The 144179-nt window shown below is 40.6% G+C and overlaps 1 protein-coding gene across 5 annotated transcripts; it reads right to left on the minus strand.

Moving 5' to 3' along the window:
- Positions 1–47433: 47433 nt before the first annotated feature.
- Positions 47434–83401, minus strand: LOC147638837 (pentatricopeptide repeat-containing protein At2g39620-like). Of its 5 annotated transcripts, none has more exons than XM_086785024.1 (4): positions 82723–83401; positions 82355–82622; positions 51302–51401; positions 47434–51194 (listed from the first exon to the last, which is right to left on the minus strand). In XM_086785024.1, exons 3-4 carry the CDS (start codon positions 51386–51388, stop codon positions 48303–48305), a joined length of 2979 nt encoding a protein of 992 aa, XP_086641150.1. In that variant the 5' UTR covers positions 51389–51401; positions 82355–82622; positions 82723–83401; the 3' UTR covers positions 47434–48302. The 5 variants fall into 5 exon arrangements, with proteins under 5 accessions (XP_086641150.1, XP_086641145.1, XP_086641133.1 ...); XM_086785019.1 differs by having other exon boundaries at positions 47434–51206; XM_086785007.1 differs by having other exon boundaries at positions 47434–51227.
- Between the last annotated feature and the right edge of the window lie 60778 nt (positions 83402–144179).

A 144179-nucleotide genomic window follows, 5' to 3' on the forward strand; every position in this document is an offset into this window, starting at 1 on the left:
GCCCAATCATGGTGTCCTGTATACTAATGGATAGCCAATACATAACCTTCCTGGCTCCTTGGTTCCAGTCTTTAAACTCTTTCACATCTGCAGCAGCAGTCAGATTTATATCCGGTATCTCCGGTTCTTCTTCATGCTCACCTTCTATGTAGTCCCAATAGCCTTTTCCCATCAGGAAATTCGTCAATTTGAACCTCCAAGCATGGAAGTTATTCTTATCAAGCTTCTCAGCCACAATCTGAGTTATCCCATCATTTGTCATCTTGCCAAACACACAATTTTACCAGATCCTGCACTCTGGTTTTTCTGCACAAACTGCTGTATTTTCTGCACAGCGGTACTGTAGTACTCTCAAATGTCACAACCAGTGACTTCAATGTGCATACATACACCCAATGGCAACTGTAGACCTCTTTGCAGCACCCACAGCGTCTGCACAGTCAATCTGTCTTCCTGCAGTTCTTAAAACAGAGTTTTGCAGAGAATCGATGACTTACCCGCAGTGCTCGAAATCGCCTGCTTTCTGAAAAACGGAGGTCCAGACGCGCCCAAAACGCGTTTTCGGCTCGAAAATTGTAGTCCGATAGGACTGTATAGTTGCTCTACAGCTTTACTCCCGCGAAGAAAGCTCCTCAATCAGAGATCGTTTGTCGGTGCCTCCCGTAGAGCTCCCGACAAGGGTGTAGTCACCAACACAATAGGGAAGAGTAGTTGAAGCTCTTACCCTCGTACCGCTTCCTATGGTTCTCTTGCTTGCAGCTCAGCCCTTAGCATGAACCAGGCTTTGATACCATGAAAAGATGCAGGGGGGAAGAGAGCTTGAGCTCTTGCAAGCACACACACACACTCACAAAACCCTAATAGAGAACACACAAGGTGAGAGGCTGAAAATCTTCTTTTTCTCTACTCAATACTCAACACACCATATACAAGAATAAGAGTACACACAATATGAAAGGTACTCAACCAATACATACACGGGTTCTCTATAGTGTGAACCCGACTAAATGAGCTGGCGCTATAACTATGCCAGTCTCTAGAATGGCTGTCACACAGCCTGTCATCCCACTGGCCGCATATCACCCAAGATCTCACCAACCATGCCAGTGGTGTAAGTGTGGGGCCTATCCCCCAGGCGGGTCATCAGTGGCCACCGCCGCCTCACTAGACGAGCTCGATATCTCAACATCTCCTACCCTATAATAATAAAAAATACTGGCAAAATGATATCAAGATGATGTCGATGATGATGTGAATCCACACCATGATGATCAAATGAAGGATAAAAGTAATAGAAACAATCCATGGTTGCGTGTAAACAACCACCAATAAAGCCTAACGTGAGTAAATGAACTCATAAAATCTCCCAAATGTGTGATACAAGCCCACAATGTGCTAACGCACATTATCAAGGCTATAAAAGTACAAATAGTGTGAGAAAAATCACTAGCAATGCAAAATTATGCATGAATCAAGGCTAACAATGTACAAAATGCATATCATGTGTGAACAAGCCCACATACTGCATCAATACGTGTGACACACCTCGCACACATGAAAAATCCCAAGGAAGCTCAAGGTGTGTGAATAAACTCACAATGCACAAGGGTATGTGAACAAGTGCTAATAATGTGCGAATGCATGTGACACACCTCACAAGACACTACTATGTGTAAACAAGATGTGTAGTCAATATAGATCACCCCAAACATGCCTCTACGTGTGAACTACCCCTAGTATAAATGGGCTGCCAAATATCAGGAAATGTGGAGTGGGCAAAAACTTAGGGTGTGTGAACACACAAACCCTAACGTTAAAGTAATCTTCCCATATTTCCCTTCATTCTCATGTTGCATGCTTGCTGGAGTCTCTTCCTCTACACACACTGGTGCAAAAAAACAAGCTGAGAGCTCAAAGACCTCAAGGATGCTATATGTGAATTACGTAGCTCTGTTTGTTGCAGTGTTTGTTATTTTTCTCCCTCACATAGACTCTGGTGGTGGTGAGGTGTTTGTTGAGCTAAACATTGCTAAGATTGCTTGCAAAGCTAAAGTTGTGATGCTTCCTCAGCTCAAAGCAGCAAGTGATGCGTTCCTCTCCCTAGCTTGTAGCTATGGAGGTTGCTTGCACTACTGTGATGGTAGTAAGCAGCGTTAGTGTTATCCTCCTAGAGAAAACCTCCGCATCTCAGCACATCAATTAAGCAGCCAAATCTTGCATATCACAGTCGGCCTCTTCACATTTACTGGTAGATGACTTCATGCATGTGCACTACCCAGGGATGCTCTACCGCTTGCTTGATGTTGCTGCTAAGTGTATCACAAACAACTTCTTGACGTTTATTGGTAAGATGACTTCATACATGTGCATTGCCCAAGGATGCTCTACACTTACCTAATGTTGCTGCAGAGTGCTTCAAACGATTGCCAACGCACCATTGAGTGTTGAACTGCTTGATGTTTGCACGTCACGATGCCTGATGTTGCAATGAACAAACATTGCCCTACTATCTAGTGACTTTTAAGTATGGTGATGCTAACAAGAATGCCTGACATTGCTGCAGAGTGCGTCAAATGATTGCCATTGCACCACTGAGTGTTGAACTCCATGATGTTTTAGGCACGATATGTGCTGGCACGGTAGACAGTAGCATGTGTATGGTAATAAATGGCCGTGTCCAGCTGTGGACATCAGATAGGGTTATTTGGTGTGTCAACACAACACATGTAGTGTGTGGTGTGTAGTCTTCTTCTATTATGCATTATGTGAGAGTGGATATGGCTTCCCTCTATGGTTAGGGTTACATCAATCTATTAGGGTTTGCTCTCATGTGTGTGTGCTCTCTCATTATCTATCTTTTATCATGGTATCAGAGCCTGGTGCTCTCTATTAGGGTTTTGTGAGTGAGTGAAGGAGGAAAAATTCTATTTTGGAGCTATCCATTAGAGCTTAGAACACACACCTACTCAACAGATTTGAGAGCTAAGAACCACGGGTAAGCAAAGCTAAACACCCTTGAGCGGATTGCTGGTGATTTGACACAAGCAAAGCAAAATTTGAGTTGCCCAAAATTAAGTGGAAATTCTGGTAAGCTTTCATGGAAAGCTTGAGAGCTTGAATGCAAAGAGGGAAATGCATGTAATAGGTGAAGGACACATGTATGTGGCATTGTATGATGTAATAGCAACTCAGGAGAAAGCACAAGCATTGATTTGAAGCCATTTTATGCATTGCAAAAGAGGAAAAATCACTGTTTTTGGAATCTTCACAAACCAGAGAGTATATGCCCAAAATTGATGCCATTGGAGGTATCTATTACACAAATTGGAAGCATTAATGTGTTGGGAGCATGCATAGGTGGATTGCTAAGGTATATGTGCACTCATTGATGATTGAAAAGCTTGCCAAATTCACTAGGAGCAGGTGGCTCTGAATTTATAGGTCCTTGGAGTAGATTTCTGCCATTTACACTTATTTGATGCTTCCCAAAGCTATATGATGTGGTTGAATGCATATGAAGCTTAGCAAATGTGTGCATGTGAGCTTGGAGAAGCTTTTCAAAAGTTTATTTGTGAGAAACAACAATATTGGAGCTAATTTGGAGCAGATTAGTAGAGGATTAAACTTGTAATTAGTAAAATAGAGCTCACTAAATCATCAATTACTTTTTCACTACTCAAAATTAGAGAAATTCCTTTTACACGAAGGTGGAGCAACATCATATGGGGCTAATGAATGCCTAGGCTGTGAATTGGGACCTCATTTGAAGCAATTAGAGCAAGATTAGTGAGTATAAATCACTATTTAAACAGAGTACAATATTTGGCAAGTGTTTGGCATGTAATGATCTCAAATGATGTTTATATGCAGCATGGTGGATGTATGGATATCAATGTACATGGTCCACACTTGATTTGATCATTTCCTAGTGATTTGTAGGATTGGAAGGCTTTGAAAAAACTGTCACAACAGGGCATACTGGACTATTCATACATAGTTGAGTTCAAATGCTATGTGGGTGATCTTGTATGCATAATACGAGCAAATTAAAGTTTTTTCGAAAGTGGAAGACTATTATTTCGGACGTATTTCTCAGATTTTGTGAGCAGTGCCAAGTTGTTTTCAGCTTTTGTAAACAGTGTTTTTGAGTCTGAGAAGTTATCGCCATAAAAATTGTGGGATGTGTGGACAGCATTGGTGTCGAGGTATATGTATGTGTGTGTATGTTTGAGTTGATTATTGCAAATCCTTAGTGAACATTGTGCTAAGCAACATGAGTGACAATTTGAATAAAATTATTGGTGAAAAGCTTGATAGACACAACTTGCGCATCTGGAAGTATTCGTATGACAAATTTCCTTAAAGGCAAAGGACTATGGAAATTGGTGAGACAGGCAAAGAGATGGAGCCAAGGGTTCCCTAGATGAATGCAACACTTGCTCAGCTTACAGCACATCAAAATTGGATAGATAGGGCCTTCAAAGTGTTGCATTATTTATTGATTTATGTAACAAACACCATGTTATGCCATATACAAGACACACATAATCCCAAGGATGCATGGGATACTTTGGTAAAGTTGAAGCATGTAGTGGGTTCTATGATGACACATGGAGACAGTGATGATACGTGGTATATGGATTCAGGAGCATCAAATCACATGACTTGCCATGGTGAGTGGTTTGAACACACTCAACCAATGGATGAAAAAGGATATGTGGAGACAGGTGATGACACTCAACATGCTATCACTTATGTTGGGAGAGTGCCATGGTGATGCATAATGGCGAGGTAAAGTCTATGTCAGATGTTTTGTCTGTGTCTTCCATTACAAAGATTTTCGCTTCCATTGGTCAAATGGTTGAGCAAGGATTACAGGTACGATTCAAGGAGACAGGTGATGAGACACTCAACATGCTATCACTCATGCTGGGAGAGTGCCATGGTGATGCATAATGGCAAGGTAAAGTCTATGTCAGATGTTCTGCATGGTTACTTTATTGAAGACTTTAAGAATGGCTATATAGTTATTGCCAAGGGCAAAAAGGAAGATAAGTTATTCAAATTGGATGCAGGAATTCCAGAGTTGAAGTCAACTATGTTTTCTAAAAGCCATAATGTGGTCCAAGATATTGAGATGTGGCACAAACGTATTGGACATGTGAACAGATAGAAGTTGAAGAATATGCAATCAAGAAGCATAGTTGGTGGGCTGCCCAGATTCAAATATGATGGGAGTATGCATGTATGTGATGCTTGCCAGTTTGGAAAGCAAGCAAGGTTGCCATTCCCTAGAGAAGGCAACATGAGCACGCCACTTGAGATTGTTCATAGTGATGTATGGGAGCCTACACAAAGACCATCCATTAGTGGCAGTAGGTACTATGTAACTTTCATTGATAACTATAGTAGGATGACTTCGATCCATTTTCTCAAAGGGAAGAGCGAATTGTTAGCAAAAGGAGGCTCAGTGGAGGCTCAACATGCAAGAGACGGGCTGGTTATGGCTAATAGTATAGCAACTAAACTACACATGATGTAAGCAAAACTTAAGATCTATAAAGTTTTTGTTTTGAATAAGACAAGCTCATGGCATCAAAGCTTTCATGGAAGCCAAACTAACTACAAGCAACCAACTAAAGCTCTTCATTGCCCTATGAGTCTCAGTGCCAAAGCAGAGATCTAAACACGTTTCAGCATTCACAGTGAAGCTAGCTTCATTGTTTTTTACAGTTCTTAGATCATCGCATTGTCAAAATTAGGTGCTGCTCCATGGACACCTCTGTTTGAAGATCTGCTATACGCACGTGTAGCAGCAATGAGTAGTTCACCTCACAATAAATGAAGGGAAATAATGGAATGTTGCAATAATGCATCCAGAGCGCTCCAAGCATAGTGGTAGCCGGTCCGAAACAACAAAGTGACTAGGCAACGCTAGGCCAAAAAAGAAGAAGATAAATTTGCTACAGAGGTGTAGTGTGCAGCATCCGCATCACACAGGCTTAGCAAGCTTCTTTTCTTCTCTTGGCAAGTGTGTAATCAAAGCATCACAAGCAACAGGTGCATTGGTTTTAGTTGGCTCAGTACTCTCTCACCTAGCCGCTAATGAAGTGCAACACTTAGCTTATTTTTGCTAGCAGCAAGCGCATCGTTTTGCATTGGTTTCAGTTGGCTCAGTACTCTCTCGCCTAGCCACTAACAAAGTGCAACACTAAGCTTATTTTTGCTATAAGAAGGTGCATCATTTTGCATTAGCTTTAGTTGGCTCAGTACTTTGCATTGGTTTTAGTTGGCTCAATATTTTCTCGCCTAGCTGCTAACAAAGTGCAACGCTCAGCTTATTTTTTCTAGCCTCAACAAACGTCTTTAAAAAAATAGCAACACTTTGCTCATCGTAACGTAGCACTCAAACAAGCCTCTCTCTTACCATTCTTGTCAGTCATTAGACAATAGGGCAATGTTTGTTCATTGATAAAAGATAGATAATGAGAGAGCACACACACATGAGATCAAACTCTAATAGATTGATGTGACCCAACCATAGATAGAATCCATATCCACTCTCACACAATGCATAATAGAAGAAGACTACACACCACACACTACATGTGTTGACACCAAATAACCCTATCTAATGTCTACACAGTGTGGCCAACTGGACGTGACCATTTATTAACACACATGCTACTATCTACCATGCCAACACATATTGTACTTGGCTCTAGTTGTCATCGAGCTTGTAATCTCAACAACCCCTCTCAAGCTCATGATATATAGCCATAGATGAAGATGAGCTTGGGCTATCAACACATGGTACAGAAGTACTCAAACTTCTCTCTCCCAAGTGGCTCCGTAAATAAGTCGCCAACCTACTCTTCAGTCTTCACATACTTCAAATCCACTGTACCATCCAACACTTTCTCCCTGACAAAGTGATAGTGGACCTCTATATGCTTGGCCCGCACATGAAAAATTGGATTATTGGCCAATAGTATGCTACTCATGTTATCACAATGTATGACAACCTTGCCCTCAATAGGCTCACCTAAATCAGCCACCACCACCAGGAGTTTCTTTAACCATGCTCCTTCACATGCAGCTATGACTGTACCTCTGTACTCAGCCTCTGTACTAGATAAAGCAACAATGGGTTGCTTCTTGCTACTCCAACTCACCACAGCACTCCCAAATGTAAAGGCATAACTAGTAGATCTCCTGTCATAAGAGCTACTTGCCCATCTGCATCTGCCATACCCATTTACATCTAAGCCTTTACCATGCTTGTAAAGAAGACCATAATGTGCAGTGGTCTTTACATAATGCGTGATCCATCTCACTGCGTTATCCAAATGAGACTTCCTAGGGCTTTGCATAAAGCACGAGATGTTTGTTTCAGCCCATAAACTGCTTTCTTCAACCTCCATATATGAGTGGGGTACGTTGGGTGTACATAACCCTCTAGCTACTCCATAAAGAATTCCTCTTGCAAATCACCATTTAGAAATGCATTCTTTGACATCCATTTGATACATTTCCCAACCGTTTGCTACAGCCATAGCAATAACCGACCTCATAGTTCCCATCTTTGCCACTAGAATAAATATCTCATCATAATCCAAGCCTTGGGTCTATGCATAACCCTTAGCAACCAACCGTGCTTTATGATGCTCAATCAAACCATCTGACTTGTATTTCACCTTATAAACCCATTTACAACCAATGACATTCTTGTCTTGTGGTAAGGCAATCAAATCCCAAGTATCATTATGAACCAATGCATCCATCTCCTCATCTATTGTCTTTTCCCATACATGCTTTCCAATAGCTTCTGCATAGCATGTAGGTTCCACATACTTTACCAAAGAGGTCATATATGCATAGTGCATAGCAATACCATGGTATGTCAACTTGTCAACTAGATACCCAACTCTCTGTGACTGTGTAAAGCCTATGGATCACTCTGTACACCTGTCACTCTAGCATGTGGTGGTACATATCTATCTTTCTTTGCACCTGGTGTGCGTAAGACTGGTATACCAAGTTTCTCATCCAAACTAGATGACTCATTTGCTATAATGCCAATGCCTTCAACTTTCTTCTTTCCTTTGTCTACATCACTACTACTAGCGCTTCCACTATTATAACTCAAATGTGCTGACCAAGGATGTACACTACTACCACTTGACTCTTGTGGCCCATTCCACTGCACACCATCATCATTCGAATCACTGGCATCCTCATCTTTTGCTTTGTACTAACTAGCAAGCCTCCACTAATTCCCTTACCATTACTGTCTCTGTTTCTTCTTGACATAAGCACTTGGGAATACCCCTCTCTCTCTCTCTCTCTCTCTCTCTCTCTCTCTCTCTCTCTATCTCTCTAGCACAAAAAAACAAAGCATTTGTTCCCTAGCGTACACATGGCTGCACAGAGTCCTCTCTTCCCTTATCCTACCATGTGTCCCTCCTCTCCTCTATGCTTAAAATAGATAGTATAGAAAAGTATATAGATATAAAAGTCACGAACTTGCACATTGCTATAACACATACAATGAATGTTCCTACATGTATGTGTTGGTTATCATCTAGTGGAACAAATGGGCAAAGTGATAGGGCAGTGATATTGGATGAAGCCATTGTCAAAGGTTGTGGAAGTAGGATTCCCAACTTGATATTTTTCAAATCCTAGAGTAATAGGACCCTACCCCATGCTCTCTCTCTCTCTCTCTCTCTCTCTCTCTCTCTCTCTCTCTCTCTCTCTCTATATATATATATATATATATATATATATATATATATATATATATATATATATATGTGTATGTATGTATGTATGTATGTATGTATGTATGTATGTATGTATGTATATATATGTATATATATATCTTACCGTAGCATTAAAAAAACAAAGCGTTCGTTCCCTAGCGTACACATGACTGCACATAGTGCTCTCTTCCCTTGTCCTACCATATGTCCTCTCCTCTATGCTTAAAATAGATCGTATTATTGACACGACCCCATGTTTTGCAGAGCTGTGACATTTATTTTTGGGTTCATCATTTGCCATCTGTAGTGTATGTTTTTTTATTATGTGGCTTGACATTCAGAAGCACCTATGGCACATCTTAGTCTTGGCCTACACGATGGTTCTCTTATGCTAGGGCACTTTGACATTTTGTCCACAAGTTTCGAGCTCATTGTGTGGATGTCTTCAATGTCCAGATTCACATTACGATTGTGAGGATGGGCTAGTTATTAGTCTTCCCTTTGATCTAGGAGGATATAGGACTAGCCTCACTTTCGACATTGGTCTTCAATATTTACCATTCGAACCAAGTGGTTGGAGGGCTATTCTTTTGGAGTTTGCATGGTTCAGATTTCCCTTTAATCCAGGTGGTTGCATGATTAGATTTATCATCGACGGGAGTTTGGTATCCTTTCCATGTGACCCTGGGGTTCATACGACTCCTTGGCTTCACATTGATACTTAGTCATGATTTTGGGTTTTGTATATAGCCTTCATGATTTTGGGTTTTGTATATAGCCTTCATACGACTCCTTGGCTTCACATTGATACTTAGTCATGATTTTGGGTTTTGTATACAGCCTTCTATATATGTCTTATATGCACGACCACCTGTAATGAAGCAAATTGTACCTTGTATTCCTCACTCTTTGGGTAGAGCTAAAATTAGGTTTTCATCTTTGTAACCCACTCCTCCAACTCATTGAGAGCTAAAACACTTCCCTTAAATGTAGAAAGTGTAATTTTATCTTTCATGTCCTTTGGAGTATTAGAAGAGGGATCATCCTTGTGGTTTGGAGACTTGTGCTTTTGCCATTGGTTGAAAATGGATATGAATTGGGCAAAAACTTTGTATTCCCCCTTTCTGTAAAGAGGCAGCTCCATCTGAGCATGAGAAACCCTTTGCATATGTATGTGCTCATTAGTTTACAATCCCTCACTCCCAGAAGCCTCCTCTTCAACATGTATGGGATGATTTTCATTAGTATGCACATGAATCCTCTTGGCTTCACCCAAACCTCTCGCACATGAATCCTCTTGGCTTCACCCAAACCATTGCCATATGATTCGTTGGATGCAAATTGTGGCCTCCCATTCAAGGGTGAAGGATCGGACTGAAATGATACATTATTTGGAGCTCCTTGCATCCACTATAAAGCCTTCATGTGGATTAGCCTTCATGGTAGTCTCATGAGAGGTTTTCCAATCATGGTTTCTTGCCTTCCATTTGAGTAATTTGACCACCATCATGTGTAAACATCTTGCTTTCTCCATAGTATCAAATTTGCATGTCCTAGTATCAACCATTATGGTGTCTTCCAAAGTGTCATGCTCTTAATCTTGCAATCCCTCATGCTGCATATCATCAATGGAGCGGGAAATATTTCTTGTCCTTCCTTTTAGGTTTGTCATCCATGGAGAGGTTTCAATCAAGTGTGTGAGAGTGTATGGGAGAGTTGTCGATGTATCACTTTTGCTTGTTGATCTATCGGGATAAGCCTCATGTGAAGAAGGATTTTTGGCTCATGTGAAGAAGATTTCCTAAATGAGCATCATCATTAATGCCTCTTAAAAGTGCCAATGCATCCTCATCTCACCCATTGCAACCGTGGTGTCTTCCAAAGTGTCTTGCTCTTGATCTTGCAATCCCTCATCCTCCATATCATTAATGGAGTGGGAAAAATTTCCTGGCTTTGGGCTTACCGACCATGGAGGCTTTGGGCTTACCGACCATGGAGACGTTTCAATCAAGTGTGTGAGAGTGTATGGGAGAGTTATTGATGTAAACTTTTTCTTGCTAATCTCTTGGCTAATCCTCGTCACCCCCTTACCAAAGTTTGATTTTGATGGCAAGGGTTGAGGCTAAGTCTTCACACCATCGTGTAGATCTTGCCAGGGTTGAGACTTATGAGGTTATGGTTAAGAGAGAAATGGGTTTAAAGCATGAAAGCTCAGAAAAGGGAAAGTGGGAGTTCAAGGGAAAAACATTTTTGGAAAAAGAAAAGGAAAAAATTCTAGAAAATGCTACGATGGGTACCGAAACTAGCAATACTTAAGGATTTCCCATGTTGTATGTAATTATCCACCTTGTATACTTAAGGAGCCACCATGGATACAAGAGATCAAGCCTTGGAGAATTCCTTGGACTATTTTCATCACACACTACTACCTCAATGGAAGTTAGTGGATTATGGTCATAGCTGTGAACCTAGGTTTAGATCTAAGATACAAGTGGGTACTAGTTTACACGAGGAGATAGATTGAATATAATCCAAGATACAAGTGGGTACTGGTTTATATAAGGAGATAGACTAAATATAATCCTTCGGAGACACTGAACTTATAAAATTTGGGCTTATTAGTATGCACTTTCCTCATTGGAAGGAATTATTGAATTTCCTTCCTTTGAAAACATTATTCCATTCCAATTAAAGTGCAAAAAAAGATTTTAAAAAATAGTGCTTACCTTATAGGGTGGAATCTTATGAAGTTATATCTTATAAAGCGAGGAATTAAAGATGATGTGCATAAGCACATCCATGATTATGGGCTAGAAGGTCATGAAGTATGTACAAAAAAATAAAAATGCCTAAAAACTCAAGCCTAAGGAGGGATAGATAAGAAATTATTACCTTGCTTGCATAGCATGTCATAGTAGTATTTTATCCACTTTAACAACTTCAAAATTTTGTGATGAAAGAGCCCCTACTTCTTAATGCTTTCAAAGGGCCATAACCTTGGATAGGTTAGTAACAACATTATCATGAAATAATGTGTTATTATTGGAGTGAGGTGGATAACTTACTATTGAGAAATCTCAACAGCATGGAAATGGTGTATCTCACTAATATTGTTATTGTACAATAAGGAGTTAGTGGAAAAATTCAATAACAATGTTAATTATATGACTCACACGTTAGTGGAGTGAACATGATAACACAATGAACCGAGTAACATGATAACACAATGAACCGAGTAACATGGAATTGAGAAAACACAGAGGTCGCTATAGTGGCAAGCTGGTTGGCCGCTACTTTGGCACCACGATTTGAGGTTTGGGAGACATCAACACTTTGGTAGTAGTGATTTGGGCTCTTGGCAATAGTGTGCAATACAAAGCAGGTTCATATGGTGGAAGAGGACTCTAAGGTACATAGATGGGTGGAAACACTTTTGGCTCTGAGACCCATTTGTGAAGGCGTATCTCAATCTTTTTTGAGCTGCTCTCAATGTTATGTTAACTTTCTTGAAATGGAGTGATCATAAAGCTGAGATATAATCACCATGGATTAATACAAGATTAAGGAGATAATATCATACAAAGAACCATGATGCCTAAGTGAGTTAACCTCCCACCAAAAGGATGAAAATAGCCTTTCATAAGATAAGGTATAAAAGCCAAGAGGCTCTAAGAGTCAAAATGACCAAATATCAAAAGCTATCTAAAAGATACAATAGTGGCCCATGAGTCCCCTTTTATACTTGAGCCCATGACCATGATCCTAGACCTAATCTAAAGTTGTTGCTTCATTACAAACCATCCCCTCCTATAATGATTTCATCCTCAAAATCAAAGGGTGGTGGTGTAAAAATCAAACATATATAAAAGGCTATGTATGGAAACCAAAAATCATAACATAAGCCACTGTTGTCATGGAAGACCCAAATACTATAACATGAGTAGTATGACCCCAAGGGTCAAATGGAAAGGATGAGGGCCTCCCATATGATGAAGCTAAGAAATCTCCCACCTGGATCAAAGGGAAAATGTAAGAGATCCTCCGTTCTTTTCAGCAAACCTGTAAATTTTGAGGAAAATTGTAACCTCAAGCAAGAGGATATGTTATGAGAATATATTTTAAGCTCTCATTAAAAATAGTTTTCTACCCTCTTAGATAATTCAAGGATACTTGGATTATCTTTGCGTCATGCCAAACAATGTTAATATCATGGGTGATGCTAATATAAATATGAAAATGTTTGGTATACATTGACGTATAGTTGGGCCCTCCAATGTTTGGTACAGTTGGTTTGTATGGAAGGGTGATTGGGTTACTTACGCTTGGCAAACATGCGTCTGGTGATGGTTTGTATACTTATGAAATATTTGTTTACCAAATTTTTATTAGTTATTTTATGGGTGAAGAGGATTCAAGATTGAGGAGAATACTCACAATATTATTTGTTGGCACACATTTTTGTAAGCAAGCTTTGTATATACATGTGCTAGCTTGTGCACATTTTGATTTATTTTGGAAAGCCTTGATTTATCAAGCTTAGACTTGAAATTTAATATTTTTGTAAAGCGTGATATGCTTTACCCCTAGCCTCGATTTATGGACACTCTATTTTGAGCATAAGAGAGTGCCATGCAAGTAAAAGCACCTTTTTGTATTTTTTGAGGCCATATATGGCCTATTTTAGAATGAAGAATTACGTAAATACTCATGTGTGGGGAGAGGCCACACACATGAGGGGGGATGATTGCACCCAATGTTTGAGTCATTATCTTGAGCTAAGTATTTTATTGGTTATTCCTTCAATTTTTGAATGTGTTGAATTTGTGGACTTGATAAGTTATTTGGGTCTAATAATCTATTTTCTTACAAGTTCCTATTTTCTCTATTTTCCTAGAATTGGATCCGTGTCAATGAAATCAAAGCTATGGGTTTAGGAAGATCGAGGCAAGATTTAAAAGCTCGAAAGCTTAAATCAAAGGTTTCAAGAGTTGCAGGCTTTTAACCAAAGGGCAAAGACCAAAAGATAAAGGAGGTGGCAAACCACTCTGTAGAAACTTCCAAACCACCCTTTTTCTTGATAAGTGGTTTTTCCCAATTCTTAGCCTCTCCATGATTCGACCACCGTATGGATGAATTCAGCAATTGAAGGAGGCTTGAGCCCAATTAACAGATTGCTAAACCTCTACTTCGGAAGAAAATCCATAACAGATGGTGGACAATTTCCTACAAATAAATTTTGCGAAGAAAGTGCTAATCACTATTTTTTTATAGGTTGAATTATTTTTAGATTAATAAGTCTAATCAAAGGGAGAAAAATCAAGTTTGTTAAGAAGGAATTGGAGAAATTCAATTTTTTCTTTTTTCTCCTTCCCATTCATCACACAGGCGGTGGCGGTGGCGGTGGGAAAAACGCGAAAAAAAACAGCTTCTTTTCTCATTTGCACTACGTGGTGACTAAAGACACCAATTATTTCTTTACTTTTTTAAAGCTTAGGCATTAAGCTATAAAGGCTTTAAAGCTTGTGTTAAATATAAGCTTTCAAAAAGAAGAAGAAGCTTCCAAAGCTTATGATAAAGCCTCAAACCCATCATATACAAAAATAAATAAATAAAGGGAGCTCAACAAAGGAAAAATTTAGGTATTACTAAATTTGTAAGAAAATAATAGAAAAGCTCTTTTGAAGAATTGGAAGACTTCTTTCAACCAAAATTTTTGGGCATCATCAAAGGGATCAAAAATTGAAAGTTTTTGGAGGTGTTATCCTTGACTCCGGTTCCTTCATCACATCAAGTTTCAGTAAGATTCTTGGATACTGAACGAATTTGAAGTGGCTTTAAAAATATTACCAAAGTTGACTGAAACTCAAGCTTCTTGACCATGCTCGGGATTCATTTGGAATTAGAGTAAAAGGATGATGTTAAGATCAACCTTTTGACAAACTTCAAACCCAAATTCAACACAATTCAAGAGCTAAGTTTCTCATCTTTATTTATTTATTCACATCATAAAATTACAGTTTCTTTCTTTATTTTTTTACAATGGAGAATCTACCTGCACAACCCACTATGCAAGAGCAAACTTTTGCACTTTAACCGCAAACTGCAAAGTGAGCATGAATTCTGATGCAAGAAAGAGCAACATGTGAAGCATTCTAAGGGGGGCAAGCGTGGCTCTTTTGACTCTGACAAGGAGGAAAGTGATCATGTTAGGCGCACTATCAAAGCTACCTTGTGTGCTCAAAGTTTTATCAAAAAGCATTCACTTTCCAAAACTATGATGGCAAGAAAGATGCACGAGTACTTATTGCATGGCTTAGTCAATTGGATAACTAATTTTCACGCAAAAAATTCTTGAAAGAGGACAAGATTAAGTGTGCTTATAATCATTTGATTGAAAGTGTTGCTTTACGGTTGAATGTGATCAAGCAGGGTAAACATTGACCTACGACATAGAAAGAATTTCAAAAACTCTTAAAGAAGCACTTTCTACCTTCTCAATACAAGGCTAAAGCGCATCAATGATGAGACACTTTATGCTAAGTTGAGAAAGAGAATGTCCAAGCCTACATTGACAAAGATTAGACATTCTATTACAAGTTCAAGTGATTGAGAAAGTCAAAGAAAAAGAGCAACGAAGAAAATTCATTGCTAGTCTTAAGCTAACTATTACTGATGTCAATATGTTTCATCCTCATAGTCTTAGTTCTGATATGGATCTTGCTTTAAATTTTGAATGCAAAACATCTATTTCTAGAGAAACCATAATGTAGGAAAAGTCTTTTACAAAGTCCTCTAAACCATCTTTTCCTTCAAAGTACTTTTGATAAATCTAGAATGCATAAGGGTAAAGATGTGGTCAAAGGAGATACTCGAAAAGACAACAAAAACAAACCCTCTAATGGTCAGCTCAAGAATCGAATTATTAAGTGTTTCAGATGTCACAAGGAAGGACACCTTGCACCAGATTGTCTCTCGAGAAGAAAAAGAACTCCGTATCTATGACTTGTCTCAACATTATTGAAGAGGATGACGATGGTTCTTTCAAGAAAGAGGATAATTATGATCCTGACTATTCAAATGAAGGTAAGGTTTCAATTCATGCTTTATTGAGAATTCAGAGGAAAATAAAAAGAAAATCAATTTCTATTTTACATGATGATGTAAGCTCATATGACTTCATTTTTGAAAAGGCATTGAAAGCACGTAATCTAGATGCATCATACTCTAGTTATAAAGTGAAATTTGCATTTCAAGGTACTAAGTACGATTGCAATAAAGAGGTTAAGAATCTAGAATTGGAAATGGATTCATTGAAAGAAAAGAAAACATTTCTAGTAGCACCTTTGCAAGGTGTTAATGTTATCTTAGGAATGCCATGGAGACATGAGCATAATCCCTAGATTGATTATGAAACCCATACCATGTGGGTAATGGAAGGTGACAAAGAAATTTGTCTCCAATGTCAGACCAAGGGTGACGACTTAGGTCCACTTTTGACTCATACCTAAGAAAAAAGAGCTATAATAAAAAAAAGAGAAGACATTTTTTATTCTTGTCAAACGAGCTGACTCTAAACCAAATGTGTCTCATGATTATTTAATCTCTAAGTTCTCTAACTACTTTATGGATGACCTACCTCTTGGGTTACCCAAATCTCGTCCAAAAGACCATCCCTGGTATAGCTCTCCACCATGTAAAGCTCCTTATTGAGTTGACATGCTTGAAAAAAAAGATAAACAAGTTGAAGAACTGTTAGAAAAGAATTGATTAGACCCAATAGTTCTCCATTTGGTGCTCCAGTTCTTCTCGTTAAAAAGAAGAAAGAAGTATAGCGAATGTGTATCAACTATCATGCTTTAAGCAAGATTACTATCAAGAACCGATATTGATTAGACCCAATAGTTCTCCATTTGGTGCTCCAGTTCTTCTCGTTAAAAAGAAGTATAGCGAATGTGTATCAACTATCGTGCTTTAAGCAAGATTACTATCAAGAACCGATATTCGATACCACGAGTGGATGACGATAGATAAGATCAAGGGAGCACAAGTCTTTAGTAAGATTGATTTATCAAGCTTCAACTTGAACTTTAATATTTCGAAAAAGCGTGATATGCTTTAACCCTATTTATGGACACTCTATTTTGAGCATAGGAGAGTGCCATGCAAGTAAAAGCACTTTTTTGTATTTTTGGAGGCTATGGCCAATTTTGGAATGAAGAATTACATAAATACTCATGTGTGGGGAAAGGCCAAACACATGAGGGGGGATGATTGCACCCAATGTTTGAGTCGTTATCTTGAGCTGAGTATTTATTTGTTATCTATTCAATTTTTGAATGTGTTGAATTTGTGGACTAGAAGTGTTATTTGGGTTGAATAATCTATTTTCTTGCAAGTTCCTATTTTTCTATTTTCCTATAATAACTAGATCCATGTCAAGTACTTCATCTTATAATAATATTGACGCATAAATATTAGGTATGAAATTTATCAATGTGAAATACGTTTTAATGACCAATTAATTATTTTTAATGGTTCAATTCTCCACATAGTAAGGACACCTTAAATTATTTTTAATGGTTCAATTCTCCACATAGTCAGGACACCTTAAATAACCACCAATGGAAAAAAAATCAGCTTCTACTTAAGAGTATATACTAACAATACATTCTTGAAAATCATGGTTAACAAAATTCAACCCTATATTTTAAGAGAAGTCTATTAAAAAATCTAGACAAAACTACATCCACTTCTATTTATAAAAGTCAACGTTTGGGAGATGAGTCCTTGTATCTCAACGCTTGATCAAAACACCATTAAAATCCAAAACTATATATATTTCCTTAGTTCACAATGCCTAGAATTATATATCTTGTAGGAATACATACAGTATAAAAAAGTAAAAGAACACCTTACAACAAAAGTTTTAAGAAATAAAGCGTGACAAAAGGACTTTAAAAACATGTAAGGGTTTTATGGTTTACTTATTGTTCACTATCATCTTGCATGCATGATACAAAATCTCTCAACAAATTACTCTTCTCATTGTTGAAGCTAAAATAAATGAGGACTCATCTAACACTACTAGTTGCTTTTTCTTGTTGTAAATGAAGCAAGATTGAGTTTGTCTTTGATATTATCTACTGACCATGAAAATTCTATTTTCATTTTTACTCAAAATAAAGATGTACTATGTATAACATTAACATAGCTTTATCACTACTTAAGGTCTAATTACATTCTCTCAATTTCTTCCATTTCATTGTGGGTAGATCTTCTTCTTCATAAATTAGATGATTTTAAATTTGAGATTCAAAAATCAAAGAAGTTTGAGTCTAACCCTGATAAGTGTCTAGATTCTCACATTCTTCATCATCACGAGAATTTTACACTCTTTGTCACTATCGGTGAGCCTCTCTTCATTTTTAAAATCATTTTTTGATATATGTCCTCTTAATGATTATAACATCTCTGAGGCAAATGAAAAATATGTTAATCAAAATAGCATATATTAATTGACTCAAAATAAACGTATGACACCACCTTCATGTAAACCTTTAAGACTCGTGACATTCAAAAAATAACAATAAAAAGTAATCTTTAGTATTTATTAATAATTTTTTAGAGCTTGATTACAAAATGTAAATTTTTTACAAGGTCATCCATCCATATTCTCATCTTCATTACCTCGTTTATGCTCTTTATTTGAGATATTTTTAGAAACACCTTTTGGTTATCCAACATTAGAAAATAGTTTGATTAAGTTGGAAATCATATTTACCTATGACATAGTTTGATTAAGTTGGAAATCATATTTACCTATGACATATTCGTACTACTTTTTTACAATAAGAATATGGTTTCTAACTTCACCATAAAATGATGTTACGGATGGTTGTATGTAGGTGAATACACTAGGGGGAGAAGAAACAAGCTCAATGCAAAGCTAAGGTCACAAAGAAAAAAAACTATGGAGGTACATCTTGCCTGTCCTCATGGCTATAGTAGACAATGATGATGGAGAGGAAGAAGTGAAGGCCACAAGGCTTTACTTGGACTTGACAAAAATGAAGTATAGCCAAACTTGGTTTGTTAGATATAGGAGCAGGTCAAAACTTGAAGTCCTATGCGAGACGTGGATCTCTTTAGGAAAACTAGTCCTAGAGTCTACAAAGGCCTTAGTGTAAACCATTTCAAGGCTACATGTACAATGAATGTGAAGATTTTGTTAATCTTGATTTCCAGATAAACTCTTATCTTGTGGAAGGTAGTTTCTTTGCCATGACTACAAGAATTGTCCTTGGAAGAGAATGGATTGTCAAATATAAATGCAACATATCAATTAGAGGGGAAAGATCACAACCATTAATTCTGAGCAATGAACCATGAATGTTCTTCTCACGAAAGGAGATCTAGGAAAAATCACAACCATATCCAAGCCTACCGAGAGCCAAGGCCAATAGCCAAATGTCACACCATAAGGAGATACACAAGCCAAAATCAAGCAGGAGAAATAAGAGATCTAACAAAGATACCCTAGTCTATTACCTCCACTTCACAAAATATCCCCAATGGTAAAGTATGACAAGTGTGGGTACCAAAAGCCTTATTGAACCCAACAACCATACCCTCCACTTCTTCTAAAACCAAGGTAAAAAAGCTAAAGCATGTATGGATCCCAAAAGCCAATATTTTGAGCCTGCAAAATGGAAGGTAAGTGATAATGTAGTCTAGATCCCAAAAAGAGGGAAAATCTATAAAATTGAAGAATGATCCAATCTAAGATGGATGGGTGATCACAGAGAATGCTCCTTAAAATTCCAAGGCTACTACCAAGGACAAAGACTAATTTGGGTATCAAAGATGAAGCCAGTACAAGGGTGCTACCAATCAAGTACAAGAACTAAAGTGCATCAAAAATCATCATCATACTCAAAGATGATACACCAATGTGCCACATCAAAGAGATATGGGTACCTAAACAGATCAACTAAGGTAAGACCAAGCTAGTGGAGTCATGGAATGAGGGAGAAAGGGAACAACTCTAGAGATAAAATCCAAGAACTCCCATTAATCTATAGCCTCAACAAGAAGATTCATTATCCCAGCATTCCCTACTTCCACACCAAATGTAGGGAGCAAAAGGACCTACCACTAAGCAAAGCTCGTTCCCAAGAACCCTCAAGACCCTCAAGTCTTTAATTATTACATGAGCAAAAACCTTATTGGTAAAGAGGTTGCTATCAAATAAATGTTGAATCATAAGTCAAAATAATATGTTGCTCACTGTCATTAGAAACACAAAGCAAAAAGGAAAGACATGTTTGTAACCTGATGCGCAATGTTAAGTTACTAGAGGCCAAAACATGCCAAGGGCATAAGAATCAAGAATCAAGATGAAAGGCTAAAAAGAACTCAAGTGTAAATCCTAAGCACATCACATGGTGTCTTTCATGATATCTTCAAAGAATCAGGTTACGAAAGGCAAAAAAGAGCCCAAGTATAAATCTTAAGCACATCACGAGATCTTCAAAGTCAAGTCTCTTATGCGCTAGAGGGGTAAGCATAATTGTGAAGTCAAGTTGCTGCCCAAGCAACTTGACTCTTATGCGCTAGAGGGGTAAGCGTAATTGTGAAGTCAAGTTGCTGCCCAAGCAAGATGCAATAGTAGGCATAAGAGTCAAGTCCATGTCAAGTGTGACGGAGATATATCCCATGCATGTACTATTCACAAAAAACTTTCAAGAAAAACCTCAGGTACATTTTGTATTTAAAAAAAAGGGCTGGCTATTGGTGGTGGAGGCATGGCTAGTGGGCAAGAAGGAGAAATTGGCTACCTGATGGGTCGCACTATCAAGTGCAAATGTAGTCGTGGAGCTTACTATCAAGGGGTGTTGGAGTAACTGCCTGGAGTAACTGCCACTATGAAAGCAACTCCACATGGATGAGATTATCCCATATACGAGTGAAAGGTTGGACATTAAGAGCATATAAGGCAAAAAAGGTTCACATATGCATATATCCCCCCATGTTTTAGTGGGTTCTATGGGATTAGAGGTGGGGGGCACCTTTCTCTAGACTCAAGTTGGTCGGACGTTGCCTTTGTACTTTGTGCCCAAGCCTTTCGATCCAACAAGAACACCCTCTTCAAAGCTACAACCATAAGGGAAGTGTAAGAAAAAAGAGCATGTGGTATAAATAGTGAAGCATGGCAGTAGTAGCAGCCAACATGAGAAAGAAACCACCATAAAAAGGAGAAATGCAAAGTGACATGATGCCATTTGGTGTGACCATTGTCCCTAAATGCTAAACAAACAACCAAATGGATGGCTAGAGATATATTTGCCAACAATGATTCCTTCAAGAGACAATGCTTAATTTCCCAAGAACAACCGGACATCTAAGTTGGGTGTATCGAGTTGATCCGGTGCACTATGTTGCACAACTCTTAGAATTGTATGTGATACAAGCTTAAAATGCCTAGCACGGTTTCCTTTGGGAGCCAATGCTTAATTGCCCAAGGATGATTGGACATCTAAGCTAAGTGTATCAAGTTGATCTAGCAAATGCATGTGATACAAGCTCAGAAGGCTGTAGAGAATGCCTAGTAAGTACTCATTCTACAAGAACAGACTATGCACATGGAGGCTTAAAAATATGAGCTCATTGGATCTAGATGCTTTATCTCCCACAGTCCAAGACATGAAAATGTCCCATTCAAAATTGCATTTATAACATGCAATCAAGATGGACATAATTTCCTAGCTTCTTGCAAATTAGTCCCTATAATATCCTCCCTATGTGTTCCCTATAGGTGAGCCAGGGATCTCTCATTAATCAGTGCCTAGTGAGAGAAAATCATCTTGGAGAGAGAGAGAGAGAGAGAGAGAGAGAGACTGTTTGAATGAAAAAATTTGTTCTTTTTTTATCCTAGGGTCTCATAAAGGGAAGTAGAGTGCAAATTGATCATCAATGGTGGTCGATTGCGATTTTGAGTGCTAGTTTGTATCTCGAACTGCCTGGTAAATGCATGTACCTAATTTGTGGCCACGATCATAAAATTTAATGAATTAGGTTGGCTAATTAGTCTAATAATTTTAGAAACATCATTTTGAGAAAATACCTTCATTTGCTTAGTAAGGGTCTAGGAGAGAAAATAAGTCTAGAGAGAGAAATTTGAAAATTGAAAAAGTGTTTGAATGAAAAACTTCTATTTGGTCCCTAAAGCCATATGTGAAAACAAAATTCTAAACGAACTCCATACGAGAGAGATTTTTAGAGTATAAGTCAATGATAAGAAACAAAATGTAGAAGTTTTGAAAATGAAGTTTTCATAAAATGGACCACATTCTGGACCCAAACGAGGTCATATAAGATATCAAAATCAATCTTTCAAACATTTTTAGGAAATTTGGGATAGTTAAATGGTCAACGGAATCCCATTACACCATGGGCGCTCTCATTCACCCAATTCTCGTGCAAGTAAATCGAGATTTAAAACCCTTAATTGAGGTAATGTCTTTGTGTCCTCAAACCCAATAGTGTCACATTTGAAAGAAGCCAAGAATGAAAACCTTAGGAAGTGGTGGTGGCATTTGTTGATTTATATAAGGTTGTGCAACATAGCTTATATAAATGGTAACATTTTTTGTTTTGTATAAGGTTTGTGCAACATACCTTATTTATATAAGGTTTGTGCAACATACCTTAGGAAATGGTGACATTTACTTATTTGTATAAGTTTGTGCATAGCATGCCTTAGGAAATGGTGACATTTTCTCCTTTTATAAGGTTTTTACAACATACCTTAGGAAATGGTGATATTTTCTCATTTGTATAAGGTTTATGCAACATAAAATTATATGGTCCCTTAACCTTTGAAAAATTTGTGTAAGGGTAGAAACCTTAGACTTATGCACCATTAAATTAAAGGGGGAACGGCTTAAGGAGTCATTGACTCAAGCTTGTGAAGGCTTTAGGTGAGTTAAAATTTCACATGGGATTTGTATTAAGAGTGAAACTATACACATGTAAGGCTACCTATAAATAAATCCTTTCTCTTATATGTGAACACCTTATAATTATTGAAGAAGAACACAATTGCAAAGCTTGTGAGCTTGATGCATCACAATCTCCTCTCCCCATCACTCCAAATTAGCAAGGTAGTTTTAATCTTCTCCCCATCCCATTGCTAACCATTGCTAGCGTCCATACGCATGTTTTATGATATTTTTTATTTTAAAAAAATTACTCCCCCCTAAAAAGCTACTTATTTAAGGTTTGGAATCCCTAATTTCTCCCAATGGCCTCCCCCAAAGGTCCAATTAATTGTAACAAAGTGTGATCTCATATAAAAAATGGGCCCAAGGCCAATAGACCATGCCCATGGACAATATTAAGAATTATAGTGTGAAAGGGGTGGTCATGTATAATACCAAAATAAGCCACTATTATTGGGGCTAATCACTTGAATGTGAGAAATTACTCTTTCTTCTCTCTAAACCTAGGCTAATCTCCCTAATCTAGGCTAATCCAAAGTTAATCCAAGCTACTTTTAGGATAATCTAGATGTTGTTTTCTTTCATTAGTATCAATGTTTACTTTTGATCCATCTTCATCTTTGTTTCAAGAAAAATTGAAAATTTCTTAGATTTCTTGATTTTCTTGATCTTTCTTGAGTTTCTTAAATTTTCTAAGATTTTCTTAAAGAAATTGGTGCAAATATGGAAAAAATCACTCAAGTTGATAGAAATAAGGGAAATGGTGACCTTGAGTGTTGGCCATGGCATTAGAACATGATTTGTTCCCAAATTTGAGCCATTGGGACCAGTTTTTGACACGTAGACAAGTTTTGGCCAAAATGAGTGTGCAATGGACAAGATTGTGTGGTATGGACCTGCACATCCTCTTCTCCATCTTCCCTCTTCAAATTTTTAGTTCTAGGGTAGATTTGGACCTATTATGTTCATCCTGGAGGCATGAGAAGGCATTGTGGAGTTCATATGAAGATGTTTGATGCTTCAATGGTGGTCGTGAATGACGTCGAATCGATTGGTTTTTCCTTCCACAGCCTACATGTTTTCACTGCCTACTTGCAAGTGTTTTTTTTGAAGCCCTAGCTGAATTTTCAATCAAATGTCTCTTACAATGGTCTTACTTCAAGACATAAGGCACACAATGCTTAACATCTTGTTTGATTAGCATGATTTTTGCTCATAAGAAGGTAAATGGGATGCGCCTAACTAATCTAGGGTTTCATGAGAAAAATTGAATGCATGAGCTTCTTATGGAAAAATGGTGAATTGCTACAAGCTACATTGCAAGATTTGAGGAATTTTGAAGCATTTCTTGGCATTTTTGAAAGCATTTGGGGCTTTCATAACAAAAAACCTAATTTCATGTAATTGGTCAATTCCTTATACCATTCACTTTTATTGAGAGCCATACTATACCTCAATGATGACCATATGCAACCATATGTCTTTGAGTAAAGCATTAGGAAAAGCCTAAAGCAATACTTGGGGATTTTGATCCAATTTCAACGTTGTTTTGCAATTGAGTTTTTCTATGGCTCAACCTATGCCATTGAGAGATACTATACATGCATCACTACATGTCATTGGGAAGCTACAGATGCCATTGATAGCTATTTTTATGCTATGATATGTCATAAGACATGTATGAAGTGTGCTATGAGTTCATATGAGCTTATGTTGTAAGCTTCTATGAAGGGTTGATGAGGGATGGATGCTCTTGTTACATATTAGAGCTTCATAAGCAAGAGGTCATACCATATGATGGAAATTGAGTTTTTTTTGCTTTTTTCTTCATATCTACATGCCTTGTGGCCTTCATTGTATCAGGGTTTGAGCATTGCACACCATCACATGCTTATGGAATGAAGATTAATGCTATTGGTCATGTTTTAGTAGACCATTCAAGCATAGACCACATGATCGTCATTGAGGCAGTGATGAAGATGAGTTTACGGGAGTTAAGGACGAGATAACATTTACTAAGTTTGAAGGTAAAGGCTCAATCAATGCAGAGTTCAAAGAATGGATTGATAAAATGGAGCTTTACTTTGAGCTTAGCCTTGTAGTGATAGGGCTAAGGTGTTGTTTGCTACTTTGCATCTAGAAGGCTATGCCCGGTGTGGTGGGGGCACTTGAACGCTCATGGGGCTATTTGATCACTACTTAGGTGGACCTTAAGAATGAGATGAGAAGAACCTTGGTTTCAACCCTTAATAATAATAGATCAAGGATGATGGAGAAATGGGATGATCTCACTCAAACACATAAGTTCATGAAGCTCTCACTTCATGTGGAAGGCTTGAGTGAGGAGTACAAATTGATGAAGTTCTCACTTCACTCATGTGGAAGGCTTGAGTGAGGAGTACAAATTGAGGAATTTCATCAAAGGGCTATAAAACAACATTAAGGTTGATGTGGATGCTCAAAGACCCAAAACTATTAAGGTGACCATGCTTCATAAAGATCTATGAGGTGTATATACATGCAAGCGGAGCAAGGCAAGGGTTTAGGACTGATTTTGGCAATTCAACTATGGGCAAGACTTCAAGTGGTGTGGCATCTCACATGGGTCCTCCCCTAGATTCTCAACCTTTTATGGAAGAGGTGGAAGAAGAAATTTCATATTTGGCAGCTCTTTTCCTCAACCTCCAAATGTTGATGGGAAGAAAATTGCTACAAAAATATCTAACAAGAGCAAGGTTATTATTGGTGAAGACTGCATTAATGACTTAAAGGACAAGGGCTTGTGCTTCGAGTGTGGTGACAAATGGAACAAGGATCATTGGAAGGTCTGTAAGGCCAAGAAAATCACAGTAAGCATGATTCTCACCGAACCTTGCCATGAAGATATTAAGGAGGATGTGGATGATTATGAGAAGTTTTTTGAAGATGCCAACAATGAAGTTGAAGATGTAGCCAAGAAACTTTCAATTCCGATAAGTTTTGAAGATTTTAGAAGCAAATCTTCATTTTAAGCTATATCCCTATTAACCCTTAAAATAGAGAATACTAGGGCACATCCAATTTCCACTATTTTTCCATAGATGGATAGGGCATCTTAAGAGCTTTCTTAACAAGCCTTAGATCACCTTATTCCGATATCTCTACTCTATTATATCATCAACTTTAGGAAAAACTATATTTTCATGGTGGTCGATAAACCAAAAGGGAGACCAGGAAAGTTGTCATTGGCCATTGAGGAAATGAATGGAGGGGATATGAATGATTATGACACTATGGATAATATGGAGGATACTATGGGTCAAGCCTCAAGGGAGGTTAAAGAGGAATTGAATGTGGGGAGTGCTCATAAGTTGTTGAATCCTCAAGCCTCGCAACTCACATCGAATGATGCCCTCTTTCAACTACTAGTGGATCGACTGGACTTCAAACCTTTCATGGAGAATTTGGATTCTATCAACTATACTTTGAACTCCAAGTTTGACACCATGGTAACAAAGATGGGAGTTATAGAGGAAAGATTGATCCAACCCATGAGTCAGTCTCTGTAACATGCCCATTTTCCATAGTAATTTATGTCCATATTTAATAGATGAAATTATGGCCCTTTTCTAGTGTAAAAATCATCATTTTTAATAATTGAGATATTTCCACTTGGAATCTTAAAATTTTGAGTCCAAATTTGAAATCTACACGTAATTTTACCATAATATAGAACTTTACCAGCACTCAAAACGGACACCAGAATAAGCTTTTATGTACATTTTTAGTTAAATTACAATAAACGTGAACACCGTGAACTTGTTTATATATGTCACACACAGTGTGGTAGGATTAATTAGAAAACAAAAATGACGAGTGAGTTGGGTGGAAAGTGAGAGGATAGAACGCCCTAATGGCACCATCCTATGGCCAATTACTCGGGTAGCTTTCCAACAAAATTAATTGATCGCACTATGCTAGGCAGGTAAGTCCCTGTGCAATTCTACTCTAGAGGACTAGGTTAGCAGTCGTGCCTCACATAGATGGGAAAAAAGGGCGTTGTTTCTAGGAATCAAGAATAGAGGTTACGTAAGATAAGTGGATCACTCTATGGGTGACTAGATTTTAAGAATCATTTAGGAGACCATGCTCCCCTTGCGAGATAGAACTAGGTCTTACCTAGTAGTTGTATCATTGTATCTCTACACGGTCAAGGTGTCAACAAAGACATAATTTTTTAAGACTTAGTAGACTATCAAAAGGATTCCCCTTTCAGGATGGGGGACCTTACAGCCTCAAAAGTCAATAATCATGAAGGGAGAAATGGTGGGCATCACCAAGAGGCTTCCTAAGGCTATCCGTGATTTCAACATTAAGGCTCCTTCAACCGAATTCATGATGGATGCTAGAAGGCCATTCTTGAAGGATATGGGACCAACTTCATTCCATGCCGCCAGTTCATCTCAATTGAATGGGAAAGCACCACAAGTACCATTCAAATCTATGGACACATCTTATGGTGGTGATGCCAAGAGGGTGTTTACCCAAAAAAAAAAGGCAAATCAATCTGTGATGGCGGAAGAGGAGATGTATTGGGATGAAGAAGAGGTCATGCATGACACATAAGATTAGGATCATACGTCCTTTATATAGATGCAATGGGATGCACATGTGAAATGGAGTGACTATAAGATGACACTTCGGACAAATCATTATGTTGATTAACATCAAGAAATCATACATAATGCCTAAGTGATTTAGCCTTTCACTAAAGGATGAAAATAGCCAGAATTCCATGAGCCAAGGTATGGTAGCTCTAGGCTCCAATGTACATTCCAAAAGTCATATGACCAAACAAAAGGTACAATAGTAGTCCATGAGCCCCCTTTCATTAGAAAGCCTTTGGACATCTTTTGGGCCCTTTACTAATGACCCTCATTAGCAATGGACTAATGGGAAGAGAGCAGTGTGCACATTTGGTCTCCTCCAAAAGTAGGGAGAAACTAGGCTTGTCTTCCTCATTAATACAAATGTAGAGTTCAAAAAGTAAGGGCTAGTCTTCATAAATTGGGGGGGAGGGAGGGGGGTGGCTCCATAAAGTAGGGGTAGGTAACTAAAAGTAGGGGGCTCCATCATTTCCCACCCCCATCAATCTCGTGGGTCAAAAAAACCCTTAAAATGAGTTTTTTTTTTTAATTTCCGAAAAGCGATTCCCCCCCTAAAAACCCAAACCAAACCATATTACATCAAAAAGGTGCTTTTTTCACCTCCATCTTTTCTCTCTACATTCCATTCTCCCCTCCAACATCACTCTCTTCAACTCCCTACACTCCATTTCCCCCAAAACCAGGAACTCAAATCTCCATAGCTCTCTCTCTCTCTCTCTCTCTCTCTCTCTCTCTCTCTCTCTCTCTCTCTCTCTCTCTCTCTGCTTTGCTTAGTCCTGCAGCTTATTCATGCCTCTCTCTGTCTCTCTTTCCCTCCCCCCTCTCTCTCTCTACTGTGCTTAGACCTGCAGCTTATTCATGCCTCTCTCTCTCTCTCTCTCTCTCTCTCTCTCTCTCTCTCTCTCTCTCTCTCTCTCTCTCTCTCTCTCTCTCTCTCTCCAATTATTACTACATAAGCAACCATGGAGGGTTGTGCATCTTCATCGAGAGGAGAAGGCCAAGAGACACAATAGAGTCTATGCTCTTACACAATGTGAGGGATGAGTACTATGCTTGGCTTGGGATACAATTTTAGAAGGGAGATTGGGTCTATTTACGACCCAGTGCCACTGAACCCTATCGAGTTCGACGTCGAGTGTGGTTGAGCACCATTGGGAAGGGGCATCTACTAGGTTTCAAGGAATCAAGGCGTGATGAGTTGGTGGCCCTTATACAACATGTGTACTAAGCAACGGCGGATATTTCATTGTTGCAGCCCCAACGACATACTCCTCTTTTTCCTTATAATTGTATCAATTTCTCTCTAGTAGGTTGATTTACATGGGGCTCTTGTTTTCAACCTCATTTGATGGGTTTTTTTTTCCAGATATTTTCCCTTCCAACTTCATTGAGGAGTATCCTATACAAATCCTAACAGGGACATTCTATGCCGTTCATGCTCATATAGGGGATGGAATACTCTCAAACATTTCCCCTTCTAACCTTGCTCGTCGAAAAGTTTTCTTCTACGCACACAACTATGTAGTGCCCACATAGGCCAACGGCTTTGGTAAGCTTAAAGAAATCCCCTCCCCTCCTCTCTCTAGCATTGAATAGTCCATGCCTATACAACTATGTAGTGCCCACATAGGTCAACGGCTTTGGTAAGCTTAAAGAAATCCCCTCCCCTCCTCTCTCTAGCATTGAATAGTCCAACGCCTGATGTTTGGATTATGATTGCTCTTAAGGCAAAGATGGCTAGTGATATACATGCCTCTTTGAAGTACACCAAGGCCTCAAGATTGGTGGTTCTTACTTTAGCATGCCATATGCATGTGTTTGCCCACATGTTTCAAGCCTTTGAGTGCACATGTTTGCCCACCATGTACATGTGCAAGGTGGTGGGTGTTGAAGAGATGATCAATTTACTTGGCCAAGGGTGGGACCTTGTGGAGAGGGAGCACAAAGGGGAGAATTTCAAGTGCAATGTAGTACATTCTAGTGTCTCCTTTTGATGCGAGCATGTGCCACTTTGTGCATTCGATTTTGTTATGAGTGGCGGATGAGGAAGAAGGGAGCATGGATTCCCTTTTACAAGCTCAAGAGGAGGTTGCAGAGTTCATAGGTCTCTCGATATGCTTACCAAGTGTGGGGGTACAGATTTTCCAAGCAAGCAAGCATTGGAGCCTATTGAATGTTCGTGATCACCTACACATCTTGGGGTACGAGGGAATCAACGATGCTTACTTCAAATTGCAAGGCAAGAAGGTAAGGGTTGTTTGCTCTTTAAACAAATGTAACTATCATAGTTCACTGACAATGAGGTGTGTTTGGATAGGCTGGAAAGCGATTAGAAGCAACTACCAAGGTGTCCTCGGATTGGGGGGACAGGATGACGTCACTTTGGCTCAAGGGACCTTAGCTAGAAGTTTCCATTTTGTAATCTCACTCCATTTTGGGTAGATGTTTTGTAATCTCACTCGATTTTGGAGTTGTTCTATAATCTCACTCCATTTTGAATTTTTATAAATATATTTATTTTCTTTGGTACTTTGGTTTGTTGAATAGGCATTTTAGTTTATTGAAATTGTGGTTTAGTGGTATGGTTGGTCTATTTTCATACTTGGTTTTTTTTTGTGCTTAGTCTCACTCAACCTAGTTTTCAACTCATGCAATTTTGGAAAATATGCTTCTGCAATTTTTTTTTGTCCAGTGTGAAAGGACACAAACCTTCTATAAAAACCAAAGGCCCCTTTTATGTGTCATTTTTTCTTTGCACTCTCCAAAGCACCAAAGCACCTATATGAATGGGCTCTTTCAAATTGTAATCGTCTTTTGTGGAGTTTGTATATGATTCATCTTTTTATGTTCTCTGTCAGCTTCTCCGTGTGTTTGAATTACATAAAACATCAAAATACAAAGAGGCCAGAGGGGTGCGAAAATGCCATGTGTGCAGGCCTCCCACACATGCCTTTTTGCACCCTTCTGGCCCATCATATGGATAGGTCTTTCTTGCTAGTAAACGTAGTATAGAAAACTTGGACATGTATTATAGCGTAGATATTCACTAAAATTCCACAAACATTACACAGAACATCGAAATTCAAAGGGACCAGAGGGATGCGAAATGTCATGTGCAGGCCTCCCTCACATGCCTTTTTCGCACCCTTCTAGCCTATCATGTGGATAGGTCTTCCTTGCTAGTAAACGTAGTATAGCGATCTTTGGACGCATATTATAACATAGATATACACAAAAATTCCACAAACATTGCACAAAACATTGAAATCCAAAGGGGCTAGAGGGGTGTGAAATGCCATGTGCAGGCCTCCCGCACAAGCCTTTTTTACTCTTCTGGCCCATCTTCGGCATACGTTGTTCTTCCATTTAAATGAATGTAGTGAATTCATAGACCGAAAATCATGTAAATTTATCAATCAAGTGTAGTTAAACTCATAGACCGACCATAGCGTAATTTCATCAATCAAGTGTAGCGTAAATTCATAGACAGAGTATAGCAGACATTCATCACAGAGACTATGAAACAAAGACAAAAAAGTTACCTTGCATTGACAATTGTAGAAATATTACATTTGTACTTAATAGGCTAATTACATTAAAAGTCAGATGCTCTATTTTGCGGCCCTTTTTCTCCGTGAATTTGCCACACCAACTGCATGTCCTTTGTCATGATGGTCACTCGCTTAGCATGAATTGCACGGAGGTTAGTGTCTTCAAAAAGAGTGGTCAGGTAGGCCTCCTCCACCTCCTGCAATGCTTCGAGGGCAACGGACTGCATGCAACATTCTATCTTGTAATCCCATAGAATTTCTTTACATGTCCATGCAAATGGCATACTCTAGATTAGCAGCTCCATTGACTTCTCGTAATGGTGTATCTCTTGGAATACTCTAAAGTCGGAGCGCATTTTGAGTCATGGACCATGCGAAAGAGCTTGGAGGGGGTTGGGGCCATGCGTGCAAGGGGCTTGAAAAACTTGTTCTTATGGCGGCGACAGTGTTACGGAGGTGACTCTGACCGTTCGGGCTCTTTGGGAGTCTCGGTGGCCACTGGCTGTTGCTCTCTAGGAGGGGCACGACCTTTGGGCAGAGTCTTCAACCCTAGCGCTTGGTGTGCTGGAATCTCCATGTGGGCTCCCCCATCGGCCTATCATCATCCGACGCAGTCCTCTACGAATCGAAGTCATTCATTTGCATGGTGTCACTGTTGTTGTTGGTGTCATCATAACCCACAAGCACCCTCCCTTTCTTTTTAATGATGGAGGCATTAAACTTCTCCACATTATCCTTGGCAGGTGCTTCCCACCTTCTCATCTCCTCTTTTGTGACTTTTTTCACAATCTTCTTAGTGCACCATGGTGTGTTATCCTCCATGCAGCATGGCGTGTGGATCCTGTCCTCACCCTCCACTGTGGTTCTTTCTTCCCCTTCCATGTTTGCTTGGCAAGATGGACCAACTTGGACCTTTTAGCCCTCTCCCTTAAAATGTTTCTACCAAAGGTGTATCGAAAGAACCAATCAAACATTTCCTTGAGATAGTTTGTGCAAGTTTTACCTCCTTTATGTCTTGTGTTCTTGATGTACACTCCTCTTGCATGGTAATGACTCTTCTCCATTCCTTGGGTACTCCACATGTCAAAGGAGCCATATGTGTTCATGAACCATGCACCATGAACGTACAATATGTGTTGTAGCTAGAGAACAAAACCACATTTTGTAGAATGCATTAATAGAAGATATCTTTAGTGCAAAACCTTAGAAATCTATGGAATACCATGTAACTCACGTTATTCAATTCACCCCATGTGTTGACCACCATTGCTTTAATGAAGCTTTGTAACTCTACTTGAAATTATTTGCAGTGTTCCTCAGTTGTGCTACTTAGATTCATCAACCGCACAACCTTGTTAAATTTTCCCACACCTGCTCACGCAAGACAGCAATATTTGCATCCAAGTAGTCCAAGGTAGTGCAAGCACAAAGATCTTTCCACAGCTCCCATCTTTTTGGAGCTATGCTTTCCACACCTTCCCTGTGTGCATTTGCTAGAACCTTCTTGCGTGCATTTGCATGCCAATGGAGAAACCTTATGGCCTTCACGATGCCACTCATTGAAACCTTCTACGACACAACCATATGAGAACCTCTTGAGGTATTTTGGTTCACTCTAATCTCCACATTACCACGATGACAAACCAATCTCATTGAGAATGTTCTCTACTTTTATAATCGTCTCATCTTATTAAGGTTTACCAGGCATAGTCAAAGCATTGTCTATGTGACACTTTCAGAGGCGGTCAAATACGCTTGAAAGTATGCAAAGTACAAAAGTGAACATTCTTGAGAAGAAAAGGAAGAATGGGGTTCCAACTATTATCGCACAAATCTCTCATTAGAGGCGCCAGCATAGGTGATGAAAGTACACCACCATCCCATTCACCCTCGCAATTATCCATTTTGTCACATTCATTCCTCTTCACCAATGTCCCTCCCCTTGCATTTCTTCTTGCATTTTTGTTTCACTCCACGCATGCACCAAGGGCATGGATGAGTAGTATTTGCACCTTGAGTGTAACCAAGCACACACTTGATTGTCTTCATGTCCCCACCCATATGCTAATCAATGGCAAAAGTTCCTAGACCCACAACATCCAAGTGCTCATCCTCTATTTGTGCCTTAATCACATTACTAACCCAAAACAATCTCTCAAAGGCCCATGCTAGCACCTCGTGCATCTCCTTGGGAACCTCAAAGGCTCCCAACCACCATATTTCTTTCTCTGATTGAACACTAAATGAAAGGTTAGTGTTTGTTCTGCTCTCATCACACCAGCTCCGTCTCACTAACTCCATCAATATCCCCATCACTAGATCCATCACTCTCTAGTTCCTCACGATCGTCTCACCAGTTTTAAAGGCTTTTACCATAGCGCAGTTCATGAGTGTAATACTCACTCTCTCTAGCCTCCTTCCCTTCACTATCTGACATTCATCTAACTTCAAAACGAATGAGACTGTTTGACCTATGAAATTCACAAACAAACACAATGTTACGCTCTTAGCAAAAAAACATGCACACAAACAAAAACATTATAATGTTACAAACCCCACTTACATCCTGTAGGCAATCCATAGAATAATATCATAGCTTTTTGTAGCATCTGCAGGTCCACAAATATGTTGTTGAATTTGTTGTAAGGGAATGAAACCATATCATCTGTGGTCTTTAATTTCTCCCATGTTACAATGGAGAGGGTGTCGTGATGTGATAGTACTCACCAATCCTACATTTGATGTCTTCATTGCTCACTCCCTTAGCTAATGATACCCTCTTAGGCAACGAGAAAAGGTTGTGCATGATACCTTTCTTGTGAAGGGTGTCTCCTATGCAAGATCAGAGTGCCCAGTTTTGTCCACTCAGGCACCCTGTAAAACAGTAAAAAAACAGACATTTGTTTACCTTTAGTGGCTAATCTCTCCTAGTAAATGAAGGAATTTTGTTTCAAGTTCTTTTGTTGGAACATCATATTCAAAGTTGGAAATATAGTTGCATAATTTGATTAAGCATTAGATAGTCAAAAGTCCTCATTTTCTTAGGTACAAAGTCAATGTATACACCTTGTCCCAAATTTGAGCTGATTCCATAAAATGCTAATATCTTTTACATATAAACTCATATGAGATTTCCACTTTGTACCTTAGATCTTCACATAATATGGAGCTTAACTTGATTTTTTGAGAAAATTTTAAGATATTTGTCTATTTTCTTTAAATATTTCAATGTCTTTAAAGTGTTATAATATACACCACTTTTTGTACCCACAATAGCTACCACTTAAAATCCTCAATCTTGTAGATCAAAAGAGTGGGTAGATACTGAGACATTAGTAGAATGTGGTGGTTAGTAAAAATTGCAAATCCAATGGTTGGATTTTTAATGATCTCTTTTTCAAAATTCTTCCAGACTATCAGAAGGCCTGCAAATATTAATAATCTAATTAGTAAAATTACATTTTTGATGTGAATCATCTAAAACCTATAGGGACTAGTGTACTTGTAATGGTGCATCTACGGAAAAATAAATTGGATCACTCTAAGTATGGAAAGATCATTTGTTTATCATTTCATCGTATTTTTAATTAATTTTGATTAATTAGATTAATTTATATTAATTTAAGTTATATTGGGTTAATTTAAGGGCAAGCATATTTTCTATTATTTGCTTGATCTCATTTTAAGTACCTTGCCCCCCAAATTTGCTCTCCAAGCATTGTCCCAGTCCAGCAGAAACTGGATAAAACTGGACACCCTGATCTTGCAAACAACCACTAGCAACTCATGAAGTACCTTATAGCCCTTGGTGCTAATGCCTACCTCATCACACACATTAACAACTTCAGCACTACTAATAGTTTGGGCTACCTCGCACATGATATCATTGGCCACCGCTAAACGTATCTTTCCTTGACCATTTTAAGCACATGCTACCTTGTTTGTGATCGAGCGTTGTGATCGAGCGTAAGAGCTCATTATAGTCCCTAGACTCATTAGCACTTGTAACATCTTAGAGAAATACTCTACAAACCAAAAAGATAGCATTGACATTTTGAACTTGTGGAAGTGCATTGACAATGACATTACGAGTGGAATGGTTAAGAGCCATACTGCGCTATGTGAACTCTTTGCTTACGAGCACCCCCTCCCACATCAAGTGTTTCAATGTGGTTGAGTGGCCTCTTGTGCTCCCCTAGCTCTAATAAGTGTGCTTTTCATGTGGGTGATGGTCTACCTTAGCTTTTCAATGCATGTTGCACCCTCTCGATTTGCATCCTCGAGCTCCTTAACCTTGGTGTGTGAGACTGAAGTAGGGCTTGGTGCAAACCACCTAATGTACCTTGGAGAGCATGCAATTGCGAGGACAAGTAGAATACTCTACCAGCATAACTTGTTGATAATCTCTTGCAATACCCAAGCATCCCATTGTTACCATCTCCCACATATTGAATAAATAAGGGCAAGTCTCTGAAAGTTGGTGGGTATCACACAAAAGGGTCCACTGGGTATAGATTTTCATCAACCCATAGATCCACATTTATGTGACCACCTTGTTTCCGTGCAATCTTCTCCTATTCTATGAGATGACCCTTGCCCAAAGATGCATACTCTTCTAGCACTCAAACATGCAAATCCACCTTACATCATTTCAATGGCACATTCGCATTGGTGATTTCACGCAAGGCTATGATTCTACTTAGGTGATGAGTCACACAATCGAACGAGCTCCAAGTGGAGAAAATAATTAATAGGCCAAGTAATGTTGGATTAACAGCTCTATGTTGGATTAACAGCTCTATGTTGATGTTAAGCCATGAAAGCACAGTAGTAGCAAGAGAGTGACAATGGTATGAAAGCACGGTAGAGAGAGAGAGAGAGAGAGAGAGAGAGAGAGAGAGAGAGAGAGAGAGAGAGAGAGGGGGGGGGGGAGTTGATAGTAGAGAGAGGGACTATGTGTATGTAGGCCATTTGCTCACAATAGAGAGAGAGAGAGAGAAACAGAGGGAGGGAGTTGATATTAGAGAGAGGGATTGTGTGTATGTAGGCCATTAGCGCTCACAGTAGAGAGAGAGAGAGAGAGAGAGAGAGAGAGAGAGAGAGAGAGAGAGAGAGAGAGAGAGAGGACGATTTGGAGGGAAAAAGGTAGGGTAGAGATGGTTTTAGGTGGAAATTGAGTTTAAAAAATAAAATGTATATATATATTTATTTATTTATTTATTTATTTATTTATTTATATGTATGTATGTATGTATATGGGTTTGGGGTAAGTTTTAAAGCAAGAGAATTCAAAAAAGATGAAAAAAGTACTATTTTTGGCCTCCACCTAGTTGCAAGAATGATGATATGGAAAGTGATAGGAGAATTTGGAGGCATTAAATGAGGGTGATTTGGTGGAGAAGTGGAGGCAGTAAATGAGGGAGAAAAAGATGACACATTTAAGGGGATAGAGGAGGTTTTGGCAGGAAATGGAGGTTGAAATTTGATTTTTTGACATATATATATATATATGGGTATGGGATAAGTTTCAAAGCCAAAAAACTTACTAAATGAAAAAAAAAATCACTATTTTGGCCCCCCCTAAGTTACGAGCTTGGTGATGTCAAAAGTGCTTCCTAGAAAGAGAAATGAAGAGAGAGAAAATGACTACTTTAGACCCTAAACTTTTGGTTGGGAATTATAGGCTAAAAAGGAAAAATTAAAGGCTCCAAGTAGGCCTCTTTATTGCCCTTGTCTCCTTAAGAATGCTCAAAATTAGCTTTAATCCCTAAAAAATAGGAATCCTTTACAAGGCCCAAAAGATGTCCAAAGGCTACCTAATGTTATACTTGAGCCCATGACCAAGGTCCTAAACCTAAGCTAAAGTTTTTGCTTCATTACAAACCATCCCCTCCTATAATGATTTCGTCCTCGAAATCAAAGGGTGGTCGTGCAAAAATCAAATATATACAAAAGGCCATCTATGAGAAAGTGAAAAATCATCACCAAGGCACTATCATGGAAAAGACCCAAATACCATAACATGAAGAGCATGAACCCAGGGTCAAATGGAAAGGATGAGGGCCTCGATGATGAAGCTAAGTAATCTCACACCTTGATCAAAGAGAAAGTGTGAGAGACCACTGTTGATGTGATGAAAGCATCTAAATATCCCCCAGGGTCAAAAATAAAGTGCAAGGAGCCAATGTCGATGACGAGGCTAGGTATGAATCCTCTTGGGTTGAATGGATAAATGATGTACACATCACGGAACCTCAAATCCAATGTGACAACAGCTCCTGGGTCAAAAGGAAAGCTCAAGTCCGAGGGGTAGCTCATAAGCTCATCCTCTGACTAACTGGAATAGCTCCTGGGTCAAAAGGAAAGCTCAAGTCCAAGGTCAAAACATGGAACTGACATCCAGGGTATCCACCAAATGGAAGAAAAACTCCTAACTGGAATGTCAAATGGTCCATGTATGTAACATGCTCATCTTCAATAATAATATATGTCCATTTAATAGATGAAATTATGGTCCTTTTTATTATAGTGTAAAAATCATCATTTTAATAATTGAGCTATTTCTACTTGGAATCTTAAAATTTTGAGTCCAAATTTGAAATCTACGCGTGATTTTACCCTAATATAGGATTTTACAGCACTCAAAAACGGACATCGGAATAAGCCTCTACGTAAATTATGGTAAACTTTTGACCTTAATTGTCACTGAGTTAGGATAGAAGGCTAAGCCGGAGAGCTTAGTGGTAAATCCTACTGTATCTGGTGAGTTTTAACTTAACCGGAGTGTTAAGAAGTAAACTCAAAGTCTAGGGCTGAACCGGAGTGTTCGGAGGCAGACATATCTTTTGTTAAATCGGAGAATTTAGCAAAAGATGAGCTTGGGGTGAACCATGGTACCCAGGAAAAAAGCTCTTCACACTAAAATAGTGCACAATAATTTTAGGGTGTAGAATCCATCTCACAGGAATGTTTTACAACTTTCCATAGATGATAGATGAAGACCATGTACTTTACGGAGTTAAAGTACATAGGTGGTGACTTCGGCGCCACATTTTTTGTAGGAAGTCACCAGTGGTGTGGTTAGGTCGGCTGAGACTCCACAAGACCTATGCACTAGTTTTTAAGTTGACCTCTATGATTAGGACGTCCAAAAATTCATGTTGTAATACCAGAGATTGTACTGTAATGTGCAATGGAGGAGTCAATTTGTGTAGTCAAGCAAGTGACTTAAGCATCTTGTTATAGATGGTTGTATATGGTACTCCCACTCGGGGGAGGTACGCCATTGGGTACGGAGTTACTCACAGACTAGTATGGAGCTACTAGTGTGATGATAGTGGGTATGTAGTTACTCACTACTAATACATAGCTGCTAATAAAATTAAGATCCTCGAGTGAAAGATACTCTAGATCAACATTTTAAATTACCGAACCACAATCCATGAGTATCGAAGTACTCATAAATATGTTGATGTTGCTCAAATCGAGGGACTGATTTGTTCGATGGTATGGAATAAGCAAGGAGAATGGAGTAACTTAAAAGTTACACATCACTAGTCCTAGTGAGTTGTCGAGGTCATCCGTAGTTTGATGATCCCCTCTACCTATCAGATAACATTTAATTTTGCAAGCCCTGGTATTTAATCCGTAGTGATTATGAGTTTGGTGTGAGATATAGTTATGAAGTTCTTACAAGAGTACTCGTTTATTTGCTTGTCATTGGTTATAGCTTGGTAGAGATTACCACCTGTGATGGGTAGGTAGCTTTGCCGCTATAACGAGGAGGCAGCAAATAATGTTCTCATAGTTATACTTCATACCAACACCAAACAGGGATAAGATGAAATTCCTAAGTTCATCATCACGAAGTACTGTGATGTTTGCATTTATATTGAATGTATGATGTAATGAGACATTGGGCTTGTGTAATTACCATCAATTATCTAGCAACCTATGGCTTCGCAGAAGCAAGCTCAGTCATTATCTGTGAATTGATAATGTGGTTATTAGTAGTTTGGAATTTTCTTTATAGATGGTACAACCCACCCAAATGATTCATAAGTGTGTAACCGCTTATGAAGGGTAATAATATGCAACAATGAAGCACTTTGTTACAAGTGTGAAACCACTAATCTGTTGCAAAGCAGTTTATCAATAGTACCACCATATGTGCGTAGACACTATACCACATCTTCGTTGCAAGATGTTTAAAAGTTTCTTGGAAGAACTCAAGAATATAACATATGATATTAAACACGGTCTAGATTTGTTCTTGGACCTATGACACTAGCGCGTAGTCTGCTTGAGAGTAGAGTTTTTGAGGACAAAAACCTTTCTTGAGGGAAAGGAGGGATATCCTCAAATACCACATAAACTCGAATAGTTGTGTGAGTCCAGACAATACTTGAAGGGATGTGTCTGGTAATAGCAACAAAGAGTTGTAAGTGATTGGATGTAACTCCAGACACCCGTAGTGGTGCAACAATCTTTATCAAACATCTCCACATACTATATGGTCTGCCGCATATATAGTATGGCATAAGAGATAGGAAGTTTGATTATTATATTTGAAGGGAAATTTTCAAAACTTACATTTACTCTGAGTTAGAGTGGAGTTTAACCATCCGTAGATTGATGGTAGTTAGAAACTCAACAAGATTCTAGAGCATATGCTTGTGCAAAGATGTTACTCTAAGAGAGAAAGTATCTCTCAACTTTGGAACTAATCCTTGTGATGCATGATTAGATTGACTCTAGTTTATTTCTCCTATGGCTGTAGAGCTTTCCAAGGAGAAGTTTTAACAAGTTGGTGAAGCAACATGGTAGCGTAGTCTACAAATATCTAGTAGCATAGTCTAAGAACTTGCACTACTAGAGTGCTCTCCAGTACATTAGCTTCTGTGCTAATGACATGATGCAAAATCAAGGCATGAAATTTGCCTTGGGGTTTTGGTTGAAATACCAAATCATGGCTTGTGTGAGCATGATCCTGTCTTTACAGAGGTCTGGCGTGCTGTACGCGTACGCACTTTGTCACAACCGCGCCCACCTTCCTCGCCGGCACGTAATGCTAGTCCGGAGAGACTGGCCGTAGGTGCGGCGGGTAGCGAGACGAGTTAGTCCGGAGAGGCTAGCCGAACCTTCAGGGTATAGTTTTGATAGTCCAAGTGCGGGTCATCCTGGGATTCAGAAGACCTATGCACTAGTAAAAAGACAGTTTTATTGGCCTAGTTTGTTTAAGAACGTCCAGACTTATGTGCTAAAATGCAGTAAGTGCCAGGTCAATAAACATGAACGTCTTAAGGTTGGAGGACTACTCCATCCGCTGGAGATTCCTCAAGGGAAATGGGAAAGCATTTCCATGGATTTCATTCCCGGTGTGGGTGGTAGTGGACAGGTTAACTAAAATGGCAAAGTTTATTGCCACGAAGAAAACTGTTAAAACGCCAGAGTTGGCAAAACTCTTTATTGAACATCTCTACAAGCTATATGGCCTGCCCGCAGATATAGTGTCAGATAGGGATAAAAAGTTCAACAGTCATTTTTGGAGGAAAATCTTCAAAAAGTTGGATACTACTCTGAGTATGAGTATGGTAGATCATCCGGAGTCTGATGGTCAAACTGAAAAAGTTAACCAAATACTCGAGGATATGTTGCGTTCTTATGTAAGTAAGAAGAAGCAATCAAATTGGGAAGAATATTTGCCCATATTGGAGTTTGCTTATAACAACTCCAAGCATTCAGCGACGACTGGATTTACACCATTCATGTTAATGTATGGATTCCAGTCGAGATCTCCGATGGCTGTAGGCCTAGAAAAGGAGAAGATTCAATCTGTCAAGGATTTCCTTGAAGATATGAATGATATGCTCGGAGCCGCACGTGAGAGCATTCGTAGCGCACAGGATCGCGCTAAAACATTTGCCTATAAAAGACGCAGACAAGTGACCTTTGCAGAAGGTGACTTTGTATTTTTAAAGGTTCCTGCGCAGTCAGCAACCATGAAAACGGGAAAGTGTGATAAACTTTCTCCTAGATATTGCGGTCCTTTCAAGGTCCTTAAGAAGATTGGGGACGTAGCATATAAACTTGAGTTACCGGAGAGTTCTCAAGTCCATCCTGTCTTCCATGTCAGTAAACTGAAGAAATCAGTTCACGGGTTAGAGAACGCAGTTTCTCCCGAGATTTTGGTGGACTTGATAGAGCCACCAAAGATACCACATGAATCTAAAAAGATTCTATAGTATCGTGACAGACAAACCCGACATAAAGTGTACCAGGAGGTACTTGTTAAATGGACAGATAATGATGAGGAGGTGGCAACCTGGGAACGCCGTAGTGCAATTTCCAAAAGGTTTCCCCAGTTTGTTTTCGAGGACGAAAACTCTTCTTAAGGGGGGGGTAATGTCACGTAGGCTGTAATGCCTGTGTGACCGACGGGCAGACCGGATGGCCATGTCCGGGGTTCAGTGGGAGAGGACGCCCATGCGGAGTCATGGGCGGCCAGGCTAGTGTGGACGGCAGGCCACACACTATATAGCCTGGGGGATGAGGGGCAATCCTCATTCTTCCTCTACGGTTGGGTGGTGAGCCAGAGGCCGTCCCCTCTCGTGGTAACACCCGTAGCGGCGTTACGGATATGTAACATTAATAAATACATGTTCGAGTGTCCAATTGACGAACGGATTGCACTCTTATGACCAAGAAAACACCTCGAACAATTTCACCAAAAAAAAAATCAGCAATCGTCGGACGTGCTGGCACACATATCAAGGCCCGTGTCCTAAAAAAGGGGGTCGCCGTCCCAAAAGATGCCTCCTTGGGAAGCGTGCATCAAAAGACCTTACATTGGACTGTACACATACCAGGGCACCCATACAAAACGGTCGCACAGAAACCAAAGACCAGCCGCCCCCCTAACGTAACGTCTTCCATGGCTGCCACGTGGACACCTATGTGGCCACTGCCTTGGAAGGCACATGCGTACCCCACCTTTAGTCCACTTATAGGAACAACACTTTCTACAGGCTCATGCAACCACAAACAGGCGTACTTTCATGTATATTGTCCTTTCCACACGCTTTTCCCCTCTCCTTACCCGTACACCAGACCCTATATAAACCCCTCCAAGCCCAACACCCCCTCTATGGCTGGAAGCTCTCCGCGACAACCCTCTGCAGCCAAGCTCCTAGAAGCTCTCCCCAATAGCCCCCTGCAATCAAGCTCTCATAGCCAACCTTCTTGTGTTGTGGAGGGGGTGTCCTACACGTCTCCCCCCATGTGAATAGACAACCCTTAGTCTCGTTTCCAACCAGCCTTGTTCTTCACTTAAAGACACTCTACTTCCCCCATATAGAGACTTAAGCAAGCACACTCTAGCCCTAAGAGGTGGTTTCTACCACCACAGGTGAGTCTTTTGCTTATAAAGTGAGCAAACAGACTCCAAATTGCGATTCGTCTGGATCATTGAGTTTGTGACTGTGCAAGCTACGAGAGAGTGGACGGTATGGCTTCTCCTTGAAGACACCGAAATGCTACCTTCAGAAGCGTGCACGATAATGACACAAGAGGGGATGCTCTGAACGCGGCCCTAGTTCTTCCTTTTGGGAATCCCTCATGGAGGCCATGGCTAGGTTAGCTTGAAAATCATCGAGAAAGAGGTTTTTAGATTAGGAGTTGGGTAAATCCTTAATCTTAACATTAATTAAGAAAGATAAAGGATGTTACTTTTCCTTTTTTTGAGAATATAGGCTTCCATATTCATCTAAACATAAAAATCTATTTTACTGTAGAATTGTTGCATTCTCGTTTCTTTGATTCAAGAAAAAGATAATGTGGTTTCTCGTATCATATAAGATTGGGTTGAACTATTGTGTTGCTATCTTGCTTAAATTAAAGTATAGGTACATCTTCTCCCCGCATTGATTATAACCCCGTTCTTGTGCTCGTGTAGCTGGGTGTGCCGACATTAGTGAGGCCCGGAGTCGGCTCCTACCATTGGGAAGTTAGAACTCGCCGGTCTGGTGAGAGTTATGGATGCTATCTAGTTTTGTGGGCACAAGCTAATGCAGTGAATAAGTTCACCCTAGTGTGTAGACATCCCTCCAAGGAGCGGGAGGATCAAGTGACAAACCTTGAGAGGATGATATGCCGGCTTGATCCCTCACCGGCTACCACAACGACGAGGTGTATGGTCACATAGGGATTGCCTAGTCTATGGAGACTGGAAGGCTGAATTCTAGATCGTGTTGCCAACACTAGCAACTACTCTTTTGTGTCTAAAATGTGGAATTTAGCAATATGTCCAAAGAAAGAGGATGTTGAATGGCACAAGCTTGAGTGCTTATGTCGCAAATGTGATAAATTTCCAAAATCTTTCTTTTTCCCTTGTGAGCTGAGAGCTAAATGATGCAAATGGCACATTGATATGGTGGAAGACCTATGAGTATGTCAATAAGGACACGGGGAAAGGTGTTGTAAAGAGGAGAATCAAACTTGCATACAAGGAAACAACTCCATCCACCATCATCCCATAATTCTTACAACATTTAAAGGTTTTTATCACCCACAACTTTTGTAGTTATTGGCAACACTCTCAATTTAAAGAGAGTGCGTTAAAAAATTTCCAAATGATGTGGTGGTTTTAATTGTTGACTTCGCATAGAACTATACATCATGTTTCAGATTTCTTATTGAAAGGAGATGGGAGAGATAAAAAAACAAGCCATCTTTTACATTTCAGATGACAAACAACATGACACACTATTCGTGCAGCATTACTTTATGCTCCACTACCAATGGCTATTGTCTAAAGGCCTTAAGTTTAAAACATGGGGTAGCATCTCACTTTAAGGCATCTCAATAAGGCCTTATGTTATATAGCAATTTACTTTATGCTCCACTACCAATGCCTATTGTCTAAAGGCAGCATGCCCATTTTACTTCGTTTGCAAGGTAAGGCATTCACTACAACCCTTTATTTTTTCTACATTACTGTGAAGATGCTGCAGGTTTTAAATTGCTATATAACATAATTTTTTCTCTTTTGGTTGTGCTAGGTACTGCGCTCTTTGACTAGCATTTGGATGATGTGGAACTTGTTTGGTAGTGGCCATGGCAAGGGAGAACATGACGGTGTTGGTGCAGTCATAAAGCATGCACTAACCCTGCTAAACAATTAGATACAAATGGTGCAAAGCTACAGAATGCACACAACATTGTGGAGATGATGTGAAGCAAAGGCTCTTCGTGGAAGTAAAGGTGATGATGGTGTTGGTGCAGTCATAAAGCATGCACTAACCCTCCTAAACAATTAGATACAAATGGTGCAAAGCTAGAGAATGCACACGCCGTTGTGGAGATGATGTGAAGCCTTTTTAAAGGCTAATTCCAAATACATAGGCATTTATATGTTAAACACCTAAGTTGGTTAAGATAAGAACTACTCAGAATGTGTGTGTGTGTGTGTGTGTGTGTGTGTGTGTGTGTGTGTGTGTGTGTGTGTGTGTGTGTGTGTGTGAGCTATTATATATATAAGAGTTTAGATGATTCTTTAAAAAAACAAAAAATAGCTTACCTCGAGATTGTGCATGCACTAGCTGCAAGCATATGAGCTATCGGCCAAACACTTTAAGATGGAGCGTGAGCTGAAGAAGTTATATAGGGACAAGCTATTGAGTGTTGGCCTCTTACTGATCAATGGGTTGAGGATAGGTTGTGGTGTTGTAGTCGTTGGTTGCATTGCAGAAATTAGCAATCAATAAACTAGAAAATAGCTATTTTCACCGAGAATTTGTATCATGGAATCACCCGAGTAATATTAAATGCTACTTGGAAGTTGACAAATACAAGTTTTGATAAATTTAACCTATAGACCTTGCAAGATGATTGAAATGGTAGAAGAGGTTTACAATAATTATTTTAATGTACTAAGACCTTAAAAGATGATCAACTTCATCTTTAATGATCTTTTACTATCTTTACTATTATAGAATCCTAGATGAGTTCTTCATACTTTTTAAACTCATTGGACTTATAGACATTTTACTGTCAGGACCTTTAAGACACTTGGAGAAGGAAACTCTAATTTCTCAACACAAAAAGTAGAGCATAATATATACTTACACAAATTGAAAACATAAACCGAATTATATAAAGAAGAGAGAGATAGAGTAGAGGTCACCATCGACACAAGAGTGGGTTGAATCTCCCTTGGGTAGAGTGTGGCCCTTGTACCACTCTCCCATATTTATATGTATTAGAGAAAACGCTTGCTTTTCAAAAAGATAATTCCAAAAACAAAGCACAAGCAAGTGCTTTTGAGTTTATGAGCACGCAAGCTCTACAAAAATATAGCAAGCATTAATATAAAGTCTTGGACCTAACAAAAATATAAAATACTAATTGGTATATACAAAGATATGGAGCTTTAGCCTTACAAAAATATTGATGCTAAATATGAAACCATAACTTAGGTGTTCACATGTCTTCCAAAATATCTCATAGTGGTCCAACACATGTTCCACCCGTGAGTGATTAACACATAGTCTTTTCACCTTCATCTAAAATAATTTTAATCAATGCACACAGCTGATTAAAAACATTAATCTTGCTTATATCATACTAGCGTACACAGCTTATTAAACACATTAATCCTGGTAGACATCATACCAACGCACACAACTTGATTAAACACATTAATCATGGTAGGTGATATAAAAAGATATATCCAAAATAAAATATCTCGAAAAAAAATAATGGACATCTCCATAGAGATTGCATTTAGGATCAAATACAATCCTCCACATTGAGCTCTTATGCATAAAGAATGGAGTTTGGAAGCTGCATGCTATTAGACAATAGTTGGCTACTATTTTAAACTATTAAAAACTACAACAAAGATTCTTACATAAGATTTATGAAATTATAATAAGGAAAAATGTTTATGGATGTGAAGCCTACATAGAGATATAATGTATTTATTGTATAATTTCCTAGGTTCTTAGTTAGCCTATCTAAGAAAGTGTTCCATTTTCTCTAGTTTGCACTTTTCCTAGATATGTTCATTTATGTGTGAGGAATTATCTAGATTGCTTTTTTTTCTATATAGAGAATGAAACAAAAGCTCCTTGTAGAGGTATTCTTGTGCAAAATGCTTAGAATTGATTGATAATTGTCAAAACATTCTCTCACAAATGTTTCATTGTTGCTTCACAAGAGATTAGGTCGAGGTATTCAATGCATATAATGCTTATAATTGGCAAACATAGTGAGTGATGATAATCAATATGGCAAAGGCATTACGAGTGTTCTAACCCTACGAGCCCGATCTATACTTTGCAAGGTGTTCTATCAATTTTTGATTTTGCAAGTACCTACTATATGTGGCAATGCATCTATTTCTTAGCAAATGAAGATTTGCGGTCTCTCTCTCTCTCTCTCTCCCCTAAACTACCATATTCGTGCATTAAGCATGGACAACCAAGGCACAAGGAGAGGAGAGAAAAAAGAAATCCTAGATTTCTAAAAAATGAGAAGAAAAAATCCATTCGATTGACACTTTGTATTTCGATTAACTCTTTGTATTCTAGCTTCCATTCCTGTGTTTCGCTTCTTAATGTCTTTGACACATCCATTCCTGTGTTTCGCTTCTTAATGTCTTTTACATACTGCAGCAACGTGTGGATTGAGTACTAGTAATAATTATGTGAAAACTCTCTCGCTCTCTCTCTCTCTCTCTCTCTCTCTCTCTCTCTTAAGTAGCTCTCGTCTCGTCGTCTCTCTCTCAATACTAGTTCATCTTTTTCTCTTTGAATATAATAGAATAGCATATTTATATAATAAATAGTTATATTAACTTTTAAAAGATTAGTTATTATTATTATTAATTGATTATTTTATACTTATACTTTTTTATTATATTTAAATTTAAAAGAAAAGTGTATCTATATAAAATAATTGAGATATTCAAAATTAAATTGTTTGATAATTTTAAATTGTTGTATTTAGTTATTTAGCTTATTTGAATAATAATTTACTTTTCTTTACGTTTGGAAATTCTTTAAATGTAATATATATATTTATTATTAAGTAATATTGCCATTAATAAACAAGCAAACAAAGCCTAAACGATTATTGAAATAAATGTCCGCCGTATAAATGCATTATCATCAAATACTCCTCTATGATTAGGGAGACCTCCTCGCCATATCTTCTTGTGTACGACCTTTATACATGCAGAAAAGAAAAGGAAGTGTTGCCTTAATCAAAAACCATAACAAACTGATATTATTTGTTGATGTGCATGGTTTTTTGTAAGGTACTTTTTTTATATTCACAAATGTTGAATCATCCGCCTTGTTCCTGACAGTAATATTAATCTCGATATTTTAATAAAAGCACTAGAATCTAGCTTCGCTTTGGTACTTTTATGCCGTTCCATAGAGTCATCTTTGATTCTTCATAGCAAGAATAGGAATGAATTGTAGAATAATCTTATTTGTTCAAAAAGTACAAAACAATGAGCATCCCCGTTGGAGATCATTTGGGCCTCTTCATCTTGATCCATCAATTTTGAAGAGATATATCAAAAGAGAGCAAGCACCCATTTGAGTCCCCAAGTCAATAGCAGAGTTGCAAAACATAGTCGAGCCATCCAACCATCACGCATGTTGTAACACTGATGATATATGCAAGAGTTTCCATCCATACAACTGTGAGACGCTGGAAGCGCGCACACAGCATAACACTGCACAACTTACAAATGCGTGTGTGCTGAGTCTCAGTACATGCCACCCCAAGCTATGTGTATGGATTCCCTTTTGATGCGGACCATAGAGCCCAAAACAAATTTTGGACCTGCACACATAAAGGTGGCTTTACTTTTGACCAGAACAAGTATTAATTTCCTTTTTTTAAAAGGAGTATGGTCCTGACTCCTACACCCCATCATAAAGGGCACCCCTATGAGAGTCGCTTGAGACTTCTTCCATAGCTGCAGGTGTCTAGGCTGTAAGCAGACCATGTTGTGTAGGGCATGTTCGAAGGCCACGTCCTATAGGGGGAGGAGTTAGGCAGTTCAACCCATGGGCCATGTTGATTTGGGCTGAGAATCAACTATTATTGATGTTTCAGTTTGGCTTTTGTGCGCTGGGTGTCCGTAATACATATGGTGTTTTAGAATACCTCTCTCTCTCTCTCTCTCTCTCTCTCTCTCTCTCTCTCTCTGCCTACATGACGTATCTTTCTTTGCATCAGAAATGTCCTGTGACACCCAATGCAAACTAGGGACATAGCCTGCCTTCCTTTCTCATTTAGAGATAAGGACCTTCTAGCTTTGGATCAATACTTTTTTCCTTTCAAAAATCTATCATCCCTAACCAAAAATGAATGCATGATTCTGGCTGTGTTGTCAGTCCAACAACGTTCTGACCTTTTCCATGCTTGTTTTTCCACTCTCACGGCCTCAACCTTGTTTGCTTCCTCCTTCCTGCCAGCGCATGCATAAATGTGAGACATGAAGACATAAGCCGAAGCATCCTTTTCATCCAAACGCACTGCATGTTCAAAGGCCTGTTTTCCAAGCTCCACATTTCCCCAATTTCTACAAGCACCCAGCACAGTATGCCACACCACAAGATTAGGACAGAATGGCAACTTCTTGATCATCGCTACTGCCTTGTCTAATTGCCCCGCACGACCAAGGAGATCAACCATGCAAGTGTGGTGTTCAAGAGTTGGAACAATACCGTAGTCTCTGCTCATGGTTTCAAAGTATGTCTGGCTCTTATTAAATAGACCTGTGCGACTGCATGCATTGAGAGTAATAACAAAGGTGATCGGATCTGGCCTTATACCTTCTCCTAGCATTTTATTGAAAATATTGAAGACATTCTCACTTTCTCCAAGCTGGGTGTATCCTGCCATTAATGCATTCCATGAGACTACATCTCGCACCGGAAGGTTGTAAAACACTTGCTGTGCTATGGCAAGCGAGCCACATTTGGCATACATATCAACCAAGGTGTTGCCAACAACAAGGTCTCTTTCCAGTAACCCCATTCTGGCAATCTCAGCATGTATTTCTCGGCCCTTGTTTGTGGCTCCTATGATGCCACAAGCTTTCAAGCTGCAAACAAATGTGACAGCATTTGGGGAGACACACTCAAGTTGCATGCGTTCGAAACACTCAAGTGCTTCCTCACCACACCCATGTTCAGCATATCCTGTGATTAGTGCATTCCACGAGACAACGTTTCGAACTGGAAGCTTGTCAAACATTTGCTGTGCTTTGGCAAGAAAGCCACATTTAGCATACATATCAACCAAGGTGCTGCAAACAAAAAGGTCTCTTTCCAGCAAACCCTTTCTTTCAATCTCAGCTTGTATTTCCTGGCCCTTGTCTATGGCTCCTATGCTGCCGCAAGCTTTTAAGCTGCAAACAAACGTGACAGCATCTGGAGAGACCCCCTCCAATTGCATTTGTTCGAAACACATGAGTGCCTCCTCACCATACCCATGTTCAGCATATCCTGCAATTAATGCATTCCATGAAATTACATTTCGATCTGGAAGTACGTCAAAAACTTGCTGTGCTTTTGCAAGCAAGCCACATTTAGCATACATATCGACTATTGCATTGCCAACAACAAGGTCCTTTTCCAACAGTCCATTTCTTTCAATCTCAGCATGTATTGCACTGCCCTTGCCTGTGGCTCCTATACTGCCACAAGCTTTCAGGGTGCAAACAAACGTGACAGCATTTGGGGAGACACCCTCGAATTGCATCTGCTCAAAGCACTTGAGTGCTTCTTCACCACACCCATGTTCAGCATATCCTGCTATTAGTGTGGTCCAAGAGACAACGTCTCGAACTGGAAGCTTGTAAAGCACTTGCTGTGCTTTTGCAAGAGAGCCACATTTGGCATACATATCAACCAACGTGCTGCCAACAACAAGGTCTCTTTCCAACAAACCTTTTCTTTCAATCTTAGCATGTATTTCTCGGCCTTTATCTATGGCTCCTATGCTGCCACAAGCTTTCAAGCTGCAAACAAATGTGACTGCATCTGGAGAGACACCCTCAAGTTGCATCTGTTCAAAACATTTGAGTGCTTCCTCACCATGCCCATGTTTAGCATATCCTGCAATCAATGCATTCCACAAGACTGCATCTCGAACTGGAAACTTATCAAACACTTGCTGTGCTTTGACAAGGGAGCCACATTTAGCGTACATATCAACCAAGGTGCTGCCAAGAAAAAGGTTTCTTTTCAATAACCCTTTTCTTTCAATCTCATCATGTATTTCTCGGCCTTTGTCTATGGCTCCTATGCTGCCACAAGCTTTCAAGCTGCAAACAAATGTGATGGCATCTGGAGAGAGGCCCTCAAGTTGCATTTGTTCAAAACACTTGAGTGCTTCATCACCATGCCCATGTTCAGCATATCCTGCAATTAGCGAGGTCCATGAGACTACATCTTGAACTGGAAGTCTGTCAAATGCTTGCTGTGCTTTGGAAAGCGAACCACATTTGGCATACATATCCACCAAGGCACTGCCAATGAAAAGGTCTCTTTCAAGCAACCCCATTCGAGAAACCTGGGCATGTATTTCGAGGCCTCTTTCCAGGTCTTTCAGCTTCGCACAAGCCTTGAGTAAGGTGACAAAAGTATGCCTGCTGGGATGTACAAAATCATCCTTTCGCATTTTCTGGTACAAAATGAGAGCACACTGTGGCTTCCCACATTTGATGTAACCTGTGATGAGAGAATTCCAGGAGCACGCATTCCTATACACCAGCCTGTCAAAAACCTGATGGGCATCACACACGTTTCCAACGTCCACCAACATTGAGACGAGGTAGTTACCCAGTGATGTATGAGCTTCCAGCCCACTTTCGTGCATGTAGGCATGCAAGCATAGCACAAGAGCTCGGTCGCTGTCCTTGCCGCACTTGTGCAAAATGCGTGCGAAGTCCTCAACAGAAGGCTCAGGCAGCATCCCCTCTTCCAAGGAAGGCAGTGCCTCCTCTGAGCTAAGCATCCTCCAACCACCACCAATACCTTTCTTCACGTCTCCTTTTTGTGCTTTGTGCATTCCGTCGGTAGGACAAGGCTCCTCTGCTTCCTGGAGACTTAGCCTGTCTTCAACCCAACTTGGATTGCACAAGCCGTCCATCCATAGCGACTCCTCAGCAAGTTTATGCTTAAAATCTGGGGCTGTAGCGTTCGTCTGTGGCACGCTCTTGGGCGAGCCACAATTCAACTAATCAAGAGAGTATCATCAACAACTTGAAACACCTACTTGAAGGAAAAAAAAAAGGGAAAAGAAACACTTACTTTCCTCCTTCGGTTGTCCCACCACTGGGAGGGATCCCTCAGGTACTCCTTCCACAAGCGCTCGGTCCGTGCTCGTGATGTTTGCATCTTCGCTACATAACTGGGACATATTGAACATGAAAGATTTGGGCGGGGAGCATTATGGAAGTTTGTGGGTGTGTAAGATCCTGTAAGTTTGACATTCTAAGCATTGGTGATGTACATTAAGCAACCTTAGGAAATGGTCAGCCTTTGTGGTGCCACTGCCTGATTTTAATGAAAAAATCATTAATTACGAAGAGGGGAAAAAAGAATCTCGCTGCCTGCGTAATTTGGCTCCTCTATAAAAAGCATAAAAAGCTAGGGAAAAAAAATGGTATCCTGCAGCATGATATGTAAAAATAGATACAAGGTTAAATAGAACTTCCAGTAAAATTATATGATCTATCTAGTGCGAGTCTACATTTTTCTCCAGCACTGGCTTGCAGTAGAGCTCCTCGGCAATGGTGGTTCCTCGAACACCGGTGGAGCTCCTCCTCAATGGTGGTTCCAAGCACTAGCAATAGTGGAGTGGTAATGTTTCCCAACAACCAAGAAGTCATGTTCCAAATGCAATATAGAAACAAAGCAGTACACGTAAGTTTACAACAACTCGGCATTGGTATCAAAACAGGACAACTAGCATATAGCTTCTAGGTGCGTGGGCTATGCATAGTAGCTCTAGCCTTAGCTAGACTTTCAAGGCTAGTAGGAGAGCGGAAATTAACCCATATCACCATAGCCAATCATCAAAGAAGCTCTCAACACAAAGAAGCAGCTCCGAATACAGAAGGTGAAATTGAAGGTAGTGGAGGTGAAACTCGCTGAGGTTGCATAACAAGCTTATCACTACTAAATCACATTAATCCACTTTTAACCATGGCTGAAAATTGAAGTAAAACTTGTGAATTTTCGGCCAACAATACTTGAGCCAAATAGATGGAAGAATAAATGAGAGAGAGAGAGAGAGAGACAACACAGCATAGACCTGGAACGGCCGGGCCCCTTCACTGGAATATGAATTATTCCACCAGAATTTTACAAGTGTATGGGCTGATTTGAATTCGCATGGTACAGCCATCAAACAAAATAGAAAACAAAGCCTTTGGAATCTCCTAGTTTGTATGTGGTGGCCTACCACACACACACAAGTGTTGGAGAAACTCACCCGTCTGTGTGCCACCCCAATGGCCTACCAATGGGTCACACAACAGGTTCTCTTGTGGCAAGGATGCTCACAAGAGTGAAGTCCTTTGATAAAGAAAATCAGCAAGCTCTTCTTCAACTCTTCAAAGCCTCTTCTTGAGTAGCACCTCCGTCTTCACATGATAGTCTTCTCTCTTGAAAAATGGTTCTCTACGCTTGGTAGAGAAGAAGCTAGTCTTCTTGCCTTCCTACTCTAAAAAATGCACAAGTTTACATGAACTCTCCTCCTCCAAAATGAAGGGAATCACCTCCTTTTATAGGTGAATTCCTTTCTAAAAAGCTTTCTTAGTTCAAAATAGAAAAAGATTACACATGTTAGATTGCATGGGAAACTTTTACATATGTTTTAGTTTGCATGGGAAACTTTTACACATGTTTAGTTTTACATGGGAAACTTTCCTTTGTCAACAAATAGAAAGAGCTAGTTCTCTTTTCCTCTTTGGAAAATAGAAAGAGATACTTATAACTCAAGTTCTAAAACGAATTTGCATGTGCAACTGAAGAGACAGCTGCTGAGATGGCCTTGGTGAGTCACCACGTCACCTCAAAAAAAATTAAAAAATTAAAAAAATTGCCTGAGAGGTTTTCGACCGCTCTGATTCCAATTCCAATCTCTATTTTCCTAAAAGATGGAGGGAAAGACCTCAAAATCGACCTCCAACTTAAAAGGTACATATCTTGTAAAACTACCAAAATTGAAAGTAGTTTAAGTAAGAAACATACTTAACCTCCTGCAAAATACAAGTCACTAGATCAGCAACTAGTATTATGCACAAGTTCGATGCTTTAAGATGAATGCCTACATGTTCAAGCATTCTCAAAATCAGCATCCAATGTAAGATCTTCAAACAGCTTATTGTGCAAGGTAAGTACCATATGTTCCATACACTTATATCCATCTATACGCTCTCCCATAATGGTAAGAGTGCATAGTCCATCATGCTTATAAAGCATGTCCAATCATACTTTCCCACTTCGGGATGGAAGCATGTCCATTTATGCATGCAATATTATGCTCTCCCATTTCGGAATAGAAGCATGTCCAATCATGGTTCCTTGGAAAAGAACACATGTCCAATCATGAAGTCTGCCATGCTAGGTCAAACAACATGTCCAAGTTTTATTAACTTCAAAATTCTTGATACAAAATTTCATGTAAGCTGATTAGGGTTTTGGATTGGGGATTTCTCACAAATACAGGCGGGTGACAGGAGGGGGCAGAAAGGAAGCAACATCTATGTTTTATGTAATTTTTCTTGTTTTCAACCGGCAAGGTACCCTAAGGAAGGCAGAAGGGATTGCCGTGTATCAAAGCTATTAGGTGGGCTCTAGAGGCCATCGTCCTTTAATGTAAGGCTTTAAGGCCAAAGGCCTTTAAGTTTTAACAACACTTGCAATATCTATTGTGGCTACTCACAGTAGATCTTGCAAGGAGAATCCAAGTACACAAATCAACTTTGCATAAAACATACTACACAAATCTATGGTTATATGTTTACAAAAACAAAAGTATTCTTCCACGTTCCTTGGGTCTAGTAATTTTTGAGAGGAAGTGTGCAAACTCTCTACCCACATGAAATTGTGAGTTCTATTATATATATAAATATATATATTTATACATGTACACACAAATTTTAATTGTATGTTTACAAGAAAGTGTGTATGCCCTTCTGTTACCCATTAATGGAATCGGCATATTACAAAGCTCTGAAATCGATTTGCTAAAGCGAAACGACACTTGTTGCAAATCACAAAATTTGAGATTACATACCACTAAACTCAATTTGCTAAAACGAAACAACACTTGTTGCATATCACAAAATTTGCCTTCTGCCACTGTCTGCGCATTTCTAGATGTTTAATGTAAATAATCTCTCTCTCTCTCTCTCTCTCTCTCTCTCTCACACACACACACACAGGCGCATACGCGCATCAACCCTCAAGGCATAAGATAGGACACATACATTTTGGACAAGACACCCGAGTCAGGAATTGAGTCGAGGCCCACTGGTTCCTCATACATGTCGGGCACCACTGGCTGCTCGTACATAGGAAGTCACCGAGGATAAGCAAGCCTCTCCTTGCACACAACACTATGTTGACCACCCATTTCTTGTCTATCAGTAGATTATTTTAAATGCAGCCAAAGGATGAGAGAAATAACACATGCTCCTTTTTTGAAGAGAAGCTCTCTTCACAACTCTTCTTAACACGAGTGACCCCTACACATCTCTCTCTCTCTCTCAAGTACCTAACGCTAATCCTCGGGATTAGGTCCTAATCTAGGCAAGGTTGGAGAGCCCTTTGTGAGGGCAAAAGGATGAAAGGACGAGATGTATGGTGAGTGAATGTATGTACAAGAGCCCTCTGATGTGAGGTGACTTTGAGTAGTAGACCAATGCAGAAGCAAAGAGGATGTCGGAGCTGAAGCATGGTCGGTAACGAAGGTTCATGTTGATGTGAGGCAAAGGCACTCCGTGAGGTGGTTGGTGTCGAAGGCTTGCGTCGGTGGATGCAGAGGCACTCTGAGGTGGTAGTGAGCAGCGGAAGGGATGAGGTGATGCAGGTTCTGGTGACAAGGGTGCTGCGGTACCTGAGGTGGTAGATGAAGAGTAGAGAGGACTGCTGTCCAGAGAGGTGTAGTGGTGCAAGCTTTGGTGACAAGGGTGCTGCAAGACCTGAAGGGTGCAGGCTTTGGTGACAAGGGTGCAGGCTCTGGTGAAGAGGGTGATGCGTACCTGAGGGGTGGTGAAGAGCACAGAGAGGGTTGTCGTCCCAAAGTGTAGCAAGATGTAAAACACTAATATGTTCTACTATAGCAGAGAGGGCTGTTGTCCCATGAGCAAATATGAAACGATGGAGTGCTCTATGCAGCAGAGAGGGCTGCTGTCCCATGAACTGATATGAAACACCGAAGTACTCGATGTAGCAGAGAGGGCTGCTGTCCCAAGGTGTGGCCTGTAGCAGAGAGTGAGCTGATGTCCCAAGATGTGGCCAGTAGTAAACGCTGATGTGCTAAGAGGCTGACAAGCGATGATGATAAAGCAGGTATGGTGTATGCCAACAGCAGCAACAGCAACAGATGGTACCTGGTATGGTCAAGAAGTGGTACAATGGTGAAGTGATGAGGCAAAGCTATATATCCTATTGTACCAGATTGTATCCTGTTGTACTTGATTGTACCTTGTTGTACCTGAATTGTACCAAGCTTGTACTTGCTGTACCAAGACCTTTACTTACTGTACCAAGCCTATACTTGTTGTACCAGGACCTGTACTTACTGTACCAAGACCTGTACTTGTTGTACCAGGATCTATACTTACTGTACCACGTGGACCTGACTGCATGGTGAAAGAAATGCATCTCCATTGACTCCTGCTACAAGCTATTCCAGGTGCCTTGTATTTTCTTATTTGTGTAAAACTAAAATTTGCTAAATTAAGTTCAAAGATTTCTTTAAGTTTTGTGCAGAGCAGGAACAAAGCATGTTTATGCTAACCATACTCAGGAAACTTTCCTAGTTTGGTTTGTTTTTCCCTGAGTGGTAGTGCCACCCGCGCCCTCAGAATTCTGAGAGCCAGTGAAGGTTAGAAACACTAGGGAGTCCGGAAGCAAAGCTTATCTGGGAGAACCAGGCAATGTTCCCTCTGCAGTGTACCCCTTTGCATGTGCTAGTACGGGCGTGCCTATTAGTGCACGGTCCCGAAAGACTAGTGAAAGGCAAGTGTGTACCTAGTGAAGGTGGGAGTGTGCCTGTGACTTGGGACTTCTTCGACTGTCCAGACTTCATCGACAAGTACCCAATTGTTTGAGTTGTATTCACTCTATGTGAGGAGAAATCTCCAAGAAATATACATGTATTGAGGGGGGAGGGGGTGTGGGAGTGGGAGTGGGAGTGGGAGTGGGAGTGGGAGTGGGAGTGGGGGAAGGGAGGGGGAGGGGGAGGGGGGCCCTTTCCGGCCCCCATGTTGGTGTCAAGTGTTATTGGTCAAATTTCAGTTTTAATGTTGCTAATAATGTTCATTGTTGATAATAGTTAAGTGATCTAAAAATGTGTATTTTGTCTTCCAATTTGTAGGCCTCGTGTAGAGAGCAGTTACATTGGTATCAAAGCCCAGTCGTTCTCTTTCTCAAGAGGAGACACAATGTTTTGAGATTGGAAGCAAGTATAGACACTTGACTCAATGGACAGCCAAGGCAACCCTTTGAAAGTGCCAAATTCAAGAGGCCAGTCCAATGCTTCTCGTGATTCTGATGCATTGCTTGGAAGGCACAAGCCTCTTGAGAGAGATTATGACAGTGCATTCATGGGACAACCATCCCGTGGAAAAGAGCCTATGCATGAGGATGAGCCCAATGCCTTGAGGGCTAAATTGGAGCACATGAAGAAGCTTTTCCAGGCAAAGGAGCAAGAGCTGAAATTTTTGCATGAAGATCCCCATGTACAAGCAGGGAGACCCAGCAGCTCAACGGTTGAGGTCTTTTATACACAAGGAAGAGGTATCGGTCACTTCTCGCCACGCATCTACTCCTCATGGGACAGGAGACAACAAGTATGTGCATGTTGGAGCTAGTGGGCCACATGATGGCCTTGTGGATTCAAAGAAGGTATATCATGGAGAGAGTGGTCGGCATGCAAGCCGAAAGACTTTGCCCATTGAGTTGTCTCGTGGTGAGAAATTGCATCATTTGGGGAGGTCACATGCATCGGGGCCACAGATTCATAATGCACATGCCACCGTGCCTCTTGAAACATCTTTGATTGCCCATAAAGCCCATGCAGAGAGGGCTACCCCGTTGGATAAGGGGAAGAGAAAAAGAGAAGAAAATGTACCACATTCCAAGAAGCTCAAGGAGTTCAAGGCAGGGGACAAGTCCATGAAACTTGATGCCTTTCATAGAGAGTATGATGCCTCTAAGGTGCTAGCTTTTGTGGCACAGTTTGACATTGCTTTTAGTGATGAGGGCTTCACTGAGAAGTCCGAAATTCGTCATGCAAGCATGTTCTTGAAGAGGACAGTTGCCCATTGGTGGATCACTAAAAAGACCATCAACATGGATACAGCCGACTGAGGAGCTGGGCACGAAGATGGCTTTCTACAGAGAGCATTTTCTTCAGCTCACAGCAGATGTGATCAGACCCAGTTACATGGATGCACACTTGTCTCATGCAATACGATGTGCTATTGGTCAGATTCGCACATCCTCACACCAGCTTGAGATTGAGATTGGCCTGCTTAGGCGCACAGAGAGCCAGACTCAGAGGCACATTACAAACTTCTTTAGTCCAGCCATCACTGCGCCAGATGGACCACAGGAGCAGCAGGACATGGATACCGCCCACACCAGCGGTACACTGATTGATCGTGCGATTGAGCTTGGGTGGTCCAGACGCCCAAGGCTACGGAGGAGGACATCCCAGCATAGACGGAGGTTGCAGCGGCGGATTCGGATTATTCTTGCAAGACATGCGGGACACCCAGTCAGGGTGCTGACCACAGAGGATATTGAGGAGATCCGCCAACGTTCGATGCGGCACATATTATGAGATGGAGGCACCTCCATAGTGTACCCCCCCGTCCCACATGATATTGTATCCCCTCACTGTACTCCACTCACCTCCATAGTGTACCCCCCTGTCCCACATGATATTGTATCCCCTCACTGTACTCCACTCACCTCCATAGCGTACCCCCCTCCCCCCCCCACTATATTCACACCCTATAAGGGTTTCTGTTTACCTTCCAGTTCAAGTTTCATTTTCTAGGTGTAGTAGTATCATCTTTATTTTTCATTTTTTGGTTTTTTATCCAGACATTGTATCAGATCCACCATGATGTAACTTTTTGGTCTCATAGGTCATTATGGCCTTTTGAAGACGTTAATATAACATTTCATTTCATTTCATTTCTCTCTCTCTCTCTCTCTCTCTCTCTCTCTCTCTCTCTCTCTCTCTCTATGCACATCTCTCTCTATGTTGTGCGTTATCTTCATCACGAAAGAATGCTGAATTCTATCCATTCAAGTTACCGATTCTACCCATCGAGCTTCCGCATGTTACTACCCACACGGAGGTATATGGATTATATTGTTGGCTCACCATTTCAACAGCCTATGTACCGGCTGAATTATATGGTTGCTTCACGTTGGGTTGTGTTATGGCATTTGTATTTGAATAATCTGGCATCTCCCGTGGGGGGAGTAAGGCCCTCAAAGCTTGTAAGTGACATTTTTTCCTTGGATAATAAAATGCTCCAAGAGGGGGGGGAAGGGGTGGAACTTGGTTGAACACAATGCTAATCAATACACTTAAATACACTAAGATTTGATGGACACTTGCTCAAATACAAGAAGTAAATTGCTGAATTGACAAGAGACACCCAATGAGCCGGAACGGCGACCCCTCCCTCAAATAAAGTATATTGATCTTGGGAGAATCAAGTACATAGTGTCATGGGCATTTCTGACCAGATTTCCATACCAATGCATATGAATACAGTATTGCAAACAAGTGGTTGTCGATGTAGACTTACAACCCACACTACCCTCTCAAGTGCCCATGTTCCCTACCATCTGCTCTCTATTGTTCCACATGGTAGCAACAATCTGCAAGAGAGCACGTAGGACAAGAGAACACTACACAGGGTATGTGATCTTGTAATCCGGTTCCCCCTCCTGCTACTTGCTCCCATATTTAAGCATAAAAGCTTACCAATAGCAAGTAGAGTCGATGACAACGGAAGTCTTCGCGATGGAAGTCCTTGGAGTGTTGAGATCTTTGATTTGTCGCCTTTCTTCGCGAGACAAAAGTCTTCAAGAGGATGAAGAGAACCTTCAGAAAGCTTCCCCTATGGTTCAACTTGAGAAAGGAGAGCTGAAATTAGGGTTTTCAGCAAAAAGACCAGAAATTACAGCAATAAAGAGAGCTATTTTGCTGAATTTCAGTCATTGGGAGTGTGTAGGAGAGTGATTAGCATTTGGAAACACTCTTGGAAGGTTGGAAAACACCCTAGCAAGTTGGGTATGGCTATGGAGAGTTTGGAAATGGAGAGAAATGGTGGAAAAACAGAGTTTTCAGCCTCCAAAAATCTTCAAGAAGAGAAAACACGAATTTTCTCTTAATAAGTAAGTGAATTGGGGTCCAATCAGGTGAAGGGACAGGGAGATGCCCATTTATGAGTAAAAGGGGAGGATCAGGTCCTGGACATTGAGTCTTGTCCGCCTCGGGACTTTAGTGAGTGTGAACTTAGAAGCGGTCATAATTTATACCCAAAATTTAATGAAGTGGGAACGCACTCACTTATAAATACTGGCTAAGTCCTAAGGGCTATTTGAGCCTAGACTGGGTAATACTTACCACCTGTTCACATGCCACACAACCATGTCACCAAACAATTTTACACGCACAGTTCACGAGCGGTCTCCTTATCCGGAACTACACATTGGTCAAGCAAGAATGAAAACAGCATGCAATTTCAATTGCAAGCAAGCACATAAAGATGCTATGCAATGCAGCATTGGTATGGACAATCCCCGTTCATGAGACTATGTCACCATTTGGCCACCCGAATGGTTCACTCTTGCTTTCACACTATGTACATATTGGATTGGTGTCCATGGCTTATGGAATGTGCCTATGCATGTGATTGACACGTGTCATGCTGTATAGTTGGATATGATATTCCGCTGGGACTTGACGTTATCATGCCCAGAATATCTTGAGGACTTGGCTTTCCGTTGGGACTTGTGCCTTTGTGTACATGCCCGGAAACGCCTGGAGGACTTGGCTTTCCGCTGGGACTTGTGCCTTTGTGTACATGCCAGGAAACGCCTGGAGGATTGGCTTTCCACTAGGTCTGGTATCGCATATACTTGCTTGGAAACGCCTGGTCTTATATGGTTTCATGAACGGAAATTGCTCATGCCAATGCTGCATTGCATAGCATCTTTATGTGCTTGCCTACAAATGAAATTGCATGCTGTTTTCATGCCTGCATGACCTATGTGTAGTTCCGAGTAAGGGGACACCCGCCCGTGAACCGTGCGTGTGAAACTGTCTGCTGACATGGTTGTGTGGCATGTGAACAGGTGGTAAGTATTTCCCAATCTAGGCTCAAATAGCCCTTAGGACTTAGCCAATATTTATAAGTGAGTGCGTTCCCATTTCATTAAAGTTTGGGCGCCCAAAAGTCACTTATAAATTATGACCGCTTCCAAGTTCACACTCACTGAAGTCCCGAGGCAGACAAGACTCAATGTCCAGGACCTGATCTTCCTTTTTACTCATAAATGGGCATCTCCCCATGTCCTCTCACCTGATTGGACCCCAATTCACTTACTTATTAAGAGAAAATTCGTGTTTTCTCTTCATGAGGATTTTTGGAGGCTGAAAACTCTGTTTTTCCACCATTTCTCTTCATTTCTAAGCTCTCCATAGCGAGGATTGGCTTTCCACTAGGTCTGGTATCGCATATACTTGCCTGGAAACGCCTGGTCTTATATGGTTTCATGAACGGAAATTGCTCATGCCAATGCTGCATTGCATAGCATCTTTATGTGCTTGCCTACAAATGAAATTGCATGCTGTTTTCATGCCTGCATGACCTATGTGTAGTTCCGGGTAAGGGGACGCCCGCCCGTGAACCGTGCGTGTGAAACTGTCTGCTGACATGGTTGTGTGGCATGTGAACAGGTGGTAAGTATTTCCCAATCTAGGCTCAAATAGCCCTTAGGACTTAGCCAATATTTATAAGTGAGTGCGTTTCCATTTCATTAAAGTTTGGGCGCCCAAAAGTCACTTATAAATTATGACCGCTTCCAAGTTCACACTCACTGAAGTCCCGAGGCGGACAAGACTCAATGTCCAGGACCTGATCTTCCTTTTTACTCATAAATGGGCATCTCCCCATGTCCTCTCACCTGATTGGACCCCAATTCACATACTTATTAAGAGAAAATTCGTGTTTTCTCTTCATGAGGATTTTTGGAGGCTGAAAACTCTATTTTTCCACCATTTCTCTCCATTTCCAAGCTCTCCATAGCCATACCCAACTTGCTAGGGTGTTTTCCAAGCTTCCAAGAGTGTTTTCCAAGTGCTAATCACTCTCCTACTCACTCCCAATGACTGAAATTCAGCAAAACAGCTCTCATTTTTGCTGTAATTTCTGGTCTTTTTGCTGAAAACCCTAATTTCAGCCTTCCTTTCTCAAGTTAAACCATAGGGGAAGCTTTCCCAGGATTCCCTTCATCCTCTTGAAGACTTTTGTCACGAAGGATTGCGGCAAATCAAAGATATCAACACTTCTAAAGCTTCCAACGCGAAGGCTTCCGCTTGCAACAACTTCCATGAAGACTGGTAAGCTAATTGGACAATGTATTGTCATTACTTACTCAATAGAAGGGCTTATAAATTATGACCGCTTCCAAGTTCACACTCACTGAAGTCCCGAGGCGGACAAGACTCAATGTCCAGGACCTGATCTTCCTTTTTACTCATAAATGGGCATCTCCCCATGTCCTCTCACCTGATTGGACCCCAATTCACATACTTATTAAGAGAAAATTCGTGTTTTCTCTTCATGAGGATTTTTGGAGGCTGAAAACTCTGTTTTTCCACCATTTCTCTCCATTTCCAAGCTCTCCATAGCCATACCCAACTTGCTAGGGTGTTTTCCAAGCTTCCAAGAGTGTTTTCCAAGTGCTAATCACTCTCCTACTCACTCCCAATGACTGAAATTCAGCAAAACAGCTCTCATTTTTGCTGTAATTTCTGGTCTTTTTGCTGAAAACCCTAATTTCAGCCTTCCTTTCTCAAGTTGAACCATAGGGGAAGCTTTCCCAGGGTTCCCTTCATCCTCTTGAAGACTTTTGTCACGAAGGATTGCGGCAAATCAAAGATATCAACACTTCTAAAGCTTCCAACGCGAAGGCTTCCGCTTGCAACAACTTCCATGAAGACTGGTAAGCTAATTGGACAATGTATTGTCATTACTTACTCAATAGAAGGGCTTATAAATTATGACCGCTTCCAAGTTCACACTCACTGAAGTCCCGAGGCGGACAAGACTCAATGTCCAGGACCTGATCTTCCTTTTTACTCATAAATGGACATCTCCCCATGTCCTCTCACCTGATTGGACCCCAATTCACATACTTATTAAGAGAAAATTCGTGTTTTCTCTTCATGAGGATTTTTGGAGGCTGAAAACTCTGTTTTTCCACCATTTCTCTCCATTTCCAAACTCTCCATAGCCATACCCAACTTGCTAGGGTGTTTTCCAAGCTTCCAAGAGTGTTTTCCAAGTGCTAATCACTCTCCTACTCACTCCCAATGACTGAAATTCAGCAAAACAGCTCTCATTTTTGCTGTAATTTCTGGTCTTTTTGCTGAAAACCCTAATTTCAGCCTTCCTTTCTCAAGTTGAACCATAGGGGAAGCTTTCCCAGGGTTCCCTTCATCCTCTTGAAGACTTTTGTCACGAAGGATTGCGGCAAATCAAAGATATCAACACTTCTAATGCTTCCAACGCGAAGGCTTCCGCTTGCAACAACTTCCATGAAGACTGGTAAGCTAGTTGGACAATGTATTGTCATTACTTACTCAATAGAAGAGCAGGACTCCTTGTTTAGCCGCCCTGTGTAGTATTTCTCTTGTCCTATGTGCTCTTGAAGATGTTGCTACCTTGCTTGGTAGAACATAGAGCCAATGGTAGAGAATATGGGCACTGAAGTCGGGCCGGGCATCAAGGCAGCTCCTTGGTGATCTACATCGACATACCATTGTTTTCTAAATGCTGAATTTCATATGCATTGGCATGGAGGATTTGGCAATGGATGCCCGTGAAGCTATGTATTGAAATTTCTCCAATAATAATACAATTTACTCAAGGGAGGGGTCGGCCGTTCCGGCTCATTGTGTGTCTCTTGTCAATTCAGCAATTTACTTCTTGTATATGAGCAAGTGTCCTTCAAATCTTAAGTGTATTGATTAGCATTGTGTTCAACCAAGTTACATACTATACCAAAATAGACGTGCTCTAGGCAAGTACACGAGGTACCAGACCCAATGGAACACCAATCCACCAAGCATTTCCGGGCATGTACACGGAGGCACAAGTCCCAACGGAAAGCCAAGTCTACAGTATCACATGAGTGGCATCAATCCCCGGCATAAACAATTGCCATGGACACGAGTCCAATGTACATACATGATAAGAAAGCACGGGTGGACCAATTGGGTGGCCAAATGGTGACAGGGGGGGTCGCCCATTCCAGCCTCTATGCGGTGGCAATTGTGCACCTCTCTCTTTTACAGTTTTGTGGATTAAGTGGCATATGTTTAAGGCTTCTAAACAGTTGTCCGCAACAACTGAAAAGCATGCAAATATGCCTGAAGCACATGCGGGCAATCTTTGAAGAACTCTTCATCTACCCATTTAGCATCAATGGAAAGATAGTTCCTAAACTTCACAAGGTAACGCCTCACAACTTTGCCTGCAGCAAGCTTGCGTTCCTTGTGATACACAATCTCCTTTGGCTGCAAGATCTCCTCAAGCTCATCCACTTCTGGTGGATCCTCAATGACCATTTCATTGGGCTCCGGCCATACATACTTGCGAAGGAGATACATGAAAAACATTGTGTATGTGCCAATGACTACGTAATGCCAATTTGAAAGCCACTTCATTGATCTTCTCGATCACTCGAAAAGGCCCATAGTACCTGGTTGCAAGCTTAGGATATGCACCCTCTTTGCCAGGCCTCTTTGCAAGTCTTGCTTTCTCAAATTTCAGCAATACCCAATCATTCTCTTTAACATCCAATTGCCTTCTATGCTTGTCGGCAGTCTTTTTATGCTTGTCTTGTGACCTTGCAATGGCTGTCCGCACCTGAGCAAAAGCAATATCCAAGTCTCTTACATACTCATCAGCTGCAAATATCTCATCCTTTGTGCGAAGGATAGGTGGCAAAACCACCTTATCATAAACAATCTCAAATGGGGCCTTTCCCGTAGATGCATGCACCGTGTTGTTGTATGCAAATTCCACAAGCGGTAAGTAGTTCTCCCAAGAAGACTTCTGATCCGCCACATAACATTTCAAGAGATTCAACACGGCTGAATTTGCAGCCTCACTTTGCCCATCTGTTTGAGGGTGATAAGCTGATGAGAAGTCCAATTTGGTGCCCATATTATCAAATAAGGCCCGCCAAAAGAGACTTGTAGTCCTGGGATCTCTATCCCCCACAATGGACTTCGGCATTCCATGATGTTTGAACACTTATGCAAGATGTATTTTAACCATATGCTCAGCTTTGATGGTCTTTTTGACCGGCAAGAAATGAGCTTGCTTGCTAAACCTGTCCACAATTGTCCAAATTGCATCGTTACCCTGTTGGGTACGTGGCAAGTCCATAATGAAATCCATTGTAATACTTTTCCATGGCTGCGTGGGAATAGACAATGGCTGAAGCAAACTTGGTGCCTTTTGCCTATCAAATTTGACTTTTTGATAGGTGATACATGCACGTGCATGTGCCTCTATGTCCTTCCGCAACCTGGCCAAAAGAAATACCGCTCAATCATGTGCGTAGTAGGCATTATGCCTCTATGACCAGCATATGGAGGAGCATGGCACTCATCCAAAACCTTTTGCCTCATGTCAGACACCACACATAGGCAATTATCTTTCATGAGATAACCCTCTTTGATCACATATGAGGCATGTGCATGACCAGCCATCAAATCAACCCAAATAGTAGCAAAATCAGCATCCGTATGATACAAATCACGCATGGTAGACAAGTCCCCATGAGTGGCAACCGAGATAGCTGCTACATACGGCTTTCGTGACAATGCATCGGCCACTACATTCTTCTTTCCCAGGGTGTGCAAGATCTGAAAATGAAACATAGAGAGGAAATTGGCCATCCTCATATGCTTCTCTGACAGCTTAGTTTGAGTAAGAAAATACCTCAAACTCTGGTGATCTGTCTTCACAGTGAAATCAGCCCCAAGAAGGTAATGTTTCCATATAGTAAGTGCATGAATTACAGCCAAGAGCTCTTTCTCATAAATGCCAAGAGATAGCTCTGCATCATGCAATCTACGACTCTCATAAGCCACGGTATGTCCCTCTTGATTAAGGACAGCTCCTATGCAATTTCCAGATACATCACATTCCACACAAAAAGGCTTTTGCAAATCCGGAATGATCAACACTGGACCATGAGTAGTTGCATCTTTCAATTTGAGGAATGCATCTCTCTCTACATAGGTCCATTTGAACACGGCCTTCTTCTTTGTCAAATCATGTAAAGGAGAAGCAATCCATGCAAAGTGCCAAATGAACCTGCGGTAGTAAGAGCATAATCCAAGAAAACTACGGATCTCATGCACCGAACTCAATTCGGGCCAATTCCGAATTGCATCAATCTTTGCAGGATCCATCCGCACTCCATCTTTGGACACAATATGCCCAAGATAATGTATCTCTGACAGGAAGAACTCACTCTTCTTTGCATTTATGAAGAGTTTATGCTTATGGAGCTCTTCAAAAACAATGGCCAAATGAGCTCTATGCTCTTCTTCGGTCTTCGAGAAGACTAGGATGTCATCAAAGAAGACACCTGTAAATTTCCTGTACCCACGGAATATGCGATCCATCATTCTATTGAATGTAGCCGGGGCATTTGTAAGACCAAAAGGCATAACAAGATACTCATAAAGCCCAAATTCTGTCCTAAAAGCAGTTTTGTGTACATCCTCAGGCACTACACGCACTTGATGATATCCACTCTTGAGATCAATTCGGCTAAAGCATGCCAATCCATCCAACTTGTCAAGGATATCGTATATGCGTGGAATCGGAAACCGATTCTTGATGGTAAGCTTATTCAAAGCTCTATAATCCACACACATACGAAAGGATCCATCCTTCTTTTGAACCAAGAGGACGGGTGAACAATAAGGAAAGAGCTTGGCTGAACCAAACCCTTCTCAAGAAGCTCATTCACTTGTTTCATGATCTCCTCTTTTTGGGATGCACTTACACGATCTGTGCTCTTGCAAAAATTTCAGCCTATCATTACTAAGAGTGTTTACATGTACATTATTTTTCTCAACATGATCTCGTACAAAAATCAAGTACACAAAAACACAATTTTTCATTACTTTCTTAATTTGTACATGAGATACAAGGGGAATGGTATCACCCTCTTCACCAGCATCAATTACATGTTCTCGACCTTTATGCATGAAGGTGATCCTGTTGATCTTACAAACCTTGCACGGATCAATACGTGTATGCCAAGGCTTTCCAAGCAATACATCACAGCCATTCAAAGGCGGCACAAGAAAATCCTCATGATCCACATAGCCTTGAATGTGTATGCGCAACTTGCCAAAAATAGGCATGACCTGTACTTCTCTACCAACAAAGGCAGCCCCTGCTTCAATTTGAGGACCCATGTCCTCTACTTCAATACCCAAAGCAGCTGCCAGTTGTGTGGATATGAAATTTTCAGATGCACAATCATCAAACATAAACAAAGCGAGCTGATCTTTAAGCTCTCCCCAAGCTTTACATACAACCCTATCTTTGCTATCATGTGAAGTGTTGCCCTGCACATCCGGAACCATATGCACATTAGGCTTTGATGCATTTGCATTATCACGCTTCTTCTTGTTTGGACATGCCTTTGCAATATGCTCGGTGCTACCACAAGTAAAGCATTTCCCCTCACTCATATATTGCTTTTTCTATTCCGGAGTCAGACCATAGTCTCTCAGTTTGAAGGGACGCTTCTTGGTAGTGTTATTTTGAGCCTTTGGACCATTTATATCTTGGTTTTGGTCCTTTTTAGGTGGCTGTCCATCATTTTGCAGGTTTTGGACAGCCCTCTCTTTGCCTTGAAATGAGGGTGTTGGATCGACTCAATTTGAGTTCCAATTGCTCGATGGCGGTGGCGGCTGCGATTAATTGGTGTTAAGTATGACCAGGATACATTTGTAGTCCCGCTTTGTACACGGGTGTTGCAATCCCGATTGAAACCTTCTCTTCCTTTCCGCCTCGGTGACATACATAAATGGAGACACCTCCAAAAGCACTTTCCAAAACTTTTGTACATATGCATTTACCGATTCTCCCTCATTTTGCTTTACCCAATCCCACTTCATTGTTATCTCATTCAATGCATTGGGAGACAAGAATTGAGCATAGAACCTCTCCTTGAACTCTTCCCATGATCTAACAAGATTGAGTGAGAGCTTCTCCGTGAGCCACCAATGGGCTGCAGTGCCTTTCATGAACATGCTTACATGCCAGATCATGGATTTCTGAGTGAAATCCTCATCACTGAAAGCAATATCAAACTGGGCAATAAAAGCAAGTGCCTTTGATGCATCATATTCCCCATGATATGTGTCAAACTTCACAGATTTGTCTCCGTCTTTAAAGTCACGGACTTTGATGCATGTGTGTGCATCTCAACATGTTTTCTCCCATGTTTGTCCATTGGGACAGTCCCTGTGAGTGACTGGCATCATTTTAGGACCAAAAGGTGATGCATAAGGCATACATACATGTGTCCTGTAAGCATGAGGCATGGCTGGCCCCTCAACATGCATTGATACATTTTCAGCCATAGCTTCTCCCTCACGAGCACACTCGAAGGCATGAGTGGCATGAGAGAGATGCGGAATACCTGCACCAACAGAAAATTGCAGCCCATGATGCATGTGTTGCGCATGCATATTTTCAACCGGCAATGGCATTTGACATACATTTTGACCACTGCCATAAACATTGTATCCTTCACGGGCTACATTAGGTGTTCCTGCATGGCGTGAAGTCACTGATTGTTCCTCTCCCATAGCATGGAGATTCATCCTCTTAGACATAAGTTCTTGTTCGGACACTTGTGGGGATTCAGCAAGACATGTGGGATGGTTGCCTTTTCTACATAGGCATCCTCGGTACGAGCCAAGTATGCACGTGTTGCATCCCTCAGTTGCATGTGCAACTCTTGAGCAATTATTGCCATTGCATGATCCATATAAGATTCAACTTTCTTGGCCTTCAAACGGTCATGTACCAATGGATCCTCGTGGCGGTAGAGATTCAATTCTTCTTGTTGTGCATGGAGGAGAGCCTGCATACGAGTAAGTTCAACCCTCAAGACTATGGACTCTTCTTCCTGCATCCTCTCTTTGCCACGGGACGGCTGTCCCACATATTCATGTTCCCTATTGTGCACCACATGAGTTTGCTCATCCTATAAAGCATTGGAGGCATGCATTTCATTGTCCCTGCCTCTTGTATTAGCATCTCCAACATTCATTATATGGCTGTCCATAATGTTCTAAGTGTAGAGATAGCTAGTGTTCACGGTGATCATCTCTCACGATAGAAGTGAAAGAGAACCGTATGCTCTGATACCAATGTAACTTGGTTGAACACAATGCTAATCAATACACTTAAATACACTAAGATTTGATGGACACTTGCTCAAATACAAGAAGTAAATTGCTGAATTGACAAGAGACACACAATGAGCCGGAACGGCCGACCCCTCCCTCAAATAAAGTATATTGATCTTGGGAGAATCAAGTACATAGTGTCATGGGCATTTCTGACCAGATTTCCATACCAATGCATATGAATACATTATTGCAAACAAGTGGTTGTCGATGTAGACTTGCAACCCACACTACCCTCTCAAGTGCCCATGTTCCCTACCATCTGCTCTCTATTATTCCACCAACACATGGTAGCAACAATCTGCAAGAGAGCACGTAGGACAAGAGAACACTACACAGGGTATGTGATCTTGTAATCCGGTTCCTCCCTCCTGCTACTTGCTCCCATGTTTAAGCATAAAAGCTTACCAATAGCAAGTAGAGTCAATGACAGCGGAAGTCTTCGCGATGGAAGTCCTTGGAGTGTTGAGATCTTTGATTTGTCGCCTTTCTTCGTGACAAAAGTCTTCAAGAGGATGAAGGGAACCTTGGGAAAGCTTCCCCTATGGTTCAACTTGAGAAAGGAGAGCTGAAATTAGGGTTTTCAGCAAAAAGACCAGAAATTACAGCAATAAAGAGAGCTGTTTTGTTGAATTTCAGTCATTGGGAGTGTGTAGGAGAGTGATTAGCATTTGGAAACACTCTTGGAAGCTTGGAAAACACCCTAGCAAGTTGGGTATGGCTATGGAGAGCTTGGAAATGGAGAGAAATGGTGGAAAAACAGAGTTTTCCGTCTCCAAAAATCTTCAAGAAGAGAAAACACGAATTTTCTCTTAATAAGTAAGTGAATTGGGGTCCAATCAGGTGAAGGGACATGGGGAGATGCCCATTTATGAGTAAAAGGGGAGGATAAGGTCCTGGACATTGAGTCTTGTCCGCCTCGAGACTTCAGTGAGTGTGAACTTGGAAGCGGTCATAATTTATAAGTGACTTTTGGGCGCCCAAACTTTAATGAAGTGGGAACGCACTCACTTATAAATATTGGTTAAGTCCTAAGGGCTATTTGAGCCTAGATTGGGTAATACTTACCACCTAATCACATGCCACACAACCATGTCAGCAGACAATTTCACACGCACGGTTCACGGGCGGGCGTCCCCTTACCCGGAACTACACATTGGTCAAGCAAGCATGAAAACAGCATGCAATTTCAATTGCAAGCAAGCACATAAAGATGCTATGCAGTGCAGCATTGGTATGGACAATCCCCGTTCATGAGACTATACCAAAATAGACGTGCTCCAGAAAGAAAGTACACGAGGTACCAGACCCAATGGAACACCAATCCACCAAGCATTTCCGGGCATGTACACGGAGGCACAAGTCCCAACGGAAAGCCAAGTCTACAGTATCACATGAGTGGCATCAATCCCCGGCATAAACAACTGCCATGGACACGAGTCCAATGTACATACATGATAAGAAAGCACGGGTGGACCAATTGGGTGGCCAAATGGTAACAGGGGGGGTCGCCCATTCCAGCCTCTATGCGGTGGCAATTGTGCACATCTCTCTTTTACAGTTTTGTGGATTAAGTGGCATATGTTTAAGACTATGGCCAATTTCAATGTTTAATTGCATTAATGGTCAAGTGTTTTACGAAATCCCCTACGCGACCGCGCCCCGGAAGTTACATTGGTATCAAAGCTTTGGCTCTTTCACACTCTTGTGTGAAGACGATCCTGTTGGGGTATAAACACTAACTATTAGTGTAGTTAAATACGGTCAACCTATGCACTTATGGGAGCAATCACACATCAAGGCATGTGAAAAAGACAATCTAATTTATGGATTCTTAGAATCTATTTTGAAATCATGAAATTGGCTTTATTGCCTATATGCCATCCTTTTGTGCTTGAACCCAGAAAGCAACAAGACCGGTAGTCTCATCAATCACCTCTACAACTCGCTTGTTGAAGTAAACTCCACGATCGAGTTGGGTCAGCTAGGATACAGAAAGTAAATTGAGGCCCAAGTTAGGAACAAGATAGACATTGTCCAATGTTGCTTGATTGAGGCCTGTGTTGGTGTCAAATAAAACGGTGCCAACAGATTTGATGGACATCAGTGTGTTGTTGCCGCATCGAACTTCACCCTTAGCAAGTAGCTGAGAGATGAAAATGTCACCATTGCATGCCATATGGCGTGTAGCTCCACTATCAACTACCCAAGTGACCGGATGGCCACAGGGAAGCTCCGCCCGCTATGGCAATAGCATTCCTAGCCTCCCGTTAGCGGATAACTTCAGGAGGTGCTAGTGAGGGGTGGGGTTTTGGTTCAAGTCCCTTCACCAGGTTCCAAGAACCATGAGAAGTGAAAACTTGTTCCATAAGATTAGCCCAGGTGGTGTAATTAGACCCATTGAAATGAGTCTTTTCTGTGAAACTATTTCTGGACATAGAGACGTGAAAGGATGGAGGTGGGGGAGTCCAGGATTCTTAGCTTTTCTTTTCCAGGTTCGATCATGTGACGCGAGGGTTATGAACCCATCATGCCAACCAAAAGATATTTCCCCATATCAGTTGCCTTTGAGCTTGATAATAAGATCTGTGTCATCTCACCCACTTGATGAGACATGATTATATCTGGATATATGGCTTGAAGCTTATAGGTGCGGACTTTTAAGAAGATGGGGAGGATGTCACCACCCTAGACATTTCCCAGTATGAAAGCAGTTTGGTGGACTCTAGGACATCTAAATATTTGGAAAGTACAAGCTTTGGGAATGGGAGATTATCCTAGAATACAAAGGATTAGACTCCTAAAATCTAGCAGGGTTACTATTTTTGGCCCGACCCCGATGGAAATTCCGTTCGTGTCAATACATCTGGAATTGAAAAAATACCAAGGGTTGCCAAAGTTCCTACAACAAAAGGTTGGGATATTTTTAGAGAAAAAGTTTATGGAAGGACCCATCTCTTAGATTGGAACATGTGGTAAGAAAGTGGATCAAAGTGAGATAAGTGGCCTCATCACTTCAGCTCTTGTGTCACTCTCCACTTGTCATCATAGCCTTCACTTTCCATTTTTACTCATGGGCGCCCCAAATCTATAAATTGGAGCCCTCTCTCTTCATTTAGAGAGGCTCTACTTCTGCAAACTAGCCTCTACTATGTTGGCAACTCCTCTCTATTCTTGGTGGTTCTCTACTCCAAGGTTGTAGCTCTCTACCACCGTTACACGTTACCCTAATGCTGGCTGCTCTCTTTCTCTCTCTCGAAGGCTGCCCATAAAGTATACCGGCTATTGGGGACTGTTTTGAAGGCTTCCATCGCGAAGAAATACTTAAGGTAAGGGTATTTAATCATTTTATTATGATTTCCAACCATTGTACCTATAGTACCAACCACTATACTTGCTGTACCAACACATGTAGCTGTTATACCAACCACTGTATCTACTATTCCAGCCCTTGTACTTATTGTTCCAACCACTATACTTGTTGTACCAACCAATGTACCTGTTGTACAAGCCATTGTACTTGATTTACTAGCTATACTTGTTGTACTGGGAATGGAGAGCTGTACCAGCTCTATTGCATGAAGACCCGTGGTTTTTAGGGAAGAATCAATATCCACACATACGTATATGGATTATATTGTTGGCTCAGCATTTCAACAGTCTATGTACTAGCTGAATTTTATTCTTACTTCGTGATGGGTTGTGTTATGGCATTTGTATTTGAATAATCCGGCATCTCCCATGGGGAGAGTAAGGCCCTCAAAGCTTATACATGATATTTTCTCCTTGAATAATAAAATACTCCAAGGGGAGGGGGGTTGATCCATTTCAGCCTCTATGCAATGTCAATTGTGTACATCTCTCTTTTACAGTTTTGTGGATTAAGTGGCACATGTTTAAGGCTAGGGCCGATTTCAGTATTTAAGTGCATTAATGGTCAAGTGTTTTGTGAAACCCCCTATGCGCCGCGCCCAAGAAGTTATACCTAGAGGCTCTCCTAAATGACATCATTGCTTAGGTCATTACAGGTATAATATCTACATATTTTAGTAAACCACTCTAAGAGTGGGTTCACACACACACACACATGTAGCCCTTTTTAGAGGTTGTTCGCACCTTTATACTTTTGTACTTGGATAAGGCTTTTCTCCAACAATTCTCCCTCAAACGTTATCCTAGTACACACTTCATTTAGATAAATCTATTGTATGTATTAAAGCTGCAGGTGACTGTGGAAGCTATGGGGAATGGAAGATTGCCATAAATGAGTAGAGAGAGAGAGAGAGAGAGAGAGAGAGAAAGAAAGAAAGCTGTATAACGTCTACTAGAGGCCGAACTCGACCTATGAGACAAATCAATGTACAACTGTCAATGTCTTCTGGATGTCCCAAAAAAAAAGGACAAAATGAACATGAAATAAACTATGAAAGTACTGAGCTAGTGTGGGTGTGATGAATGGAACACTACTGCTAGAGGCTCAGTATGCAACCTATATGCACAGGGTATACAAGAATGCAATGCAGATCTGTCTAGCTCCAACCAGTACCATAATGGGGGTGTAATATGTGATACATAGGTGATGGCGAGGCAAATATACCTCAGAGCATGATCTCCGGGTGTGAGTGTAAGTGAGCTAGCCGCTCCTGGATATGGTGCTGATGTCGAGCCCGTATCTCTGTGATCTCCCTCTGATGTAATCTGGGAGTCTGGTAGCCTAGTGCTCTCGGTCTCCATCTGGCTCAGAGGCCGCAGCACGCTGAAGTGTAACCCCCTCCTGTGTCAGGATAGGCACTGGGATAGATCTCAGGAAGAAATCAGTGAGCTGGAGCTATCGCCCACCTCTCCCTGTGGTATGAGTCTGTAGCAGTGTCTCTCTATGGCGTTGTGTCTCTAGCAAGAACTGGCCAAATCTGCGTTGGTCTGCGGACTCCATGATCTCGCAGAGTGAGGGATGTCCACTGAAGATGGTGGTGTATCTCTCTCTAATGACACTATATGCTCTGCATCTGCATACATAATGTTCCAAACCATATCTAGTTCCAAGAGAGAGAGAGAGAGATTGATGAAGAGAGATAAAACAAACTCAGATTTTGCACGACTCAATTCTCTATTTTCATTGATGTTAACCTAGTATCAAGTACATGCTTTTATAGGCTAGAAGGCCTAATCTTTTGACCAAACCATATCTAGTACATGACATCATTTCTTATGTCATGTACACACAAATATCTAGATATTATGAACCACTTTAAGAGTAGGTTCACACACTCTTACATACATACACCTTTTAAGAGAAGTTCTCACACATAAAGCTATGAAATAACCAACAAACCTCCCTTCAGAGATGAATCAAGATAGACCTTAAATAAGCACGGTGATTTGGGCTCACTGGCACCACATGATGCAAAAGATCACAGTATCCTTACCTAACGTGATACAACAAATCACAATCAAGCCTGCAAATAAAGCTTGACCACTCCTGACTTTAACTTACATCGGTCTACTCACACACACACACACACACACCTTGCTCTCAACAGGGATAGTATAGGAATAAAGCCTTTTATAAAGCAAGGTGTTACAAAACATATAAAAGAGAAAACACACAGGGTTTATTTAATTCAAATTTCGAGGGACATCCTGTGCAGAGAACCTTTTTTTTTTCACGAGAAAAGATCCTTTCATTAGTTATATAAAAACGCCCGTAGGGCTACAAAAGATCTCTCCTGCTCCTAAGAGAGATAGAGTAGCGAATACATCATGGCAGCTCGGGAGACTCTCCCTAGGTGCTGCAAAATACAAGCATCAGTACAAAGAACTGAGCGGCTAAATCATACAATAGAGGGGGGGGAAGAGCCAAACAGGTGGCCTGTAGTGCCAACGGGGGGATCCCGTGTGTAAGGTGTAGAAAGGGCCACAGCGCCAAGTGGTGTGAAAGGCCTGGCGTCGTAAGATCGCCTCATCCGAGTCTCCCCGTATGCGGTCGTACTGTCCTCGCAAGGTGTGGATCAACTCCTGCCAAATCCCCCGTACAGTCTCTGCTGGTGGCTCCAATCTCCCCTCAAAGGCCGTAAAGCACCGGGCCCTCCAGGTGAACCAGATGGTGAGGCTGCTGAGGAGCTCCCATCGTAAATCCCTCTCCTGTGTCCAGCTGGCGGACGAGAAATCCAGTGCCGGAACCAGGCGAAGCTGGCCCCTAATAAATCTGATGGCCTGACTGCCCTGCTCCATCTCATAGCCCATAACCCCACGTAAACATACCCTCTGGAGAGAGGGGGGCCAGAATACGCAGCATCCGCAGCCAAATCTGTTGTGCCTGAGGGCAGTCCCAAAGGCAATGTCTCTGTGTCTCCATAGGGTGGCCGCATCGGACGCAGGCCGCCGGAAGACTGCTGTAAACAAGCCAAGTGCCAACTGTTGAGCCCCTGTGGGCGACCAGCCACTGAAAAGCCGAGATCCTGCGGGCCTGCCGACTAGCCCAGAGCCGAGCCCAGAAATCCTCCAGGAACTCCTGTGAGAGTCCCTGTAGTCGCCAATGCCCCGCTGCCGCTGGAGAAACCGTCCTCCTCGCCGTCAAAATATGCCGCCCCAGCCGAACAGTATACTGGAAAAAGGTGATCTCTGTGGCCTCAAGGGATGCATAAGGATCATGCCACTCGTACTCCCCGGGGTCCCACTGTAGCCGGGCCAAGGGGCGCGCTGCATATGCCCATATGCGCCAATCCGGGAGCACATCAGCAGGGTCGGGGTCAATATGCCACTTCCGAGAAGCGGCGGCCACTACCCGAATCCTCTGAAAGGTGCACTCTGCAACCAAAGGCGACTCCACCTCCACTCTCTGGAGTCTGCCCTCATCCTGAATCTCATAGTAGAGGCATCTGCCATCCTCAGTGCTAGCTCTGACAGCAATCAGGATCTCCAACTGTGTAAAGGCTCCCATCCACCGTGGGGCCACTGGCTCGAGAGGCGTGAACCACTCCTCTGTGAGTGCCTCCTGTATATCATCCCTCATAATCAACCCCCCACTGAAGTGACTCAGCCTCTCCACCTGGATCTCCTCTGGTAGACTGCAGAAAGCCTGCCAGTCTCCAAAACTACGAGCTGGGCCTGCCGCTAAAGGTCCCCAGGCTAGACGAGGCCGAGAACCCAGCATATGACCCTGCTCCGTGCGAACCGCTGGGCTCCAGATGAGCGGCTGTCTGGCCCGCTCCTCAACACAAGAAGGAGGCCGCTGAGAGAGCCCCGGTCTCAGCAGCTCCCAAGCTCTCAGGATACTCAAAGCAAATCTGTCCTCCCATCCTCTACTGAGGCCTGTCCTCCTCATCTCTATGAAGATCCAGCGAATCTCTGGTGCCCAAGTACCCCCTGCTTGGGGCGCCCGAGCCTGCAGTCGCTGCAAGAGGAGCTCTTTCCAAGGCTCAGCGCCTGGAAGCAACCCCTGAACAATAAGCTTCCCCAATAAGGCTCTACTCTGATCGACTGGATCTATAATGCCCAAACCGCCCTGAGCCAACGGAAGTGTAATAACTACCCATGCAACCTTTGCCCGAGCTGGCTGACCGTCCCTCCCGGACCACAGAAAGTTCCTGATCAGCCTCTGTACCTGGCTGATGCAAGAGCTCGAGAAAATCCAGCAAGACGTAATGTACCACATGGTCGCTAATAGCACCTGATTTGCCACCACCACCCTCCCAGCCAAGGATAGTCGAGCTGTACTCCAATACAATAGCTTCTTCCGAATGCTCAGAAGAAGCGGGGCAATCGGCTGCTCAGGTGACAAATCTAGGCCAATCTGGCATCCCAAATACCGCACTGCTGTGCCTGGAGGAATCCATCTAAAACCGGGGTCCGGGCTCCATGCCGGAGTGGGAGCACTACTGATCCAAAGGCCACTGTCTTGCGCCAATTGATCAGTGCTCCCGAAGCTACACTAAAAACCTAGAGCGACTGCTCAGCCCGAATAAGATTGGCCTCATGGCCATGCAAAAATAAGCCCGTGTCGTCTGCAAACTCAGCATCAAGCAGGTCCTCCCCCCGGACTCGGAGCTGCAGTCCTCTCAAACCAACCTCTTCTGCCGTCAAATACATACTCATAGCCTCCGCAAAGAAGAGAAAAAGGAAAGGGGCGAGAGGACACCCCTGACGGACTGATCTGGTCAGCTCAAAACTCGGCCCCCGTCCTCCTGCAATCAGCACCTGGCTGCAAGCTGTGGAATACAGAGCTGCCACCCCTCTGATCCATCCTGGCTCAAAGCCCAGGCGAAGCATAGTGCCCTCTAAGAAACCCCAATCAACTCTATCGTATGCCTTCTCAAAATCGAGAAGCATCACGACCAAGTCCTCGCCAAGAAATCTAGCTCAGGCCGTCGCCTCCCAGAAAGTAAAGATGTTGTCAAGGATAGTGCGCTCCTTGACAAATCCTGTCTGAGTAGCATGAATCAACTCCCCCAGGAAGGGCTGGATCCTCAAACTCAAGGCCTTTGCTAAGACCTTGTAGACAGTATTGAGGATCGTAATAGGCCTCCAATGCCGAATGTCATCTGATACTCCCTCCCCCTTGGGGATAAGATAGATCAAGCCCTCTGAAAAGCTCTGCGGCATCACCCCAGTGTCCAAAACATGCTGAAAGCCCCTGCGGAGGCCTGCCGAATGTCATCTGATACTCCCTCCCCCTTGGGGATAAGATAGATCAAGCCCTCTGAAAAGCTCTGCGGCATCACCCCAGTGTCCAAAACATGCTGAAAGCCCCTGCGGAGGCCTGGCCCCAAAAGGTCCCAATAGTGCATAAAAAAGGCCGGCGTCAGTCCGTCCTCCCCTGGGCAACTATGTCGCGGCAGGACCCTCAAGGCCTCGGCAAGCTCAATCTCTGACAGAGGCGCACCTAGAACTGTACGCATATGGTCTGTGACCCTCCTCTGCACATGGGCCCACACAGTCTGTCTGCAAACATCTCGATCCTCAGTGGTTGGCTCCGCTGAAAGCAGGTCACTATAAAATGCAGTAGCAATGGCTCTGATCTCCCCGAGCTTAGTAGCTACCGATCCATCCGGTCTACCAAGCTGGCGGACTCCTGCTCGCGCATGACGGAGTCCAGTGATCTCAAAAAACTCTCCAGTCACTCTATCACCAAGCTGCGTCCACTGAGAGGCCTGACGACGATAGTAAAACTCATGTCTCTGCTCCTCTACCTCTCTAACCTCCTGGCGTGCCTGGCTCAGCTGGGACGCCACCCACTCACATGTAGGCTGCTGCTCCTGAAGGCGCTGTAGCGAAGCAAGGCTGCGTCTCAGCCGTTGCTCCCGCTCGCGAATCTCTCCCAGTCGTGTCAAAGCTGCAGCGTGTAGAAAAGAGCTAAGATCAATGAGTCCCTGGGCACACTGGCCCGCTGCATCCTGGTCAGAGCACTGACTATCATGCCAGATCCTCTCAATGTCCTCAGCGAGACTGGGATCTGTAGGTACCCTCTCTGGGATCCTCAACTGCAAGCTGGGCTCCCGTGTCCCCTCCTCCAATGTCAATATAACTGGCGCATGATCTGAAAATGAGGTGCCAGCGAGAATACCGACGGAGCCCCCTCGCTCCCCTAACCAGTCGCCCACATAAAAGCGATCAATCCGTGATAGATTAGTCCCTCCCTGCCGGCGATCCGACCGAGAGAAACTAAGACTGTCCTGAGACCGGGAGAAAGCCCCATGCTGCCATGCATCAGTGATCCTCAGTGACATGCAAAACCGGTCCCAAGCTGCAAGCTCCGTACCGTGCACTGTAACATGACTGCCTCCCACCCTATCTGCCGGGTCCTCAAGCATGTTGAAGTCTCCCCCAACACACCAATGTGCGGCCTCTGGCAATGCATCTGTAACCTGAGTCCAGAACTCTGCTCTGGCACTAGCATGATCGGGCGCATAGATGTTGAGCACACCCAATAGCTCATCATGCATCCTCAGAATGACATACTGTGCTCTACCAGGCACAATGATCCCTCGATCCACAATGGCCTGCCGCCATACATCTGCAATAACCATGCATACTCCTCCCTGTCCACCCAAAGGACCAAACCCTGCAGACCAAAAAGTGTCCCATCTACCAGGCATCACCGAACCATATCTCCGGATCCTGCTCTCACCCAAGTGGTGCTCCTGCATCATCAAAATGTCAATGCTGCCACCAACCAAGCATCTCTGAAGCTCCTGCCTCAAGCAACCTCGATAGCGTATAAAGTGTGCTCCGCCAAGGCCCTGTACATTCCATGAGATGATCCTCATGGATGCCCTGCTGAGGTGGATGTTGTCTCAGCCGTACGGCGGGCCTTCGCAAGCGGCTTGGATGGAGAGTAGTCCCCATCCGAACGGCTGCGAATCTGCCCACCCGGTGTACTGCAAGAATCCCGGATCAGGCGCCAGTGGCTGTGGCCCATGGCGACTGCCTCTTGCTCTGACAGAGCAACCTCGTGTATACTCACATATCCAGGGTCGCGTGCCAAGTCTGCCACTATGCGCACGACCAAATGCCGAATCCCTGAGGTATCCACACTCCCGGGATCCAAGAAAAAATGAGCCAACTCCCAAAGTCGGCCTATCACATCTGTCACCTCCAGATCGCTCATGTGATGAGAAAACTCAACTGCCTGAGTCTTCAAAGTGCTGAGAGCGAGCTCTAGAGTCCACTCCCGGTCACAAGGTCCACATAGAGGGAACGAGAAGACCACCGCTGAGTCTAGTGCCTCCTCCCCGCGGGCCGGAGGTATCACTACATGAACTCGGATGGGAGCTGGCTCATGGGGGCCCTCTGCTCCAAAAAGCCGTGTGAAGGTATAATCAAAAGCCTCCGAGCGCTGTCTAATGCCAAGGCGACTCAGCCGACTGCGGATAGATGAAATCCGTGAGGCCCTAATCAGCATAGGTCTCCTCTGTGATGCTCGAGCGAGGTCAGTGCTCAGCGCTCTCCGGACTGCAGGTGAGAGCCAGGGAACTGCCAGGGCCTCCCGGGAAGGTGAGGCGGGCGGAGGGGGAGGAGGGGGAGGCGAGGGAGGTGGAGAGGGGGCCGCTGCCGAAACCGGAGCGGAGACGGGAGGAGGCGAAGGTGGAAGCGAGGCGGTGGGAGGGGACGGGGGTGGGGGGGGTGAAGGAGGGGGTGCTGGCATCTCCTGGTCCTCAGTCGCTGCAGGGGTCTCCTCCTGAAGAGGAGCAAAGCTGTTCCTCACGGGAACCCAGTGAGGCTGAGACTGTGGCTGCTGCTGCAGCGGTCTCTGGGCGTGCTGCTGTGGCTATCTCCCTCGGCGGCGCCCCTGTCCAGGCTGCCACTCCGAGGTCTCTGTGGCCTGAGCAGGTGTCCTGGAGGCAGCCTGCCGAGCCGAATCTGTGGGCGGGCCATCAGTAGCCTGCTGCTGTGGTGAGGGTCGAGGTCTCCTACGAGGGCAGGCCTTGGCCAGATGACCGACCTGCCTGCAAATGAAGCACTGGTTCGGGAGCCCCGAGAACTCCACTCTCTGATCTATCCACCCCCCCCCCTATCCTAGGTAGCTGAATGACCTTAGGAAGGGAGGAGATGTCAGACACCAACACTCTGACCGAAGGTAGCCCAGCTACTCTGGCCACCACTGAAGCTGCTCAGGGGCCCGTCTCTAGTACCGAGCCCCCACCAATGCTCCGAGCCTGGAGAGGAGCGGAAGATACTCTCGGCGGAGACTAGGGAAACAAACTGTAATATGGAAGAGGCGCTCTCCCTGCTCCGCCGCTGCTGGGTCAAATCCATGCTGCCAAGGTCTGAAGAAAGCCCGAGCACCCCTGATGTCCAGAGGACTCATGGCAAGGACCTTGGCAACGCTCTGGGCGGCCTCGAACTCGATCTGATAATGTCCCCGGCCCAGGAGCTGTACATCCAGGATCTTGCCCACATCTGCAAGAAGGCGAGCCTGAAGAAGATCCCTGATCTCCCCTCTGCTGGGGCGAGTGCCGACTATACGACAGATGGTGGAATGAGCCTGGAGGCGCTCTACCTCTGCGGTGAGGCTCGCTTCCTCTTTCGGCGAAAGAGAAAGCCTGATGGGGATGTCCTCGGGGGCGGGCGAGGGGACTGCGGATGAGTCCCTCTGAGACGAGGCGGGAGGAGTCTCCATCAGAGTCTGAAGCTCAGGCGAAGGCAAGGCGAAAGCGGAAATCCTGCAAGAAACGGGCTGCACACAAAGAGGCGGAAGACCGGATGAAAAGGAAAAAACAAAACCCCCTGGGGGTGAAAAACAGCACGAAATTGGAGGGAGGGGGCGAAAAATCGAAGGAGAAGCCCGGGGGGGGGGCGGCAGCAACGCGAAAGGAAGGGGGGGCGGGGCGCTGCTGAAGGGAGGCGGGCGCGAACAGGCGAAGAGGGGGGGGGGGGGGGCGAACAGGCGAAAAAGGGTGGGGGGGCGAACAGGCGAAGAGGCTAGGAGGGGGGGGATGAGATGGCGAGGAGAGGGGAGGCGCAGCAGCGAGGAAGGGGGGGGCGCAAGCGGGCGAGAACGCAAGAAGAAAGGGGGGGCGCAACGGCGAGAAGAAGGGGGGGGGGGCACAGAAGCGATGGTGGCAGGCGGGGGGAGGAAGGAAAGGGACGCGAGGGAGGGAAGGCGATGGGCGAGCAGCGCAGGGGTGAAGGCGGGAGCTTCAGCGAGCAATTTTTCTACCAACCCCTGTGCAGAGAACCTTGATTCACACATAGACACATAAACATGAAGGTGGACCTAGTCGTAACCTTCCTCTGAACGAGAGAGAGAGAGAGAGAGAGAGAGAGAGAGAGAGAGAGAAAAGCAGTGAAAGCTTTTTCTGATGCTATAGTAAAGGTTTCTGGCTTGCCCAAGGTACCTTCAGCTTCTTCATCTTCATATTTAACCTCAACAACTAAGTTAACATGGTTCTTTTCTTACTCTTCAACTAGATGCTTGAAGCATCTGTCTTTAGTATGACCCAACTTCATGCAAAAGGTGCATTTGAAAGTTCTCCCTTTGTCTTGGTCCTTCTATTTAATGAAGATACTTTTCTCCAAGTCAAGACTAGTGGCATTGTGGTCTTGAAACCATCTGTCTTCATCAATGAGAACAACCTCCATACTGTCATATGCCATCTCATAAGACACTCGGAGTGTAGAAAACACTTTCTTGAACCTATCTATCTCTTCCAACCTAGAGAAGAAAATTACCTTTTTATCATCCTCATTAAATTTTGCATTTGTGAGTTGTTTTAAAAGTTAGCCTATTGTGCTGAGATGCTCTTGGAGAGTGTGATATGTTCTTTCATTTTTAGAGTATAGTACTCTTGCTTGAGAAAGACCTTAGAGTTATTTATCTTGTTTCCAAACAAATTTTCAAGCTTATCCCATACCTCTTTTACATATTGGTCAAAGTCGAGGTGGTATATGAGATTATCAGCAAGACCGAGACCGATACATGCCAAAGCTCTATCATTTCGGTTGTTCCAAGCTTTCACTTCCGGAGATGTAGCAAGACCGAGACCGATACATGCCAAAGCTCTATCATTTTGGTTGTTCCAAGCTTTCACTTCCGGAGATGTGGCTGCACCTTCTGGTTTTTCCCAATGCTCTAATAAATCCCATCTCTCATTAGAAGTAACTTGATCTTAGTCTACCAAGCTGGAAAGTTAGCACCAAAAAAATCCGTTAAGATCCATGGCTAATGACAGCTCCGAATGCGGCAGATATGCTGAGTGGTAGCAATAAGTGGACAGATTACCATATGTGTGCAAAAATCCAATTTGATGATGACGTGAATCCAATTTGGTGCTGTTGACGACAATCTGCTGTCGCACAGCACTGATGGCGTGCTACCCATACGCTATTGATATCATAAGTGGGCAAATGTTGTATACTGGGAGTGACTCTGCAACAGGCAGGCCGAGGAGGCGCTCGGCAGCTGTGCAAGAGAAGAAATAGGAGGCAGCTCAACAGCGCTCAACTGGGCATGGCAGGTACAACATTGAAGGGGCGACTGACGTCAGCAATCTCGTGTCGTCGCCGCTGTGTAGCGTAGACAGGTGGCTCGTGCGTGCACAATGGCAACGCTGCTCAGATTAGGGCGGCCAGGTGAGCGCTGGCATGAATGGCGTCCAGTATGGGCGCTGGCTGCAGAGTTCTTGTCCTGGGCGCAACTGGGCGGTTGTCACAAGGGCAGCACTGGACAGCAGCGCACAGTCAAATTAGAGGAATCCTGAAACCCTAAAACACAGCCTGCTCTGCTCTGATAACACTTGTATGTGTTTGAAGCTCCAAGCAACTTTGGAAGAGAGAAACTCAGATTTTGTACGACTCAATACACGCATACACCCTTTAAGAGGTATCACACACATAAAACTCCAAAATACCCAACATCTATGCCTATGACATAATTTCACTAGAAGTTGTATCCTTGGAGTAAAGTATATTGGTAGTCAAAGTCACCTTTTGAGTAGTAGACCAATAGCGGTGATGAGGTTCCCAAAAAGCTCTTCCGGCATAGACTTAATGCGTACTGCAAGGGCCACATCATCTTCGACTTGTACCTTTCGACCTGCAAGCTGGTTCATTTAGGATTTCATCCTGTTCACATGAGCATTAAAGCTCTCATGTTGTTGCATCATTAAACCATAGAACTCTATTTGCAAAGAAACTTTGGAGTTCTTTACCTGAGCCCAAAAAGCTTGTCCAGCTTCTCATAAGCTTCTTTGGAGGTTGGGAGGTCTGCAACATCATGTGTAAAATTATTAGAGAGGTCAAAGGCTCTTTGATCTCTAAGCTTCCATGCTTTTGAGCTGTAGCTTCATTCTCACGCATCTTTTCTTCCCCTTCAATGAAAGGCCAAATGCCCTCTCTCATGAGACTAAACATTGCTTTTATAGGCTTAGAGACTCTCCTATATAATATCATTGCTTAAGTCATTTACAAGTTTAATATCTATATATTTTAGTGGAACCACTCTAAGAGTGGGTTCACACACACATACACATGTAATCCTTTTTAGAGACTGTTCACACACCTTTATCCTTTTGTGCTTGAATAAGGCGTGCTCTCCAACGATTTTTAAGCTTCAACTTTAAAAAATTACAAAACTAAAGCCAGTGTGCTTTTTTGACCTCATTTCCCTATAAATTCAACCTTTCCCTTCTTGTTGGCCCATATATACAACTTGTGCAAGATCTACGTATGCCATCTCGAGCCTCTTGATCTCTGAAGCTACAAACTTCATTTCAATCCTCTCATCCACCTAAAAGCTTTTCTCATAACCTTTCACTTCTTTTCGGCCCGTAACCCGTCACATTTTGTCACTACTTTTCTCCCAGTTTTGACACGCACATTTCATGTACACCAGAGCTATATGGAGTCAGTAGGTAGTGAATCTGTGAAGTCGTCCGACCATAACAACGTGGAGTCGATTGGATATGTTGACTTTGAGCAAGTGAAGCCACCAAGATGGCCAGGATTTTATCGGCAACTACCAGTAAGGCTATGTTACAAGACCATGGCACATGGAGATTAGAATATTTCACAAATTAAATAATAGAAGAAATAAACCATAAACATCATAGCATAAATCAAGAGCATGAAAATCAAAGAACACAAGATTAGGTGTAATCTCCCCCCAACGTGTGGCTCCACTCCCACACATGGTATTTAAATCATATTCATAAATTTAGCCCTTGGAGCCATAAATAGCATTTTTCAAAATTGGCCTTTTACAAAATTGAACCTTAGTCCAATGCTTTTAAAGCATCTTATCAAAAATAAACATTGCCTAACATATGTACAATGGACCAAATCATATAAAATCAAATATTTAGCATATATGTGCTCAGCTAGATAATCTCGTCCAATATCCACCTTTGTTGTTCCGAACTCATGATCTATACTCAACATAGTCCACAATGTTAGATCACAATTACTTTAGAATCACTCAACATAGTCCACAATGTTAGATCACAATTATTTTAGAATCACTTATAAAAATAATTCTAACAAATAGAAATCATTCACTACCATGCTTCACACATGAACTATGCATCACACATAATTAATTGGATTCACTCCCATGATAAAATATTCTAAAAAATCTCACTCCCGTGATAGTTCTCCCATTTGAGAAAGACAACCGTCCTTGGCTGTAGCTATCAGCACACACAAGTGATCAAACACATTAATCATTCCCACATTAGATTCACTCACAATGTCATTATGTATTTGAGTGGATTCACTCCCACATGTCCTCACACGCATTGCATGTGCCTAAGAGTTGATCGGATTCACTCACAATCAAACTCACATAACCTTTACACATGTCACACGTGACTTGAGTTGATTGAATTCACTCACAATCAAACTCGTACATTGGATTCGCTATGTTTTTATACATGTCACACATATTCACAAAGTATACCACATGTTTCACACGTGTCACAGCTGGTTGGATTCACTCACAACCAACAAGGGTCACCCTCAAAGAATCAATTCAAAAGAGTTGATTGGATTCACTCACAATCAAGCTCACATATTTCTTACATGAGTCACACATGTCACAGTTAGTTGGATTCACTCACAACCAAATAATTCTTTAATCACACTTGGGTCACCCAAGATATTTTTTTTACTTATTAGATTACCTAATAATAAATTAATTACCGTAACATTCCCTCTTGTTTGGGTTGCAACTGACCTCAGTTGCATATTTAATTAACAAGTGAAGAGAGTCATAATATAATATCTGTCAGAGATAGAATCCCTCTCAACACTAGATTGTCATAAGTAATCTGTCACACAGATAAATATCACTTAGATTATCTATCTCGGACATCAAAAGAGTATCCTTCACATACACCAATACGAGTAGCTTTCACAGACACTAACATGAGTATCTTTCACAGACACCAACACAAGTATCTCTCACAGATATCAACATAAGTATCTCTCATAGACACCAACACAAGTATCTTTCATAGACACCTAGTTATCCTTATTTGAAATAGAAAAGATAATAATTTGAAGAAAGTGTTTTAAATGAGGTGTTGAAGTTTAAAGGTTGAATGTGAAATAACAATAAGTTACATACATTCTTCGGTGATCAATCGAAAAACATATGTGCATCAGTGTTAGTCCACTGAAGTCCTAATAGTGAATGGTCTAATATGTATTTTCTTCCATGTATAGAAAGTACATATCAATCATTGAACTATCTTGACCAATATATATTTGAATTTAACTATAATTTTTTTTAAAAAAAAATCTATTGATGCATAAGTATAAGTTTAGGCTTACCTCTCTAGTGGTAGAAATCATGATTGGAAGTACCCTCTTGCTTAGGTTAGTCGACCGCTTTTGTCTTTGTCTTCAATCACGTTCATGACTCCAACTTGATTCTTTTTCTTTTCTAGACACTTATATGCATAATGCCCTTCTTTGTCGCACCTATAACATGTAATCACATGAGGTTTTTGATCCCCATTGTTGGTCTTTTTTGCAGCTTCAGTTTTCTTTCCATTCACTTGTGGACCATTGTGCATCTTTGCTTTATCTTTGTGCTGAAACTTCTCAAAATGTGTAGATTGAGAAAACTGAGGAATATGAGAATCTATCATTGTAGTGTTCCTCGAAAATCCATTTTTCTTCTCGCAGTTTGTTGTTAGAGAGATGGCATTATTAAGAGAACGAGGAGGAAACATGTTCACTTCTACTCTAATAACTGACTTGAGACCTGCTCTATGAACTTTCTCCTTTGCTCTTTTTCATGCACTTTCTCTATAGCTTGAAGTTGCAAAAAAGTTTACCAAAATCTGTCAACATACATTGACATGTTCTCCTTTTCGAGCTGTCTAAAAATATCCCATTGATGTATGGCTTTACTCTTAAATGACGGAGGTAAGAAATCCTTTTTGATAAGCTTCTAGAATTCTTTCCATGACTTTGGTTTGCGTTTACCCTGTCTGATAACATTCCACCAAAGAGCTGCAATGCCTACCAAATGATTAGTAGCACATTTAACCTTATCCTTCTCATAAACATTTTCTCTCCAGAAAAATAATCATCAGACTGGCTCAGCCATGCGAGTATGATGTGTGCATCCTTTTTACCATCATAATCCTGAAAAGTAAAATTATTTTTGCTGATCTTGTGTCCCTTTTGAGACTCTTGAGATTTGAGAGTAGCTCGCACAATCCTTTTGATACGGTCCTCATCATAATCCAAAGAATCAAATTTGGAATATGCACATCTTCGCTTCTTGCGAGTAAATTTCTATTTAAAATCTTCTCTTTCCCTCTTCTCACTCAACAACTGAGCTTGAAGTACATTTACTTGATATTGGATAGTAGGTGGAAAATTTGGTTTTATGCATAAAGGTGGCTTTAGCCCTCAACCCTTGATCCGATGGCCAAAAAATTTCCCATAAACCATTGAATCTTTGCCCAAAGGTCTTCCACACCTTCTCTTCTTTATCTCTTGGATTTTTGAATGAATCTTGTCTTTGTCCAACGTCTCTGTATCCTTGTTGCTGCAAATTCTACTCTTCCTGTACAAGTATTTTGAATTTGTTGAAAAGCCTTCAATTTTACTCCAAGCCAATAACCTTTGAGGAAAAATCAATTTCTTGATTGTTCTTCAAGTCTCCATGACCCAAATTCAATACTTGAATTTGTCGTGCTGTGATAGCACTGTTTACAGGACCATGGTACATGGACATTAGAATAGTCCACAAATTAAATAATAGAAGAAATAAACCATAAACATCATAGTATAAATCAAGAGCATGAAAATCAAAGAACACAAGATTGGGTGCAATCTCCCCCCCGACGTGTGTGGCTCCACTCCCCACGTGGTATTTAAATCATATTCATAAATTTAGCCCTTCGAGCTAGCGTAGCTTTTTCAAAATTGGGCTTTAAAAAAATTTAACCTTAGTCCAATGCTTTTAAAGCATCTCATAAAAAATAAACATTGCTCAACATATGTACAATGGACCAAATCATATAAAATCAAATATTTAGCACACATGTGCTAGGCTAGATAATCTCGTCCAATGTCCACCTTGGTTGTTCCAAACTCATGATCTATACTCAAGATATTCCACAATGTTAGATCACAATTACTTTGGAATCACTCTAAAAAATAATTCTAACAAATGGAAATCTTTCACTACCATGCTTCGAAGCCACATGAACCATGCATCACACATAATTAATTGGATTCACTCCCATGATAAAATATTCTGAAAAATCTCACTCTTGTGATAGTCCTCCGTTTTGAGAAAGACAACTGTCCTCGGTTGTAATTATTAGCACACATGAGTGATCAAATATATCAATCGTTTTCACATTAGATTCACACACAATGTCATTATATCTTTGAGTGGATTTACTTACACATGTCCTCACACGCATCGCACGTGCCTTAGAGTTGATCGGATTCACTCACACAATCAAACTCACATAACCTTTACACACGTCACACGTGTCTTGAGTTGATCGCATTCACTCACAATCAAACTCGTACATTGGATACACTCACAATGTTTTCATACGTGTCACACACACATTCACAAAGTATACCACACGTTTCACACGTGTCACATCTGCTTGCAATGAACAGGACTCAACAGCAGTAAACAGACAGCACCATTCTATCTAAAATAGAGCACAACCAACTAGGGTCACCCTCATCAAGAATTAATTCAAAAGAGTTGATTGGATTCACTCACAATCAAACTTACACATTTCTTACATGTGTCACACATGTCACAGTTGGTTGGATTCACTCACAATCAAATAATTCTTTAATCACACGAGTCACCCAAGATATTCTTTTCACTTATTGGATCACCCAATAATAAATTAATTACCGTAACATGCTCTAATATCACTGTTATAGGACCATGGTACATGGAGATTAGAATATTCCATAAATTAAATAATAGAATAAATAAACCATAAACATTATAGCATAAATTAAGAGCATGAAAATTAAAGAACACAAGATTGGGTGCAATCTCCCCCCGACGGGTGTGGCTCCACTCCCACAGGCGGTATTTAAATTATATTCGTAAATTTAGCCCTTGGAGACATAAATAGCATAGCTTTTCCAAAATTGGGCTTTTACAAAATTGAACCTTAGTTCAATGCTTTTCAAGCATCTCATAAAAAATAATCATTGCCCAACATATGTACAATGGGCCAAATCATATATTTAGCACACGTGCTCAGCTAGATAATCTCGTCCAATGTCCACGTTGGTTGTTCCAAGCTCATGATCTATACTCAAGATAGTCCACAATGTTAGATCACAATTACATTAGATTCACTCATAAAAATAATTCTAACAAATGGAAATCATTCACTACCATCATGCTTCACACATGAACCATGCATCACACATAATTAATTGGATTCACTCCCATGATAAAATATTATGAAGAACCTCACTCCCGTGATAGTCCTCCCATTTGAGAAAGACAACTGTCCTCCGTTGTAACTATCGGCACACACAAGTGATCAAACACATTAATCGTTCCCACATTGGATTCACTCACAACGTCATTATGTATTTGAGTGGATTCACTCCCACATGTCCTCACACGCATTTCACATTCCTTAGAGTTGATCGGATTCACTCACAATCAAATCACATAACCTTTACACACGTCACACGTGTCTTGCGTTGATCGGATTCACTCACAATCAAACTCGTACATTGGATTCACTCACAATGTTTTCATACGTGTCACATGTATTCACAAAGTATACCACACGTTTCACACGTGTCACAGCTAGTTGGATTCACTCACAAACAACAAGTTCACCCTCATCAAAAATTAATTCAAAAGAGTTGATTGGATTAACTCACAATCAAACTCACACATTTCTTTCATGTGTCACACATGTCACAGTTGGTTGGATTCACTCACAACCAAATAATTCTTTAATCACACTTGGGTCACCTAAGATATTCATTTAACTTATTAGATCACCCAATAATAAATTAATTACCATAACATGTTAGAAGCTAAACAGGAGTGCCTTATCAAAGATCTCCTGAGGGAGGATAGCATCGGGCCCAAGCTTGATAGGTTCTCCATGCCTTCACCTACCAATGATCGTGGGGTTGCCGAGTATTGCTAGGAGGCTTTTGCTAAGTGGGATTCAAGTTTAAATTCATGCACACATTAGTGGGTCGAGGAATGGCTCAATAATCCTGAATTCACAGAACCTAAGTCATGACACTAAATTTCAAATACTTTGCTGTACTTTTTTGTAAAACCCCTAATCTTTAATTTTTTGAGGTCTTTGCCGAACTATGATGGAATTTAATTTACTGCACGCTCATACTCTTCCACGTGAATGGATAATACTTTTTTTAACAGCAAAGAGATTATACCTAGTTTTACCATAAACCCTTCATGTTATCCGGATAGCCACTAGGTGGCAAGAGGTTGGCAGGGTTGTCAGAAATTGGCATGACCTAAGCAAGGTGCCAAGTTAGGTAGTCTTGTGTAATGGTCATAATCCAAGATGCCTAGGCCGAGGTTTTCGAATGGCTTATAGTCAATAGAGCTGATTGTGGAAGCCAGGGAGAAGAATTCGGTTGTGAACAGTGTTCAAAGATAAATTCAATTGCTTCAAGGTTGGGTTGTAGGGGAAAAAGTTGGCCATTCAACCTATGATCATGTGTGGGGAGTGCTCTCGTGGTATGGGACGCCACTGTATTCCCATGTAGGCACTGTATTCCCATGTAGGATCTCCCGAAGCTTTGTAGGTTTCTTGTTTGGGAAACCCTATCCTTTGGCATAGATAGTAACTATGATGAGCAATGCTAGTCTATGAGTGACACTGGGACCTATTTGTGCATTGAAACACTAATACAAGATGCCATTAGGTATAATAGTTGAGTTGTGCTATGGGTTTGTGCTAGGGTTGTTACAGTAGAGTTTGTTGCACTTTAAGACAAATGTCCTATTAGGATTCAGTTATTGGATGAGAGTTGAATTGACAGTAATAGTTGGATCTTTGTAGCAGGGTCTATAAGAGGAGTCTTACACTAGCCTAAGTAAGTGTAATGATGGAGAGAGAAAGAAAGAGAATGCACTTATGATGGAGTACCACATCCACTCAAAGGAGTACCACCATAGCCATAGAAGCATAGAGCTCTAAGAAAATAAGATTTGATTAGTCAAAAACTGATTAGCTACCCCTAGTTACAATTTTCACTTATATATTTGCCCACCTTTTCACACTCATTAATGTTGGGTCTCCTTACTTGCCTGGCCATATCCATGCCCATGGGCTCCCTTTATATCTAATTCCAAGCCCCCTTCATTACAAACCATTCCCACCCAAAGGTTTCGTCCTCGAAACCATGTGTGGAGCAATGTATGGGCTATTGGGAATTTTCTTGACTTCTCTCATGAATACCGAAGTACATTTGTTGCAACTCCAAAAGTGCCTCACACAAGAGAACTCCACATAGAACTGTCCACTTATTTGATGTACATATGGATGGCTGTCCATACAGTAAATTTGCAGCAATGACACCCTTCATGCCATCATCCCATTCCATGCCTATAGTTGTCCAAAGACACCATACAGCTGTACTCATTTTATGAAGACTCAAGCATAAGATAATAGGTGACCTACGCCAAGTCCCATCAATAAGGTTGACTTCCAAAAATGCCTGGTTCAAAAGGAAACCCATCCGCTTCAAGTGACAATGCATGGTATCCACCTGGGTCATATGGAAAGCGCATAGTATCCACCTGGGTCATATGGAAAGCGCATAGTATCCATCTCGGTCATATGGAAACTCATCCGCTTCAAGAGGCAATGCATATTGTCCACCCGGATCATATGGAAATGAATCCACATCAAGCATCTTTCCATGTATATCAAGATCAAATGGGTATGAATCATCATGGTTGGAAGTGTCATTACCAAACTAATGATTCGCCATCAAAGTCCACCCATGAATCACTTCCATAAACCAAAGCAGCATCTTGATCATTACTCAAAACATTTTCCTCATAGATGTCATCATATGGTTCACAATAATCAATCACATTATTGCTTTCATCCACACCATCATTTTGTGAATCCACATCATGTGCCACATCTTCATGGTCGGCAACCACATTTTCCTCATGCAATGCAACACCATGAAGATCTTCGTGAGAGTTGTCTCCTTCATCAAGAAGAGTCTCATGGCATTCATCTTTATCCATACAATTCTCCTCAAGAAGAGATCCATGCATTTTCTCTTCATCTTCCCCATCAACACTTGCATCTTCATGGCTGTCCACTGGTTCATTTTCAGCCATCCATACATGCATTGAAGTCACTTGACATAAATCATTAGCATCGCCTTCCCATAGCTATGGCTTCTAATAAGAGATATGGATTGAAGTGAACTCCTAGTAGTAGAAAGCCCATGTATAGACAAGGTAGGCGTGTAGAAGAGCTCCACTAACAACATGATCTCATTGAGAGCAATCTCATTATCAATATCCATGATGCATTGGACCACTTGCATGAACTCCTTGCCTAATTTTTGCACAAATCCACCTATGATCTCCTTCTCCTCAATGTTAGGCACAAAGAAGGAAAGGTACCAATATTCCTCGACATACTTAGGCAATGAATCCACATGTAATAGTGGCATGCATTTTTTCCTAAAGCTCTATTTCTCTCGAGTAGCCACAAAGTTTTGCACTTCATAGGCCAGATTCACCCAATCCCACTTGTACTCATGGATTACTTGTAGCCACCATTGTCTAGCTTTGCCTCCAAATTTGCATGTCACTTGCTTCACTTTGTCCCCCTCATTGCATGGAAATGCACAAAAGTAGGCATCCCAATTGTGAATCCATTCCTCGAGTATATACAAGTGACTCCTTCCCCATCAAAAGAGAGCAAAGCTTCTACAAATGATTCACCATGCTGAACCATAATCTTCCAATAGGAGTAGAAATCATACGATCCACAAATTCATCCTTTATCAAGGACTTTGGTAACTTGGAGTGTATGATCTCATCATACAACCATGCATACCTATCTTTGTCATCATGATTGAGAATTATGGCTATTTCCCTTTGTTTTGACTCCATCAAATCTTGCCTATCCTTTTCTTCCTTTCCATAGGGCTTTGACAATGGTGATTCAACATGAGAAACATCTTTTGGGTTCTTTTGAAGTGCTGTCTTCATATTTTGAGTGTTTCCATTGGAAGTTTCCACCTCAAATACAACATTTCCATGTCGACTAAGCCCATAAGATGATGGATTTGGAAATGACCTTTGTGGTTGTGACCAGCCTCTTGTCTTATCAAGAGAAGTGTCAATCTTTTTCACACACTTTTGCACTTCATTTATCCCATCACCAAGCTTCTTGAAGCCCTCATTCATAGCATTGAACATTTTCTCCATGAGTTTCATGAACATTGCTTTTGCTGCATATATGCTCACTGTTTTGCCTTAAAAGCTCACTGTTTTGGAAGCAAATATCTCTTTGTGCATCCTTCATAGCTGAATGGTGATAGTAACCTTTAGCATATCCAAAGTAATGTGCTCCAAAAAAACTTGTGTACTTCCACTTGTGTGCCACCCTGACATGCCCTCATTCACTATGTGAACACTCATGTCATATAAAGGCATTCCCTCTTGTTCACGGTCACCCATGGTAACAAATTAGGGTTTTTGGTGCTACCGATGTCGGAATTGAATGATCAAAGGCTTGTTGCGTTTGTCTCGATAAGAGGAACACTCCTATCACCCTGAATCACCACTTTGAGCACCTCTATACCTCTACTCTTCATCATTAGAGGGCGAGGATTTCTATGAGGATGCGAATGATGGTAGCCTTGATGGTGGCAAAGTCAACTATGTGAGGTTGACCATCCAAACGATAACGGAATTGGGAACTTGTTGGCTCATTTGAAAGCTCTTAGGTAGTGCTCTTAAGCTATATAAACATCTTCAATTCAGTCCGCACTGTTTTTTATTGAATTAGGGGTTTTTAGTCTGACCAAACTTTCCTCTTTGCACCCTAAGATGGTGTCCGAATTAACCACTTGATGGCTTGTTAGGTTTGGCTTAAGACGCCCTTTTAAGGCTTCCAAAGACCCTTGAGAGACCTTGAACGGTTTGGGACTGAATTGCACTTTTGTACACACTACATAGTGTAGGAAAATCACAAAAAATTTGCCATAATCTCCCTGCAATTTAGACCAAATCTCAATCAAAATCCATAAGCACTTGCCCAATGTCCAATCATGATATAATGCCCAAAAGTAATCACTATCAAAATCATACACTTGCTCATGTAACTCTTATGCTTTGACCACTATCAAGTATCCATGGCATGCTCAATCAAGTGACATTTGGCTTCCATACCCTTGGCATGCTTGCAATATAGTCGAAGGAGCGTTTTATGCTTGCCGATCTTCCAACCAAGCCTTCCGACCCTCGTACTACCTAGTCTGAATCTAGGCACAAGGCCAAGTCTCTACATCCAAGTACCTAATCCCCCTCCTTGCTGCTTTTCCAAAAGCACTCACGACAAGGAGAGTTCATGCCATGCTCCCCCCGAGCCTCTCCACCAATGCCCCGAGGTACCCTCACATGCATACTAGATGCTAGAAATTGAAGTGAGAGTACAAGTGAGGTGTATGTGGATGTAGCTTCAAAAAAATAAGGTAGGAGCACTTACAATGTGTTTAGCATAACTCGTGCTATTTTCATTTTATCCATTACAAAGAGCATGTATTCATGCTTTTCCCTAATCGTCCAAAGTAGCCTCGATACACCAAATCACCACAAAAACAACATCCATATAGCATCCAACATCATGTGAATCACAAGGCAAATGAATTGCAAGCATTAGCTTCAAGTTGGGAACTCCCAAGATCACTGCAATCATTGGCTCATGTAGACACATGCATGTTCTTGCTTTAGGCTAGTATTTTGAAATAATATGGAACCACACCTCACTGTTTTCATGTATATCACTTCAGCCCTTTACCTTTACTCCATAGCCCTCATCAATGAGCAAGCTATCAACCAAATGGCAAGTAGAAATTCCAATGGCTCAATGACCACCAAAAGTGTAATGCTTGCTTATTCCTTAAGCTAAGCAAGAGCTCATGTAATGCATTCCAAAATCACCTCAATGGTAGGTATCATGGCCATACAAAAGCTTCCAGATATCATGGGCATACAACCATTACATGTAGCATGCAAATGTTTGGAGCATTGGCAATCAAAACTTCAATCCATGGTATTCACGTAGCTTGAAGAGCAGTTTTTTAAACATGCTTGAAACCTTAGTGTTCGATTAGCTTGAAAGGCCATCATACAATGCTTAATCCTTGGCATTCAAAAGCATAGATGAAACGTTACTCCATGCATAGTTGCTTGATGGTTGAGAGCTTGAAGAAGATGGTTGAGAGCTTGAAGAAGATGATCCAAATCATGTGAAATCGCAGCATATGCCTTCCCTCATGACCTCTTCCCCATCCAATCCAGTAGAAACGCAGCTTGTTTGAAAGCACTTATTGCCAAGATTAAGCTTGGCTATACTCAAGTCAAGCTTGGCTATACTTAAGTCAAGCTTAAGCAAGCTTTTGCTTGCTCAATGGATATGAAAAACGTAGCAAACTGACGCTCAAGACTCAAACACAGAAAACGCGAGAAACAGCACTAAAAATCCATAGAAAAAAACACGCGAATCTTCATAACAGCCATAAGCTAATCTTAAAGAAGCTCTAATGTTGCATTGGTGGCAAAATCAGCCGTCTTTTAGAGTCAATTAAGTGCTTGATTCACAGCAACAAATTGGTGAAAATGTCCATGAAAGACTCTATTGAAGAGCTTGAAATGAAGTTGAAGAGAAGATGAATCAAAGCCCTAAACTATTTGCATCAAACAGCTGTGGATTGAAGCTCTATTCTCTCCAAGATCAAACATGAGGAAGAAGGAAAAGCCTAAACATTTTGATTAAGAAAAGTTAATCATGATTAGCAGAAAGTTTCCCTAAATTTGGTCCCTTCTTCCAAATTTTGGAGCAGCGGTCTCAGAATTCAGCCAACCCATGATCCCAAAACTTTAATCAATTCAAAAATTCAAGGAGATTTCTAGCATTCCACACTCCCCATGCCCCATTTCTTGATCAAGAAATCAATTAAAATCAATACAATTTCCAAGAAACTCCAAGAAGATCAAGAAAATGTAGAAATTTTAAAAATTTTCAAAAAATTTGGATCAAAGATAAGGCTTTGATACCACTGTAATGATGGAGAGAGCATGCATTCAAGGGAGTACCACCATAGCCATAGAAGCATCAAGAAAATATGATTTGATTAGTCAAAAAGTGATTAGCTGCCCCTAGTTACAATTTTCACTTATATACTAGCCCACCTTTTCACACTCACTAATGTTGGGTCTCCATACTTGCCCGACCATATCCATGCCCATGGGCTCCCTTTATGTCTAATTCCAAGCCCCCTTCATTACAATAAGAGGCAGTAGACTTGAGTAGATGCTATGGATAGATGTCCAGATCCAAAAATTCACTTACATAGGCTTGTCTCCTTATGCATTCATGAGGACGTGAATTGAATAGGAGGAGGGAAGTATGCTACATCCCAACAGGCTTCTTTGGAGCGTGGAGGGTTCACACGTGGACTAAGGGCACTAGCAAAATAAGGTCTAGATTGGCTAAGAGCTTATAACTAATAGCCTAGGGCTAATAATGGCTAAAAGCTTATAAATGAAGCAAGGGCCAATAATAACCAAGTTATTGCTATATAAGTGACCTTAGGGACACTGAGTTATGTTCTTCAGTGTGTAGGATGCCTGACAACTGTGGAGGGCAGGCATTTGTTGCTTTAAGACGGTGCAAGAGATGGGATATATTGGAGAAGATTCTTAATCCTGGCAGCCTTACGGCAGCTCTGCCCGTCGTGCTGGATCTATTTTTATGGGTGGTGTATATATGTTACCACCACGTATGGTGGAAATACAGGTGTGTCTACGATGAGAAAATTGTGTCCTACCATGAATTAAACTAATTGCAAAGATATGGCTTCTATTCGACTATTTCTATGTGAGCATATGCAGGATGAATAAGCAGCACCTCTTCACAACTGCTCTCTCGTCTTCATTGTGGCCCATCCAAAAAGAGATCACTAACGCACAACATCTAAAGTTAAAAAGATGAGAGATAGAAAGGGTCGTTTGGTTGTTTAAGTTTTTTATAAACGAATGTAAAAACCTTACCATAAAAGCTTTATGCTTGAAAACTTACAAAGTTTAGGAATCTTATTAATTAATAATTTATATGTTTCACTCATTGTCATCCCCTATTTGGAAAATCAATTTCACTTATGTTCATAAATCACTTATACAACGATTTGGGTCATGCATTAGAACAAAACAATCCTTTAGTGTATTTTTCAAGGCTAAATTTAGAGAAAAAGGGATTGTCAAATTTTATTCAGGGGCTTTATTTAACGAGTATTTTTGGTCAAATTCTTAAAAATAAAGACGAAAAAAATACGGCCCTGTGAAAAAGGACTCAAAATATGCACTCCATTAGTTTACGTCCTTGATCAAATTTTATAAAAATGTGTTTAGTATATTTATTTAAACACTTTTTAAATATATTAAAAGTTTAGACCCTTGAGCTTATATTTAAACACTTTTTAAAAATGTGTTTAGTATATTTATTTAAACACTTTTTAAATATATTAACAGTTTAGACCCTTGAGCTTATATTTAAAATAATTATTAAATATAGTAGAGTTTAGACCCTTGAGCTTGTATTTAAAATAATTATTAAATATAGTAGGTGTAATCTAGATAAAATAGTGGTTAGATAGGAAAAACTACTCAATTTTAACACTTACCAATTGTTAACTAGACTTAGATTTGACAATCTAATTTCTACACTTAACAGTGGGCACCTTCTTTCCTCCTTTGAGGGCTCTTACAACCTTGCACGTAGTTGAATTCAGAAGCCATCTTCTATTGTAGGTTCATAATAATAAAATAATCGCATCTCCCATCTTCTTGCAAGTTTATAATTGCATCTAGCGAATTTGAAAGATCTTCTAGAATTTATTACAGGTTCATTGATGATTAATTAATCAACTACGTCTATCTTCTGTCACACAGAGCTCTTGCAGGTTCATAATCACATCTCGCATCTTCTATTTTTGCTTTGCTCTCATGCAACGTACTAGTACTACCATCGTACGCAATTTTTTTCTTCTCTCTCTGCATATTTCAAGAAGATAAATATTTAATCTCAATATCGATTCTAATTTTTCTTTCTTTGTTAAACGCTCATATGCGGTTTTTCTTCAAGATATGTAAAAGGGTTGAATAGTAGTTGTAACGTTCATGCTAATGATTTATTTATGAGCTTTAATGTAACCTTTTACTCCTTCGATTGAGCCTGACTCTTTTTAAAATTAACAAAATGCCATCCCTTTGAGAACTTCGATTGAACCTGACTCTGAAAACCCACCAACGCCATCTTCTTTTCTAGCTTGCTGCCTCACCATTCCTAATTTTTTGACTCTTGAAACTGACAACATCATCCCCTGAACTTACTTCTATTTTAGCTTGTTGCCTCACATGAAGAGCGCCATTCCTAATTTTTTTGATTGCAACATGTTATTGTGATTTGTATTATCACCATGCTAGCTTGAGCTTAAATTCCTTTGGAGGAGCTGGCATTAGTATTGCTTTGTGCCTCCCAGTAGAGGTGCCTTTCATAGGTCAAAATATGCTTAATACTGTATCGTGTCAATGGCTTAACTTCTTTCAAGTTTTCATAGGCATTTGCTTCTTAGTTCATGTATTGACTCCAAAAGCTTGAGAAGGTGAATCTGAACAGTGGTGCCATTGTTTTAGGGAATCCTCTTGGAGCAACAAATACTTATAAGGCCAAAACCAAGTACGTTAATTCATAGAATATAAAGGAAAGCTTTGTGTTTCAAAGGAAAGGGTTAAGATTCGGAGCTAAGGCTATGAATACAAAACAATGCATGCATGGTCGGAACCCTATCATGAGGGATGTTTTGTAAAAAATATAAATATAAATATAAATATATATATAGATAGGGTAATTATATTTCTCCTATCTATGTATATAGTATGTGCATCTTAATCAATAATAAATAATGCTTTCACATTAGTATGTAACATTCTAAATCTATGTGGAAATGGCTTATTTGTGAATGGAGCAGAAAAAAATCATTTGTTTAATCCACATTATTAGGCATGTGCACATTATTAGGCATGTGCACATTCACAAGAAAGGAAACCCCAACAAGTTCACGTAAAAGAAAACAGGAAAGTTCAAAACATGTTAAGACTGTAATAGATGATGGCATAGCTGAATCACTAAATGATGAATTTCAAGAAGTAGATAAGTGATGTTTAGAAGAAGAGGGAAAGCGTAGGAAAAAAGCATGGCTTGATTGAAATAAAGGATGGATGCAAAACATGATTGGGCATATTTTAAAAGGGAAGTAGGGCATATGTTTTTGTAAATTTTACAAGAAAAATAGAAATTCCAAGAGTGATTTTGGTAAAATGGATTTAAAAAATATTCAAACAAATTCCCTTTATGACCATACAAGATCTAGCACTCATAAATTTGGTTACTCCTCTAGCACAAGCAAGCTGAGTATTCATATGTATTGAGCAAGTCAAAGGATAAAGTTGATCTTGCTACATCACAACTTTTTGTTGTCGCATATCATGTGGCCAAGGAGGATCTTGCTTTTAGTAAGTATACATCAGTTTTGCAGTTGCTCTCTCTTTGTGGTTGCTCCTCTTTTTGGTAGATATGTATCTTAAATAATAAATCTTGTATCATCGTACTTGTTCCTATATTAATAATAAATCTTGTATCGTCGTACTTGTTCACTATATTAATAATAAATCTTTCTAGGTAGATATGTATCATAATAATAAATCTTGCATCATACTTGTTCACTATAGTAGTGAGTCTATAACGAGAGAGCATCTTAAAAGATTAAGAAACTCACATCATGATGGATGAATCTACAAATATTGAGCTTAAGCAACACTTAATCATCTATGCATCGTTCTTAGAAGATCATGAGCTTGTGACAATAATTTTGGGATTGCTAGAGATTGAGAGCGGAACATCATCTAGTTTGTATAATGCATGGACATGAAATTTATGCGAAGTCTTGGTCTTGATATTGGTTTGTTTTGGCGCAAATGGTGCATCAACTATGATTCGATGTCACAATGGCTACTCTACCATGATTGAAAAGAGATAATCCTTTAACATTCATTATGTTACTCATCAAACAAGCTTGCGTCTATCTGACGTAGTTAAAGATTCTGAAGTTGCAAAAGTTTTGGATACCTGCATGAACTCTATTGCTTCCTTATTTTCAAAAAGCTCAAAAAGCTCTCTGAAATGTCCATGCTAGAAAGTTTGAAGGAGTTTGGATGTGCAGTGCTTCACATGAGTAGAATTCACAAGGTGAGATAGTTGAGTAGACACATGGTAGTTCATAAGGTTTGTGAATCATTTGAGGCTTTTCTAGAGTTTGCTAAAAGAGGAAATACTACTCTCTTTTATTATTTTTTTTCAAAATTTGAATTTATATATAATATTCACTTTATGCTTAGAGAGCCTTGAAACATTAAGGTTTTTCAACAGACTTTTGTTGATGTAACCTCAGTTGTTGGCTTTGTTGAGGTGAAGATCCATGCTTTACAGTTGTATTTCTTATCGGATTGAGAAGTTGGTATAAATGCACTAGTTCTTGACAAGCATAGCTATTAAATCATCCCAAACTATGGACTTCTTGATGGACAACACCTTCATGCATTGTGGTTATCTATTCAAGGTAACATGTATAGAAGTATCAAAGTTTGTAGAGGGTTAGATGGATCTAACACTTGATCAATTTTATTTCAAAAGTCTTTTGTGCTTGATTATTAAGAATTTGAAAGAAAGAGTTTGTGACATTAGTATTTTGAAATGTTTATTTCAAAAGCCTTTTGTTGCCTCAGCTATTAAGAATTTAAAAGAAAGAGTTTGTCGCATTCATATTTTGAAATGTTTAAAGCTTTAGCTTTAGCTCCTTGTAGCTTTCATGTGGAATTTGAAGACTATGGCCATTTTGAGATTGAATTATTAGCATCCTTCTACGATGAAGGTGCGAGTGAATGGTGAAGTTTTAGATGCATTAGTAAAAGGAAGGATCAAACAAAGAAAGAATACCATTGATTTAAGTTCCAAGCTTCTAATGAGTTGAAGGGGTGGATATTAAGAAACACATGGGTTGCTAATAGGAAGAAATGACACAATGGAACATAAGTATCCTATGCTATTGAGATTGGTAAAGAATTTCTATGATTTAATAGAGTAGTGCCACATCATGTGAGAGGGGATTCATTATTTTGAATATCATTAAGACTAAGTTAAGAACTCACTTGAGCAGTAAAAATGTTGATGCTGTCATGTGCATATCATTGAGGGCCAAGTTTGTTAGACTTCGATTTACAAGATGCAATTGACATGTGGGAAGATGGGAGTAAAGACAAGTTAGCACATTTTTGGTGACCTTTGCAAGGCATGAACTTATCTAATATAATCTCTATTCATGTTTCTTAAATTTAACTTTAAAATTTTTTTATTTTTCTAAGTTCTCACAATAAGTGGAGGATAAAGCATGATTCTTGATGATTTTGATCACTCTTTGTTCTCTTTGTGATTTTGATCTCTCTTTGTTCTCTTTATTATGTTTAATCTTCATTTTTTTTCTCTTGGTACTCTTGAAGATCACGTATGTGTATCTTACCATGATTTATTTTTTGTTTTATATTATTTTAGCTTCATATGTGTCTGTTTGGGTAGGATGTATGTATGCAAAGATGTATCTCTCATCATGAAATTAACTTCTATGTTTTGCCAATGATAACTATATATATCACAATTGATAAAAAACTAACACATACGGTTTAACATATTAATGCATTACATATAATCATTTGATATCATAAACAGATAACAATACATACCAGACATCTGTAAGATAAACAATGATGGCCTAACATACCTCTATATTATTGTATAAATCTCTTTAATTGATGATTATTCAATACCATGTGAGTTTGTGCCTTATGCCATAAGATAATCGAATAAGATACAAAGCAACACGTGCTTGTTTAGTATGCCGATTGATATCTAAAATGGGAATAATGACTAAGGTTAATATTATACGGCTAATACTATGGCTTAATACCTTGCACACTTGGTGGGTGGTTTGCAAAGGCTGGACCCACACAAGAATCCTATAAATAAGTTATAATGTAGTGAGATGGACTAATTTCTTGATTAGAATATCCAAACCTTCTCGGTTCTTTCTTGTGTATGTCAGAACTCGCATTAATATCATGTGCATCTGTAAACCACATATTGGTTAACACATTCCTATGACAACTATGTCCGGTAATGGGCGCCATCACTTATATATTGTAAATCCTGTCATTTGATGAGGGAAACACCCTAAAGATGCTCCCAAGGATTGAGCTTTGATGGACACACAAGAGAATCTTGGTCAGTTGGCCAAACCATAGAGAAAAGTCTTGTAACTATGTTTCAGGCACCTTGGGTCACTTACTCCTGAGCGGCCTAGTGGGAAAAGGCTTGGAACTATAAAAACCAATTTCTCTTATTTGTAACTGATTCTCCCATTTGTGAAATAGAAGTGGAGTGTTCTCTCTCTCCCTCTCTCTTGCAACTCTAATCTAGCATGTGTGTTGTGCTTAAGGTTAAAGTTTGGGAGTGATTAGTGCTAATCACTTGTTCTCTTATGCTTCCCTCTTGTTTCCTCTATCTCTCTCTCTCTTGCTTGAGTGATTAAGCTACCAATACGATCCTCTTCGGTGGAGATCCCACGCGATCTTCGGAGAGCTCACATCACGCGTTGGAGCAATTGCCTCGGTGTGACAACGAGTGCGGGAGGATAGTGATGACGAGCGGCTATGGTGGAACTCTTGAGCCTAGCTCAAGCTTGGTGGATAGGCAACTTCCCATGACACATTAGGGTAGGGTTTCTTGCTCCCATTCCTAAAGTCGATTGCATCCTCAATCACATGATCGGTAAGAGGTCGACGAGGCACGCAGGGAAGTGTCGGACTTAGTTGGTTCTCCTGTCTCTCCGGAAATGAGAGGAGGTGGGGAAGTTAGTAAGATGGAAAGAAGCTAGTGGAGTACTAGCAATTAAGTATCCAGCTAGTCTATGGACCTTTATGAGTTTACTTTTTTGTATGAGCCCAGTAGTACTCTTTATTTTGTTTTTGGTGTTTTTCTTTTTTATCGCATTTGTGGCGGGACATCCTCATTAGAGGAGTCACAATACTTGAATGAGTAAACTAGCATGGAATACTTAATGACTAGTATCCAAGTGGTAGGTGGTATTATTAAGGAGGGGTTAGTAAAAAATGGTGTTAGCAAATAGGTGGCAAGGGGGGAATTTCAGAGGGACAAGGAGGCAATGCGCATGGAGATTGCTTACGCTCCTAGATGTATGTTGATGATGTACATGAAGCTCTAGCATCTTTGTCAAGACATCGTGATGGGTATCTTGGATCCCGTGGGGTGTGGAGTCATCAGGTTGTTACGGTGTTCTCTCTTTTTCTTTTGGCAGTTTGTCTTCTTCTGTCATAGGAGCTATGGGATCCTATGGTGATAGGAGTGGTAGTCGATGGCAAGGATCCAGACATGTGGAGACAAAGAAAAAGTTAAGGGTAGGATTGATTAGACATGAAGCATAGTTATTTGGGTGAAGCGGGGGTGATTAAGAAGATCCAAGCAATGGGTCGTACCATTGACCAGGCTTTCACCCACCATGGTCCCCCCATCTAGAGATGTACTTGGATGCTTGTCGATGATGAAGCTTTGTGCGGTGTGTGCGCATAGGACAGAGCCCAGTGAGAATTGCAGGTGTTGTGCATGGGCGAGGGCAAAAGGTGTGCTCGTGGTCCTAATCACCTAGACTTCTTCTTCTTCTTCTTTTTTTGATATCTATTTATGGGTCAGCACCCCTAAAGAGGGTTTTGTACTGAGTGGCCCATTTGATGAGATTTGTGAGCTTACCTTTGAGTGTATCTTTGAGTGGTTAGATAAGCTCTGCCATTTGTAGCACTGCCCCTTGGGTGGGTGATGAAGTCGAGGGGCGGGGTGGAGCTTCGTAAAGAAGGCTCCATTGGGGGAAAGGGGTGGGTGAATTGAACTTTTAAGTGCCCATGGGTTGGGTGTGGGAAAGTTCGTAGGATTTTGTTGAGGAGGAGGGGACTTGCCTACCTGTTGGTTGCCAAACCATCGTCGTCGATTGGACAGGTAGTACTGACTTGGTTGGTGTGGTTAGGGGTTAAGCCGTGGGAGCCAAATGATGGAGTTCCCATCATGGAAGCCTTGGGCTTCTAAGAGATGTGTGGGCACCTAATGTTGCCGAGTGATGAAGGTCTGTGGTTGTTGAGTATTCTGAATTTTTTTGTCAATAAGGCTTTGAGTTATGATTAGGTTGTCGACGTGGAGGATAGGCTTTATTGTAGCTTTGGGAGCCATAGGTTTGTGTTGCCCTCATGGAAGCCTTGAGATTTGAGCACATTGGTAGGCACCCAGCGTTGGTGATTGCGCTATGCTTAGGGTTGCCTAACCCGTGGTGGCTGTGGAACCTTTTGTCGCGCAGCTTCCTGGGAAGTTGTTGTGGGGGGAATGAGCACATGCGGCATGCTTGGGTAGCCACAGGCAAGTGTTGCCAACATAGTAGCCTTGTGCTCGTAGAAGGCGGGCGGGGATGAGCCAACGTTGAAGCTTTGCCTTAGGGTTGGTTTTGTTGGCTTAGTTGGCTTTTTACACGAGTTTTAGAGATGGCCATTTGGGGATTCATAGTTCTGTGTAGCCATCGTAGAATCCCTGAGCGGCAAGAAGATTCTTGGGCACCGACCAATTGACTGTCATGATAAAGATATGAGGTTGAGGTGCTTGCAGTGTGGGTGGTCGAGGTTGTAGAGTTGAGGGGCAATATCGACGATGAGGCTTTATTTTCATTGGTGGATGGTATCGACAGTGGCCGATCGACCAGCTTTGGTGAGGCATGGGGTGTGAGGGGGAAGGGCAATCGGGGGGCAAGGGTGTGTGTATGATTTTCTCTTGGGGACATAAGAGGACCATGGCCTTTTCGCCTTGATTTCCATATTGGCCGTTTTCTCGTGCCAATTGACTTGGCTAGCATCAATCCACTCTTTTCCAATGATTATCCAGCCTACATTGATAACATGAAATCTACACTCCAATTGGTTATTTCCAATAAAAATTTTAGGAATGAAATACCCAACACTCATTAGGCACATTTTGCGTGATATTTGAATGTAAGTGTCTTCTTATTACGAGCTTTCCACGCCTCCAAGAATATGAGATTGGTGTGGACCATGGGATACATGTGGGCTTGCCATTGTTGTTGTAGACCATTCTCGGTCGGGAGTCCAATCCATATTCTTGGTGGGTTGAGTTTTGGCTGGTGGTAGTTCAGGGGCAATGGAAAACTTACCAGTTATTATGGGGGGAGTGAGAATACCCTTTGTGGAAGACGTCAGTGGGGGCAGAGGGTCAAAGTCGATGCAAACCCCATCCCAAAGGATCATTGTTACCGTGCCCTCTGGGAAAGCTTCAGGGTAGTTGTGTTGTCGGCGGAGTTGATTGTACTTGTAGCATTCTAGACACAGCTTCCGCCAAGGATGACTGCTTCTTTTGTTGCACCTGTGGGGGAACCACATAAAACTTATAAGCCAATGGGTTAGATATAGTATGTACAGTTTGTGTAAAGGACCCAAGGCTTTGTATATGGTTTCCAACTAGGCGATTGAATCTTAGCATGGGCAGTTTTAAGAGATGGTTTGCCAAGAGAGACCCATGTTTCCCATGGCAAAAAGATTGTGGCTAGCTGTGGGAGACAGCAAGACACACTTTTGTTGCCAAAGGGAAAATCTATCCAAACCCTAACGATGATGGTTTTAGCATAGGGAGCTACACTTAGACTTAGGGTGTTAAGCAAGGCAATGACTCTATATGGTTCATGAAGGGTCTGGCCATTTGGGAGCATGGATTGTGTGCCGAGTTTGCGATCTGGGAGGGTGTCGTGTAGCAAGGATTTTAATCCAATCATGGTTGACTTCGTCATTATTGAGACAGAAGTGACCGTGCATGGTACCCTCGTGTCATCAAGGGCTTGATGACAAGCATTGCAAACAAAGAGATCATTGCTCCTGGCGGTGGTCACAGAGTCTTCAGCAAAGGGAGCTTTGGCCATGGGATGTGAGTGCCAGGTATATAAATTAACCTTGAGCATTTGAGACCCTTTGCAAAGATAGACATGATGCGTGTCCCAATCGTGGATCAGTTGTGTCTCTTGAATAAAGGGTCTACCCAAGATGCTATCATATGTGACATTACGAAAGTCCATGACTACAAATGTGAGGTGGAATATGTCACAAACTTTTACCTTGAGGGCATGCACTATGCCTAGGGGTTTTTCAGATTTCCCGTCTCGCGAGCTTGATGACCAATGTGGTATGATCAAGGCGTGTTTGGCCCCAATTTTTCGAGCATGTTCGTGTGAGGATGCTTATACCAGCACCCTCATCTAGGATACCTTTGACCACATGTCCGTTATAGGAAATGGGCAAGGCGGCATTGGTGTCATCACCTTCAAAGTAGTGGGCCAGTGCATTTATGTGAATTGTTGGTGCACCTTTGGGTTGTGGGTTGTGGTGATATGGTAAGTCTAGATGATGGGGCTCAGATTCATTCGAGGAATCTGAGTTAGCTCCCTCCTCCACAGAAGCCTATAGTTTATGTTCCATCCAATTTCGAAGGTCATTCCATAGATTTGGACTACCTTTTAGGTTCCAATAGGCATTTGAATTTGGGAGGAAAGGAAGGCTAAGAGGTTAGCCAGGTCCCGTTGATGAGTAGGAGCTTCCTCACGTGTGGGGACTTGACCATAAGGTGGATCGGCACAATAGTATGTGGAAGTTAAATTTGGTCCTTATTTGATAGGGGTGGAGGTCGAGATGTGGGTGTCGTACGAGGGTAAAAGACCTCAGAAAATCATGTGTGGGCGCCACGTGATTCTCTATTAGATTCTATGTCAGTGTTCTCATCGAGTTATTTGATGTAAACATGGGATTTGGGTTTGGATGTTTATGGAATAGGCACTGGAGGATTAGGAGCACATGTGGGGCAAAATCTTCATTTGTCGACATCATGTTGGCAAACGGATCTTCCTCAACCTTGAGTGTAAGCGGGGGCTCCGGCCCTACTTGGTGCGGAAGTTCAGGTTCTATAGGGGACGGCGCACACTCAGACACTGGGTCAAAGGTTACAAAAATAGGTGGCGGTTCAAGTTGAGCATGGTATTGCTCTACCAGTGCGCTTGGGCCTCCTGAAGACGTTGCTTCTCAAGGATGGCATTGGGATGTGTGGCCAGCCATTTTTCTCGTTTGGTGAGTTTTTGGTGGGCTACATGGAGGAGTGGCAGTTCGGCACAATCATTGCTCCCAGAGGAGGATGATGTGGTCTTTATTGAGCCAGTGTGGATGATAACCCGATCTTCACCTTGGCCAACGTGCTTAGAGTGTTGTTTCTTTTGGGATGTGGTCTTCTTTAGCATGGCCTGCAACCATGTGACGACATTCAATGGGAGGATAGTGGATATCTTCCCATGTTGAATGCTCAACATGTTGAGGGATGGCATGCCTTTGACTGTGGAGTGAGAAACTAATTGCAACGGCACGGGCAATCCTTATTGTAATGGTCGATTCCATAGCCATGATATTGTGGTATAACTGGTAGACGTTTCTTTTTTGAGGGCATTCAACCACTCTATGGGGTTCTTGGTAGAGGAAACACATAATAGGTGGTTTCCCTACGGGTGCACCTATAGTGTACACAAGTGGTTTAGGGTCCATGTGAGGCACTGGCAAAGGGAGATGATATGTTAGGGGTGCCTCAATGAGTGGAGTACATGGGCTCCACAAGTTTAGCAATGGACTTGGTTTGAATCTTTTCATGAGCAGTAGGGTTTGCCTGGAGAGGCAATAGTTGGAATGGAAAGATTGGTAACGTAGAAGGTCATGGTGGCGTTGTGTGTGAGTAGTTAGTTTGGGGTGGTGCCACCAGTAAGGCTTGGGGATCGGGAGAGAGGAAGGTAATGTTACAAATGAGCTTTGGGTTATCATTAGTGCGGTAGCCAATTGCGCGGAATAGCTTTCTCATATGTTGTCATCGAGAAAGATTGCCCATTTGCAGGCCTGGTCAAAGGTGGAGGGGTCCTTGACCAACATGTGGTCGTGTCGCCTTGGATTGCGCAACCCCACGAGGAAATGATCTATTAAGTACTTGTCACTTAATTTTTCCCTCTCTTCGCAACTCGAATCAAGGTACTTGATGTGTGCGATGTAGTCGCGTAATGTTTTCTCGGATTTTTGTTCCAATTGGAGCTGTTGGATGATGGGGCTCCATTTGGGCCCGTAGGGTGCAAAGCTAAGTATGAAGGCCTCTCTCACTGCTTTGAACGTGCCTTTGTGCCGAGGGTCTAATGATTGGAACCATTGCACGACCTTGCCTTCAATGCTGCGTCCAAGGAGATGGACTTTGGTTACATCGTCAAAAATTTCACATGCCTTACATATTTAGTTAAAGACCTTGATGTGGTATATGGGGTCCCCAACTCCGTGGAATTTTGACAGAAGTTTGAAAATTTTTGACCCGCATAGGTTTTGTATGTGATGTTTTGGGTTGCAAGTATTATGACACTCCCCTTTCTAGAGCTTGTGCTAAGCTTGGAATGTGAAGTTGTGGCACAAGTGGAGATGGTGCAAGGGTGGGGGGTGGGAATAGATTCGTGGTGGTGGATACAGAAGAAGGTACATGAGTGTGCATAGGGCATCTATCCACATTGAAATGTAGGTATGGAGGAGCCCCACTAGATGAGGGCTCTTCAAAAATCGTTTCGCCCTAACAGCCAAACGTGTGTGGCATGGCGACCACATATGGTACTAAATGCTAAGCATGTCCATAAGTGACCTTATCCAATCAACCCAAAGAATGCTAACATTGTTAAAGAAGAGATAGACAAGATCATCGAATGTGGATTTATCTATGAAATTGAACATTTAGACTGGGTGTTACCCATTATGGTTGTACCTCAAAAGAATGAAAAACTATAAGTATAGGAATGTGTAATGGGGGTCGGGGTGCTGCCGAATGGAATGGAGGCATTGGGGGCACACAACCATGACCGAAAGGTGTCCATGGTGTTAGAAAAGCTTCAATAGTGCGTGCACGGTCTGGAAATAGGAGTTCTTGCTCTCTTCCACCTCACGCGTGAATGTACCCTTAAGATAAAAATGGTCTTTTGAGGCGTTTTATGCATGTAAAAACGACCCTAGTGAGTCGGGGAGGTAGACCATAAGCACTTCTAAAGATTTGGATATTTTAACAATTTTGTTTTTTTTAAATAAAAAGAATTCGAGAATGGTACGTTCGTATGCTTAGGTTGGCATGGGCATACGCTTAGGATGGTACCCCTGTGGTTAAATTTTTTAAAGAACGGTACGTCCGTATGCTTAGGTTGGTATGGCCATATGCTTAGGTTGGTACACCGTGGCTAAGGTTGGTACGGGCATACGCTTAGGATGGTACACCTATGGCAAAAAAAAATTTAAAAAATTCTGAGAATGGTACATTCGTACGCTTAGGATGGTATGCCCATGGCTAAGGTTGGTATGGGCGTACGCTTAGGATGGTACGCCCGTGGTTTTAAAAAATTATTCATACAACCGTATGCTTAGAAGTGTACGCTCGTGGCTTAGGTGTGAACAGCCGTGGCAAGTTGAAATTTGAATTTGAAATTTTAAAATTTGAATTTGAATTTCAAATTTGGAGGGAAGTGAGTGGGACACAACTAAGACTCCCTCATTAATGCTAGGTAGGTGGGATAAAGCTAAAGTTAGAGGCTACCTCTAAATTAGTGGATTTTGACTAATTTAGAGGCACTCTAACAATGATTAATCTTCTTAATTCTATTGTTAATCCTCTTCTTTGCCCTCAAATTACTCCTAATTAGTGAGAAGTTTAAGCATGGGGATTTCATAGGTGGATTAGCAATGTTTAGGATAATCTAAAGATGTGATTGCCTCTAAATAATCTCACTAATTAGGTCTCTAATTAACCCACTCAAAAGATAAAAAATTAGGCAAATGAGACCGAATGAGTGCTAATTCTTATTAATTAAGACCTAATGGGAGTGGACTAAACATAGATTTGGATCAAGACAAGTGTTTAGAACTTTAATGCCACTCTAATTAGTCTAATTACAAGCAATTAGGATCAATTTTTTGGCTTTTTGCTCTCTTTAAGTCCACTAATCACACCAACTAGTAGATCAGTGTGAAAATTAAGAGATAGTTTATGGTTTTTTGGGTTTTTTGGTAGATTGGGTTTTATTTAACAATATTCTAACCTAACTATGCAAAGGAGTTAAGTAAAAGAAACAAGATTAAGCTAAAAATTAAGAAAAATAGTCTAATTCTTGTTAATTAAGGCCTAATGGGCGTGGACTAAACATAGATTTAGATCAAGTGTTTAGAACACTAATTCTACTCCAATTAGTCTAATTATAAATAATTAAGCTTAATTTTTAGTTTTTTGCTCTCTTTAAGTCCACACTAATCATACTAACTAGTAGATTAGTGATCATTAGTGAAAATTAAGAGATAGTTTATGGTTTTTTAGATTTTTTGGTGGATTAGGGTTCTATTTAACAATGCTAACCTATCTATGCAAAGAAATTAAGTTAAAAAATAAGATTAAGCTAAAAATTAAGAAAAATAATTTAGGTTTAAGCAAAAACCCTCTTGATTAGGCTCTCTAATCACCCAAATCTCAAGTTTTTTCACTCAAAAAAGTAGTAATCCTACTCTAAACACAAAGATATACATGAATCACAACAAAAACATCACAATATATAAAAAATTACATGCCAAAGATCTTACTGGCACCGGGCTATGGAGACTCCATCGTGGATTCGAATCAAGGATGGCTTAGACAAGTAGCGGAGTGGCGCTCCCCGACAGTGGCGCCAAAGATGTTAAGGAAACCCTATTCTAATGTGCTGTGGGAAGTTTCCTATCCGTCGATAGGCTCAAGAGCTCCACTATAGCCGTTCGTCACACCATCGTCCTACCACACTTGTTGTCACACTGAGGCGATTGCTCTAATCCACGAGTGATGCAAGCTCTCTCGCAAAGATCGTGTGAGATCTCTGCGGAAGAGGATCGCATTGCTAGCCTAATCACTCAAGCAAGAGAGAGAGAGAGAGAGAGAGAGAGAGAGAGAGAGAGAGAGAGAGAGAGAGAGAGAGAGAGAGAGAAGCATAAGAGAACAAGTGATTAGCACTCCCAAACCCTAACCCTGAGCACACCAGACATGCTAGATTAGAGTTGCAAGAGAGAGGGAGAGAGAGAATATGCCAATTCTATTGCACAAATGGGAGACTCAATTACAAACAAGAGAAATTGACTTTTATAGTTCCAAGCCTTTTCCCACTAGGCCGCTTGGGAGTAAGTGACCCGAGGCACCCAAAACATAGTTATAAGACTTTTCTCTATGGTTTGGCCAACTGACCAAGATCCTCTCGTCTGTCCATTGAAGATCAATACTTGGGAGCGTCTTTGGGGCATTTCCTTCATCAAATGATGGGATTTACAATATATAGTGCTGGCACCAATTATATAAGTGTGCAGACATAGTTGTCATAGGAATGTGTTAACCAATATGTGGTTAACAACATCTAGATATTCACTAGAGAATATCTAAGCTTGTCAAACAATGAAGAAAAGATTATTGGCCTCTAGCAAAACAACAACCAGTTTTGCATTTGCATCTTCTTCTTTCACTGCTCAATCATTTATGCTTGATTCTTTCTGAGCTTCTCATTAGCCACTTCAAGAGCTAGCTTCTCATCATTAAGCTCCTTAAACTCTGCATAAACTAGAGCTTGCTCATAGACATTCTATAAGTTCTTCAAATGTTATATTTTTTATGCTTCATCTCGTGAATATCAACAGGCCCTTTACCTTTATTTAATGAGAGTGGTGAGGAGATATTGATGTTGTGGTTGTGTTGTGTCTGTGTCTAAGTGCCAATTATATTCTTTGATTGCCATCTTTAGTTTCCCTTCAGACTTTCCACTAGCTCCACAGTGGGACCTCCGAATTTGTTAGATCCATCTTCCGGATTTCGAATTTCCAAAGCATTGGGCCGACAACTCAAGTGAAGAAGAACCCGGAATTGCTCCATATAGCCATCATAAGTATCATGTAGGAGTTGTGTACAACGAGCCTCATAGGCATCCATTTTCGTAGAGCTAACAACCCATAAATCTCTATATCTTCCACTAGTTCCAACATGCCTATTTTGCTCTTGTTGAGAATATGCAGTTGAGCTTGTTCTTCCCGAGAAATAGCCTCTATCTTATTCATAAAAAATAAATGCTGCTGAAAGTTCTATTGGCTCGGAGCTCTGCATCAGTATATTTCTTTTACACTTCTAGAAGCCCCCCTTGTAATGTTCTTTATCAAATTGTGCCTATCACAAATCTTGTTGTATAACCTGCATAGATCATCTCATAACTATGTTTTGAGATTCTAGTGCTACCAATTTTGCTTGTGTATTTTGGAACTAAATTTGCATTGCTTAGTTTTTACTCCTTGTTGAGTTCTACCATTGAGTTCCTACCATTGAGGCGCATTGGTGGGGGCGATATATAAGCATGTAGATTGTAGTAGGTCTAGGCTCACTTCCTTAAGATGAGGCACCATAGGGGGTTTTTCAGCACCTTCTCCAAACACTTCTCTAGTTAATTAAGTGGTTTATCTAGAGGTTGGTGTTTCTGCTATTGCCTTTTCCACTTTCACTGCCTTGACTGCTACTATTGCTTTCTTCGTTGCTTTTGTTGCCTCATTTTCATCAATGTGTCTAGTGCCAATCTTTATCTTTTTCACAAATTGAAGATTAGGGAGTTGTCATGAAGCAACAAGTTGTGGGGGTATAGTCCCTTGGCTTGTGTTTGTCGTAGTCAAGCAGTTGACAAACTAAGATAAGGTGCAATTTTTATCTTTCTTGAATGTGGGTTCAAATGCTTCATCTTTGCAACAACGAGTTGTTTACACAACAAGCTATAGCCCATGACACCAATTTTCACATCTCTATCGAACCATCCCATGGCTCACTTTGACATGTAAGCTATCTTATGTGTTAACATAATCATCTTTGTGATAAATCAAAAATGTGGGTAAGTGATAGGGTTATGATGAGATTGGCTATTTTATGTTCTTTGCTACCCCTTCAAGTAAAAAAAAAAACATCCCCATTTCTTCCTCAATCATTGAAGTAATTTCAGTTGTGCCTTCCAATGGGAAGTATGAAGAGTTTCGAAACATAAAGAGGGTCTATCACTTACACACCATTGTTGGTGTCTGAATTGTGCCATTCTTTTGCATCTATTTGAGCTGGGTTACGGCATCAAGATTATTCATGGACTTTTTCCATGGAAGATACGTGAACAACATGCCCACCTTTTCTAGCCAGCTTCTTGTGGTGTTAGTATTCACATCCAACTATACCGATAGGGCAGTGAACAAAATTGATAAAATTTAGGGTAATAATAGATTTTTGCCTAATCCTTCCCAAAGTTCAACGCAATGGAACATGTGGAATAAAATCTTCATCATGTAAAGTGTGAACGGAAATAGAATAAGCATGAAGTAATTTTGGTAATTTACTACCTAAGTAAAAGGTTTTAAGTGAAAACTATTTACCGATTTTAGCAATTTGACACCATTAATTGTTGTGAGCTCGAATGTTCTAGATCCAATCCTTTTGGATATTTGGTATATGGACCTATTAGTAAAGCTTCAGTTTTCAGAGGTGTGGAGCCATTCTTGAATCAAACAATAAGATCGGTCTGATATCAAATATTGGGAATTTGGAGTTTCGATCCACCCAAATCTTTCTTTGATGTTGGATAACATCGGACATCCAGATACTCTGTAACCACTTCTCATTAAGAGAAAGTAATTGTTTATCTTCTCAGGATAGTCTAGCAACAATAAATGCCACCTTGTAAACTCAGCACCACAAATTCCATGGGAACTACTACCTCCAGCCCATTACCTCTAGCCCATAGACTACTCCGGAATGCCCATAATGTGGAATGCAGTGTTTGATCCCAATCTGTCCGGTTCTCATTCAATACTTTCTATAGAATTCTTTGTAAAATATTGTTGGAAGACTCTACTTATTCATTGGCCTATGGATAATACATTGTATACTTCTTGTGAATTATCATATCTTGTTGTGTCAACTTTTATATTGTTGCATTAAGAAAATGGTCGTCTTGGTCACTAACCAATTCTATCGGACATCCAAACCTTATCATGATCAGCTCATACATAAATTTGGCTAATTGAATTGGCTTTATTATCTCTCAAAGCTCTGGCTTCTACCTATTTTGGTATAATAATCCATTGCCACTAAAATATACTTGTTGCCAGTCTGGTGAGTAGGAGGTTTAAATGGTCCAACAAATCCATACCCCATTTTTGAAAGGGTTCCAACGGTAATATTGGAGTATGAGGTATCCAATCTGCCACATTTGGCTAACCTAATCTTTGACAAAAATCACACTCACGAGTAAACTTCCAAGCATCCTTTAACACTATGGGCCACCATAATCCTGCTTGAAAGATCTTTCAGCTTGTAACTTCTCCAAAGAAATGGCTACCACTTATACCTTGGTGGGCCTCCATTAATACTGATGTTGCTCATGTGACTGCACACACAGCAAGCCAAGCAATATGATTGAGATGCCCATTTTATACAATTATCTGTGGGAAATCACCAAAAAAATGTTTTTCTTTGGAGTGCTCATCTCTTTCGATGGTACCGATTCATTCCTTCCACCAAAACTACCTTTTACCAAAAAAACAAGCCTCTTATCATATCAATATGGGGCAATTTCAAACAAATCTACATCTAGTAACTGATCTTGTATTCCTTCTCATGGCATCGATTAGATAATTGTATTAAATGAGCATTGATCACATTGTTTGCCATGTGGTCACATGAGCAATCACCAAAAATGTTTTCCTTCAAAGTGATAAACTCTTCTGGTGGTCTCGGTTCATTCCTTCAGAAAAACTATCTTCTAGCAAAAAAATAAGCATATCATTATACGAATCTGTGGGAATAGATATTTCAAAAAAATCTACATCTGACAACTAATCTGGTATCCCTTCTAGTGGCTCTCTAGTCTCAATTTTGGATAAGAGATCTGATACATGTTGGTTACTAGGTGTATGACAAACAATGAAATCTCCTCTAATATTAGCATCCATCTTGCTAATTTTCCAAATAAATTAGGTTTATCCACCAAGAAAAGCAAGGCTTGGTGGTTCACATGAGAAGCAAATTTGTTGCCTAAAAGAAATTGTTAAAATTTCTTAATAGAATAAATTATCCCAAGAGCTTCCTTTTCTGTAGTGGAGTAATTTCTTTTCGCCTCTAGATAGCATCAACAGGCAGCTAACATAATACACTTAGCAAAACCATCCTTTATCGGATTCTTGCATGAACACACTCCCAATTACCACCTTTGGATGCATCAACAAATATATGGAATGGTCTGGACCAATTCAATGGTTGAATAATTGGAGCAACAGCTAACTATGTTGTGTTCAATCATATGGTACCTTCTTATTTTTAAGGAGATACATGGAATATGCCACTTTTTCTAAGAATCTCGAAACCAAATATGCCATTTGATGTCCCAAGAATCGCCCTAATTCTTTGATATTACAAGGTGCCCTGAAAGCTTCAACCACCTCTACTTTTTAAGAATCTACTACAATTCTGGCTGTGTTTTTGGCGGCGGACACTACACGTCCCAAAAGGATTCCACTATCTGCAAAGACATTTAGCCAGATTAAGGCTTAGGTAGAGGCAGAATGACATTTTTCTAAACACAATGCCATAAACAAGAAATGCTCCACTATTTTGCTAAAAACACTGAAATGAGCCAAGAACAGTCTCATAAAAGTGACCACGTATTTATAAAATATCTCTTGGGCCATTGTTTGAAATGGTCCAAGTACACTCTCATAAAAGTGACCAAGTACTCGTAAACATCTCTTAGACCATTCTTTGAAATGTTGCTGGGGCATTCTTGAGGTCAAAAGTCATCACATTGGAAGCAAAAACTCCCCATTCTATCATAAAGGTTGTCTTATCCCAATCTTTTGGGGCCATCAGAAATTATTATATATGTTGAAGCCATCTAGGAAAGAATACATTTAAAGATTTGTTATAGCATCTAGCATTGGGCATGTGATGAATAGAAGTGGGAAAGGATTTGTCTAAGTTGCTGCATTTAATTTTTATGATGCACACATACCCGCAGCTTCCCATTCTTCTTTGGAACTATTACTATGGGTGATAGCCAAGTCACCTTATCTATTAAATGAATGAAACCCACCTTTAAGAGTTTTAGTCTCTTCCTTAACCTGTTTTTCATAATTAGGGTTCATCCAATATCTCTATTGCTTGATGTGAAACAACATCTTTCTTAAGATTGATGTGATGTTGATAAAGTTGATAAAGTTGAGGATCTACTCCCTATATATCTTTTTAATCCTAGGAAGACACATCCACATATGATTTTAATAACCCGTGGAGCTCCTTTTTAAATTCTAGATCCAATTGACTACTTACTCGTACCATCTCGGATCCTTCTCATCTCCCAAATTCATGTCTTTTAGATCATCATCTTCCTTGGTGGGTGTGCTTCATTTCTTTCTCATGTGCTTCCTTTCCTGCCTCTAGAGCCTTAATTTCTTTTAGCATGCTGCTTCATCCAAGAGGTCGGCTTGGTGTACTAGTGATGTATGTTGATAATCAATTGGAGTATAGTGAGACACAATCCTATCCACATCCACCCAAATCTAGATTTTGAGTGAGAATCTCTTCCTCCTCATTAATATCTATCCCCTCTGACCAATTTAGGCCTTTAGCACATATTGGGCAGACTGGGACTGTTGTAGTATATCTCTAGATGCCACCTATACTCGGACCTTCTTCTTCTGATTTCTAATTGTAATTAGATCAGTTGCCTAGTTAGGCCTATTTTTGCTTATTACAGCCAAGGCCTAAATCTAGAGATCCCCTCCATCTTTAACAAAATAAATTCTACTAAGAAATCACATCCTACTATCTGGATATATCTATACTTCAAATTAGATGACCAAGAGGTTTCACTCTTTGTTGGTTAGCCATTCTGATTTGAAATGGAGTCAACTCCAACTCTTAATCCATAATTCCTAGTTCCCTACGATAAAAGAAATCAAGAAATTAGATTAAATTTTCTTCCCTAGCTGTGTGAAAGCTAGATTTATGTGAACCTATGCATTTGAAATAATATATACTTTTATGACCCTCATCAAGGACTACTCCCTTAATGGTCTTACCATGTATTTGAACTCTAACTTCTGGAACCACCACATCCTAATCCGCGACCGGCTGCACCTTGAAAGTTGTACTCACCTCTTCCTCTTCTTTGTGCATTTCCTTATTGGGCAGTGGTTCAAATATCTATAAGCTTTCGTATCAACTATTTTTGGTGATCAAGCACTAGGCACACAACAACTGATCTAATGTCATATTAAGCTTTCATGTCTTTTAAGATCTTCCCACTGATCATACTCAACATTGTTCTTATTATCACCCCCAGGTTTCACCTTCTTTCCACTTTTCTTAGACTAAGGGTATCCTACCCTATTTTACTTTTCTATGCTAGGGTATCCTTCCCATTTTTTCTAAAGCATCCTGCTTTGATTAATTTTATACTGTCGATTTTCCTTTCAGATATAGCAGTTGGGTTTTCTTCATATATCTAGTTTGTACTAGGATTCTCTAGCCTTCTTTGTCATAAGAGTGCAGGAACTATGCTGGAAGAAATCATCCTTAGAAGAGGATGGATCGTTAAGCATGACTGTAGCATTAATTGGAGGACAAGAACCGCAACTCTCAAGTTTGGGCAAAGAACTGTGAGTGTCCTTCTTGCTCAAGGAGACCCAGAACAAATCTCTTTGAAGATTTAAAAATTACTTAATCTATTATAAGGAAGTCCAATCAAGCTGATAATTTTGATCATCCCAAATCCACGAAACCACCCCAACCCTTCCCAACTCTACCACTAACAAGAGCCAACAAGCCAAAAGCTGAACCTAAGGTAGAGAATCCCAAGCCTAAACTGAGGAGGAACCAGAGGATTGCCCAAGAATCACCAATCCTTGCTACCTTCACTTTACCACAAACACCCAACGATAAACTTTGCTAAAAGTTATAACAATTCTAATAAGTTGTACCACATGCCTCTCCAAAATCCAAGGCAAAGCAACCAAAATGGGTGTGGATCCCAAAAGCGAGTATACCTAACCTATAAAGGACAACATACGACATGCTGATATGGATCCCAAAGCAAGGGAGAAACATTGGGCGAGAATAAATCATGCCACCCAAGGATAGATAACCATAGAATGCTCCCTTAAGTCCCAAGGCTATTATCAAGGACATGGCTTGATCTGGTTACCAAAGATTAAATCCACAAAAGGGGGCCATCAATAGAAACAGAGTACAAGAGTCAAAGAACGTCATAAGTCATCATCATGCTCAAAGACAATCCACAATCTAGCTGAGCCAAAGTAGGTATTGGTACCCAAAAGGACCAACAAGGGCAAGGCTAAAATTTAGAGGGACAATTGACCATGGAAGAGTGAGAATTACTCCAAAGGTAAATTTTGACCTCCCCTCAACCTCCAACATGAAGAAGGTTCCTCTAAATCCAAAACAAGCATCAGGTTAACAAGCAAACCTTGCTCCAAAAGGCCTAAAGATCATAAAGTCTTCAATCCTAACATGGGCAAAAAACCTTTTTTGTAAAGATTATGATGTCACCCTCATGTCGAATCACAAGTCAAGCTAAGTTGTGACTTATCCAATAGCAACATTAGGAATATTAAGGCAAAAGAAAAGACGGGAGGGCAACCTACTGAAATGTCAAGTCATTGGGAGGCCAAAATGTGCCAAGGGCATAAGAGTCACGTCACTAAAGGCCAAAATGTGCCCAAGTATAAATCCTAAGCACAAGACATATTATTCACAAGGCGTTTTTAAATCAAGTTTCTTGTGTTGGAGAGACAAGCGCAAAGGTCAACATCATGCCATCTCCATGAGAGACCTGTTCTTCCTCTCAGCCACACCATTTTGTTGAGGTGTGTATGGCACTATACATTGATGCCTTATGCCTTTTTCAGCCGTATATGCATGAAATTCCTTGGACATATACTCCCCCCTCGATCTGAACAAAGGGTGGCAACTTTACATTCACGTGCATTTTTAGTCATGGATACAAAGTGCCTAAAGCACAAAAAAACCTTTGACTTCTGCTTTAATAGATACACCAGCTATATCTGGAGTAATCAATAAAAGTGACGAAGTAGAGATATCCCCCAATAGATGGTGTCCTCATATGACCACATACATTACTATGTATAAGTTGTAATTTCTTAACAGCTCTCATAGATCCATCCTTGAGAAATGATGCCCGATGCATTTTACCAAGAATACACCCCTCACGTACATGTCTAGCAGGGGTCTCAAGAGTTGGCAACTCAAACACCATATCATGCCTTTGAAGGCATAACAAACTGCCATAATTCAGAAGGCCAAATCGTGCATGCCATAATTCTGCATCACTCATAGCATGAGTCGTAGCAAGCATCATGTTGCAACTTCTTAAATACATCCATCTTGTATAGGCCATGAGATAAGGCACTTGAGGTAATGATAGAATAACCATCATTTCTATCCTGAACTGTACATTTGTCATCCACAAATTTCACCATCAAGCCTGACATGGCGGCTAAGGCTGAAACTGACAAGTATAATAAATTGCCATAATTAAAATGGCCAAATTGTGCATGCCATAATTCTGCATCACTCATAGCACGAGTCGTAGAGACTGAGCAAGCATCATGCTACAACTTCTCAAATACATCCATCTTGTATAGGCCATGAAACAAGGTACTTGAGGTAATGATAGAATAACCATCATTTCTATCCTGAACTGTACATCTGTCATCCACGAACTTCACCATCAAGCCCTGACAAGGCTAAGGCTGCAAGTTCTTCTTAATGCCTGGCACATATAAAACTTTAGAAAGAGTAAATGTGTCCCAATTTGCAGCAATGAGCACAACTCTACCTGTAAGATTTCTCCTCAGCTTGAATAACAAATAAGCCTCTGCTTCAATCCCTTGTAATCATTCTATGTTTCTGAATATAAGAAAATATTATTTTTCCTTGTTTGGCCTAGTGAGATAAAAAATTCTAGAGAGTGGTAAATCAATATTGGGATAATTTTGGATAAATAAATTCTACAAATATCAAAAAAATATTTTCCTAAAATAGAAAATAAAATAGATTTTCCAAGGTGCAATTGGAATTAATTAAAAATGATTTAGAAGACCTTAGCCTAAGGGTCAAGATTTTCTGAAAATTTTGCATTATGGTCCAATTAAGGTTCCTATGGACCAATAAGATTAATCCAAGTGTTGGGATAAGATAAATCCAAAGAATAAAAGAAAATACCCAAAATGAGTAAATGCCCACATAAGATGAAGTGTTGACTGAGTACTAGATTTATTAGTTAAAAATTATGAAGTATTAATAAAAAATGAGATATTTTGGAGTAATCATTCATTTTTGACACATTGGTAAGGAGAAGGGGGCCTTCAAGGAGGCACCTATTTCACATGTGTGGATGAGTTTTAAACTCAAAAATAATAGGATATTTTTATCTCTCCTCACTCCTAGATCAAACCAAATAAAAAAGGGAGCCAAACTGGTCCAAATCTTGTCCAAATTCAGCCAAACTGAAGCTGGAAAATTCTAGAACTCAGCTGGACTCAGTTAGTGGCCTCCCTCACCTATAAATAGACCCTCATTCTTTTGTATTCTCATCTGTGAACTAAACTATGCCGGTATTACTCTAAGATAAGCTTATTTTCTATTATCCTCTAAAAATCCTCGACAAATCGAAGAGATTGGAGCTTCTCTCTCTCTTTTATATTCCTTGGAGTCTTCATCAACATACCAAACCAATTGATTGGTTGGGGGCCTCTACTTTGATTAAAGAGTCAAGCAATCTAGGAGGTAAAGTATGGTTTATGGTCTTTTTTTTAAAAAAATATCCAAATGTTTCTCTCTTCTCAACCCCTCTCAAGCTTGAGAAGCATTCAATTGAATGGCTTTTTAATACAATTGAAGTTCTTTAATGAATTGTAGTGATAAAACACATAAATTTTCATTTATGCTTAAATTATAATATTTTTTAAAGCATTTCTCTCTCTCTCCCCCAAAGAATGGTCATTCCTATGACCTATTCTATATTCAAATGAAGCTTCTCATGAAGCAATTCTCTAATCTAAAAGTAATTTCTATGCTTGTCAAATTGAGGCCAAATAAGTGGCTTTTTAATGCTTTTATGCTATTTAATTCATGGAAAAAATTAGGAATCAAGTACATAATTGGATATTGAACCAATTAATGGTTATTCTATCATATGTTCCTAGTGTAAAGGGATTGATGGAGATTTTTATTTAAATTTTAAGAGAAAATTTAGTCAAATTTATCTTTTTGCATAGATAAGTTTAAATGATGAAAGAGGAATTCCCACCATATTGAAATTCAAATATTTAAATGAAAAAAGTGAAATTTCTATAAGAAGAATTTTAAATAGATTTAATTTATGGTAAAAGAGAAATTCCCACGATAATTGGATTGCACTCATTAAAATGAGAAAAAGAGAGATTTCAAGTTTATTAAAAAAATAGGTATGATATTTAGTTAAAAAGAAGAATTTTTATGATAATTAAGAAAAGATGGATTTGAATTAAATTTTAGTGTCAAAAGATGAATTTCCACCATAATTCTACCTAATGAATTAAGGTTGAGAAATTATGTGATAAAAGGAATATCTTTGGATATTTTAATTGGTAAAATCACTAAATGGATATTTACCCAAAACTAGATGTTTATCTGAAGGAAATCCTTGTAGAACTAAATCAAATGAATTTGGTTAGACTACGAGAGGGACGGACAATAAACCTTCTTGTCCATCTCTCGATTTGAATCAAGTAACCAATTCCAGTTCTAATTACAATAAACCTTCTTGTCCATCTCTCGATCTGAATCAAGTAACTTCGTAACCAATTCCAGTTCTAATTACAACGAATAGACTACCAGAACTAAACTAGTTTTTTCTGACCAAACTCACCAAGAATCTAGTTGGACAATTAGACTTAATGATGGGTAGATTACCCTGATGAGAGATCAAGGATCCTTATTAATTATGAAATTGGAAATTATGGAAAAAGGGTTTTTGGAACCAATCTCAAATTGGAATTTTACTTGCATTAGAACCTCTGTTTTTTTTAATTCAAATGACTATTTTATGCCAGAATGCTGGAGGAAGCATTTGGCTTATGTTTTTCGAAGAGGAGGTTCGTTGGAACAGCTAGCGGGGAGTCGCTCATAGTAGCAAAGCCTGCCGAGGTCTTGACCAACCTCGGTACGGTTAAAATGGTGCACTTCCGGTATGATGGGCGAGGACCGACGAAGCGGTCCCTGAGTGAAGTGCTAGGACACCTAAGGAGGATCCTAGAGGGTTCTGACTAGGCGATGCACGGGCTCGTGGTTGCTAGGACACCCATGCGTACATCGAGGAAGATTTCGAATGGACTAAAAGGAAAGATTTTTGGGAACCAAATTTTGATACTAGATCTCGTTGGTTGGCCAGCTTGTCTTCAACGGAGAGTCCAGATGATATTATTATAATACAATGGACTCAAAATTTTAAAAAATGATGATAAAAAATATTATGATTTCTATTGGATTGTTTTTTAAAGCCAATCGAATCTGTTATAAATGGTAATTTTATATTGGGTGTGTACGTGGTATGCCTACCTTAATTTTTGCATGAATCTCCAGCTAGGGGGCTCGAGAACTCTTTTCCTCGGTATCCAGGCAAAAACACAACCAATTATTTATAAAAGAATCCTACCAATACAGTGGTCGAGTGGTTGGCTAACCCATGGGTCGGAGGCTAGATCGGAGGATTCCTGAGAAACAACTAGATACAATTAGTTACGTTAATTAGTTTAAATCTTGAGAAGACCTTGCTCTATGGGAGGGGATCAGTGGCTATAACTCGTAAATGAGAAAAAAAGCGATGATTCCATGGACCAAGTGCAAGTCTCTTCTTGATCTGACTATGTGACTTCACGTTTGGTCAGATCAGTTTAACTAGTTAAGACTTTGACTTGTTAGAGTAATTCCCCCGTTAGAAGATTTTTCCCATAGAGCGGAATCGCCCGTGCCTTTCGGGTGAGGGGAGTCTTCCAGGCCCGGTCTCAGAGGGACTGCCCGAGCTAGCCTCTCATCCCAAACATCCGCCGCCGCGCGGGCGAGGTCCCAAGTGTGGATCCGTGCCCCTCGCGCGGGAGGCCGGCGCCACTTCCACCACTGGTAAGGCACTACGGAGGGGAGGTGGGACCCCACAGCTGGTATCAAAGCTTTGTTGAAAGCTAATAAGGATAAACAAATTCTTATCAGAAATTGATAATAAAAAACTCAAAAAAAAGCATTTTTCACAATGTATTTTCATTCCTCAAGTCTCATCAATAAAGAATTTTTAATCAAAGAAATTATTATTTTTAGATGGAAGTTCCATACTTATCTAGTATTCTTGAACTCACCCAGTCGCAAAGACATGGCTGCGTTTGCCTTCGAGCATCTCATCTCTTCCGCTGTGCAACTCGAACAAGCCGAGTCAGACTCGCACACCATTTCGAGGATTTATATTTTTTTGACCCAACGGAGAGACGATAGCATAAGTGGTTTGCAGGGCAGTATGTCCATGCCTCTTGCGACCAACTTGCAATGCTGAGGCAGAACCTCTCATTGGCCATGATTCTGATGAAGCTAAAAGTGGTACATGGTGTCATTCTATATCATTCTCAATGCCTCGAAATTTTAGACTTTCATGCCAAATCTACAGACTCCTTAGTCGCTTTATTCCTAAGGAGAAGATAATAGCTCCCTTTGCAGTAAGAGAACGTTTGTATTAGGGCATGGCTATGGCCTAGTACCACTGTCTTATGCGTCTCCCGAGGAGATTTTGATTTCTGGAGCCGAGTTGCTCTATGTACATATTGCAACTTTTATATAAATAAGAAATGTTTTCTAGAGAAAAATTCCCTGTTGTATAAGTGATTGTTTATAGACGAACTGATAAAGAAAAATTTGTTACTGGACATATGTCATAGATCTCCAATAAGATCATTTATCTTGTTTAAGAAATTGTTTTCCAAATCCCTTAAGTCTTAGGATCTCGTGGATGATATCAAAATAAAATTTTAATAATATATCAATTTTGGTAGAATCATGAGACGAGGAAACCGTGGCCATCAGCCAAACCCTCTCTCTGAAGATGATGAGATTGACCCCAACGTTCGCAAGGCTCTTCATAGAACTCAGCCAGGACCCTTCAAAGGAGAAGGGGAGAACTTGGACGAGGCTGTGGAGAAATGGGTGGAAGCTATGGAAGAATATTTTGACGTCACAGGCTACAATGAGCGAAGCAAAATGGCTCTTGTGCCAGGCTAAAAATAGTGGAAACAACCAGGGTAGCATGGAGGAACCATTGTGACACCAACCGTCTAGACAGGAATACTCAGTCCTGGAACGACCTTAAAACCTATTTGTGGAAGAGATTTTGTCCCCCTGGGTTTTTGGAAACCAAAATGAACGAATTCTTAGAGCTAAAGCAGGGGAGCAAAACCATCGAGGAATATCACCAGGCCTTCACTCTTTCACTCAAATATTCACCACCTCTAGATGAAGAGCAACTCATGGCCAAGTTCATTCGGGGAATGAAGGAACCCTTGGACACACTGCTCAAGAATGCCAAGCTAGTGTCCATGGCAAAAGCTATCAGAATGGCGAAGGACTTTGCCAAATCCTTCATCGTGAAAGTCCCGCCAAAGCCAGCTCCCTCATCCTTTAAAAGATTTCAGACACTAGGAAGTTCTTCCAACTTTTCACCTCCAAAGAGACACCAAGGTCCTAACCAGAATGCGGAGACGGAAAGCTTCAGAAATGAAGGAAGACCTTTTCCCCGAAGTACATTCTCAAGAACTCCGGCTCTCTCCAGAATGCAAAGAGAAGAGCTTCGAAGCGAGAACAAATGCTTCGGATGTCAGGGATTTGGGCACCAACTCAAGGATTGCCCATCTTCTTCGGTGGGCCAAGGAAGCTAGGGTCCTAGAGTTTTGAGACTGACTCCTACATATCAGTTCCCAATCAGGGTCCCCCGCACCAGAATCAGGGTAACCCAAGAAGAGTGCCGGCTCAGCCTGCAGCCTCCATGCAAAGCAGTCTCCGAACTCCCTTCTAGAATTGGAATAACCAAAGAGAGAGAGTTCCACCTCTTAGACTACACAGCAGCCAGAGCAGTCACCATAGTTGAGGAAGTAGAGGAAGAGAAAGGACAGATCTATGCAGCAATACAGCATCAGGGGAATAACTGTCAATTCTCAGTCCTCCAGACTCCAGCAGAGTACCAGGGTAAGCAATTCAAGCTTTTGATTGATTCAGGCACTACTCATTCTTTTATTTTTCTTGATCATGATTAATGATAATTATTTTTAAATTACTATTAATCTAATTTTTTAAAAATGCATTTTCTTGATCACCATGATTACTGTTAATCATTTTTGAAATTAATTTTTACATAATTTTTATATTTGCTAATTTCTTATTTTAAAAAGATTAGCAAATGAAACTTGTGTTAATCATTTTTGAATTTGTATTAATCACTATTTTCAAAACCCTAATCCACTTTACTATTTGATTTCTTAAACTTCTTGATCTTGATTTCTTGACATTTTCTTGATTTTCAAAATTAAGGTTTGCAAAGATGTTAGTGATCAATATTGAGTGATTTTCTTGGTTATCTTTCTTAGAGAGCCTATAATTTCAAATATCAATCCTTAAAGCTCTAACTTCTTCAAGATCAAACCCTAGATTACCAATTCTTTGAGATCTTGGAGAAGCATTGTAAGAAGTAGATTGTTGTGCAGAGTTTTCAGACTACTATGCAGAACATTCACATTACTATGTAGAATATTCAGATTGCTATGCAGAATACTCAGGTTGTTATACAAAATATTCAAATTATTATGTAGAGTTCTCAATTACTGTTGCAAAGTGCTGTGCTGAGTGTAGATTCATTATCGTTTTGAACAAATTTCAGTACAAATTTTAGTGCACTTCAAGATTTATGAAGTTTTCAACATATCTTGGAGTAAGTGCACAAACTTTAACTTCATTTGATGTTTCTTGAATATTATGCAACTATGGCTGGCTCAACAAGCAAAAAATTAAAAGACACCTTTATACTTGGTGAAAGATTAAGTGAATCTTTACAACTTTTGACAAAAATTACATAACAATTACAAAGAAAATTGTGAAAATTGATATCTATGATATGTTATTCTAGTATCATTATTTACATTGATTGTCTTCGATACACATGCCAATGGAGTTCCTATTGCATGGGTTATTATGTCAACAAGTACGTAGTAATGGTTAAAAGCAATCAGTAATCGCCTTCTTTATTATAATCACTTATGGTGGGAGCCCAATGCATTCCTAGTTGATGATGCATCAACCGAGAACCAAAAAATAACATGCTTATTTATTTTTACCCCTTAGATAGTAAATGTGTTATGTAGTATGTAATATACGCATATAGCTCACACTAGCGGAGTCCGGGTGCATCAGAGTAGTATGACCGACGTGGGCTATAGTAGGGTTCGTGGGTGAGATGTCTCTACCGATATGAGAGCCAAAGTTGCCGTAAAGCAGGATGGCCGAGTGATCGGAGGGCCGATTAGTGTGTATGGGCATGCCTACACATGACTAGGGGGTGTGTTTGTGTACACACACCTTATCTCTTTGGATGAGTGGTGAATAAGCTGGCCAATGAGTCTCTCTCTCTCTCTCTCTCTCTCTCGCAAATATGGGAAGCTATGGAAGCAAAAAAGCCATGCGCGTGTAACATTGGTATCAAAGATGGTTGAGACTGGTTAGGACTTGTGGTGCTGAGAGCTATGCAACAAGTGAAACAGGCATGCGACGTATGCATAGAAGAAGCAATGTAGCAAGGGTACCACCATTAAGATGTGTAGCAGAGGTGTGAATAACAATGCCATGGAAATATCAAAATCGGCACTCATGAGCACCACAACAGATATAGGAGCACTGAGCTCCACGATAGTAGCTACACCACAGCTACCCACCACTGACGTGGAGGGAAACGAGAGTGCACGAAAACCACAGAGCCTCACCACACAACACCAAAATGACAGTAGTGTGACATGCGATAACATAGCAACAAAACTACATACATAATTGTCGGCATGGGGAGATACAACCGTAAGACGTGTAGCAGATGGTGCAAGAGTAACAATGCCATCTGGTAGGTCTTCACACTAGCATGGGAGCATTAATAAGGAGAGCTCTCTCTCCCTTTTCTTATCCATGACACTACACAGTAGCAGTCCACGCCTGTAGCTTGATGGGCACATGCGACTGGAGCACCAGCGTGCATAGAACTGTACTTGCTCATAACACCACCAAGAGAGCGTTGTGAGCATGCTGGTCATCCCGGTGTGCAACTCTCGCTTGCTCAACTATGTTGGTTGGTGAGTTTTATAGTGGTCATACAATTACTGGTTGGTGATGAAAACGATGATGCTAACATGTAATGAAGCGACACCTTTATATTACGTTTAGAACTTTGGCCATGGGCTCAAGTATAGAAGGGAGCTCACTGACTATCATTGCACCCTTTTTGACCTTTTGACACCTTTTAATATCTTTTGACAATAGTCATCATGACTCTTGGAGCCTCATGGCTTTCAACCTAGACTTATGAAAGGCTAAATCACTTAAGTATTATGCATGATTTCTTACTAATTGCATGTTAATCAACATAATGATTGTCCCTAATCTCTACTTATGATCACTCCATTTCAATTGGTATCAGAGCTCTTGGCTTAGATCCTTACTTAGAGAGTGATTAGATGATAATCATTTTCAGATTTAACTCTTGACTTAGATTCTTGCTTAGAGAGTGATTAGATGATAATCATTTTAAAATTATTCTTAATCTAAAATTTTTAATGCATTTTCTTGATCATGATTAATGATAATTATTTTTAAATTACTATTAATCTAATTTTTTAAAAATATATTTTCTTGATCATGATTAGTGTTAATCATTTTTGAAACTGATTTTTACACAATTTTTAAATTTGCTAATTTCTTATTTTCAAAAGATTAGCAATAATGAAACTTGTGTTAATCATTTTTGAATTTGTATTAATCACTATTTTCAAAACCCTTATCCACTTTACTATTTGATTTCTTAAACTTCTTGATCTTGATTTCTTGAAATTTTCTCGATTTTCAAAATTAAGGTTTGCAAAGATATTAGTGATCAATATTGAGTGATTTTCGTAGTTATCTTTCTTAGAGAGCCTATAATTTCAAATATCAATCCTTAAAGCTATAATTTTTCAAGATCAAACCCTAGATTACCAATTCTTTTGAGTTCGAGAAGCATTGTAAGAAGTAGATTGTTGTGCAGAGTTTTTGGATTACTGTGTAGAACATTCACATTACTATGTAGAATATTCAGATTGCTATGCAGAATACTCAGGTTGTTATACAAAATATTCAGATTGTTGTGCAAAGTTCTCAGTTACTGTTGTAAAGTGCTGTGCTGAGTGTAGATTTATTTTGCCGTTTTGAACAAATTTCAGTACAGATTTTAGTGCAGTCCAAGATTTATGAAGTTTTCAGCATATCTTGGAGTAAGTGCACAAACTTTAACTTCATTTCATATTTCTTGAATATTATGCAGCTATGGATGGCTCAACAAGCGACAAATGGAAAGACACCTTTATACTTGGTGAAAGATTAAGTGAATCTTTACAACTTTTGACAAAAATTACATAACAATTACAAAGGAAATTGTGAAAATTTGATATCTATGATATGTTATTCTAGTATCATTATTTACATTTATTGTCTTCGATACACACGCCAATGGAGTTCCTATCACATGGGTTATCACGTCAACAACAAGTACGTCATGGTTAAAAGCAATCAGTAATCGCTTTCTTGATTTTAGTCACTTATGGTGGAAGCCCAATGCATTTCTAGTTAATGATGCATCAACTGGGCATTAAGCCATCAGGTTTATACTAGAACCAAAAAATAACATGCTTATTTATTTTTACCCCTTAGATAGTAAATGTGTTACGTAGTATGTAATATATGCTTATAGCTCACACTAGCAGAGTCCGGGTGCATCAAGTATATGACCGACGTGGGCTAGTAGGGTTTGTGGTGGGTGTGAGATGCCTACCGGTATGAGAGCCAGAGTTTTCATAAAGCAGGATGACCGAGTGATCGGGTGACCGGAGGGCCGATCAGTGAATAGGGGGTGTGTTTATGTACACACACCTTATCTCTTTGGATGAGTGGTGAACAAGCCGGCCAATGAGTCTTTCTCACTCTCTCTCTCTCTCTCTCTCTAAAATATGGGAAGCTACGGAAGCAAAAAAAGCCATGCGGGTGTAACATTGGTATCAAAGATGGTTGAGACTGGTAGGGACTTGTGGTGCTGAGCTATGCAACAAGTGCTACCAGGCAGGCGACATAGTCATAGAAGAAGAAATGTAGCAAGGGTAGCACCATTAAAATGTGTAGCAGAGGTGTCAATAACAATGCCATGGTGAAATATCAACCGGCACTCATGAGCACCACAACAGATATAGGAGCACTGAGCTCCACGATAGTAGCTACACCACAGCTACCAACCCGTTGACTAGGAGAGAAACGAGAGCACACGAAAACCACAGAGCCTCGCCACACAATGCCAAATTGACAGTAGTGTGACGTGCGATAACACAGCCAACAGAAGTGGATACATAGTCACATCAGCATGGGGAGATACAAGCGTAAGATGTGTAGCAGCAGATGGTGCAAGAGTAACAATGCCATCTGGTAGGTCTTCACACTAGCATGGGGAGCATTAACAAGGAGAGCTCTCTCTCCCTTTTCTTATCCACGATACGGCACAATAGCAGTCCACGCCTGTAGCTTGATGGGCACATGTGACTGGAGCACTAGTGCGCACAGAATTGTACTTGCTCGTAACGCCACCAAGAGAGCGTTGTGAGAGCATGCTGGTCATCCCGGTGTGCAACTCTCGCTCGCTCAGCTATGTTGGTTGGTGAGTTTTATAGTGGTCATACAATTACTGGTTGGTGAACAATAACTGAAAACGATGATGCTAACATGTAATGAAGCAACACCTTTAGATTAGGCTTAGAACTTTGGTCATGGGCTCAAGTATAAAAGGGACCTCACGGACTATCATTGCACCCTTTTTGACCTTTTGACACCTTTTAATATCTTTTGACAATAGTCATCATGACTCTTGGAGCCTCATGACTTTCAACCTAGACTTATGAAAGGCTAAATCACTTAAGTATTATGCATGATTTCTTACTAATTGCATGTTAATCAACATAATGATTGTCCCTAATCTCTACTTATGATCACTCCATTTCAATTGGTATCATAGCTCTTGGCTTAGATCCTTACTTAGAGAGTGATTAGATGCTAATCATTTTTAGATTTAACTCTTGACTTAGATTCTTGCTTAGAGAGTGATTAGATGATAATCATTTTGACAATAGTCATCATGACTCTTGGAGCCTCATGGCTTTCAACCTGGACTTATGAAAGGCTAAATCACTTAAGTATTATGCATGATTTCTTACTAATTGCATGTTAATCAACATAATGATTGTACCTAAAGATCACTCCATTTCAATTGGTATCAGAGCTCTTGGCTTAGATCCTTACTTAGAGAGTGATTAAAAAATAATCATTTTCAGATTTAACTCTTGATTTAGATTCTTGCTTAGAGAGTGATTAGATGATAAAATCATTTTTAAATTATTCTTAATCTATAATTTTTAATGCACTTTCTTGATCATGATGATTAATGATAATTATTTTTAAATTACTATTAATCTATTTTTTTAAAAATATATTTTCTTGATGATGATTACTGTTAATCATTTTTGAAATTGATTTTCACATAATTTTTAAATTTGCTAATTTCTTATTTTTAAAAGATTAGCAATAAAACTTGTGTTAATCATTTTTGAATTTGTATTAATCACTATTTTCAAAACCCTAATCCACTTCACTATTTGATTTCTTAAACTTCTTGATCTTGATTTCTTGAAATTTTCTTGGTTTTCAAAATTAAGGTTTGTAAAGATATTAGTGACCAATATTGAGTGATTTTCTTGGTTATCTTTCTTAGAGAGTCTATAATTTCAAATATCGATCCTTAGAGCTCTAATTTCTTCAAGATCAAACCCTAGATTACCAATTCTTTGAGTTCTTGGAGAAGCATTGTAAGAAGTAGATTGTTGTGCAGAGTTTTCAGATTACTATGCAGAACATTTACATTACTATGTAGAATATTCAGATTGCTATGCCGAATACTCAAGTTGTTATACAAAATATTCAGATTATTGTGGAGAGTTCTCAGTTACTGTTGCAAAGTGCTGTGCTAAGTGTAGGTTCATTGTAGTCTTGAACAAATTTCAGTACAGATTTTAGTGCAGTTTTTCACGACTTATGAAGTTTTCAACATATCTTGGAGTAAGTGCACAAACTTTAACTTCATTTCATGTTTCTTTAATGTAAGATTCCTCCCCAGCCTCTCAGAATGTCCAATATCTTCCCCTATAGTCAAATCCCTCTTCAAAAATATAAAAGATCTTGTTTATACCTTTTTTGGTCTACCTGTTTTGGTCTAGAGAGAGAAAATATTATAGAGAGAGGTTATTCAGTTATTAAATATTTTGGATGGAAAAATATCTCTTCATATTTAAATAAGTTTCCCTAAAACAGAAGTTCAAAAAGATTTTCAGAAGGTGCATTCGAAATAAATTATAATCTGTTCAAAAGGCCTTATCCTGGGGGTCTAGATTTTCAGAAAATTTTAAATTAAGGTTTTGAGGGGCCAATCGGATTCATCCAGATCCAAGGTAGCACGCATTTGTCCTTTCCACCACCTAACAAATGCCTTCTCAAAATGAGACTTCCTGTAAGATTTCAGGGCATCCGTGATACCTACTCCAGAGTCTTCTGTGGCTCTTTCATGCATGCCAATTACAGCAGGTGAGTCCGCCTCTCCAGCTTTGCATACAATTTGAGCGTGTACTCAGTCAATTGGAACCAGTACACACGATGATGGATCCACATCAAGAAGGCTCTCTCGGATGGCACAATCTACAAATCGCTCATAGCAAACTCGCCACCAGCTAATGTGTCAAAGCAACCTACATTTCCTGCATTGTAAACAAGCATTAGGTTTCTAATAACTTTTTAAAAAAATGTAATGCATCAAGAGATCTGAAGATCTTACTCTTTATTTGAAACATGTGCTCAAGCAATCTCGGCTAGCTTCGGTGTAGTGAATTTTCTAGCCTTTTCACCCCACCCTTGGTATGAGATCACTTTTTTAAAGAACTCTTTCCCATAGTTGGGATTGGCAATTTGTGCCAGCTCATGTCCCCTTTTATTGAAGAGAGCTTGCGTCTCCTTTAGGGCATCCCTGTAGTTCTTGTCGAACAATTCTGCATCTATCATGTATTCTCTACTCCCTCGCTCAAGCAAGCCACTGATCTTGGCCTAGAATGCGGCATCAAATTTCAAGTGCAATGCGTTTATATTTATTTAAGAAAACACTAAGAACTATACTTCGAAATCAAAACATACTGCAATGCGCACACACCTTGAAAACTAATTGTACAAGAGTGCATGGGAATCTTCAACCACTTGGAGATCTGTTGGGTCCTCGATGAGTAAGCACTTTCTGGGCCCATGCACGATCAACATCACTAAACTTTGACAATAACGATTGTGGATTGGCAAGACCCACACACTGCATCATGAATTTATCATGTGCCATTGTGTTCGGCACATTAATGGTGGTGACCCTGAAAAATTTGCATGCACTATAAACAAGGCAATAGATGACATACACAATGTTTCTTCATTTCATATACACATTGTACAATGCACTTGTTGATCATGCATAGCACCAACAAGAACTCCGCCTCCTCTTCCTCAAGGAACCAGACCAATCTACAATTCACATTGTGAATCCTCTCTTTTTCGACTCAATTGGTATTCACCCATTCTTGGCAAGCTTTGAGTCGATGGTTGCCATCCCAAACAACGGACATCTTACCAACCATGTGTTTCCATCCTTTGGTCTACGTCAAATTCACTTGACAATGATAGATTGTGGTCAGCTGCACTTCGACGGTCGAATGGAATGGGGGCTTTGCCTAGGAATCCCTCGAGACAATGAATGCCGCCATTGCCGATTGGTACTTGGTCTCCTTGATGCTTTTGATCGTCCCCTCGACAGAATCCTCGTTTATGTGGATTGTTCGGTTTGCAAGGAGGCGACAAAGCGGCACTCTAGGAAGGCGGTTTTGATTGTTGATGACCAAGTTGTCCTCCACCCAATTTGTCGAGATGTGTCGATCAACCACTTAGCCAAAACTCTCTTTCATAGAATCCTCTTCTTCTACAATCGTGGCATTGCTGGTAAACCACACGATTGTCGGCGGCCATTGAAGAACCAACTTCCATAGTCAGCTGCAATTGTGAGGTGTTTGTCACCTCACTTGATGTGGCCACTTGTGATATGCCCAGATCTTGTGAGAGAATGATCTCATCTTGTGATCCGGTGAACCCTTTCATTTGCATTTTGTCTTGAATATGCATCCATGTTACCATTGATACTTCTTAAATTAATCTTTTGTCATTCAACATGTGATATGCAATTATCTTAAATTAGTATTTAAACTACATTAATTTTTTATTCCAATTACATATGATGCTATTGGAATTGTTATGCTATCCATATGAAGTCTACTTGGAGAACTTTAATGATTCAGAACTCTTTCTTCAACATTGAGGACAAGTGAGGACCATTATTGCGCTTGAGGACGTTCCAACCGTTGAGACGCGCTTGTTGAGAGACCGCTTCCCACCAATGCTGGCATTGTGCTTGTTGAGATGACGGCTTGAGGGGTTAAGAGAGAGAGGGGAGCGAGCGAGAGAGAGGGAGCGAGGGAAAGATGAAGGCGAGCGAGAGAGAGGGAGTGAGGGAGAGAGAGAGGGAGAGTGAGAGTGAGGGAGACAAGAAGGGAAGAGAGAGGGCGAGTGAGAGAGAGGCGAGAGGAGGAGAAGGTGAGAGGGGAGGGGAGCGAGAGAGAGGCGAAAGGGGGGGAGCGAGAGGTAGACAAGAGGGGAGGGGAGCAAGAGAGAGGCGAGAGGGGGGAGCGAGAGGTAGGCGAGAGGGGAGGGAGCGAGACAGAGGTGAGAGGCAGGGAGGCAAGGGCCTATTGAGGGCTGTTGAGGACTTTTGTAAGCCCTTAACAGCGTGTGCAATGCCTTAATAGCCGTTGCACAGCTGGCCACGCAACGTGGCCCTACGTGGCCCATGTTGTGTGGCCACATGGCTAGCCTGCATGGCCAGTGTGTGGCCATTGCCACATGCGTGGTGCTACGCACATGGCAAAGGCCACACATGGGTAGCAAAGGCCACAAGGCTGGCCTTTGTGCCACGTGTAATGCCCGCATGCAGGCATCGCCACATGAACTGGGAACTGGCCACATGTAATGCCTGAGCATGGGCATTACATGTGGCCAGTCCATGTGGCGAGAAAAAAGCTCGCCACCACATAAACTCTAACAGCCATGTGGCACACTATGGCACACATGGCACCAACTAATTGGTGCCATGTGTGCATGGAGTGGTGCCCACATGGGTTGTGCCACCACGTAGTCCACATGGATGCCACATGTAGTGTATCGTGCATGTGGCGCCACGTACACGACACACTACATGTGGCAGCCATGTGGGAGGTCCACATCCACAATTGTGGGCCTCCCATGTGGGATCGTGGGCCTAACACATTTTAGCCATGCGTGGGCATGTGCGTGGCCATGCATGGCTATTTTAGCCCTTCATTGCACCTCCTCTCGCGCCCTTCACTCCACCTCCTCTTGCGCCCAACGTCCCCTCCACTTTGAACCTCTATCAAGCATTCCCTTTTCGAGCGTCTCTTTCTCAAGTGCCTCTTCAGCTTCAGTGTTTATTTACGCGTCATGACCATGCCATTGTTAGAGGAGCTTACCATGAAGTGTATCATCTTGCAAGGATACATGCCGCTTGATGAGATGTACAAGAATGACCCAATCAATCCTGACTTCTTGTACCAAGCTAAAGAGATTTCAGGGAGTTTATTATTGGAATTGAAGCAAATAATCCAAGGAAAGGAGAACGACTTGGCAACAATAGATATGTTTTAGCTCACAATATCAAGTGCAGTTGCTTATTGGAGGACATACAAAGTTATTAACGATGAGAAGGAGCAGTTAATTAGGAATATGGCCCAATAAATGGTTGCCCATCATAGAAACTTATGAGTGTCTTTCCTACTAAGTTTTGAGGTTTGTAATAATGTTGGCATTACTTCATGATGCAACTTCTTTGATGTAGAAACTTCATAATGCAACTTCATAGTGCCAACTTCTTTAATGTATTTGTCGAGTTTTTTAGATGGTTATGTTTTTTGATGTTCATCTTGTAAACCATGATGAAGGAGAGTATGGAGAGAAATAAGAGAGAGATGAGGGAGAGAGATGACTGGATGCTAATTTTGAAAAAAAAAATATTTTTATTTTTATATATTTTAATTTTTTTAAAAATTAAAAAGTATAATTAAATTATAACAGTCTGATAAAAAATGATCAACTTGCTTAAGGGTTTTAATCACCATTCAATACTTGTGTACTCCCTACCTATTGTACCATTCTTTTTTGTTCTTGTGTACTTCATTTTTGCTCCTCTTTACAATGAGTTGCACAATCACATTCCCATCTTCTAAGAAAGAACTGCATTTCATCAATGGAAGAGTTGTGGTGAGTGCAAAGTTTTTACATGAGCAAGTAGCTCCCCGCTCATTTTGTGGATTACAAAGCCTTAGTAAGTATTGGGACCCAAGAGTTGCACATCCCTCTCGAGGCAACCTCTAATCATGAGGGAGAGGAGTTCTACATACTTGAGGACTCTCTATTAGCCAACTACTCGGCAATAGTTGATTCTTCATTGACATCAACCCCAAAACTAATTAGCCATCTTAGACAGCCTGCACAAAGGTTTTCCAACTCGAAATAATGTGATAGATTTGTGCAGCCCAGAGGATAGCGATGCATCAGGCTCATCCCCAGTGTTGCAAGAGGACAAGGTAAGAGCATTTTAGAATACCTTTTTGGCATGAAGAAGGGAAACACATTAACAAAGATTTTGCTAAATGTCAAAGATGTTATCAAGGCCGTGGAGATTCCTAAACAATACAATGGTGATATTGCATTTGAGTTCCTAGTGACCATGGGAACATGCCCAAGAATGGACTCCATGGAGCATAAGTATGATCCCCACTGGTGGTCAAAGCCGCAAACCTCTAACATTGCCTTCCATGGGGTGTGTCGGCGAATCTATTGTCTAGGTAGTTTGAAGTGTGTTAATGAACTTTGCCCACGTTTAAAGAACCACAAGGTGTCAAATACATCACATTTTACTAGAAGCATGCTAAAGGCACCAACAACTGGAGAGGAGTGCAGCAATGCATCTGGGAAGCTCAAATGCCATTACTGTTCAATTCCAGCGATGTGCATTGCTACATGCAATTGCTACATCTATTATGTGATGCCCTCCGACGAGACGATGAGCAAATTAATGATACACATTGGCACCCATGAACATAATATACATGTAGGCACATCAAAGGAATAGGACCAAGCAAATGGTGTCCAGGGTGCTAGGGATGGATCACAATGCTGGGGCAAGGAAGGTTCAAATGTGTGTGGCAAAAGAAATCGTCATGACATCACTAGTGCAAGAAGGTGGTTCCTCTCATTTCATTGGGGAACAAGAGTTCATTTACATTGTAGAGGAGATGGGACCACTAGTGGAAGACAACTGGTAGGCTAATCTGGTTGTTGGTAAATTTGGTAGGTGTTAAATAGTTACTAAAATCTTAATAAGATGCATTGTAATATTTGAACAATTTATTTTTTAGGTTTCGGAGGTCAGTTGCTGTGCAAGTCGGCAAGGCCCTTCAAAGGAGAGTTTTGGCTTGGATGCACTTTTGAAGTTGAAGCAAGAGTGCACTTACGATTTCTTCCATGGAAGCAAGTTTCTAGGTCAAGGGTCCTTAAGTGATAAGTGCTATGTTTTCAAGATGTCCACCATTGGATCCACTTGAGGGTTGGATTTGGTGAATAGAATGTGACGGACCGGCTCTGGCGACCTGCAACATGCGTGGATACAGTTCAACCACACCCGACGAACATCACATTGCGTGACCATGGCTTGTCATGTAAATGATCCAAGGTAGAAAATTACCAATGTAAAGTACTTAGGTGGTTAGAGCAAGCTAATTGTACAACCTCTTAAATGACTATCATTTTCATGCAACATGCAAGATCTTCTCCTCACCATTACAACATGTGAAATGAAAGAGGATGGCTCCATTGTGACATGCAAACACCAACATAGAAGTACAAAGCTACACACAAGAGAAGACACTTCATAGTGTAACATTGAAATCTATTCCAATAGAAACCATTTTCAATAATAGAGATGAAGTGGATGTACGTACCGGCATGTCCTCCCAATAATGTTTAACAAAGCCATACTCATTCTTTTCCAACACCACCACTCTTCTCACCACGTGGAGGTCCTGGACTTTGACCTACCTCTCGATCCATGTCAAGCAAGGACCTGGCAATGTAGCACAATATTTAAAATCATCATACAAATCAAGAAAAGAGGCATACACTTATCAATTAGCATATGAATATCCTGCATTACCTGCAATGGGGAGCAAAGCATGGCAAGCTATCCACTATCTCCCAAACTAGAAGCGGCTGTAAACCATATTTGACATGGTCCTCTGAAAGCAAGTTCCAAGGAGGCAATGGAGAGCCGACACCCAACTTATCCCTAGTGGGAAAGTCCAAGAAAATGAAATCTGCTGCCCATCGAACTACTCTCCTCCTCTTCTTCTTCTTGTAAAACCTGGAGTTTTACATAGTTTCCTTTAGATACTTTGAACCTTAGTCTTTTACCTGAGATTTCAGGCAATAGCATTTGGAACTTATATATAGATGTAACCGTCTTGAATCGTGAATTATGCATAGTTAGAAACTGAATTCAAAGCGTCTCTGCACTTGTCTTTTGTTGTTCTGTAGGTTTACCTGATTTTTTTTAAGAGTCTGTTTTCTTGATATAATGTAATGTTGGATTCTGTGTTCTATGATGGAGATAGATAGTCTGTTTCTTATTCTTGTGATTTGAAATGATGATGATGATGTGTGGGGAGTGTTTAAAGCCTATTCTTTGTAATTTCATATTTCTGTGTGTGGTATTTGTTTAGGGCTTTGTTTAGCCTTAACACTTTTGGCGATCCTGTTGTTTTGCATGCCTACTAGCTTTCTCTATGGGAAGGAGACTGGGCTATAGCAATTCTGGGAAAGGCTGAAGAAATGGATACATGGCTCCAAGAATTTAGCAATTGGGTTACCGAGGAAGAGGAATATATAGCCTATGCAGAGGTATTTCTAAGGGAGCAGTTTCCTCATTTGCTTGTGGATGTGATTCGGCATATACGGGCAATCGTTTGGAAAACACGAAGGAAAAACTTTCTTCCCTTTGGAATAGTAAATGGTCCAAGTAAGGCCCAAAGGTTTCTAGAGAACTGTTATTCAGTTTCATCATCACAAGTGTCGATATTGCGGGTGCAAATGTAGATGAGTGAGGAGGAACAACTTTTCAGAAGACCTGTTCATGGGTATGGCACGCGGTTCAGAATTAGGTTGGGTGAAAGATTATCATCTCTGGTAGAGGATCCAAATAAAGGAATTAATCCACCTAATTCACCAGTAATGGAGGACTTGGATGAGGACATCACTTCCCTTATATCTGCAGGAGATGAGGAAATAGCATCACTAAATGTTGAAATTACTAGGGGAGTGACAAGGCATCTTGACACAAGAGCACTTAGTGCTTAATTGCTAAGGGTAAAGAGATCTTTGGATTTCAATCCATTACCACAGTTACCTCCCAAAAGAAGAATACCACCACCAATGATGCAAGCAAATCCTTCACTGCCTAGTGTCCCAGTGAACCCTGAGGTTGGCCTAGCCAAATTCAGTGGCTCAAACAAAGCTAATGCTGATAGCCATGTTCGTCAGTTTGAAACCAGATAGTAGGCTAGTGGTTTTGGGATGTACCGGATGAAGTGAAGAAGGAACACTTTGCTGTTACACTAGAAGGTTGTGCAGTGGGATGGTTTACTCAATATGGATTACAACATTTCCCAAACTATAATGCTCTCAAAGAAGCCTCTCTTGTGAGTTTCAGGAAGGAGAAAACCCCTAAAAAGATATCCTCAAGAAGCTTAGGGATCTAAAATAGGGAAAGATAGGGGTAGAGGATTACGCTCAAAAATTTAAAAATTTGTACAACAGGTTGTTGGCAAATTAGAGGCCAAAACAGTTGGGAGACTATTTTTGCAAGGGCCTAAGAACAAGACTTGAGAGTTCTATGGGGCAGGCAGAGAGAATGCAAATGACTTTAATGACCTGGTGAATACACAGCGCTCAGGGTGGAAAGGAGATTAGGATTGCCTTCCAAGAGGAAGAAGTAGTCAGAAGACTTTGATGGAGAGGATGAGGAAGATTTGGATGAGAAAAACAGTGATTCAAAGGATGAGGCGATAACTTTGACAACTCTGATGATGAGGATTGGAGTGAGAAGAAAAAAAAAACAAAGAAGAACAAGAGGAAGCAAGAAATCAAGAAGAAAGACAACAAGAAAATCAAAACAGTTAATGAGGATGATTTGGAGAAGAAGATTCTTGAAGATTAAAGTCCTCGGAATGGCACCATTGGGTGAGACATCCAGGCCATATTGTGAGATCTTCCAAAAGCTAGGTCATATGTCAACCAATTGTTGGTATAATCCACAGTATAGGGAGAGAGTTCCACCCCACATTGTTCTAATGAACCAGCAAGCAACTCCTCAAGCCAATCAAGTTGGAGTTGAGCACAATAGGAGGGCTGCTAGGCCTCCAAGGAGAAATAAAAACCCAAATCAGTATCAACCTATGACTTAGAATCAAAACCCTCAATGGGGTAATCAAAATCCTCAATGGGGAGGTCAACAAAGGAATTTCAACAATAACAACAACAATCAGAATAGAAATACGAACTATAAGTATTATGGCTGGCCAAGTCATAGGTAGGGTCCAAGCTGTGAGCTTTGGTGTAAGCATAGAAATGAAAGGAAAATTCCAATTGTCAAGTACAATGAAAGACAATAAGGGAATCAGAATCAACAGAATCAGTCCCCTGCTCAATTGAATATGCTCAATTGAATACAGTAATGTTGGAAGAAATTAATGAAGGACCAGCACGATTGTAAGATTCCTCCCCAGCCCCTCAAGATGTCCAGTTTCTTCCCCTGTAATCAATCCCCTTTTCAGAATAATAAAAGATCTTATTTTTACCTGTTTTGATCTAGAGAGAGAAAATATTCTAGAGAGAGATAATTCAATTTTAAGATATCTTTGGATGAAAAAATATCCCTTCTTATTAAAATAAATTTATCCAAAACAGAAGTTTAAAAAGAAATTTCTAAGGTGCATTAGAAATAAATTATAATGTGCACAAAAGACCTTAGCCTAAGGGTCCAGATTTTTTAAAAATTTTAGATTAAGATTTCTATGGACCAATAAGATTAATCCAAATGCAGGGAGGAGATAAATTGAAGAATAAAAGAAAAACCCCCCAAAAATGAGTAAATACTCACATAAGATGAAGAGTGGACTAAGGACCAAAGAAAACAACTAAAAAAATAAATTTCGACACCTCAGAGTGGGGATCTCCCCTCATGAAGGAGGCACCTTTTTTCTCATCATTACTCCTAATTTTTAATCAATTAAATGAGATATTTTTATCTCTCCTCTCTCCTATTTCAAAACTAGATCCAAAAAGTAAGCTGAACTAACCCAAAAATGATCAAAAATTGACCAAATTGATTTGAAAAAATCTAGAATCAGTTTGCTTGATTAGAGGCTCACTTTTTCCTATAAATAGAAGCCTTCCCCTTTGTAAAAGCTTAATGGTGTTTATGCACTGTTACTCCTGTCCTGAGCCATCTACATTGAATTTCTTAATAATTCAATTATTTTTGGCCTAATTCTCTCCAAAGTGAATTGGTGGCCACTCTTGCTTCAAATAAGAGTAGAACCCTCAATCCCTCAAGCCAAAGGAGAGCTTACAAGCTCCATATAAGCTAATTTTCTTACTTGTTTAATTTTAAATCTATGGTTTTCTTGATTTTCATGTTTTACAGTTGATTAAATTAAATTCAAATGCCACTGCCTTTGAGGAAAAGGCTACCTCCTTCTCTTCTTTACATTCTAGCCTTTCTTAATCTTAGAAAGATTAACTAAGAGATTAATTAAACTCTTCTTATTGTTTACTCTCTTGAATTTCAGAAAAATTTATAGATTAGAGTTCTATATATCTAATTGGGTTAATTTAAGTTAAATAAAGGAAGATAAAAATGAGAAATGGTCAACCATACACAAAGGAGGTTATGACAAAATTTTTCAAAATTTTGTGAAAAAAGAAAGTTTGTTTTTATGTTATTTCAAAAGTGTAATTCCCATCATTTTTGTATCTAAAAGAAATATTCTAATTACTCCATGTATATATTCACCTATGAATATGCATGGATATCACTGACATTAATTATTAAAATTGATTTCTATGCATAGTAAGATGCATAAAGAGATTTTTTTATTATAAAAGTGTTATTCTCATTAAATTTAATTTTTATGCATAGAAATATGCATAATAAAATTTTTTTTATTATAAAAGTGTTATTCTCATTAAATTTCATTTTTATGTATAGAAAGATGCATAAAGGAAGTTTTTTTATTATAAAAGTGTTATTCTCATTAAATTAGATTTTTATGCATAGAAAGATGCATAAAGAAATTTTTTTATTATAAAAGTGTTATTCTCATTAAATTTGATTTTTATGTATAAAAAGATGCATAATGGAATTTTTTTATTATAAAAGTGTTATTCTCATTAAATTTAATTTTTATGCATAGAAAGATGCATAAAGAAAAAATTTTATTATAAAAGCGTTATTCTTATAAAAATTAATTTTTTATGCATAAAGAATTTTTTTTATTTTAAAAGTGTTATTTCTATTAAATTTGATTTTATACATAAAGAGATGCATAAAAAGATTTTCATAATATAAAAGTGTTATTCCAATTAAAGTTAATTTTTATACATAAATAGATGCATAAAGAATTTTTATATCAAAATTAAAATTCTCTTAAATTCTATGAGAAATTGATAAATGAATAATTAAATACTCTAAGAGAGAAATTTCTATCGTTTTATATTCACATGGATTATAAAAAGAAAATTCAAGAAATCTATCGAGATTAAAATATTCAGATAAATGATTAATTTATTTCTTATTAAAATTCATAACTAATTTAAAAATCAGTTAAGGGAATATTCAAAGAAAGAAATACAGTAAAATAGTAACTGAATTATCAAACCTTTTTGAGAAAGATAGTTCAAGAAAAATCTTATCAGACTCAAACCTTGAATCAGACTATGACCAAGACCAAACTCTTTAATCAGTTCCAAGGAAAGAAGATGTGACTAGTTCAGAAAAATACACTCAAATCTCCCACCAAATCTGAAACTAAATTGAGACCCTTTGAATTGATCTGTGGATCAAGGTTACAGAATTCGAAGAATTCTGTTATGAAATTCAGAATTACGATCAAGAAGTTTTGGGGATACTGATTCAAGAAATACTCCTTGTATTCAAAAGAAAATCAAATTGAAAACTTGCATAGAAACTCTGTTTTCTTAAAGGACCGTCTTACGCCATTTGGTATATGTTTTTCTAAGGGAAGTTCGATTGCAACAGCTAGCGCGGGGAGTGTTCAAAGGACAACTCATGCGGCAAAGCCTCCCAAGTCTTGACCAGCCTCGGTACGGTTAAAATGGTGCGCTTCCGGTACGATGGACGAGGACCGACGAAGCGATCCTTGAGTGAAGTTCCAGGACACCTAAGGAGGATCTTGGAGGGTTCTGACCAGGCGATGCACGAGCTTGCGGTACCTAGGACACCCATGCATGGAGCTTGTAAGCTTTCCTTTGGCTTGAGGGATTAAGGGTTCTACTCTTGTTTGCAACAAGAGTGGCCACCAAATTCACTTGGAGAGGATTAGGCCAAAAAAATAATTGAATCATCAAGAAATTCAATGTTAAATGGCTCAAGACGACAGAAGCAGAGTAACAGTGTATAAACACCATTAAGCTTTTATAAAGGAAGAGGCTTCTATTTATAGGAAAAAGTGAGCCTCTAACCAAGCAAACTGATTCTAGAATTTTTCAGATCAGTTTGGTCACTTTTTGATCATTTTTAGGTCAGTTTAGCTTACTTTTTGGATCTAGTTGAAACAGGAGAGAGAAGAGATGAAAATATCTCATTATTTGTGAGTTTAAAACTCATCCACACATGTGAAATAGGTGCCTCCTTTATGAGGAAAATTTCCCACACTGAGGTGTCAAAAATACATCATTTCCTCTAAATATC

The sequence above is a fragment of the Cibotium barometz genome, chromosome 4 (genome assembly GCF_041138505.1).
Source record: "Cibotium barometz isolate CiBa-2024 chromosome 4, ASM4113850v1, whole genome shotgun sequence".
NCBI lineage: Eukaryota > Viridiplantae > Streptophyta > Polypodiopsida > Cyatheales > Cibotiaceae > Cibotium > Cibotium barometz.

Coding starts and splice junctions, on each gene's coding strand:
- LOC147638837 (XM_086785007.1), bottom strand. CDS start 51,388: ATGCAAACATCACGAGCACGGACCGAGCGCTTGTGGAAGGAGTACCTG. Junction 51,228..51,301: donor GGGACAACCGAAGGAGGAAA/GTAAGTGTTTCT, acceptor TCTCTTGATTAG/TTGAATTGTGGCTCGCCCAA.